This window comes from Pipistrellus kuhlii, unplaced genomic scaffold (assembly GCF_014108245.1).
Source record: "Pipistrellus kuhlii isolate mPipKuh1 unplaced genomic scaffold, mPipKuh1.p scaffold_m20_p_5, whole genome shotgun sequence".
In the NCBI taxonomy this organism is placed as follows: domain Eukaryota; kingdom Metazoa; phylum Chordata; class Mammalia; order Chiroptera; family Vespertilionidae; genus Pipistrellus; species Pipistrellus kuhlii.
Window position 1 is genome coordinate 7,971,300 of NW_023425551.1, and position 144,179 is coordinate 8,115,478.

The 144,179-nt window shown below is 38.4% G+C and overlaps 2 protein-coding genes across 5 annotated transcripts; one reads left to right on the forward strand and one right to left on the reverse strand.

Moving 5' to 3' along the window:
* Positions 1–2,787: 2,787 nt before the first annotated feature.
* On the reverse strand, positions 2,788–82,757 carry CEP85L (centrosomal protein 85 like). Of its 4 annotated transcripts, none has more exons than XM_036413549.2 (13): positions 82,344–82,757; positions 70,300–70,461; positions 54,077–54,864; positions 27,406–27,527; positions 25,957–26,074; positions 21,096–21,275; positions 16,151–16,303; positions 13,854–14,002; positions 10,728–10,845; positions 10,181–10,231; positions 9,236–9,343; positions 7,198–7,417; positions 2,788–4,438 (listed from the first exon to the last, which is right to left on the reverse strand). In XM_036413549.2, the coding sequence occupies exons 1-13, from the start codon at positions 82,414–82,416 to the stop codon at positions 4,275–4,277; spliced, it is 2,406 nt and encodes an 801-aa protein (XP_036269442.1). In that variant the 5' UTR covers positions 82,417–82,757; the 3' UTR covers positions 2,788–4,274. The 4 variants fall into 4 exon arrangements, with proteins under 4 accessions (XP_036269442.1, XP_036269441.1, XP_045429307.1 ...); XM_036413548.2 differs by having other exon boundaries at positions 13,854–14,008; XM_045573351.1 differs by lacking the exon at positions 16,151–16,303 and having other exon boundaries at positions 13,854–14,008.
* On the forward strand, positions 39,911–49,245 carry PLN (phospholamban). Its single transcript, XM_036413551.2, has 2 exons — positions 39,911–40,043; positions 48,020–49,245. Exon 2 carries the CDS (start codon positions 48,107–48,109, stop codon positions 48,263–48,265), a length of 159 nt encoding a protein of 52 aa, XP_036269444.1. The 5' UTR covers positions 39,911–40,043; positions 48,020–48,106; the 3' UTR covers positions 48,266–49,245.
* Positions 82,758–144,179: the final 61,422 nt, after the last annotated feature.

Consider the following 144,179-nt stretch of genomic DNA (forward strand, 5'->3'; position numbering starts at 1 on the left):
TTTCAATTAAGTCATGACCACTGTATTTACACATGAGGTATTCTGGGTGGTTCAAAACTGAACCTAGTTTACAAAAACCACCAGCCACAGTGACTGATTATACACTCTGCTGTGCTTTTCATGTGACCACCTAGCACCCTACCACTCTTGCCATCACACCAGCGTGATGCTGAATTTTATTTATATATTTAAATAATATTTATACATATATGTACACACACATTCACACATGACATTCCAAATGGGTTTCCTGCTCACAATCTGGGGAAAAGGCTGGGTTCCAAAGACATGTATCTGACACCTCCTGTCATGTTTACTAAATTATCTACCTAGTAATGAAAAACTGCTCCTTGCTTTAAGAAAATCGTTAATGAGTGTGACAGTCATCAACATTCTTATAGCTCTTGTAACATAGAAATGAACGCTTACTGCAGGCAAACAGGCACGAAAGGTTCTCTCTGTATGCAGCTGCCGAGAGTGTTAATGACTTATTGATTCGAAAATATCCTTCTAATAAACTCAATATTTCCTCTAAATAAGAAAACAAACAAACAAAATATTTCCCCTTCATGATTAAATATTATTAAATGCAATATACCACCATGGCCTTTTGGGTGAATTTGGAAATTATACTCTATATACCAAATAAATAGTTTTTCTTGCTTTGTGAGTTCTGAAAAGAATTGTTAAGAATGGAAATGAAATGAATTAGCTTTGGCTCAGAGAGCTATCGCAACTGGCAGTTTCAAGTGATACAGTCTAAGTGAGCATGGTTATGAGAACTGCTTATTACTGTAATTACTTATCTACAATGATAGAAATCTATATAAGGGGATGCCAATAACCTACACTACAGGTATGGCTGAGCTGACCTGCGTTGTGTAAAACCACAGTCCAAGTTCTCAGCTGCTACTCAATGAACTATGACTGATATTGAAAAAAATGTTTTTCCAATAAAGTAGTTCCTTTAAAAATACCCTCTAAGAGATTCATATTTATAAGTCTTGAACTATCACATTAATTTATAAGCTTATTCATGTCATAAATGTACAATATCCATTTTAGCAACACTTCCTAGCCCTTGAGATTGTCCCTAACAAACTACTAAAAGAAATCTAATTCAGTTTAATCACTGTCATAACCAAAATAAATTTCACTCAAATATAATATTGTTAACATTAAATATTAAATCCTATTTCAAATATAAAACAGGGCCACACTTCTTAAAAGAAAAGTTTAGGCATGAAATTATCTAGTCAATACAATGAGGCTTTTTAAAATGAAAGACCACTGCAAATTTACTAACAATTAAATAGAGTTATCCTTTTTTCCTGACATCAATGAAAAGACAACCTTTGATCTGCACAGGTAATCTGGGTATTTTATGGAGACCACTATTACTTCATCTCTGCTTTAATGTGCCTGAGGCCGAATAAGTTCAACTTCAAAACCCAGAAGACTAATAGTAAATTTTGATACTGCACAAGATACATCCTTAGAAAACAAGCATTTAATCACAAAAGCATAATTTAAAAATTTTCATATCTAAGGAAATTTTCAAATAGGTTTACTTTAAAATTAGGTTACGTTTCACCTCAGACCTTTATCATTGTAATAACTTCCAAGAGTACCCTCGTTCAAACTAACACAAGAAATACCTTGGGAAGGGAAATTTTTTGAAAAATGAAAACCAAAATAAAATACTGATGAATTAATATACTAGTTTAATTTTCTCCCAAAATATGCTCCAAGGCCATCCACTTATCTATGTCCTTTCACAAACTCTAGACTCCAAGAGATTGCATTTTGTAATTCAAGGTTATACTTAAACTATCATATATTAATTTTTTTAATGGCTTGTATATATTTTGGAAAATGAAATACATAAGCAGCAGTTTGTTAATTTCCTACTAAGTAAATTTTTTTTTTTACCTCAAGATATATGAATTAGGTGTAATTCTATAAAAGTTTAGAAAACTTATTTTAAAAAATAAAATATTTTACCCCAACTAAGCCACAAACAAAAATGTATCTATAATAGATTAAAACAAATGACCAAAAGTTTAAAATAGTAATAACCATAAAATCCCCAAACATATACTAAAAAACTAGGAGATATTTAAGTAAGAACCTAGTGACCCAAATAAATCAGTGATTATTTGCCTATTAGTACTATATTTTAGGGTGCCTTAATTTCCAAAATTATGAAGGTTGGGGTGGGGGTGGGGGTTCTATTAAAAGAGAGTATCAAAATACATGCTGCATGTCAATGCTCCTTCCTACTTGACTATAAAGGGTCATTTTTAGATATATTAATTTTTACAAGGCAGAATTCGTTGCCTCAGATTGTGGGCACAAATTTACTATACTCTGAATGACCTCAGCCCACCAACATTAGGAAGCAAATGAACACATGAGAAAGCCAAGTTCTTACCAATGAATCAGTCCCTCCTTACTAGGGCTAGGGACACAGAATCACTACTAGGCATTGATTTCTTAGTGCCCAGGCCCTAAGAGGTAAGAAGAGCAGGGAGGACTCAGGCACTGAACAGAGCGAAGTCTGATGACCTCACAACGTATTGTAATTGACTGCTGCAATAGAACTAAAAGTAACTTTTTGAGAGCTGTATGTAAACCAAATGCTAAACTGGGCAGTCTTCTTCAAAGCCTTACACCACGTGCTTTCACTGCTGAAATATTTCAGAAGAATCTCTTCTGGGAGCAGCCTTTATACCAGGATATAAGCCTCAAAAAAAAAACAAAAACAAAAAAAAACAAAACAAACCAGACCTGGGATCTGCCCTTATCTTGCTTAACTCACACCCCTTATTCCATCTACCTCTTACATTTTGACTTAATGAGACTCAGCTGCATCAAGAAAACAAAGCAACTTATAAAGGTCAATGACTGTCATAGGGAAGTATATTCAAAACAATGTAATGAATGCTCTGAAGGAAATAGAATATATAGTCCTTCCACAATACCAACTAAAACAAGGAGATAGTCATTTGAAAGTTAAACTGACTGTATGTCTACTTAAATAACAGTTCCATTTCTTAGTGACATATGTACTCCAATGGAACTAACCTGACCAAGTCTGTATTCTATGAAAACTCATTTATAATGTACCTTACCTAATTAAAGGAATTGAAATATCACATAATTTAAATTTTGTTTTATGCTAGTGATAATTCAAATATAAAGAGGACAGGCTGGCTTTTTCTTAAAGTAGTTTCAACTTTAAAACAGATATAAAACTGCTAAAATGTAAACATTTGAGGTTTGGATAAGTAGGCTATTGTTTTAGAGTCACTTGGTTAATCTTTTACAAGAATGAAGGGGGGCCTTAAAAGGTCTGCATTAATTACATATGGCTTTGCATATATATATATATATATATATATATATATATATATATATATAACATAGAAGTAGAAACCATAAATAGTAAGGGGCATGTCAAAATTAGTTCAAATTATGCTAAATTGCCTTGTGATATATACTATGTAATTTTACTACACTAGTGAATAAGATCTCATCAAAATTTCACACCTTTAAGGCAATCCACAATCCTTCTGGAATAAATAGTTGACGTAGCTACAGTTCTACAACCAACTCAGCCCCTCACCGCATCATCTCAGCACAGCAGTTGTTCAAAAACACAATGGGTCTGCCTCCTGTGCTGCTATTAGAACACTCGCCTGCTGTGGGAACTCCTGCTCAGCCGGCCTTTGAAACCCCCCGAGTCTAACACAAGCTTCTACACGAAAGAAAAAAAAACACAAGTGCGTGCCTTTCTCAGAAGCTTTGCTCTGACTCCAGAAATCCTTACTGTTTTATGAATAAACACACACACACACACACACACATATACACACAAAAACAGGATAAAAAGAAATCCCCCCCCCCCTTTATCCAAAGGGCACTCTTCACAGCTTGGTCCTTCCCTCAGTAGTTTGAGAATACAGAAATTTTTTTCCCCTTATATGCTTAAACACATTTTCAAATGGTAATCTGATTGTTTGTCCTGATTAGATAAGCCCTTTGAGACCGCCTTACATCCCCTTTGCCCCCAACAAAAGAAATCCACAGAACGAAGATCCTATGTGCAAGTCATGTGTTACTTGCAACTTTCCAACATGGCACCTTCAGAGGTCAGACGAGACTGGGTGCGTTCAGGGTGGGGTAGACCAACATGGCTCCCAAAAAGAAATGTGAAGACGTACAAGCAGCATTTAAGAACGGGTCATTATTGCTGTGGGACCAACACTTGATCACTGAGTAATGCAGTTGTCTCCCATGTCCTGAGCATAGCGGTCTGATATGGTAGTCCTTAGTTCATCAATGTCCCTCCGTAACTGGCATACATCGGACAGCTTTTTGGTGAGTGTTTCTGGGCTGTGGTCATGCTCAGTGTCTTCAGCTGAACAGTTCAGCGCTGTGGAAATAAAAGATGGGGAGAATGTCTCACAGTTTTTTGAACAAATTTATTTTAGGATTTTCAACTTATCATTGCCAATACAGTGTTGTTCACGGAGCACCATTGGGGTCAGATTTAAATTATGCATCATTCATTATTAAATAGATCTTATCTACTTGGTCCTTTCAAAATTCTGTTAATTAAAATGTATTAAATTCATACAGTAATGCACACAAATTCATGTTTAATGGATGACAATATTCCAAAAGTAAAAAAAAAACACACACCATCTTCTAGGGAGGAGAAGGAAGGGGAAGGAAGGGGAGGGGAGAAAACATGGATGTGAGAGAAACATCTTTTGGTTGCCTCCTATTTGTGCCCTGACTGGAGAGGGAATTGGTTCGATGGATGGGCCAAGGAAGTAGAATAAGAAAAGGTATAGAAGCAGAAAACCAAATAATCAGACAGAATTTGAAAAAGTTCAAGAAAATTAGTGACCAACTCTAATATGGTAGAGCACAAATTATGAGAGAGGAGAGTGCCAAGAAATAAGGCTGAAGAGACAGGTGTGAGCTACCTATCGATGCTTTAGGGGAGTGTAAGTGTTAGGAATTCCACAGATCACTCTACAGCACTGTGAAAAATGGACTGTGGGAGGGACAAGATGGTTAATGGAGAGGCGGGACAAGAGGAAAGCTTGAATTAAGGCAACAATGCAATGAAGTTATCATGGCAGAAACACATGACAGGAGTAGGAAGAGAATGATAAAAATGACACAGCCCAACTATCCTCAACATGCATAGGGGCCAGGAATTGTGTATGGGACACACGACAGAGGAAAGAGAATAAAGTCCAGTTGGGGTGATGGGTGGATGGTGGTGCTACTTTCTGAGAGGAAGAGTAGGGTTGCTTTGGACCTAATGAGTCTGTGATGCCTATCAAACAGCTGGTTGTAACGTATAAGTCAATATAATCAGGAGCCCAGAAGGGACATTCTAGGCAGAATAAGAGATAAGTGTCTGTATGGGTCAGAGGTACAGTGATAACAGAAGGATATAAATAAGATTGTAGGATATAAATAATATTACTCAGAGAAAACATCTAAAAAGAGAAGCAAAAACCCAACAACGCAAGATATCTGGGGGAGCCCAGCATTTCAGGGGCAGAGAATTCCATAGAAGCCTGAGGCTGAGCAGTCATAAAGGCAGCAGCAGACCCTGGAGAGTGATGTCATGAACACCACGGTGGCAGAGCGTTTAAGAAGTATGGGTGAACAGTGCCAACAGATAATCCACGGAGAGAGAGACGGGGATTCAAAAGAATTAGCTGTATAATGCTGAACTATAATACAAGGTAAGAATTCTGGGGTTAAACTGGAAAGACTGGAAAGAGTGTTCACAGAGAAGTGACTGTGGCAAGGTTCTTAAGGCTCCCTTTTGTTCATATTAAGATAGCTCTCTTGCCCCATTACTGAAGAAGTTAACAAATATTATCTAGGAGTGTGCAGATGTAGGTTACAGCATAAGTGAAAGAGTGACCATCTCTGAAATGGTGGAGATGATGAGTTCTGAGACTGAACTTTTGCTTCTTGTTCCGAGAGATCATTGCTAACTGAGCCACCCATATTCACCTAGCAAACTCCTCCTTAAAGATGCAAGCCAACGCCAGCCACTCCATGGAGTCTTCAGAGCCCTCACCAGGGAGATTTAGTCGCTTGTCCTTGTGCTCCCACTGTCCCTGTGCACATCTCAATTATACTTATCACAATGCCCTGGGCATTTGGCTAATGTGTGAGCAAGGGCTGTGTTCTAATTATCTGCATTATCATGCCTGGTCTGTAGAAGGCATTTGCTGAATATGAGGGAAATCCTGCTAACATCTCTGAGCACAGATGCATGTCTCATTTAACAAGTGATTCACTTTGATCAAGAGTATTATGTATTTGGTTTGACAAAATAACTATTATGATCCAAGACGGTGAAATCTTTATAAAACTGGGGGGGGGGGGGGGAACCTAGTCCCTTCTGTAGGCACATGTTTACTATATTATTAGGTACAATAATTACTCAATACAGCATGTTACTGCATAAATGACCTGACCCCATTCGACCTCCTAACTGAAGTCCATTTCTTTCGTGTTAAAAGGAGACTAACACATCAATATTAAAATTGAGAAGCACATGCAGAAATGAGTGTTCCTGCAACAGCAGCACAGAAGGGATGTGACACTGGGACATCCTGAGGCAGATGTCACAATTCTGTGTGGAGGAAGACAGAGACAGAATGCGGGGAGTCACACTGAAAGGGACTAAGCCAGCAGGTATGCATGACAAGAGCAAGAGACCTGTAGGCCATTAAAACCCCCAGAACAAAGGCTACAGAGAAGAGCAAGTGAGTATCTTTTCTCCAAGATTTTCCAGGGGACAGATGGCTGGGCCTATTGAAAGCCTACAGAATTACTATGTTTAGAAGAGTGGTCAGAAAACCACACCTATCATCATTCCCTCAGGGATCCGCACAGCTCAGTACACAGGCATTTGACAGGTGCCATTCCATATCAACTGTGGCCATGCTCACTTCTGTAAGCATGAGGTAAGCCCTAGTAATGAAGTAAAAACATGCATTCACGACCCACAGATTGATTCAGAGATTTAGAAGTCAACGTAGGAAAGGAGATCAAAGACAAATACAGACAATGCAGCCAGAAGTTCCTAATTCGTGAAGACAGGTTTCTAACAGTTAGCAATAACGTAAGGACAAGTCATGGGCCACTTACATCTGATTCCCAGTAACAATGAAAGGTTTGGCTCCTTGCCCTGAGCACGCTGGTTAAGAATGCTGCACAATGCCTTCAAGTCGAACAAACAGTAGGACATTTCCTTGAACAGCTGGTCAATCACACTCAAATCAAAGAGGGGTCGTTTAGGAAGCCTGGGCTGGTCTGCTTCCAGGCCCTGATCCAACACAGAGCATGTCTCTTCTGTGTGTCTTTGGTTCTGCAACGGATGGAGAAAACATGGTTAAAACAGAGGAAAGGTACTCAAAAGCCATACAGGTTAACATTCTCCCCTAAGTCTATCAACGAAACAGTGAAATATTATATGCATATTAACCAAATTTAGTGTGGGGGAAAAAAAGAGAAAAATAATTTAAATAATGGAAATGATTCCTCTGCCCCAGAGAGGAAATTACAACTCCAAACAGTCAGTTTCTAGGAGTCTCTCACATAATGAGCATCTTGGTTATATATGTATTTTTCTAAAAAAAAAAAAAAAAAAAAAAAAAAAGACTTATCCTAAGAACACCTCATCCTATGGTTTTATTAGTAGCAATAGTGATTTAGTTACTAAGTATGTATGTTGTTATAGTAAACAGAACCAAAATTTTCAGTGTAAGAGAAAAATACAACTAAGAAATCAAAGAAGAAAAAAAGACCCTGAACAACTGTAAATTGTTAAATTTGAATTGGAAGTGTCAATATGACTCATGATTCACTACACTTCGAGAAAGTTACAATCGCCTCATCCCCCAAATTGCCATCATCTACTCCTCATCCTGAAAAGTGCTCATGAAGGTAAGTTTAATTAGCATGCCAACTGGGACTTATTTCAGAATAACCAAATAGCCATGTTGAAGAGGAAAAGATTTTTTAAAAATAGATGAGTGCCAGCTAGTAAGTGTAAAAGGAATGACATAATTAGAAAAAAAAATACCATTCTTTTAATCATCTAATGACTCAGATAATGATCACTGGTGGATACTAAAACCAACAAAGTAAAAGCTGCTGGCAAAATACATATTCACCCAGTTGCCTAAGCATCACCCACAAAATGCCTGCTGTTTGCAAGGCTCTAACATGACAATGGAAAAAAGCGGTCTGTCACCTCTTGACCCAATGAGGTGAGTACTGGTGTCACTTACAGTGAAATAACCACACATATATCATTTGATGATGTGAACACCACCTACAAAAGATGTTTGACCTAAATCTAATGATTGTCTTTAGCTCTAACTTCTAGCTCACAAGAAAATAGATGGGGTAGAGAACAAGACAAATGACATCATGAGGAAGTAATCAGACAACCCAGAAGTCTCACAAATAAAAGTCTACAAGACAAACAGGCACAGTTTTATCAACAAGTCACTAACGTGGGAGAAGGGGGCCTTAGGATTATAAGAAAATATGAAATGCAACTGTCTTTACTGAATGCTGGTTTCAAGTCACTATAAAAAGCATTTGTAAAGAAGTGGAATGCACACTGAGTATTATAAAATATTAAGACATATTATTCTTACTGGGTATAACAATTGTGATATGGTTATATAAGAAAATGTCCCTAATTTTTGGAAATGCATTCTGAAGTATTTAAGTGGCAAATGTCAGTATGATAGTTAAAAACTAAAATTAAGTATTATCTGTATAATATGTCCTTAAATGCAAGCCAAATAGTTCATCTCATAATTAAGAAAGTGTAATCTGTTCCAATGACAGTGTCAACACTGCATCTGCCTTAAAGATTTCCTAGGGTAATTTTGTACATTCAATATGCTTTATTCGATGGTTTTGGGACCTAATCTCTATCTAACATTTGACTTAGAGTAATGTCTGTGAAGTTGTATTCTAAGACAAAAAAATAAGTCTGTCTTTTTATTATAATTTTAGTAAGAAACATAATGGATTTAATTAATTGGCACATCAAAATCAAGTCTTCAATTTAAAAATGGTTTTTGAATATGTACAAAATAAGCATTTGCTTTTACTTAAATAGGTAGTGAATCATCCTTTGAAAGTAATTTGAATTTCTTCTACTCACATCAAGCAATGTTTTCGTTAATCTCTGCAGGTTTCTTTCTTTCTTTTCCAGCTCTTCCATCAGCTTCTTAGTGGTCAGCTTTTCGTCAGAAAGTTTCCCTTGCATAGACTAAAGAGAAATGTAAAAAAGCATGTTAAAACTGAAAGCAAAACACAATTTGGTAAATAACAAGGAATACTGATTCTGAATAGTTTAGACTGAGCTATCATCTCCCCAGCACCTGGAAGAGGAAGCGCTCACATGTAAATGAAACCCCGTTACCTCTAGAGCAGATGTCTACGATGGGGGGAAAACACCATCTTTCCCAAGAACGTTTTTAATCTGGGTAACTATGTTAAGTCTACATAACACATAAGCAGATACTTAAAGTCAATGTTTTGATAATACAGGAAGAATACATAAAGAATTATTACAAAGGAGAAGGCTCTTGCCATCACAGTGAACTAAAAATAGACTATTATCAGACCTCCCACTGGCAGGTGAACAAACAGAAATGAGGATACCACCTCATAACTAATTCATGAAGATTATTTGGGAAAGAAAATGAAAAATCCTCAGAGGTTTTTGAAATGTATTCCTATCTAATAAATATTATTATAGTAATAAAAATAATAAAAATAAAAAGGCCCATTTTCTTTAGTTAGATCATGATGACCTTAACTAAATGTGTGTTTAGTAGTAGAGACAGACTGCATCCAATTAAAACAAAGACAAGTAAGGAATAGACAATTTTCACAATTTTTTGAAGAACTGATTTACTGAGTAGCATTTCTGTTAAAAAAAAAAAAACCTGAAAGATTAATATTAAAGAATTTGCAACTTCATCTTAAGTGCTATTAATCTTTTCATACAAATATTTATATGCTTTAATATTTTTATGTTGTGTAACCGTTAAGAGTAAACTGGCAAATAGCTAAATTAAAATGAGCACAAAACATTTCTTACCTGAATTTCTAATGTCATTCTGTCAATCTCATCTTGTTGGTGGTCTATTATCTAAAACAAGAAAACATGTCAGTCTGAATCAATTTTTCCCCATTGCTTTTTAAAAGTATTGGTATTTCAAGAAAACAAAAAAATCATAGGAAATAATATGCTTTTTAAACAATTAGGGAGTAATTTTTTAATAAAAGTATTCATACCAAGTATCCTTTAAATAACCACATATGTATTGTAAAATTGCAAAAGTCTTCCTATTCCTGATAAAGATTTTCTGTAATGCAATTTACAAAAATAACTTTGAAACAGACTTTGAATAATGTAAGAAGGAAAAACATATTCTTTTGTTTTCCTAAGAATCAATTTCCTGAATTTGGCTTTTATTTAAATTTCCTTAAATGGGTATTTTCTTTCCAAATAAAAACATGCAAACTAAAAATTCCATCAGTTATAAAATATTATAAAAATATAAATCAAATAACTCTAAGTTACATTTCTAGACACATGACCACATAGTATGGATTTCATGTTATTGTGAAAGATATGCACTGACCTTACTAGCATTCTCATTTTGTTCTCTCAGGTTATCGTTTTCATCCTGAAGCTGTTTTGCATCTAATATAGGAAGGCGAATTCCATCTTCAAGGCATCTTTCCACCTTTTGCTGCAAACTGTTTTAGAAAAACAATTATATAAAGAAAATGGGTTCTATATGCTAACTTTGGTAGAAAATGTCAACATAAATGCAGTTCCTTCTGAGGATCTATAATATTTTTTAATTGAGACTTATAGACAGTATACAAATAAGCTTGAGGACCTATTATTTCATAAAAGTAAGAAACACACTGGAGGCTGATCATCTTTTCAGGAATATGACCAGAGTCAAGCTGCTTAGTATGTGACATCTTAGGTCCTCATTTTACCCTAACCCAAGCTCTGAAATCTGAGTCCTCTTCTTTTTCTCTCCCTACCAAAATCAGAATTACTTGGTTAAGATGACTGTGGAAAGGAGCCTAAGAATATGAATACACATCTTTTGCCCTTTATTCTGAGCTCAGGAAAAGTTTGTAAAGATAGATATTGCCTAAACCAGCAGAACTGCATTTCTATTTTATTAATAAGAGCAGCAATCTAATATATGTGTTACTTCACCTAACACTTTCTCATGCTAGCCATGAAACAGTTGCATTTTAGAAGAACGAAAGACAAAAGACCCTCTGGCACACTAAGAATAAGAGGGTAAATGGGGGGATGGTATTGGCTCTAAGAAAGGTAAAATAGTCGTGTTTGGGTTAAAAGGAATTATAGCATTTACAATAATGACCAAAACCAAAATATAACAGAAAAACACTTAGGAATAGCTCCACTTTAGCTTGTTTGTGGTCATACTCAAGAGTTACAAAATACTAAAAGAAATAAGCTTCATCTTATTTGGGTTATGCTAGTTTCATTATTTTTCTCCTTTCAAGTATTAAGGCTATCCTGTGTTTTCTGTCTTTCAAAAAACAAACAAAAAAACAAAAAACAAAAAACAAACAAAGAAAACACAAAGGAGCATTTGTGATCTTGCTTCCTCAGTTTGGCTCAATACATGCTTACAGAATTTCAAAAGAAAAATACCATATTCAGATTGTGGACAAAGAATTGACAGTCCTAAAATACAATATGGGCTTCAGATGTGTTGGTAAGTAATGGCACTAGAGAAGTTATATGTATTACAAATGTAGTGTACTGCTTCGTAATATATTACCTGCCATAAAAAAATTTGCTTTCTCAGTCTAAAAGTGAAAAACACATTATTTCAATTTCAGAATAAGTTTTTTTTCCCCAATGCAGTCAAGACACAACTATGTATTTATAACATTCCAAAAGACATAAAACTTTTGAAAAATGAGCCAACAATAAGGGGAAAATGTACTGTCATGAAAAAATAGCAAGTCTTCTTTCATGTATCCATTCTCATTTTCTTTATGTTATAAAGCATGCTCACTTAGAAAAGTAATAAATCTCTTGACCAGCAAAGCTATCAACTATTGCATTATCAGGGATCACACCCACATATTTATTTACTTTTGTAATATGAAAACTTTCATCATTTCTTTTGAAATCTCAAAAGTTCTTACATATTCATAAAGCAGGGAACTTAAGAAATATTATATAAAACCAAAAACTGTAATGATATAATTCAAAGTCACATATACATCTGCAGTTCTGGCACTTCAGGAATACTGTGTCATTCAGCTGAGGAAATGGAAATAACACTCCTGCCCCCAAAGTCCAGTGACGCCATAGCCATACAAGTACTGAAGAATTATAGAAGACCTTCTCTGGTTCTTTGCACTCATTTGGAATCGAGCGCAATTTTCTAATAATATCATCTCAGAGAGTATCAAGATTAAATTAGGAAATGGAAAATGTATTATGAAATGCACTATACTCAGTCTTTCCAAATAAAAAAATACCAATCTCAATGTTCTCCAAAAACCTAATAAAAGCGAAAAATCAAAATAAAAGAGAAGGTATAAAATCATATTAAATATGTAAAAGCACACACTGGAACAAAACAAACATTCAAATTATTTTCAAGTGTCCTTAATTCTCTATTCATAGAACAACACAGCTTGAGTTTATAATCATAATGCCCTATTAAAAGAGAACAGATACATTACCTCTTTTCATTTTATCAGTAAGATTACAGAAAAAGATATATGGTAGAATTAGTGGAAGTCATAAAGCTATTTTGAGACAAGAGATAGGATATAAGATGTGGAGCTATAAAAAGTTCCCTTAAAGAGCAAGAAACCATAAAAGAGGAGAAAAATAAAGATAGAATCAAAGTGTATGAATTTTTCTGGAGCTTAGCTCACGAACACTGAATAATACTGAATTGTCCCAGAAATTAGAAATTTCTGCACTGAAATCCAAGAATAAAAGAAGACCAGGCATACTTAAGACTCTGAAAGTAGTAAAGCAATATTAACATGGAATCATCAGATTTTCATTAAACAGCTGAGAATACACTGAGTTATATATAATTGATATAAGCATGAGAATATATTTCTTAAATTTAGTTTTTTGTTCTTTGTTGTCTCATTCTTCAGGATATTTTTTACTATTTATGATCGATAATCTATTAAATTTAAGTTTTACAAGATAAGAGAGTATGTGTACATGCATATGTAACACAGTTGTCCAGATTTTTTCAGGAATCCAGTATTAATTTCCCAGCATGAATATAGTAGCTAGATATACTAACAAAAATATTCCCTATAATTCTATCTGCAGTGATTTAAAAGCAGAGATCCCATGAGGTAATACATGTCAGCCAAACTGAAAGGTACGTAGCAAACAGCCCCGCCTGTCCCTCTGCAGCACAGAAGAGGAGCCAATGGCATCACTGGACATCCGCACGGAGTTCAGTATGAGAGCCAGGCTGCTGCTCCTCCTGGTACTTAGCGCTTCCACTGCTCTCCCTGGCAAGAGGCCAGGATGCTGCATTAAAATGTTAAACAACAACTGAGACAACCTGTTTTAAGGACACAGTACTTCCGGTTCTTAATAATACATCGTTAAGATAAAAAGAATAAAGAGTAATAATTATAAATTAATGTATTTTAGGTGAAATGCTTTATGAAAAATATAATTTAAAAATAAGAAGAATTACTGAAGGTTTTCTTACTTTTGAACCGTAGTTACCAACTCCTTTTCTTTCTTTTTCTGGCATATTATCTGCACCTCTTTGTCTTGGCACTGTTTTTTCATCTCTTCAAGCTTTTTTTCCATATCTACCAAAGTCTCTTGCAAATTCTTGTTTTTTTCTTCTAGAACCTGCAGCTAAGAAGAAATGTTTTAAAGTTCATAAAACATGAAATATTAAATGTCTTTCTACTAGAAATTGTTACTGTGTTCTCAAAGATTAATGCACTGGTTAAAATCACACTACGTCTTTTCATTTCATCTACTTACTAACACTTTATCTCTTTTGTGTCAAGAGAGTTGGGAGAATGAAATTATGGAGAAGAAGAGAATGGAATCAGAGTTCTAGAAGACAGCGACAGAAGGTGAATGATCTCAATTTGGGGAATTTTTAAAAATTATATTTTTAATTGTGGCAAAATATACATAACAAAAACATTACCATCTTAACCACTTTTAACTCTACCATTTCAGTATTGTTAAGTACATACACATAATTGTACAACTAATAATCAGAACTCTTTTTATCTTGCAAAACAAACTTTATACCCATTATCAACTCCCTATCCACTTCTCCCCTCAGTCCCTGGCAAGCACACTTTGACTTTCTGTCTCTATGAAACTGACTACTTCAGGGACCTCATACAACATTTATCTTTGTGACTGGCTTATTTTACATAAGAAATTACCCTCAGGTTCATCCATCTTGTAGCATGTGTCAGAATTCCCTTCCTTTTGAAGGCTGAATGGTGTGTATATGACTCATCTTGCTTATGCATTCACCCATTGGTGAGCACTAGCTGCCTCCAACTTTTGGCTATTGCAATAATATTATGAACAAACATCATGTACAAACACCTGTTTGAGTCCCTGCTTTCAATTCTTTTGAATATATATATATATATATATGGAATTGGTGGATTGATTGTATAATTATATTTTTAATTTTTATGACAAAATTATCATTTTCCACAGTGGCCACATCATTTTACATTCTGACCAATAGTGCATAAAGAGTCCAACTCTCCGCATCATTGTTGCTAACACTTGCTTTCTCTTTTTTATATATATATATTAGCCATCTTAATGGGGTATAAACCCAGGTAGTATAAACCTATGTCTTAAGATCTATATTCCTTGCTGTTCCTCGTCATGCAAACTCCTGTCCTCCTCCTCCTGTCACCCTGTCTTAGTTATAGAAATTATAAATTAACTTAAACAGAGAATGTGTTGTAGGTCTAGAGTCAGCCATTCTGTGGCTTAGACGGATGATTTCAACTGGAGCAATTGTCCCTCCCAGGGGCCATTTGAAAATGTCTGCAGATAGTTTTGGTCTGGGGTTGGGGGAGGAAAAAACATGCTATTGACATGTAGTAGGTAAAGGCCAGAAATGCTGCGAAGCATCCTCAAACGCATAGGTCAGGATCCTACAACAAAATATTATCCGCCCCAAATGTCAATAGTGCAGAGGCTGAAAATGCCATGATTAGAAAGACTTTGGAAAAAAGACTGGAAAATAGGTGGCTTATAAATAGGGTTTCAGGAGGACAGGCCCCAGAATTGGTCAAAAGACTCTGAAGGGGGTATCCGTAAGAAGGGAAAATGGCCAGAAAAGAAGGAGGAGGAGTAAATGGAGACCATAAAGCAGGCGTCTTCAAACTACGGCCCTCGGGCCACATGCGGCCCACAGAGGAGTCTGATCCGGCCCGCCAGGTTTTTTGGGCAGTGAGCACAGCTGAGGTGTTACAGTAGGAATTAGTAGTTCATATAGTCCTGCCCTCCAGCTCTCTGAGGGGCCGTGATCTGGCCCCCACTTTAAAAAGTTTGAGGACGCCTGCAAGTATAAAAAACAATTTGTGGAAAAATTAAGAAGAATGAGGGAAACAAATCAAATAGGAAAATAGTAAAAAAAAAAAAAAAAAAAAAAGTCTTGTTGAAGAGATCCCACAGAATGCTGGGAAAAGTCAGACTGTGTAAATGTGTGTATGGTATGTGTGTCAGACTGGTTTGGAAATGACCTTTGAGGACAGAACATTAAGTGAGAGAGTTAAGATACAGTTTCATTAGGAAGGTAACATTAACAAGAAAAATCTACTCATGCTTAGATGAACAGTTTCTAATTAAAGTTAATCCTTAAAAACAGCAATTAAACAGATTTAACTTATAATTAGACAGCTGTAAAACTAAAATTTGAAATTACAAAAGTTATGAAATTTCGAAAGCATTAACTTAAAGTATATGCTTCAAGCCACTTAAAGACGAGCACTGGTTTCCTGTTACCTGTAGACTCTGGCTCTGGACATCATCTAGAGTTGGGAGATCAGCCAGATACTTTTCCAAGGTCTCAATTCTTCTCTGCTTTTCTTTGTTTTGTTCAGATTCCTTCTGGCATTTCTTTTTCAGGCTATTGATGTATCTATCTCTAGTTTTAAGCTATAAAAAGATTATAAATCTTCAATGGTTTTGTGCCATGAAAAAATAATAACAAAACAAACATTCTAATCTTAGGCATCACTGAATTCTCCAACAGTTCTAGGTTATAGCTGATACCACCACTAACTCAAGTAAGATTTACTTTATTTCATCAATTCTAATATTCACATTTTTTCAAATTTCGTAGCACTGAAATCAAGTTTTTGAAATTTTTTTTGTTTTCATTTACAGCTGATGACATTTTATGAACTGCAGTCAGAAAGATAGCAGTAATAAAGTTTTTATTGTATTATTTACTATAGTTTTTAATGCCTGCATATGTGAAAATTTGGTCAAGACTATTCTTATTTTTGACATTTCAAAAATATAGTTATGTACATGTTGAAACTATGTGTTGAAGGTTTTATGTTACAATTTGGCACTGACAAAAGTTATTGGGTTTTCAGCATGAGACAGAAAGAGTCATGAGATATAATTTCAAAATCAGTGAAGCAAGTAATTCACTGAGGAATGAGTCCAATTCTTATTTCTTGCAAAGCTATATTCAAATGTTTTATGTGAATTAAGCAAGGAAGATGCCTGCAAATAATTAAAGCTAACAAACTTGCAAAGGAAATGCTTATCATGGACTAAAGCAATGCAATCAAAGCTAGAAGGACTTTCAAAAATAAAGATTTTTAAAAAAATAACTGAAAAAAATCTAGGAGGACTTACTAAAATATCTAATAAAAGAGAAACATGCAAATTGACTGTACCTCCACTACATTCACAGCCACGCCCACCAGCCAATCAGGAGAGAATATGCAAATTAACCCAACAAATATGGTGAAAGCAATGGAGCTGGAGCAAGCAGAAGGCTTGGGGTGCCCCCAATGATGGAGTAAGCCAAGCTTCCTGCCCACCCTGGATGGCCCCGGCCTCTGTTCAAGGTTACAAAGTTCCAAATAAATCCTAACAAAGATGGTGGGGGCCACTGAGCTAGAGAGAGCTGGAGAGAGCAGGAGGCTTGGGTTGCCCCTGGCAATGGAGGAAGCCAAGCTTCCAACCCACCCTGGCTGGCCCTGGCCTCCACTCAAGGCTACAAAGTTTCAACTATAGAAGATAAATAAATCCCAGATAGCAGAGCCTCTGCTTGGGTCATCAAGGTCCTGGCAGGCCCCTCACCCAGGCCGCCCCATACCCTAAGGGAACCACACCCTGATCCGGGACATCTTTCAGAGCAAACCAGCCAGCTTCCACCCATGCATTAGGCCTCTATCCTATCTAATAAAAGAGTGATATGCAAATTGACCATCACTCCAACACATAAGATGGCTGCCCCCATGTGACCAAAGATGGCTGCCCCCATGTGAACACAAGATAGCTGCTACAAGATAGCCAGCAGGGGAAGATAGTTGGAAGGGACCAGGCCTACAGGGGAGGGCAGATAGGGATGACTAGGGCTGCAAAGGAGGGCAGTTAGGGACAGGAAGCAGTTAGGCATCAATCAGGTTGGCGGAGGAGTGGTTAGGGGGTGATCAGCTTGGCAGGCAGAAGTGATTAGGAGTAATCAGGAAGGCAGGCAGGCAAGCAGTTGGGAGCCAGCAGTCCTGGAATGTGAAAGCGATGTCCGACTGCCCGTTTAGGGCCGATCCTACTGGGATTGGGCCTAAATGGGCAGACAGACATCCCTCAAAAGGTCCCAGATTAGAGAGGGTGCAGGTTGGTCTGAAGGACACACCCACCACAACCCCCTGCCCCCACCACCATGCACGAATTTTGTGCACCAGGCCTCTAGTTATTAAATACTTAGAAACTGACAAGGGGACTAGCCATACCAATCCATACCTCAAGGAAGACCATTGTTAAGGCATTGTAGCATAATTAAACTTGCAGCCTGTGTTCTAAAAATTACATAACATAAAGGTGTACCTTCCCATTAATGTCATTTTAGAATTGATGAAATATATTAGGTGAGCACCTGCTATAGAACACACGGAGTGCATGACATTAGAAAACCCCACTCTGTGAAGGCCAGACCTCAGATTTCTATGTAATTTTTTTCACATTTGCATGTAAAATAAACTCTTTAAATTCCATCTTATTGCAAAGCTCTTTCATACTTAAGATCAATTAAAAACAATATGCATATATAGTTACCTAAAAAGTGAACTCTAGATTCATATATACCTTAAATCACCAGCCTCCCAAACATTTAACATCCTTTTTGAAGTTTATAGTTTTAAAATATTTTTACAGTCTTTTCCCATTTTTACCCAGGGAAATAAATATTAGTAATTAGTGGTATAATGGAGTAGTCCTTCTTATTTTACTAAAGCTAGCACTTGTCCAAAATTTAGTTTCTTTCATGCATTATCTAATTTCTTCAGGTCTAATTTATAACAAATTTTATTAAAACAACTTCAATTGGAAAAATGAATCACATCTCATTCATTCCATCAGTAACATCAGAATCTATTTATTACCTTGAGTAAAAAGCAAAACTGGGAAAACAGACAAATCTGTTATTTAGTGGAGCTTTCTCGGGACTAAAGGCAAGTATGCTGGTATGACAACTTACCTTGTGATATATTACAACTCACAGACTGCTGGCACTGATAGTGATCCACAAGACCATAGTACAATATGCTTTCAGAATATGAGGCCTGGAGATCTTTTGTGACTTAACCACAAGTCTCAGAGACAGAGTTGGGATTTAAGAATAGATTGTCTGACTGAACACTAAAGCCAATGTCCCTTCAGTGTTTTACTATGAACCAGATTCCCATAAATTCTCTCACAGCCAGCTGTGTTGAATTGCACATCAACAAAGCCTGTTCTTCCTTAGAAAGTAACTCTGTGATACTCTGTTTCTCCGAAAATAAGACAGTGTCTTATATTAATTTTTTCTCCCAAAGTTGTGCTAGGTCTTATTTTCAGGGGATGTCTTATCTTCCCATGCGCTACGTCTTATTTTCAGAGGATGTCTTATTTTCGGGGAAACATGGTAGAAGTAAATATAACTACTAGTCTATTTTACTAAGTGTTTCAGAATTTACACTTAATTGTTTAAGTGTCTTAAACTTGGCACAGTGATGTCCTCAAAAAGCAGCACTGGAACAAATCAGTCATGTGGTCTACTATGCAAAGAAGTCCTCATTTTCTCCTTTTTCTTTGGTTGGTCAACTGCCTTTGCTATGGTGCCAAGCTTGCTGCCCTTGATCACAAATCTCTGTCAACGTTCTCCTGCTGGGTAACCTCTATTATTTGTTGACTACAAGTTGATAACCCATAACCACTGGTTCTTGTGTTTTTCCAGCCATGCTCACTAACGAGAAGCTCTTAGTTTTTGTTTTATTTTATTCTTTTAACTTCAAAGTTTTGTGTTGTTTCAGGTTAACAGAGATTACTGAAGTCTGAATTCCAGTAATTATCCCAGGTAAATGAGGCATCACTAATATATCTTTCCTATTCTATTTATAAAAGTTAAGTGTTTTTCCTTCCAGAAAGTATTATGCAACACTAAGATCATTCTTAGAAGGCAACAGGAGGACCAGCCCTGTTTTAGAAGAGGTTAACAAACAAATTTATTTTTATTTTAAATACAATAATTAGAACAAAACAGATTAGTGAGGAAATGTTTTTCTGTAAATGTTTTACAAATCATTGTTACAACCAAAGCATCAGCTGTGGAGTTAAATCGTCTTGAATTTTACTCCTAACTTTTTGACAATTTTTATTCACATGCAACTAGACAAATTATTCAAATTACTTTTCTCAAAGCTTGAGTTACCTCATTTTTTAAAATGGGGGAGCATAGTATATAGCTCATAGGGTTTTCTGAAGGTTAGAACTAAATAAGAAAATGCCCTGAATGCACATTAACATGCTGTCCGGCACACATAAGAGCTCACTAAAAAGTAACTTCTTTTATTATTATTACTAGAAGCCTGATGCACAAAGATTTGTGCCAGAATGGGCCTTCCTTTCCCTGGCTGCCGGCACTGCCTTCGCTCTGGCTGGAGCCACCTTTGAGCCACCTTTCTGCCCTCCTACACTGCTCAAGCCCATAGCAGCCGCATATGTAAATTAACCCACCATATTTGTTGGGTTAATGTGCATACTCACTCCTGATTGGCTAGTGAGCATTGCAAAGGTACGTCAATTAGCATGTTATTCTTTTATTAGGTAGATGCTTATTATTAACACAGTAAATGTTTTTCGGTAAAAAAAAAAAAAAAAAAAAAAAAAAAATCAGTCTTGATCAGCATTAGAGAAAATACATGAAGAAAACAATGCAATCCAATTTCATGTGGGCCCAAGTGCTGTGTAGATGATGCATTAGTTGGAAATGCATCAATGAGTGTATTTTCCAGCTCCTACACTCCCTTTGGAAACTCATCTCCATGCTCTCTGATACAAACTTTAGCCTCTACATTCACCCCTTCCTCAAGTTTCCCTGGCATAGACATTTCCATTTTTCAATGCTTCATTCCACAGAAGGCAATTCCTCTTCCTTCCCAAGAGTGCATCTTCCACCTTGTTGTCTGTTACCAACCTTTCCCTATTTCTCGTAGGAACTCGTTTCATCATGCAGCCACTCTGACATCTTCAATATCTCTAATTTTTGTTCTCCAGGCTAGACTGACAGGCAAGCACCTCCCCTATGTCGCCCTGACGCATGTGCCCATCTCCCTCTTCTCCCCACAATAATGAACTTTTTAAAGATTTTTTTGGTCACTTCTGATAGGGTCCGCTCATGCATAATAGAGAAATGTTGTTGGCCTAACTTAACTTCTTTAAATATACTTACTTTTTCCTCTAATTTCTTCTTCTCTTCACTAAATTGGCTTAGTCTTTGTTTGAGAAACTGATTAAGTTGTAAAACCTCTTTCTCAGTAGATGCAAGCTTTTGCTCAAGTTCCTCTTGCTGAGTATTGGACACTGATGGATCTGAAAATGGATTCTGGGGTGAAGTGCTCTCATATTGTGGCTATTAGGGAAAAAACACAGGGAAGACTTTAAAAGCTTATTTGTCTTAAATGAAAAGAAATTGGAAATGAGGGCGAGTACATATAAACTCTAGCAATAAACAGATCTTGGCATAAATTCCAGTTTGTCCCTCTTTTAATAAAGTGTCACACACTAAAACACAATGAAACTGTCAAACTGCTAAAATAGCTGTATGTGTAGTAGCTACGGAAAGGCTTTCTAGACAGGCATATAAATAAAAACTCAAATGAGGTGCTGAAGAACTCAAACTGTCCCAAAGGTTTTAACATTAGAGATCGAGATATATAGAGGATCTACCTAAAACATAGTCACAAACCCAAACAGACAACCAGAATGAGGAAACAAAGAAACAAACCCCAAATGAAAGAACTAGCGAATTCTCTAGAAGAGATAAATGAAGCAAAGATAAGAAATTTATCTGAAACAGAGTTCAGAGTAATGATGTTAAAAATGCTCAACAGTATGAAAAGATATAGTAACTATGAAAAAGAACAGTCTGCGATCAAGATGACATAACACAAATAAAGAACACATTGGAAGGAATACACAGATTAGGGGAAGCTGAGTATGGAATCAGTGAATTAGAAGACAGAGTTGAAAATATCACTCAATTAGTGAACTAAAAAGAAAAAAAAACAATTAAAAAACAGGAGGACAGCTTAAGGTAGATGTGGAACAATGTAAAATGTAACAATATTAGAATAGTAAGTGTGCCAAAAGAGGCAGAAAGAAAAAAAGGAATAGAGAAGGTGTTTTAAGAAATAATGGTAGAAAACTTCCCTAACCTGGTAAAGGAAAAAGTCATATAAGTTCAGGAGGCACAGAGAACCCCAAACAAAAACAACCCAAACAGACCCACACAGAGACACATCATAATTAAATTGCCTCAATTAAAGACAAAAAGAGGATTTTAAGGCAACAAGAGAAAAGAAAACTGTTACCTACAAAGGAGTTCCCATAAGGCTGCCACCTGATTTCTCATCAGAAACTCTACAGGCCAGAAGGGAATGGCATAAAGTACTCAAGGCAATGGAAAGCAAGGATCTGAGACCAAAATTACAATATCCAGCAAGGCTATCATTCAAAACAGACAGGCAAATAAAGAGCTTCCCAGACAAAAAAAGGCTAAAGTAGCTCATCACGACCAAACCAGCATTTCAAGAAGTGCTAAAGGGACTGCTGTAAGGGACTGCTGAGAAGAAGAAACAGAGAGAGAAACCTAGCCATACAGAATTAAAATGGCTATAAATAACTACCTCTCAATAATAACCTAAATGTTATTAAATAATAACTCAAATGGATTAAAAGCTCCAATCAAAAGGTGTAAAGTAGTGAATGGATACAAAAACATGACCCAACTATATGCTGTCTACAAGAGACCACCTCAAAACAAAAGACACACACAGGATGAAAGTTAAGGGATGGAAAAAACCTTCCATGCAAATGGAAAAGAAAAAGAAAATCTGGAGTAGCAATACTCATATCCGACTAAACAGACTTTAAAAGCATCATGCTAAGCAAAATAAGCAAGTCGGAGAAAGAAAAATATCATATGATCTCACTCAATTGTGGAATATAATGAACAACATAAACAGATGAACAAAAATAGAGCCAGAGGGAAAAAATACTTTAGAATATAATAGAAATAATCCTGTTATTTGAAATTTTTTCATATTTCCTACAACTTTTGTGATATCATCTATGTTAGTACAGTTTGATAATATTATTATACTTAAAATCCTTTTATTCTTGAAATATTAATGTTTATTGCCTGTAATATTATTATATGTAAGATAATTTTTCTTGAAATATTAAGGTTTATTACATGTATTATTATATTTAAAATAGTTTTTAAATTAAAATAAAACTAATGGTAGCTACATAAAAATCATATTTTACATCTGAAAATAAATTATAACACCTCTAAAAAAAAAAAAAAAAAAAAAAAAAAAAAAAAGAAGCAAGCCAGCTGTGTGAGACCCTGAGTAAGATCCTGGAATTGAAATCAGACACTCAAGACACACACACTCACACCAAAAATAGTGAAATCTTATAAAGTCTATAATCGAATTAATAAAAAAGAAAAAGGAAAAACATGCCTCAAAGGTGAAGATGCAATAAAATAGCATGTAAATAGATTTATCATGTTCAGGATAAGTCAAACATGACAACGTCGGGCACTGCCTTTTATTAACTGAAAAGAGAAGCCAGTGAATGGGGGCGGGGAAGGGAGGAGGGTTCCTCAGCCCAGCCTGTACCCTTTTGCAATCTGGGACCCCTCAGGGGATGTCTGACTACCAACTTAGGCCCTATCTCACAAGGATCGGCAGTCGGACATCCCTCTCATAATCTGGGATCACTGGCTTCTAACCACTCGCCTGCTTGACTGCCTGATCACCCCTAACCACTCGCCTACTTGCCTGATAACCCCTAATCACTCTGCCGGTCTGCCTGCCTGATCCCCCTAACTGCTCACTTGCCTGCCTGATCATCCCTAATTGCCTCTGTCCCTGCTGCCACAGCTTCATCAGGAAGGATGTCTAGAATGACATGGAAGGTCATTTGGCTGTCCAGTCTAATTAGCATATTATGCTTTTATTATTATAGATTACAATAAAAGGAATAAAAGAAACCTTATATAATTATATAATGGACACAATATAATACGGTAGACAAAGAAAAGCCATGTTAAGTGCAAAGTCTCAGGAGGTGTAAGGATAAAGTTAGACACTGGGAGAATGAGAAAGAAGGGTTTACTGGGACAGTGGCTTTCGAGATAGATTTTAAAAATAGAAAAGATTCTAGCAGGAATAGAAAAAAGAACATTTCAAAAAGGCAAGGAATAGAATATATGCAGAGAATACTCATGTCTGTTTAATGTATAGTTTATAAGAACAGGGAGTACAAAGAAACATTTAAAAATCTAAGTGGATCATATTGTAGAATAGCAAGGTTCAGAGTTTAACCTAATTCACAGAAAATGGAAAGCCAGTGATGTTTTTAGAATAAGAAAGTAACATGATTTCAGAAGAGTGTGAACTATGTTTTGTAAATCCTGGCTTTTTTGGTAACTTCCTGGGAGTTTATGAATTCCCTGGTATTTGGCCTGTCTTCTTTCTTTCTTTAACAAAAGAGTCCACATTTTGTTTTGTTTTTCCATGAAGCCCTGTTAACTACAGGTTGAAATTTTAGTATAAAGCATTACAGTACAAATCACTTTGATTATACCAATTCTGCCATTCAAACAATCTAGGAAGTTTGAATTTCAGGATAAAGACCTAGTTTTCATTTCCTGCTGCTGAGACTTGGTGATGCCTAGGTCTCAGGTCATCAGGACTGTAAAGTTATTAAAAGTTTTCAATGTGCAAATAGAAATTACTTCTCAAGATCATGTTTTTCACCTCTAAATTCATAAAAGAATGTTATTTTATTTCAAAAACTTATTTTATTTAACCTAGAATATACAGAATATTAAAGGTATTATTTTGTTTACTGTGTTATGGAATTAGGATGAACAAGCTATGAACCCCAAAATGTACATATACAAAATGCTGTGCATTAAAATTAAAGTTGTTCATAGATTCGAGGTAAAAACCCCTTTGCTAAATAAATGTTTTATCATATTTGTTGTTTCTTCTAACCCCTTCCATTTAATCAGCTCTCTATATCTATCCAGTTAATATTTCAGGTATCTCCCTTTTATTAACTTTCCTAATCATTTAAAATCAAATTTCTCAACAACATTTTGATTATCCACATAATTTAAAATCCTTGTAATAATTTTAGTAGCTTAGCCCCTTTCCATATTTCTATCTGTCCTGGCTGACTGGCTTGGAGAGCCCTCTACTGGCCTGATGCTGTGTCAGAAAGGATTTCATTCAGCCTTCCGGTACACATTATGTTTTACATATCATTGGTAATATAATAATTCTATTATTGAAGTAAAGCCTTTATTCAAAATAATAAAATTATAAAAATAAACTTTACAGTTTTATTAAAATATTGTTATCAGAAACAATCCCTCACATATACGGTGAAATGAGTTTTGACAAGATGCCAAGACCCATCAATGGGGAAGAGACAGTCTTTTCAACAAATGGTTCTGGGAATACTGGATTGTCCACATGCAAAAAAATGAAATCGGATCCTTATCTAACATCAGACATAAAAATTAACTCAAAATATATCAAAGATCTAAATGTCAGACCTAAAGTTGCAGAAAAGCTTCATGTCATTGGATTTGGCAGTGATTTATTGAATATGACACGAAAGACAGAAGTAAATTAAACTTCATAAAAAGTAAAATATTTTGTACATGAAAAGACACTATCAACAGAGTAAAAAGGCAACTCAGAATGGAAACAATGTTTGCAAATTGTATATCTGATAAAGGTTTAATGTCCAGAATACATAGAGAACATCTAAAACTGGACATCAAAAAACAAACAACAAAATTCAAAATTGGACAGAAGTCTTGAACAGACATTTCTCCAAAGAAAAAACAGGCATACCTCATTTTATCATTCTTGTCATTATTACACTTGGCAATTACTGCATTTTTTACAAATGAAAGTTTGTGGCTACTCTGCATCGAACAAGTCTAAGTATAAAATTAAAATGCCTTATTAATAAAACAACTATAGAATCCTCTGTAATCTTACCTGCAAACTAGACAAATAAGAATCCCCACAATTTACATAGTGCCCTAACATGGCATGTTGTGCCCGTAATTCATTATCCCTTATCCGCTCGTGTAGCTGAGTAATTTGTTGCTTCTGCCTGCAAAACATAAATTGAAGTCACAGTATAAAACATGTTTTTAAAAAGTGCAGCAAAGAAAATAGAGTCAATTATATTGCAATATGTATGGTGCCAGATGGGTATTAGACTTATTGGGGTAATCACTTTTTAAAGTATATAAATGTCCAATCACTATTTTATACTCCTGAAACTAATATGATATTATTGTCTGTCAACTGTAATTGTAAGATAAACTTTAAAAAATTAAAGTATGATGCCAAGACCCATCAATTTTAGGATTATACAATGCACTAAGCTTAAACTATAAGTATTCAAAATATATACCAGCTGTGGGTCTGTGACTACTCATAGGTACAAAATTCACTTGTATTAGAAATATCAAGTATTTTTAAAGCTTTCTCATAAAATCAATTAAAACTACCTTTTAGAATCTTCATTATCAAGCATTAAGCATATACTATATGTCAAGCTCTGTTCAAGAGAAAATAGAAAATAAAAAGTCCAGATGTCTATGCTCTAGTTCATCCTCCAATAGGTCTTTATTTTCTAAGCAAAATCTTTTAAAATTTCAACTCTTAAATATAGTTAAAAGTTTGAATTAGTGTTTAATTTTAAAGCTAAAATGTTTACTACTTTATCCCATATAAGCACATGAAAATAAGTGTAACTAGCATTGATTAAACACCTCCTCAAACTATTTCCCAACCACCATGATACTGAGCATGTTTAATTATCTCAAACATATGCATAAATGACAAAGAACCAATACATATCACAGATAATATAATTAAATAATATTAGTTTATTGCTCAAAATAATCAGAAAACTTAAGTATATCAGAATTTTTTTTTCAGAGCTTTGGTATTCACACATACAATTTTTTTGGAATATACCCCCATATCCAAAATTCTTATCTGTAAGTCATTTACTTTAAATATCCATGATTTTCATAGTTTCTGTAACTTCATATCTAACATACATTAAAGGAAATGATATTAAAGTAGCTTTCCAATTTGATATTTCCTAAGGGTAAAATACAAACATTTACTTGCAGCTTTGATAGCTCATTAACATTGCAGCTAACTTGCAACATGTACAAAGATGAGTTTCCAAATAATGCATTACTCTAATGTAACTGGGAGTGTGGTGGAAGACAGACAGATCGACCCACCAACCAACCTATAGTTCTGTGTGTGGTTATTAAAAGGACTGTGAGTGGGGGAAAACAGACAATATATTTGGTAAAATTCTATTTTTTTAAAACTCTACATAGTGGATACAAAGGTATTTTTTTAAATCTACATTTCTGTGTGCTGAAATATTTAGTAATATAAATAAAATAGACTCACCGATCAATTACAATTTCTTTCTGCCTCAGTAATCCTTCCTTTATTTTCAACACTGATTCCCACTTTGTGAAATCCTGATAGCCAGAAGGTGAATAACTTTGACGAGATGATCCAGCCAAAACCTGCACAAACATGTTTATTCTGTTAGCATTCTAGAAGTGTCTAAAGGAAATATTTATATAGCATCTAGTATTTTCCCAATGATTTTCATTAAAAAAGGGAGAACTTCACCTTTGAAAAACATTTTAAGACTATCTGAAATCACACTTGTGAACACAACATAACTTGAAAACCATCAAGGAAGTTCCAAAGTAAATGTAAAAGTCTAAGGAAGAACTGGTGACAATAGAACATTTAATCTGGCTTGTTGTATTACTATATATAAAATCTTGTCCTCATTATCTTGTGGAAGCTCTGGAAAAGAGATTCATCATTTTCTAAGGAAGGAGTGTAGTAAAAGAATATACAATGTCTAGACTAGACAAACATTATCAGAAGGGTTTCCAAAAGAAAATAAAAACAGTGCCTGTAGCATTCAGATTTCAAATTGTCATTCATCATCATTTAATTACATTAAAATTTCAAAAGCTAGCCAAAACCGGTTTGGCTCAGTGGTAGAGCATCGGCCTGGGGACTGGAAGGTCCCAGGTTTGATTCCGGTCAAGGGCATGTACATTGGTTGCGGGCACATCCCCAATAGGGAGTGTGAAAGAGGCAGCTGGTCGATGTTTCTCTCTCATCGACGTTTCTAGCTCTCTATCTCTCTCCCTTCCTCTCTGTAAAAAATCAATTAAAAAATATTTTAAAAGAAATTTCAAAAGCTAAAATGTTTGCACAAAGTAGTAAATATATCCATAGAAAATATATCCATAGACAATATATTTAGCAGATAATCTAGGTGACTACTGGCCTCTAGTATAAATATCTTTAGGAAAAAAATATTCTTAGAATTTTAAGAAAAATGTGAGGTATCTAAAACATATCAATGACAATAAAAAAAACAATATGACAGATATCCTCAAACTTCTATTGCTGAAACAAAAACTTAATTCTGGTGTATTAATTTGAACTGTGTCCTGTCAAAGGGATATGCTGAAGAGCTAACCCCCAAACATCTCAGAAACAGGGTTTTTGCAGATATGGTCAAGTTAACATGAAGTCATCAGGGTGGGCCCTAAGTAGTATGACTGATGCTCCGTGAGAAAGGGGAATCTGAACACAGCAGAGGGAGAGACATTTTCACCATGCGAAGATGGATGCAGAGATTGAAGTGATGCATCTACAAGCCAAGGAAAACAAGGACTGCCAGGAAAGCGCTAGAAACTTGGCCTGGAACGGATTCCTCCTTCACAGCCCTCAGAAGGAAGAACTGTGCTGACACCATGGTTTTGGACTTCAAACCTCTCGAACTATGAGACAGTCAATTTCTATTGTTTCAGTTACCTGGTTTGTGTTCTTTGTTATGGCAACTCCAGGAAACTAATACATTGGTAAATCAACTAGGAACATAAATTCCTTGACAAGCTAAGTGATGCTATATAAACACCACAAGGCAACTTTAAAAGAGTTTAAATGTGCAATGATATTTTTATCCTTTGTTTTTCCAAAGATGCTACTGGCAAGACCTGGTTCTGAATAAACCATTAATTGTGTGACATCAACTAGTCATAGAGTAACCCTTTAAGTGAAGGTGACTGCCAAGTATACTAGGAAGGGATGTTTCGGGCAGAAAGACAGGACAAGATGAACAGACTAAGAAGAGCAGAAACAAGGTGACAACAGAGTACACAACTGTCAGATGGGCGGGTATTTGGAATGTGACACATAATGTCACAGGGGCAGGTTAATCAGACACCCTATCTCTGCATTTCATTGTTTCCCTTGCCTAACACACCTCAGGCTTATATTCAGCTAGTATACACCAAAACACATATGTTAGCGTTACAATTCTAAATTACTTTCACTGTGGTTGGTAACTAGCTACTGCCCAAACCCCCTGAATGTCCTCTCCACTACCCACACCACTGCCTAGGATATTCCATCATACAAAAAATGGTTACTTCTTGGCACATAAAAAAGAGTCCTCTCAAGATTGTTTATTCATAAATGGCATCCCTTCTGTTTGACTGCTTCCTGCACTAGTCAGTCCCCCAATCTCCCAGCTCAACACTACTACCAACATATATTTAATTGGAAGAACTAGGATTCATACCCAGGCAGCACAACAAAAGGGCACCAAATTGTTACTCTGCTTCTACTATGGTCTAATTAAAAAAGTATTGCAAATTTTATCACAAGGGCTAGAAAAAAACTTTAACTGCTCTTAGAAACTAAGAGAAGTTTCAGCACCATACACAAATATTGTTGACATTAAGAGAAAGTCTCTACTTATTTCAACTCCATGCTACTTAATGACTATCAATTTATTAGGCAAATCATTTCATAAAATTTATTTTGTCAAATGTAGCTCAAATAAAAATTAAAACAATAAAAGCTAAGCAAAACAAAAGACCATATCAATACGTCCAAAACTCAACATAAAATCTGGAAATTACCAGAATGATGGGTGAAACATCTGTGCTATAGTTTGTCATACTAAACATATCATTTATTTGGTGACTAAAAGTAACTATATTTTATTTAACTACTGAGTTAGATATTAATTAATATACTTTTACCAGTTGAAAAATATATTAAATATTGGTTTTATACATTGTTATCATGCTTAACAGAAAATATATACGATAACTTAAAGATCTATAATCTCTTCTTCCAAAGATCTAAAAATGGCTCCTCCATTTCTGGTCATCACACCTCAGGAAAGACCTATACCATAATATTTGAAGCTATGTTGCATTATAATCTTGTGCCTATTTGAATAAGACAAGTGCCTAGGCAATAGATGATGAACTTCTCAAGAGACATTATTCTATTCTTTGTAAGTAATCTTCTCAAAACATTTCCCATGCTAACAACTTCCTAAGGAAAAGCCTTTTCTTGATTTAGCATTAATAAAGAGAGGGAGTAAACAGAAGGAAAAAGGTTTGCAAGAGAAAAGCAAATGATAATACTACTTGGTTTAATAATACTTGGTTTGAACCACTGGCAGGATGGACCACTACATAAAGGTCTTGCCAAATACAATACTAAATAGAAAGGAGCTCTTATTACACTTAAAGCAAATACAGTTAAGCATTTCGCCTGTAGACAGTAGACCTCAACAAAAACAAAATATAAAATTACCACACAGAATACCTATACTTTATTTTCTCTCTAAAGTAGAACTGAGGGGGAAATGAAGACCTTGTCTGCTAGGGGGGAATACTTAAGTACTCAAAGGTACACTATATATGACACAATGTTTGTTTCATCTTTTCATCACTTTAGTTCCTTCTACACATGCAAATAACTGCGATAAACGACCAGATGAAGTAAATACTGTGTGTGCCACATTTTGGGTCTTCAGGACACGCCACTCCAAAATGTGCTGCTTTGACATTATTTTGAGCTGCAAGCACTGGAAAGAACATGCAGGGAGAGACGTTCCTGAACTCCATTCATCAGCCCGAAGATCCAACAAAAGGAACCCAATTGTCTTTCTGAGTCCCTCCTTTTCCCCTGGGTATCTTCCATGAGAGATATATACATATTAATAAATTGATTTTTATCTTGTTAACCATCTTTATTACAGGCATCTCAGCTAAGAACTAACTCAGAAGCGTAGAAATCAAATTATTTTTTTTCTTCCCTATAACAACCTACAGCTGGATTTAAAGATTGTCATACTCTTAAGACAGGGGTGGGGAATGTCTGGCCCACAAGACAAAATTATTTGGTGTGGTCCTGACCAGGCATTAGTGGTAAATTAAATGTTTGCCCAAATATAGCAGGCTAGTTTTTAAGTTGATAATTCTGGATGGCCCACCAATGATGTTATAGATATCCAATGGCCCTCGGCAGAAAGAAGGCTCCCCACCCCTGCTCTAGGAGCATGAAGAGGCTTTCTGTTAAGATAGAGGGCAGCCCCGCCAGTGCGGCTCAGTGGCTGAGCATGACCTAGGAACCAGGAGTCACGGTGTGATTCGAAGTCAGGGCACATGCCGGGTCTGGGCTCTCCCTCTCTAAAATCAACAAAATATACTTTAAAAAAATGATAGGGACAATCCTGCTTCAAAATATGAAAAAACAGAAAGTAGTTTATGTTCAAATACCCTTTCCTCCTATGACCCATTAGTAATACATTTTTATCCCTAGTTGTATGAAAACAACTAAGAATTCCTACTCAATAAAATTGTAACTTTCAGGAGAGGCATACCATTTTGTGGCAGCTATATATGAGTAGTAAAATATTCCAGAAAGCATAGATATTGCTTTGATGGAAGCTGAATAAGACACTGAAGAGATATTTGAATATTTCTAGAAAAAAATGTTTCAAAATCCACATGTCAATAAAGTAGAAAATTACTATTATGCTGTTCTTAGAATTTCAAGCAGTTAGTCATATTTCTACTTATCTGTTGCCAATATAAGTAATCAAGGAGAACATAATTGTTTAAACTTATGAATATTCAATTTATATTTATAGCTTCTGAAAAACAATTCCTACTGACATGAATATGAGATCTAAAAGATAATTACAAAGGAATATAACTCTCTAATCATTGATATTTCTATCTCTTCCTCTCTCTACCTCTCTGAAGTAAAAATATTTTTTAAAAAATAGAGGACAATCCTTCATAATATGAAAACTGTCTGAGCTAATTTAAAGTATGGAATGGAAAGGATGTCATCAAAGTGACTAACATATCAAAATCTATACTGGTGGAACTATGTCACTTTTTACAAATAAACGTTTTTCATACATATTTGGTAGTTACCAAACTCAGGGACAGAAGAAAAGTACTCATTTAGATGTTTTACCTAAAAATGCATAACATACAGTGTTGCAATGATAATTTAGAGAAGAAAACAGTAGTTTATCAGCCAAAGAAGAATCATAACTCACTGCATCTAGACCCAATCATGCAGACTCATAGGCCTATAACACATATGCAATCTACCTGTTATTGTAAACAGCAATGTCGACGCTCTTACCTGAATAGGGATAGTGGGCATCTACAACAACCCAAATACATGCCACTCAGATGAGATCCAATGATATGAAAAGTTGCCAAAATATGTCACTTAATGGTCAAACATGCCTCTAAAATAAGCTTACTATTTGCAGCTGAAAATAGCTCCAAATTCCTTGGCCTGGTCCTGGACACACTGTTAAATTTAGATAATCTAGCACTACCACACTTAACTGGAATACAACCTCTGCGATTCTTCAAGTTTGTTATCTCACCTTCATTTGCTTTTGTTCCTTAGCTCATTCGCCACTCAAAACATGTCAAGTAGCACAGCAAATCTTCCTGTTTCCTGGAATAGTCTATCTGAAGAGATACCCTATCAGAGCTTTTTGGTAAAATAATCATAATGCTTCACTCCCAAAGTAAATTCATGAAGCTCAAAAATAAAAATGAACTACAAATTACATAGAATTTAAAGAACTTTGATTCAGCAAGAGAAGGGAAAACATGGACTATATAATTACTAAAAGAACTGTGCATTAAAATAAATCTGTATCTTACTATATTACTAAGAGAGCAATATATTTAATAAAAAATCTATATATTAACTAAGTCCATGTAATTATATTACTACACATTTTCTCTAACAAAACATAAGAAAATATAAAAAATATTCAATCTATAATTTCTCCCTTAGAGTGACCTATTAAAGACCCAATTTCTATATCTTGACACTTGAAATTTAAATTATAGAAGGAACTGAGCTGTTAATGGTATTATTTGTTTTGTCTTTATTACTAATTCTATGCTATCTTCAATGGTAAAAGACCCTAGAAAAAATTATTTAAAAAAAAAAAAACTAATGAGAGGAGCATATATCTCTTTTTCTATGTCATAAAAATACATGTACATAAAAATAGAGAATCTAGAGGTATTACTGACTTCCACTGTGCTGAACAACTAATGATTATTAAATCCTTTATTTCCAGGAAGGAGCATGTCCCCTCTCAAAAATCCATCTGTTTTATGTCCAATATGTGTTTGTATCACCATGGTGTGTGTTTCTTTAATGCCAACAAAGGAAGACCCATGCACATGATCTTATTATAGTCACAATGCAAAGTGAAGGGGAAAATGGTATATCCAAGACTGAAGAGCAAGGCAAATACAAGATTATAAAATCCGAACAAGTTGATTGCTGTTCAATTTAACATCCCTTCTTATATTTTTCTAAAATGTTTAAGAACCAGATATGTTAGTGATTTGAGCCTAGTGTATTACTTGGCCCATAACACACAACAAAAACAAGACGATTAACTAATCCCTCAAATATATTTTCCAGCCTTCAAAAAAAAATTCTAAAAATATTTCCAACAGCACAGGAAGGTACTGTAATTAGAGTATTATGATGGTAATCAGGACAGTGTTTCCTTTTCCAGTTTAGTCTGTATCATGGGAAGCCAGGCTGTAATCTTTTATAACCCCTGGGACTCAGCACAGAACCTGACAATCTTACCTAAATACTGAGCAATCTAAAAATTATCTACAAAAGGCTGCCATCTTCCGAATTATCATTGCTTAAAATCTCTATTATCATTTTCAGAGCAATGATGTATGTAACATAAATATATACACTTTAAAGATACAGTTTAAAGAACAGTCCACAAACTTGATATCTGAATAAAAATCATGTTTTCCAGCCTTGATCTAGCTTCATTTCTCTCCGACCTAGCAACTCTCTGAGTAATCTACATAACTAATTTAAAATTAGCTTTCATTTTAGAGATAAATGTGAATATAGTCATTGGTGGCCACAGTGGGTCCTACTTTGGAGGTGTGAAGTCTCCAGCACTTTCTGATTCTCTCACATACATTACACAGATTTTTAATTATCCAAATTTTGAATTTTTAAATATTTTCTCAAGTTAGATTTTAAAATGTCAATATATTAATGCTGGAATAATTATTAAAAAAAAAAACTCTTCAGATATCATGGCCCCAACTAAACAATAAGCCTATAAAAATGAATACGTTACAGAGAAGCCTAATAAACAACTCGGCCAAAAGCACCTCTGACACTGCCTCAGGGCTGGTTCTGGAACCCACTGACCACCCACCTCTGACCGACTCAAGGGCAAGTGAAAACAGCAGACAGTATGTTCAGATCCTCTTGCTGTGTTTATAAACTTTTAATTCAGAGATGGTTAAAGATAAAGCACAGATGTCCTGAGATATATTAAAACAATGTACAACTCTGATATTCTAAAGTTCTGATAAAAGAATTACAATGTCTCCACATCAAGAAAGTAAGCTTAGAAATCTTTTTCACTAAGACACTTTACATCTCCTGCTTGATAAGGTAAACATGAGTTCCACATAACAAAATCCATTTTACATAACCTTCTAAACAATGCATCTATACTGAAAAACCAAGGTTAGGTTGCATTTGTGTCTTAGAAACCTAAAGAGGACTGACTAACTGTGTGACTGAAGGACAAAGGCTATTACGTTTTAGAGGGTCCCACCTGAGACAGTAAGTGTTAAAATCAAAGTCTTTGTATAAAAGCTCAGACCTAAATTAAAGTAAGGGCATCTATCTCCCCACCCTCCGCGTAGGAGCACAGTTAAAAAGACCACCTGACTTAAAGCCACAGTGTGACTGACGCCTTTAGCTGGAAGGTGATTCAGTCACATCATTCTGCATGTTGACCAGTTTCAGTCTAATCCTCACCAAAAAAATTCCATTCATAGATAATTTCATCAAAGAAGTTTATTGATATAAAAGGAAATGCTGTCACCTAACTACCAAAACTTGTAAAAATTACTAAACTGGAATTCAATCAAATTCATTTAAAAGCTTGATTATCCTTGAATAAACTGACATTTAGTTATAACGAGCTTACAGAGCCAAGACTAAAAAAGATAAAGGGAGGTCAAATTTATTTACACAGATGTTCATCAAGGGTTATTTCTGTATGGTTTACAATAGTGAAAGTTATAAATCACCAAATACCCAATAAGAGACTAATTCAATATATTATGGCACATTTCTATGCTGTAAAACAACACTCATTTAATATATAATCACAAAAATGCCCCAAATATAAATATGTTTAGAGAATGTGTGCTTATGGTTTGGCCTTCCTTTGCTCTTCACTCCTTTTTTGGGGGGAGAGGGGGACCTTCCTTCACTCTTACCCTCCAAAGATATTTAGACCTTCTTAAATGACAAGAAGTTATTCTACTCTAATCCCTAATCTCCCATCCTCTTCCTCCTCCACTACAATGAGCTTAAAATGGAGAAGGATTTTATAACTGACCCTAACTCTTTCTTCTGCAGGACCACTCATTCACTACCAACCTTGCAAGCTTTCCTGATTATCTCTTTAGTCACTCATCCAAACATCCATTTAATCAGGATCTAAGAATTACTATGAGCCAGGCTCTGTACTAGGGGATAGTACTTCACAGAATAAATAGCGGTATAAATATGAGTTACTGGATCAGCTCTCAAGGAGCCTGCAGTCTAGGCACATATACTTATAAACGCAATAAGGAGAGACATGAGAACAGATACACATGCACAATTGTTTGCCAGAAGGCAGGGAGGGCTGCACAGCACATATAACCTGAAACAGCACTTGATGGGCAGAAAGGTTGGTAAGAAGGACATTCCTACAAAAAAAGTAGGGAGGCTTAAAATAGAACAATAGCCTGTTCGGAGAGTGGCTGGCAGCTGCAAAGGCCAGAGCACACAATACAAAGGCATGTGATAAGGGAAGAAGCTAGAAGACAGGGCCTAAAAAAGCAAACTAAGAGGTCCGCATTGGAGCCTGCGTGAGAACTCAGCCTCCTGTCAAATAAGGGCTGCCTGCCCCACGCAGCTACAGAAATATCCTCTCACACAGGAATTCTCCACTTTCCATGCCATGAACTTTTCTGGAAGACTGCTGAAGCCTACTGATTTGTTCTTAAGATGTTTTATATACATAAAATACACAGGATTCCAAATAACGTTTATATACATTCCACTGTAAAGGCATATGACCCTCTGTGGAGTACAGTAAGGAGGGGCAGGGAGAAACGGGTCGGACACTGCAGCTCAGCCAGGTGATCAGGTTTAACAGTAACAGTGGTAAACCATGTTGATAGCATGTACAGTGGATATGTGATGAAAATGGCATTTAACCTCTACGGGCTTCCTCTCAAAAATGCATTAACCAGTCTAATCATGAGAAAAACATCAGAGAAATTCCAACTGGGGAACTTCTATAAAATATCTGATCAGCACTACCACATGTTTGGGGTCATCAAAAAAGGAAAGTCTGAGAAACTGTCACAACAAATAGGACCAAAGGAGACATGGCCACTAACTATAACCGAGTATCCAGGGTAGGATGCTGGAAAAGAAAAGGACACTACAGAAAACTGAGGAAATCTGAATAAAGTGTGGGTATTCGCTAAAATAATCTGTTTTGGTGCAACTCTTATGACAAATGTACCACACTAAAACATGACTATTAACAATAGGGGAAATGGTGAGTGGGGTATACAGAAACCCTCTGTACTATATTTGCATTAATTCTGTAAATTTAGAATTATCCTAAAAAATTAAATGCCTCCTGAAGGAGGAGGTTAGGGAATCCTATCTTGTCATGCACCATCAATACAGTTCACTCTACCAGCTGGGGAAAAAAAAAAAAAAAAAAAAAAAAAAAAAAAAAGCATAGCCCTAGAAAGAAAATGAATTATCCTAAAGTAATTTTTTTTAAAAAAAATCTGGATTTAATACTTGTGCTTCTTTAATACATTAAACTACAGTATTTACAGGCAGGTCTAATTGTGGTAATTTCAAAGTAGTGAGAAATATCAACAGTATTTCAAGCTCTGAAATTTTCTGAGATTGCTATAGTGACATCAAGCATATTAACATTTCTGCAGTTTGTGGTCTATAGGTAAAGCTTAAGAAGTGCTACATCTCATGGAGAGTTTAGTAAAAATAAAAGATATAATCTTTCCTATCCAAGTTCAAGACCACTGGACTCTGTCCATGAACTGCAGGTGAAGGATCAGCTTCTGAAGAGAAAGCACTAACACTGAATGGACACCGTGCTGCAGGATCTCTAATAGTCACCACACTGCTTCCTCTCATCACACCCTCACAACCACCTGTCCCACAGACAAGGCAGCTAGGGAAGCTGCCTGTGGTCACGTGACCAGGGGGGTTTCGAATTATGGAGTGTGATTCCAAATTAATACTCTGACAGAGCACCTCCAAAAACAGTCTCCAGCCCCTAGCTGGCGAGTTTTTGAAGAATACTCTACTGATTGTACTGTAGCTCACCAATGCTCCTATTTATTAAACAACTTTCTGCTTAGGCTGCCTCTGGCTAAAGCTAAAATGTAACCCTTCCTAGAGCTCCCTTTGGACTAATAATTGGGAGCAGCAGCTAACTAAAAGGAAATGGGTAAACAGAAACCTCCCATTTTTGTATAAATCTGAAAAGCAAATTACTACGTCTACTCACTAATTCTCACACACACAGTTAATATCCTTCTAAGGTGGGTGTGTATGCATGTGAGTCACAACTATGTGTGCTTCTAAAGCAAATACAGCAACTTGTGAGATTCATGGCACATTTTATTCAGTCCATGGCAGTTCTTTCGTTTATCCAAGTAGATATTACTAGTACTACTAATTCTCTTTCTCAGAACTAAAGGCGCTTATACTACAGTGAGCTGTCCCCTAAGCATCATTTTCAAATGCATGTATATCTGGCAGGCAAACTTGAAGCAGACTAAACATGCCAATCTGTCAGTGAATTATAACTCAACATATGGATTGGAATCCTCAGTCTCTTTGAAGATATGTCATATTTGACAAATAACTGTAAACCACTTTATGCTTGTATTTTGAACCTAGGTTTTGTATTTCAGTTATCACTGGCAATTGATAATAAGAGATTCTTATTATAAAGAAAAAAATGCTTATATAGCACTGAGCAAATGTCAAACATTATTCACGCAATATTTTTAATATTGGGTTTTACTTTTAAGTTGTAAATTTTCCCTTAGCAATGTTCACAGGAGATATTTGCAGAAATATTATTTTTCTATTAGTCTTAGTTGATTCTTTAAATAATGAAAGATTTTGCTTTGGAGAATGATTTTATCTTTCTTTGGAGGAAGCCAAAATCATCTCCATTTAAGGACACACAGCAGCCGCTGCAACACATTTTAGTTCCCCGTGAGAAAGCAGGCTGCATTCACTCTGCTGAAGTATTAGAAAATTAAATATTAACAAACAGTTTGCCCAAAATTACAGGAGAGACTTAAAAATCAGACTCTGCAGGTCTGGTGATTTAAGTAAATCTAATATATAAACAAAAATCAGAATAAAACAGGAAAATGCCTGGCTTTTCAAAAGAATTCTTTTCCTACTTCTACCTTAAGATAAACCATTCCAGGAAGTTCAAAATGCCATCCCATTTACTATAATAGAATCTCATTTACACAGTAATTTTCAGGAAAACTGCTGCATTAAATGAGGCACTTCCTTTTAGAAATACCACACAAAAATTTCCAATGCATGCATACCTATTGTCAACAGTGTCATTAACTAGGATGCCAGTGATTAGGAATTTGTGATTATTTCTCGTTTGCTAGAATGTTATACTTGATTCTGTGTCAATTTATTAAAATTTTAGTAATATTTTATGGTAATTTAATGCAGCTATTATAAAATCCTAAATACTTCCATTTTAAAATACAACTTTTCTTGTGGTGATACACATCAGTTAAATATGAGTCACTGTTTATATATTGTTAAAACCATAATTGAAGGAAACACATATGTATTAAGTACATTTATTACTTCTTACTTTAGCCAGCAAGGAAAAGCTAAATTTTTAAAACCAAAAATTAGTAGTTAGCCTAGCTTTCTGAGATACATACCAGGTAAGAATGAGGAAACAATGTAAAAATAAAACAGGAAAAGGCAGAAAATCTGTTTTCTGTGAAAATGTTTAATTATTGTCTTGTTAGAAGTTAACATTATGAAGCTGCAGAATTAAAACAATAGCAATTCAACAAAAGATGTTTGGCTTAAGTCAGTATTGTTATTTTCACTCTATTTAAATTCTTATTAATGTAACTATTTTCATTCTTCAATATTATCACTCTCAGTATATAATCATTTCTAAGTCCAAAGCTGCATGAGTCTTTAAAAAGAGCTTTCTACATCCCAAAATTATTTTTTTCATCTATCTCATACTTTTTAAAATCAAAAATAAGAAAATGAGGCACAAAATGTTAATGACCTCTCCACACCTAAAGTAAGACAAATGGCATTCTAAAAAGTTTGGCTGTGATAAGACTATGGCTGGCCAATCATAACTGCAGAATTCCTGTGTGACATCATAAGACCTCCCAAAAACCCTTTTCCTCCTCCACCTACTTCAATTGTTCCCATAAATCTGGTAACAGAGAAAACTCCCCAGCTAAAGGCGGATAAGACTTCATACTGCTCACAATACTCTATATATTGGGATCGTCAGAACAGTCAAGGTAAGAAACAGATTTCATTGATTTTGGTAATACTTTCTGTAATTCAAACTTACTGAACCTTTAAAAAAAGAATGGCATATTGTAAATTTCAGTTCCAAGTTAGACAATGAAATGTCTGCTATGACGAAAAGCTTAATTTCTAAATAAATGCTTATCCATTCAGTGACTGAAAGAATAAGACAACTTTGAAATGATAAGGGTTATTCATCTTTGATCCTGATTATTGGTTTATCATTTTGATTTAACTTTCACTTTAATTTTGCTTTTTAGAAGTACTTTTCTGCCAATTAAAATATCTTTCAATGATGTTACTATATTTGCTCGTGGTGGTGAGTTGATTTCTCCATGCAAAGACAATGGCTTCATTTTGTTGTTTGTCACTCTGATAGGAAACAGGACCGGAGTGGGCTCTTTCCATTTGGAATGCTATGAATAGTCGTGTGGTTGTACAACGTGACTATTCCAATATTGTCATTACGATTCCCTATGGGGAATTTTAATATACTGGTGTTAAAATGTATAATGTAAATTATTTTAAAATCTTGAAGACTTTTTCTTTGCTATAAAGTCCAGTCAACTTTAACAAACACTGCTTTAAAAAAAAAATCCAAGCTTTTAATAAACTGAATTACTTACATTAAATTAAGTGTTACAGGATCAATAACGAGTTGGGGAATTTTAAAACACTTGTCAAAACCACATGCAAAATTCTTTCTAAAATTACAGAATAGTACTACAGCACTTTAAAAACAGCCATTATTTTGGAAGCAAAACATTCCTAAATATCTCATTTGAGTGAATCTGATGAGTGTTTATTCTGCCTCTTAATGAATATGCCTTTATCAAGTTATTACTCCGAGTGTCCTTCAGTTTCTCCCCCTGCATTTAGGAGGGGGAAGGGTAATGAAAAATGGAAAAAAGTGAAAGAAATGCTCAGGAATAAGGATGCCACAATTAATTGTATAACTTCTGTGTGAATTCTATCTACTCCAGATGTTATAATCCTCAATATAGTATATAAAATGTGTCATTCTTAAATCTTAAATCTTAAATCTCAGTTATGACATAACGATACTTCAATTTTATTTCATTATTTTTTATGTATGTCAAAATAAAATTTACCTCTAGAATTCAAAGTTCCTATGACAAATGTTAACTCTTACCGCTTTATACAGACCAGAACACTGTATATCCATAAGAAGCATGCAAAGTCATTTTTAATTTTTGTCTATTGAGGCACCCCACCTACCTCTGAATATCACTTTATCCATAGCATGTTTTCCCTTTGATATTACACAGAAGTCACTGAGTGCAGGTGTTTTATATATGTATTTATTTTCACTCACATACCAAATTACATCCTCACAATTCAAATGAGACGTTTGTGAGTCTTTATAGTATCAGAATGTCACATCATATATTGCTCCAAAAAATTGACAATTTCTAGAAAGAGCATAAATTCTGCTATGAAAGTTTTCTGCAGATAGTGTGTCCAGAGTAACAATGACTACTGTTCAAATTTAAAATATTATGCATCAGTGCCAGACATTTATTCCAACTAGTTCATCTCCATCATAAGGTAAAATTTAAGTATGGTTTTGTTTATAAAACTATGTGGTTTAAAATTAAGTACTAAAAAAAAAAGCGTCAGATGGAATAAAATGGAAGAAATGCGAAACATGTTTAAATTACAAAAAAACACTTGAAAGAGCTAGAGTACTTTGCTTTATTAAGAGACATTAGTAATATCACTGTCATTTCCTAAAACTCAACTTTCAAAAATTATTTTAGTAGTATTTCAGTGAACATTAAGGGAAAAAATATTCCAGAAAAAAATACATTTGGTTCACATTCGTATATATTGTTTCTTAATCTCACTAATTAGAGATAGAATATTTGTATAGATAAAATAGTTAGAAATAAAGAATAATATTTTAACTTATTAAATGTATTATATAATATTTTAATTATATAATAAGATATATTAAACTTTTAAGTAAACATTAAATGTAAAGATTAGATTACCTTTCTGAGACTGTATATTTATTACCAACCCTAGAAATAAAGATTCAATTAAAACTTCCTTCTTTATTCTTGAACAATTTTCTAAATGCACTGGTGTATACAAACATTTCATGTGATCCTCTTGGTTCCCTGTATGTTTCACACTGCAGCTCTAGTTTACACTTTAGGAAACAGATGTGAAAAGGTGAATTCTCAAGGTCACAGAGCTAGGAAATGGTGGAGTCTTGGCCAAGAGCCAAGATTTTCTAACTCTAAACCACATGCACATCTTATCCACAGATTAATGTGGCTCAAAAATAAATCAAGACATTGGAAAAACAAACTAAAAGTCCTCCAATACCTTTAATGGTACTCTAAAAAGCAAAGTTAGAGGATACAAACTTGTAATTTAAATCACTTCATTTTATTTAAAGTTTATTTGTGCATAAGGCATTATACCCTTAATAGCCTATATAATATTATCCTGATCATTTTCAAAGCCAGGGATGTAAGAAAATTATAGATGACCTTAGCTAAGTAATACACCCTGGAAGGCAAAACTCAAAATAGTTACACAGACTTTAAAAGACAGTAACATAATCAAACAAGTTTCCTTTAACTTGTTTCATTGTTGAAATAGTCATGCCTTTAATCTATTTAGTTTTGATAACCTAAAACCCAAGTTAACTTTTCAAACTTTGTCCTAGTTATATATTAAATCTTTAATTTTTCTTAATTTCATTTCTGACCTTCTCACATTCTACCATTTAAAATATTCAACCCCATATATTTTGGGGTGCTTGAATAGAGGAATCTTATTATTTACGCTATGGGAATCACTAGCCTTCATCAATGCTGTGAATTAACACAGTCCTGACCATCCCAGCAAAGGAGTAAAGCTTGAAGTTAGAAATCCAGGAAATAATCCCTCTAAATAACAGAGACTTAAGCCAGATGATATGTAGTTTCCTTAAACATTCTAGAAATAGTGCTCAGTGATCTTACCCTACCTAATTCTTACGCATTTATTACCAAATAAACATGAAAATGAGACCTGAGTGTACATCGCCACCCCAGTATTCTTATAGTCAACTGAGGCCCTCTAGTGCTTTTTCTAATGTACTCCACCTTCAGATCTTAAAAAAAAAAAAAAGTCACATTAGTGGGCATCTATTTAACTTGGCATCCATTTTTCCTTAAAAGTTCACCTACACTGCCTCCCCACATAATTTTTCTCAAAAGAAGAATCTATGTCTCAACTACTACAGGGTTAAAAATAATGTTTTAATTGCAAATAAATTAATTTGAACAAAATAAACATAATGAAGACAAGCCTACAGACAAAACAGTAACGTGCCAATTTCAAAGAGAAAATCTCTCTGCACTGTTGGTCAATCAAGTTTCCTCAAGGCACAGCTTTAAAGCAATGGAACATTTCATTATGGAGTCTTTTTTTTTTTTTTTTTTTAATCCTTATCCAAGGATATTTTTTCCACTGATTCTTACAGTGTGACGGGTGAGGGAGAGCCTTTTGGTTGCCTCCCGAATGTCCCCAAACCACGGCCAGAAACCCACAACCAAGGTACATGCCCTTGACCAGAATCAAACCTGGGACCCTTCAGTCTGCAGGCTTTATCTGCTGAGCCAAACCAGCTAGGGCTTGGAGTCATTTTAAGGTCTGAGAATAAACGGGTTTTTATGCTTATACAATTCTTTTCATAGCCAGGCAGAAGCAGCTAGAAGATTCTCCCAAACAGCCAGTGTGACTAACAAAGCTCTGAAATGTTGCTGTCACATTTAACTTCAATTAGAACTTCCAAGTTTAGCGTTAGGCAACCTCAAAAGGAAAATCTATCAAAATAACTTTTGGGCCGAAACCGGTTTGGCTCAGTGGATAGAGCATTGGCCTGCAGACTGAAGGGTCCCGGGTTCAATTCCGGTCAAGGGCATGTACATTGGCTGTGGGCACATCCCCAGTAGGGGGTATGCAGGAGGCAGCTGGTCGATGTTTCTCTCATCGATATTTCTAGCTCTTTATCCCTTCCTTTCCTCTCTGTAAAAAAATCAATAAAAGTATATTTTTTAAAAAGAATAGTAAAGCGTTATTTTTCCCATTCCTCCAAAAATTACAATAATTATAGATGCCACAGACTCACAAGATAACTCTGTGGGTACTTTTCTGCCTCTTACATGTTACTCAACAGACAGGGATCTGGCATTTCTACAACTGAACTCCTATCAAAGCATCTTTCATATTTTCAATATTCTAATTCTAGGGCTTCGGTAGTTAATTAATTTTTAAAATGTCCTCACTCCTCTTGTTCCAAATACCTAACTTACTCATAACGTCATCCTATAAATGGGGGAGAGGGAAAGGGCTAATCTGTCTCCGTGGCTGTTTAAGCCAGAAGCAATTTCAGGACATCCCAATACAATCTATTTCTGGTTATCCTAAAAGAATGCTCCAAAAAAATCAGATAAAATGAAAATAAAGTGAAACTATTTTTCTAGGTTCAGGGCTCTAAGAAGGGGGAGTTCAAACTCAGAATGGTTATGACTGCAGAGAAAGAATATAAACCCCTGACAATCATGTTGTTATGATGTAGTAAAGGGCGCAGACACCTCCAAAAACAAGACTGTGCTGTTGCCACATGCAGCTTTTCAATTCTCAACAAGCAATAGGAAGCCTCATCTGGTATGAATGAATTCTGACTAATTATCATCATACAAATTTTGGAAGTTCAGCAGAACAGGTCTTAGCACATTTCAGACTGTACCACTGTAAATGAATTGGGTCCAATAAATTGAATGCATACAACAAACACTTCAGCATGTGAAGCAGAGTTGTTTTTTAGTTTTAGCATAAGATTATAATTTTGTAAGATTATAAATTGATTACAAATCACTTCAGAAATATAACATTTCTAAGTTTGACAAGAAACAACCACTATCTTGCCGAAACCAGTTTGGCTCAGGGGATAGAGCGTCGGCCTATGGACTGAAAGGTCAAGGGCATGTACCTTGGTTGTGGGCACATCCCCAGTGGGGGGTATGCAGGAGGCAGCTGATCAATGTTTCTAACTCTCTATCCCTCTCCCTTCCTCTCTGTGAAAAATCAATAAAATATATTTTAAAAAAAGGAAAGAAACAACCACTATCTTTATACTCAATTTGCTTCCAAGAACAAACTATTCTTTTTCAATAATAGCTGGCTGTTGAAAGATGAGATCATCTTTAAAGCATATTCCTTACACTTATATCAGTAGAGAGCGCATCTCTTTAGGGAACACTACTCGGTATTTCACAAACACCAAATACCCATTTGTACAAAGCCTAGTTCAGGTTGATGTTGTTAATCACTGACAACAACTTTTCTAAATTGTAATCTGATGTAAATGCTCTAAGCCTCACTTTCCTCATCTGTAATAGGAAGAGACTTGAGAAGTGTTTGGGGATTATATGTTCAATTATCAAATTCTGTTACTCTAATTGGTTAATCTGTTAATCACAGCACTACTTTAATCATTATCAACTTTACAAAAATACTAACGGAAATCATAAAAATCCCTTATTCAACTTCACTGAGTTATTCGAATAGTACCAATTATGCCCCAAGTGACAGAATACAAATAAACAGGTGGCTCCTTTTATTCATGAACTAGAAGTCTAGTTGAGGAAACAAACATATAAATCAAAATTGAAACACAGCCTGATAGATATCCTGATACTGGTAATGCTAATGCCCTCCTGAAAACTAGCAGAGCTGATAATCATTCTAACTTAATGGAAGGTTTTATTAGGAAGTGATATTTAAACTGGGCCTTAAGTGTCAACTGAAATGTGCCTGGCAAAGAATCCAAGGTGGAGGAGAGGGGGGAACATTCCAGGCAGAGCCAGAACAACATGTGCAAACAACAGAATCATAAAAGGGAATGAAGTATTTATGGAAAGGTGACATGTTTCATGTGACAGACACACCACTCACCAGTGTCATAATAGGGAATGACTCTCGTATATAATGCTTCATGATTAACAACTGGCTAGCTTCCTCCTTTTCCATGTTTTGTCTCAAAACAATTTTTCAATTCAGATCTTTTAAGCAATTTAAGTCCGAAAACTGCACAAAAATACAAGCTCAAATAGAAGTTGCCAATCTAATTCTTACTCCTTTCTTAAATGTACTGTTAATATATCCTTATATATCCAAATATATAAAGCAATTAAGAAAATCCTCCCCACAACTACTCAATAGTATAAAATCACTATATCTACTATAAGTGAATATAAGCAGAAACAACTTAAAAATGCATTTTTTTAAATAAGAGAAAACCCCTTTATTTCTATAATATTTTATCTAAGGAACTGGAACCAAAATAATTAAATATATAATGAGTTTAAGCTGCCATTTTCTAAGTAGAGAGTGTTATAAATTAAGTAACAGCCACTGGTATTGGACAATTAGAATTATTAGAGAATGTATGCTAGATTAACACAGGTTGTTGCCAACTCTTTAAGAGAATAAAGTTTGTGATATGTTGGCTAATGGGATCTCCTCACTACAGACCAACACTATGAAGGAGGACAGAGTCTCCAGCAACGAAAGCGGGTCTGGTATATAATTCCAATCATAATACAGCCAAGGTGAAGTACTGAAACTACAGAACCTAACTACTATCTACTACAGGGTTTCCTTGTAAAAATGAATGCTAAGGTCTCACCGATCCATTTCTTCCTCTTTCCCACTCACTCATTCTCCCTTCTGCTCTCTTCATCACTAGTCTCTAAAAAAACGGAGCTAACAGGTTTAGATGGGTTTTCATCGGATAGGGAGAGATGGGAGAAAGTTAAGTCTGATAGCTGGAGTAAGGCAGTAACATCTAGACTAACAATGCTATTTCAACAAATGTCAACAGATATAATCTCTAAGCGCTAATGATGGTATTTTATTCCATAATTTTTCTTATTTCAAAGTTTATTTAGAAGTACCCTGATTGACAACAAAATATCCTCAAATCTTAATAGCTATTATTTTTCTACAGTGATATATTGCTTTAGGTTTTATTTTGTTTTATTAATTATACAATAAAATAAGGCAGCAACTAATTAATTAATCATGCAGAACAGCTTGTGGAAGCTCTGAAAGAAAAGCAAATGGCACCCACTGCCTATAAGTACAGGTCATTCATAAATAGTTACCATCTGTGATAGATATTGAGATAATGATGATTTTATCGCTATGACTTCTGAGGCTGATAGTCTACAGTACTTAGTATCAAAACTTGTTAAAATGTTACTTGAAATAGTATATTCTACAAAACTATCTATAATAATAAAAGCATAAGATGCTAATTAGACAGGACATCCTTGGGGGGAAGGGGGACAGGGCCCAAGGCAAGGCCGAGCCCCTTGCATGAATTTCGTGCATCCGGCCTCTAGTGAAATCATAAAAAGGAATGACAAATATCTGAATCTGTAGTACTGGTGAAACAATTCTCATCTAACTATTTTATTTTGGACTAGATTAACATCCGAAGAACACTTTATTGCATGCATTTCTTATGAGATTTGCTCTAGAGCTATTAAGATACTAATTCTTATAACAATCACGCTCATGGAGAAATACAGTATTAATGAAACGCTATGTAAGAGCTTTTTGCCCAAGACAACAGCCCAAAACAAGGCGCACCTAAAACAACTACAGTTCTAGTCAGTTTGGGAGGAGGAGGCAAGGACTAAAGTCATCACATTCCAAACACAAATAGGACATCATGGTGACCTTCACCAAAAAAAAACCAGGAAGACAGGACAGACAAGGAAACACCTGTGTGTGTGCGCACACATGTACAGACTACAGAGATATAAGGTGATAAATACCAACAACATTGAGGAAGATGAATACAAAATTGTGTTTTACCTGTTCAGAAACCAGGTGCACATATAGTCCTAATCCATTTACTCTTTCTACATTCCAGGCTACCTCACAGTGCTCTCACCTGGCTGCCCACTTTCCCCCTTTCTCTTGATCCTTTAAAGCTTCAGACTTCCTTGCCTTCCGAGTCATGGAGAAAGTCCAATACCTCACTCGCTCTGCTATAAGAAGAGCTTCCACCATTGAGATGCCTCAACAAGCACGTCAAAATCTCCAGAACCTATTCATCAACTTCTGTCTCATCTTGATATGCCTCTTGCTGATCTGCATCATCGTGATGCTTATCTGAAGTGCTGCCGCCATGTCCAGTGCTGCAACCTGTCCCCACCAGCTAACGTCTGTCGCCCATGGAGAGGGGGAAAGAGACCACTTCCCAGGAAGAGGAAATTCTTCATGAAAAGATCAAGGTTCAGAAGAAATGATTAGCAAATGTATTCATCTGCTGGATCTTGTAAACATGAAAAAAGGCTCTATTTTCAAAATTAACTTTAAAATGACTATAAGTATGCATAAGGTAACTGTTGGTTTCTACAACAGAGCTTATAAGTTTCAATCCCAAATCTTTTCTGAGGATGAACTAGGAGTTTAGTTTTGAAACTGTACTGTTAACAAGTCACTTTATATATATAAAACATTCACTTCACTGTTTGGAGTAAATATAATTTATATTGTACTGTAAAAGCCTCTTTTATGTTTATTAAGTATTTTTCAGATCTTCACCAAGTACCAAAATAATCACTCCAATGACATGTCATTTTTTCAAATAGCCCACTGATTCCTCACTTTTTCTTTATTATTATACAGATGTCTCTTCAGTAACTATCATAACCTCCATTCTAAAATAGAAATTGCATTAATTTCCTATACTTACCTTAACATTGTTTGAAGTTCATGAGAATCAAGTAGGAAAAAGACCATACTATTACATAAATAAAATTTCTCTTAACTATGTTTTAAAGAATTATAGAATGCTAGTACATGTAGATAACCATAAGTTTATTTTCTCTAGGATATTATGATAAATAAAGGAGAAGTGCTGGTTAATTTAACTGCTGATAATGTGATTAGCCATAATTACTACACTAATAGAGTCTAACCTTAATTTATGGCATTGTAGTTGATTATCTGTGTTACAGTATATAAACTGCTATACTCTATCTTTGGAATCATGAAATCTTAAGACTTTATATTTTATAAGTTGTCTTCTATCCTAATACTCAATGTAGGCAAACAAAAGAAAAGAAAAATATAACATTTCAAGTATTGAAAGTAAAACTAATTCTTTTATTACATTTTGAAATGAACTTTTTCTTATTATTGTTTATGACAGAATATAGCTACTTTCCTTAATCTACCAACCAGATAGTAAACACTTATATGGAGGCCACTCTACTACACTAAAACATATGCCCCACAATGCTAGTCTATAATTATTTTCTTGCTGAATATATTTTCTATTTTCCCTCTTCCAACTACTTATAAAACAGAAGTAAAAATTAGTGATGAAAATATATTCAATCAAAATGTGGTAATTTAAGTGGACTCAGTTGAAAATGAAGTCTAAAATGGTTTACACATACTGTATCATCCAATAATTTTAAGTTCAGTTCAAGACATATTACTAATATAGCAATTATTAAAGAGTAGAGAACATTTAATTTACTGTATGATTTGCTAAAATATGGTTACTAAGTTACTAAAAGTATTTGAAAAGTCAACATTGATCTTGATTTGTAACACCAGTGCTGGCAGCGGAATAGTGATAGACATTTTTTAAATTTTCCTGAATTCCTGAGCAGCACTGGAGATGGGAGGGGGTTCGCTGACAGCTGAGGAACAGAGGGGAAAAAAATCTTATATTTGCAAGGGCATTTCTTGAGCAAAGCTTTACCTGTGTGTTAGAAACCCCTAATATGAACTAGAAACTTATAAAGACGACACACATTCACCTCACTGGTGCAATTACCCATGCAAAAAGTAACCAAGTTCTATAATTAGTTGCATGATCTTATAATTAAGTGGAAAATTTGAAATAACAAGCTCTATTACTTTCAATATATTTTTCATCACAATATCAACTTCAAAATAAAAACTGTGCAGGTATCGGGCTTTCCTTAATAAATTACAAGTAAAGATTTTTGTTTTTCATTCTGCCTTTAATAGAAATTAAAACCTAATACTTGATGTTTACAGAACACTGTAACTCAGGTATAATGCAGAACAAAAACCCATTCTTTAAATGTTATTTATTTTGTTTATCATGCATGATGTATAATAAAGCAATGTGTTTCTTAACATGTAAATGCCAAATACTTTCTACTGTAGAATAAATGCCAAACTTCACAGTTCTAAAAACAAATTACTTGTAAAGTGTTGCCTTTATATTTTAGTTTACAATGTTTATTTAATGCAAATCACTTATATTAAATTACCTTCTTGAACTCAATGAAATCATTATTTAATACACTCATGATTGATATGATGTATTATAAAAAATTTAATATAAGCAGTTTTGATGTGTGTTGTTTTTTTATGACTATCCCCATTATGATCAAGATTTTCTAGTATAGACACAAGAGGGCAGACCTACATAAAATAATGAATTTCCTTCTACCTAGAAATGAGTTATACTTTAGTTTGCAGTCTTATGGCAAAATGGAAAAATGATAAATATTTTTAAAAATTGTGCTCTTCTAAGTAACAGCATACTTTAAAATGTCTAAAAATTATATTCTAATACTATATAGGAAAGTTGACATAAAAAAATCAAATATTACTAATTTTATTTATTGAAGCATATATATAAATTTCGTTTATATGTTTTTCACTAACTAATGAATGTGTCCAATGGGTACTGTTGTGTAGAAGTACACACTCTCCATATCCCGCCCCTCCCCCAAGAAGAAATGCAACAGGAACGCGGAAAGAAATACATTTTTCCAAAGAGAAAACAAAGTCTTCTGGGTCAGACAGCTTCTGGGGAGGGTGGGAGGAGAGGGGTGATGTACAAGAGAGGGAAGAATCAGACATTGGTGGGCATTTCACATGGAGGCCTAGATCCCCACCAATGAGGGCACAGGAGGCTTCTCTTCATTCACAAAGGAAAATGCCCAGAGCGCTCCACCACCTGCACTGCTGCTGGTTTGGTAGAAAACGTGGGAATCAAGGGACACTCATGCACAGAAGACTGTGAAGCTGACTCACTATCCTGACTGAGTCCTCAGAAAACCACACCTTCCATGTTACAATATTAACCATCTGAGGAAAATAAGAGGGGAGGAGGCTGTGAGGATCAAATGAGACAAAATACTCCAAGAGCTACAAGTTCTACATAAACCTACAGTGGTGTTCGATCATGACTTGCCAGATTCTTTTTTTTTCCTCACTGTGAGAGTTTTGTAGTTGTGCTTAAAAATCATGCACATGCTCACATGAAAGAATAGGCTGATCCTTATTATAGCTCTGCCCTCCATGTAAAAATTAGACTCCACAGAAGTCAATGTTTTAAAGAATCTTTTTGAAAACAACTAAGACAAGAGCTTTTAAAAATATAAAGATAGCACTGGACACTCCAAGGGGAAGTTATTTAAGATTTTTTTTCTGAATCTAGCCTGTGTGGCTCAATGGATAGAGCATCAGACTGCAGAGTGAAGGGTCCCAGGTTCAATTCCAGTCAAGGGCTCATGCCCACTTTACGGACTTGATCTGAAATAGGAGGTGTGCAGGAGGCAGCCAATCAATGATTCTCACGCATCATTAATGATTCTATCTCTATCCCTCTCTTTCTCTCTGAAATCAATAGAAATACATTTTTTAAAATATTTTTTTCTGTAATAGTCCAAGTTCTTGTAATTAGATGAGAAGTGATCATTTAAACATTGCAATTTAAGTGTCTGAGTTTTCTTTACCTAGTTTCATCTTTCTACTCCAAAACTTTAAAGCACTATAGAGATTATTCCAAATAGGGTTGATAAAAAAGTAGAACTTCACAGGGTGCGTGCAAATTTTGTCCCTCAGCAGCTTTCTTCCTCTACCTTGTGCTGGGAAGACTTAAAAATAAGTTTTGCTCCACAATACACCTTCAAGATGCCTACCCTCGCTGCACTATTAAGTTGGGGAAAACTTTGTTTATGGTAGAGATTCATTCATCTAAGCAGAATGAAAGGAGTGAACTTTATCTTTAAATTCAACCAATGTTCTCAGTTACCTTTCTATCGCCTCCACTTCAGGTTGGAGGGGAATACTCAGCCTCTGGACAACTACAACTCTGTGCAAAGACCAACTAGAGAAATGACTGCCTGATCCCAGTTCTTCTATCATAAGCTTTTGAGAACTAAAATACATTATTTTTAAAATTAGGTGATTCTATCTTTCAGTCACTTGAATTGATAAATCACAAATAAACCTGGTTAAATTGCCCCTTTCTGACTTGTCATTCATCAGATATCATAACGATGCTGCTGTCTAATTTTGTGCTTTAAGTATACGTACATAATAACATTTTAAGAACTAGAGTTCAACACAAGAGCACAGGCAGCATTTGGGATGTGTTAAGGTTCTCACGTTAAGTAGTATGTATGTTTGGGGTTGTATTCAGATTTGTGAGGTTCCTAGGTAAGTGATCTCTTTTCTCTTTCATAGAATATATTATTTTAGTCTTTAACACTTTTATTAGTACCAGGAATAAATAATAATTTTTTAAAAAATTGCTCTAGGGAAATTTTGCAGTTTTTGTTAGACTTAATTTGTTTATATGAAAAGGTGCTCAATATCACTAATCATCATGGAAATGCAAATCAAAACCACAACGAGGTCTCACCTCCACCTTTATGATGCCTATTACCAAAAAGACAAGAGACTAAGTGTTAACAAGAATGCAGAGACAGAAAAGCCCTGTGCACTGCTGGTGGGAATGTAAATTGGTGCACTCACAATGGAAAACAGTTCGGAGGTTCCTCAAAAAATTAAAATAGAACTACCATATGATCCAGCAATTTCCCTTGTGGGACTTATCCAAAGCGGGGACACACACACACACACACACACACACACACACACACGACACCACTAATCTGAAAAGATATGTGCATGCCCCTTTTTAATGAAGCATTATTTACAATAGCTAAGAGATGGAAGCAGCCTGAATGTCCATCAATGGATGAATAGCTAAAAATGTGGCACATGCAGGGTGGGACAAAAGTAGGTTACAGCTGTGAGTTTGCGAAACATAGTTTATTCTTGTATTATTTATTAGTTTTTGTTATTTTTCATACAAACAACTATAAACATACTTTTGCCCCACCCTATACACAAGATAATATTTTCCAAGCATAACAAAGGAGAAAACCTTGCCATTTGTGACAGCATGGTTGAATCTTAGAGGGCACTATACTCAATGAAATAAGTCAAAGACAAATACCATATGATCTCACTTATATGTAGAATCTTAAAAAACAAAAAACTCATGGATACAGAGAATGGACTGGAGATGGTTCCCAAAGGTGAGGGGCTAGAGGCCCATATTATAAGTTTGAAAGCTGCTAAGTGTAAAACTTAAAAGTTCTCATCACAGAAAAACATCAGATGTTAACTAAACCACACTTACTGTGGTGATCATTTTGCAATATATAAATATATAAAATCCTTATGTTATATACCTGAAACTGATATGTCAATTATATCTTAATTAAAAGAACGAAAAGACAAAAAACTGAGGCCCAAGGATATTGAATCATCTAGGTTCTGAATTTGATAGAACACAAACAAATCCAAGACCTCGTATTCTTGGATTTATGTTCTATGATAACAAGCCAGATCCTATGTTTCTGTTTAAATTTTTTCTAGAATCGATATTTATTTTTATGTCCATTGCACAAATCAAGTTTTTCATATTAGTCAGCCTCAAATGCTTTTGAAGTTTAGTCTATCAATGCAATAGTTTGGGCATTTACAGCATCTAGGCTTACTCTGCTTTCAGGCAAAAGAAAAAGCACAACAGTCTGAGCCTATGGACACACGGCCATCTGCTCGCTGCACGTGTGCTATTCCTGTTCTCTCAGCCTCCACTGGAGGGAAGCACATGCTAGGTTTTGAGCCTTACCTGCATCGGTATTTCACTTTCTTGTGGAAACTCTTCAAGCTGCTGCTGTTGCCACGGAGCTAAACTGTAAGAGTCTTCCGTGCTTCTGCCTTCCAAGGGGTTTGTCCGCAGCTGCTCTGTCAGCCACATCTGTGTCCTCACAGAGGGCTGAATGGGAACTCCACCTACTGCCTGTTGGCCAAGCATTAAGTATTTCGGAGGTTCAAAAGCCTCTGAACTTGTCACATTGGGCTTGCTTTCAGGTAAGGCACTGTAGGTCATGTCCAAGGTCTGTCTCCTAAGAGTGGAAGAAGCAGCTCTAAAATCCTCTTTGCTACAGCTCTCAAATTTGTATTTACAGTCCAGAGTTGATGATCGTTTTTTGTTTATTTCCTTGTCCTCTAGCTTAAGCATCTCCATGCTATCGTGTAAGCAGCTGGGCCCAACGGTCCTTAGTTGTGATGGTAAAGCCTTGCCCCTCCCTGGCTTTTCCAGGCCACTCCTCGACTCTTCGGTGTGTGCAGCAGCTGCCTGACTGCAGCTATCCGGGGCAGTGAGCTTGGATAAAGATGACCATTTCCGGAGGGGCCGGAAGTCCTTCATGTCTAGTGAAGAGTCCTGCTCCCCCTTACTGTGGCTTCCCAGTGTTTGCAGGAGACTTGCAGTCCATTTGGAGCCATCCGATGTCAGTGACTCCCTGTGTTTGGAAACGGAAGCGCTGGAGTGAGACGGCATGACATGGGCAGTAGGAAGAGTAACCAATGATCGACTAGACTTAAAAGTTAATGTGCCACTTGAGGTTGAGTGATCTGGAAAGAAAGAAGAATTTCAAATTAGTGTAATTAACAGGAAAAAAGAGGCAAAATGCTGAAGGCCCAAACAAAACTCTGCACAAGTTTCCCAGCACTTTTTGAGAGGCACGTTATCAAAATAGGGGAGTAATTAGTATTACTTTTATTATTCCTTTAAGTTTATCTGAAACAGATCAAGCTTTCAAACATTATTTCCTAAAAATGAATTCATAACAAAATGTATGCCCATTTACCATCTACTGAGATACGTTATAGTCGTCCCATTTAATCTAAGTGTTATGCCTTTAAAAGAAAAATACAGCTCCCTACTGACAGGTCTTACTCATAAGCCAGCACTGACAACTCAGACACAACTTCATCAGAAAATTGTATTTTTCATCATTTTTCCTAAACTGTGGAAATCTGGGCCAAATCTAAGCATTTTAGTGCTTTTCCCAAACTCTAATTCAAATCCGAAATATGGATAAAGGAATTCCTACAATATCTATATATATAAAAGCCTAAGTGAGTTTGACAGTCCGACCAGTAACTATGATGCATACTGACCACCAGGGGGAAGACACTCAACACAGGAGCTGCCGAGCTGCAGTGACTTGGCAGCTGTGATTCTTGGGTGATGCACCCAGAACCAGAAAGGAGGGAGCCTGATTCCAGGGCATCATCCAAGAACTGCCCTCTTGCAATCTGGGACCCCTCGAAGGATGTCAGAGAGCCAGTTTTGGCCTGATCCCTATAGGCCAGGCCGAGGAACCCACTGGTGCACAAATCCGTGTACTGGGCCTCTAGTTAGAAAATAATCAGAAAGTGTTCCAGCAACGTATCTGCAGACACAGAATAATTCTTATAGTCCCAGTCTTCCCTAATGGCATCATCAATGATTTATTGCAGGCGTCTTCAAACTACGGCCCGCGGGCCACATGCGGCCCGCAGAGGAGTCTGATCTGGCCCGCCAGGTTTTTTGGGCAGTGAGCGCAGCCGAGGTGTTACAGTAGGAATTAGTAGTTCATATAGTCCGGCCCTCCAGCTCTATGAGGGACCGTGATCTGGCCCCCACTTTAAAAAGTTTGAGGACGCCTGATTTATTGCCCAAACTCGAACTCTTGTTTGGAGTATACTTTGGTTCCTATCTTTCTCTGCACATTCACTTCCAAATGATTACATAGCTACTGCCTTAGATGGGCCTTCACATAGTATTATCCTACACACAGGAACAGTTTTAGTAGACTCTATGTAAGCCCAAAGAATGAGTAAGTGCCTCTATACTCAATGAACTTACCATCAAGTGCCAAGAAATCATACTTGCCAAAATAAAAGCAAAGATTATAACTTTTACCAGAGGATATCTATAAAAGGGGATAGCAATCCAAAGTGTTGGAGTAGAGGAGGTGATTGGTAAAAAGCAACTTTCATAGTTTAGTCTATATTTTTCCATAACTGTTTGACTCATACCAGAATATATTTAAATATTACTTCTGAGCTCTTACATTGTTTTAAATAAATAAAGTAATGGGGAAAGAAATGTTGAAAAATTTGTAAGAAAATTCAGATAAAAGAACCAAGCAGACTAACTCAAAAATGGAATTCCAGTAGGTCTTTGTATGGAATTTATTAAACTGGAGATGAAGAGGGAAAATATTATGATGGAGAAATATAAGCAGAAATATTATAGTGGACATTTATCATTTTCAAACTTCTCTTCTCAGCTTCTACAGAATCATTTGCACTCAGGAAAATTCATACTTTGTAAGTCTAACCTCCCAAAATAAATTTTAGACCTCAAATAACCAATATACACCCTGCAACTATGATGCGTATCTTCAGAAGCACGTGCACAAGATTTCAGTGTGGAAGGGCGTCACAGGAGAAAAAGGCTGACTCTCTGTGGAGCTACTGTTGTGGGCTGGCACAGGCAAGGACAGAGGCCCAGCCTTCCACAGTGGCGGCAGCAGAGGTTGCAAGCCAAGTTCCAGCCCAGAGGTGGCAGCAGGTGGCAGCAGTGGCGGTTTCCTCCAGCTCTTGGTGGCACAGGAGAGGGACAGTTCTCAGAGGTGATTTGGGACATGTTACCTGCAAGCTTAACCTTAACCCTGGTTTCTCCAGCTCTCCCCAAAATTCTGTGAGGTAACAAATACCATTACATAAACTCCTCATCTGTTGTTCAATCAGACAGTCTGCTTCTTCTGCTGATTAGAATACTAATTGATCCAAGTAGGAAGCCAGAGAACGTGGTTCAAAAAGAAGGAAAACAAATGATCCCATTTATCAGCAGCATGGAGTGTCAAGAAGAGTTGCTCTAGACCACATGTGTCAAACACAAGGCCCGCGGGCCAAATCCGTCCCGCCAGGCCTTGCAATGTGGCCCGCACCGCACTGTCATCACTGCACTCCGCTGCGTTTCCATCACAATGACAGTTTATGACTGTTCAGTAAACCATTCGGCCAGTGATTTAGGCTGGATTTTAGATTTTGGCCCCTTCTCTGATTGAGTTCGACACCCCTACTCTAGACAGTTCGTGAAAGGTACAGGTGAGCAGAGTTGTGCAGGTCTTCAAAGGCTCTCAGAGGAAAGAGCCTGGCCTTCACTCAGCAAGAAATGTGATAGCACTGCGAGTTTCCAAACAAAGTTATGAGGGACTGGTAGCAGGGGCTGAGGATGGACTAAAGCTAAATGACTGGCAAGAGGGAGATTAACAGGCTATATGAAATCAATAGAAGAAAATGAAGGGGAATATGCTACTGAAGGGCAGTTCTAAATAAAAATAGGGCAAAAATATCCCCAAAAGTATTAATAATATATTATAGTACTAAAGGCCTGGTGCATGAATTCGTGCACGGGTAGGGTCTGGCTGGCCGGCCCCAATCTGCGCTCATCAGGGGGGAGGGCACGCAGGAGGTTGCAAACATATAAGTGAATATATATAAACACAATTTTATTTATTTATGAGCAGAGAAATGGTCTGAAAGAATATATCTAAAACTTAACAAAAGGTAACCCCTGCATAGAATAACAGATCAATGCTTTCCAATTTTACTTTATACAAAGTCTTGTTATAATTTATTTTCAAGAGCATTACCATTTAGTCAAACTTCAGCAATAAGGTCCTGTTTTGTGACCTCAGAGTGTGAAATATCTCAAAGAACACTGCTCTAAAGTATGAATAATATATCAGGTGACTGACTGGCTCACTTTCCATGTCACAGCTGAAACCTCTGAGAGCAGAGATCAGCAGTCTTTGCAGCCACTTATATCTGATAGTGTGCTACTTTCTTGTCTCTCTTTGTTGGCTCATTATTTCCCACCTGCAGAGAAAATCAACAATTGGTGATATAAAACAACAACAAAAAAAACAAACCAAAAAACAAACTACAATTCCACATCAGGCTAATATTTACTTCTACAAATCTGAAAACAAATCAAACGTTTTAAAATTTTTCATTTATTAAATTTATTGAGGTGATGACACTGGTTACCAAAAACATATAGGTTTCAGGTCTGGGTTTCCATGTTACAAGATTTGTGTATTTCACCGTGTGTACCCACCATCCAGAGTCAAGTCTTCTGTCACCATTTATTAGAACCCTCTTCAGCCCCCACCCCCAACAATTCAAACTTGAGCATACAAAATTAGGTACCCGGCATGTAGAGCCTCCTCCCAGACTGTGATTCAGGTAAAGTGGAGAGGGGGTCCAGGGAATAACACATTGTAATAAGAAGGGATTCTGCTATTCTATTCCCACCAACATTACTGCGCCTGCGTCTAATTCCAGTTCTGAAGCCTTCAAGTGGAATATCGTAAGTTCAACCATCACCAACACCTAAGTTCTAATGAAAAATCTTATTTCCTGTGACATTCAGAATTCATTACTGTCAAAACTAAGGATTAAAGCTTAGACCATTCACATACATATGCACATGAATACACATGTATACATACAATATGAATTAAGGAATTAAAAATTTGACAAGATGTATATCTGGAAAAGGACTATTATATCTTAGAAATGAGTCCAGAAAATATTAATTTTAACACTTTAAAAATGTTATCTTGGCCCAATAAAACACAGTCAGTTGGGGGTAGGTAGATGCAATGCAATTCCTGATGTGTTTTTATTATACAATCTAATTGTAGCCACAATCCCAAATGCAGATTATTACAATGGCTTCTAGCCCACATGTAAGTTACAACAATGAAATCTGAAACCAGCAGAGGGCATTTCTTTTAAAAGCCAAAGGCAAGGTTTATAACATTCACAGAGAGCACAGAGGAGCTAATGGTTTCAGACAGATGTCAGTTTATGAGGGAAACTCTAGGAGGGCACTGCTGAAATCTAATAATGCAAGTGAATTATATTTAAGACTAGTGGCCTGGTACATGAAATTCATGCACGGGGTGTGTGTCCTTCAGCTCAGCCTGCAACCTCTCCAACCTGGGACCCCTCAAGGGATGTCCAACTTCCCATTTAGGAATAGGCAGTCGGACATCCTTCTCACAATCCAACTGTTGACCTGCCTGCCTGCCTGACCGCCACCTAACTGCCCTCCCCTGCAGGCCTGGTTGCCCCCTAACTTCCTTCCCTTGCCAGCCTGGTCACCCCTCACTGCTCTCCCTTGCTGGCCCGATTGCCCTCAACTGCCCTCTCCTGCTGGCCTGGTCACCTACAAATGCCCTCCCCTGCTGGCCATCTTATGGCAGCCATTTTTGACCACATGGGGGCGGCCATCTTTGACCGCATGGTGTAGCCAACATGTGCGAGGGTCAATTTGCATATTACACCTTTATTATATATGATAACATATTCTGAACTCTGAAGAAAATCCCAGCCTCTGTATTACTCGCATGTTAGTCATACATGGCAATGGATAAATACTTTGATCGTGTCTTCTCTCTCTTTAGGGAGAGGCTAACTCTCTGCTCTCTCCTTCTCAAAGTAAAAAGGAATAAGACCACACCCTCCAGACCTATAGTTTAACAATAAGTCATGAGTCTTTACAGTTAAAAGAAAAAGTAATCAGGAAACTATACCACCCTGCATTAAAATATTCTGATTTTAAATGTAGCGGCTTAATGTGTTTACCAGTCAATAGTAAATATTATATTTCATATTTTTAAACAAAAATGTTAACTCTAACACAAATTCAGTAATTCAATTTTATACAACACCATGATACTTTTTTTTGTCCCCTACTACTGCCACAAGCATATGAAGTGAAAACAAATTTTTTAATGCTACATGTAACCTCATTCTTCTTTAAAAACAAACAAACAAAAAACAGACCAAATGAACATTTCTAAGCACTCTCTATATTTTTAGGTATATATTTTAACATATTTTAAACTACACTCTAGTAGGAAAAGGGCTAGCTACAGAATCTCAACAATAATCAACCAAAGACTCTCTGAGGACTGTCTTATGTGCAAGGCACTGTGCTAGGTAGAAAAGATGATGCAAACATATTTACAATAACAGTATGAATACAGTTCTACCCCGAAGGGTTTACAATTTCGCGGTTACACACGCAGCTGCAGAGCAGGGCTAGTTTATCATAAGGAAACTACAAAACACCAGACAAGGAGAAGTGAGCCAGAGAAGAGGCAGGCTATTCATAAAAGAACTCTCAGAGTGACAGCCAAGTGCTCAACTGCAATAATGGAATCCAGAACACAGTGAAATAATACCTTCAAAGGGTTAGAGTGAATAACTGGCACCCAAGCATTGTTTGGAAATGTGTGCTATCTTTCAAGATTGAGGGCAAAATATATTTCCAGCTAAGCAAAAATGGAGCTTATCACCAAGAGACTCACTAAAAGAAGAAGTACTAAAATCTCCCTAATTTCTTTCAAGAAGCAGCCCTAAATTGTAAAAAGGAATGAATTTTTTTAAAGTAAAATTACAATTAAATTTTAAAAACTATGGACAATGATTGCATAAGTCTATAAAAACAATACCAAATTTGTAGGTTTAAAAAAAAAAGATAAAAACAAAATATCTGACAACTACAATATACAACTCAAAACAAGGGTGGATCAGCATTCCAGTGCTTAAAAGTCTTTGTATTTGTGAGAGAAGGAGAGATTCTAACCACCATTATAGAGAGACAAATTAGGGATGCATATTATAACTTCTACAGTAACAACTAAAAAAATAGGTAGAGCTAGTATAGTTGTACTACCACCAGAAAAAATAATAAAGTTGGACCTCTACCTTTTACCATCATCCACATGCATTAACTCAAAATGAATCATGGCCTAAATATAAACCTCTCAGAAGGAACCGTAGATGCAAATCTTCATGTCAGGCAGTGGTTTCTTTGCTACAGCACCAAAATCCAAGAAAAAATTAGACATCATCAAAATTTTTGCTGCAAATGAGACCAGCAAGGAAGTAAAAAGACAACTCATAGGATGGAAGAAAAAGATGGTAAATCATGTATCTAATAAGGACTTTTATCTAAATTATATAAATAACTTTTGCAACTCATATAATAAAAATACAAATGACCCAATATAAAAATAGGTGCAGAATCTGAATAGGAATTTCTCCAAAGATACACAAATGCCCTTATTAAAGCATATGAAAAGATGCTCAGTATCATTTGGTCATTAGGGAAATGCAAATTAAAACCACAATGCAACACCACAACATACCCACTAAGATGGCTATCATCAAAAGGAAAGATAATGTTTTGGTATAGATATGGAGAAACTGAACATTCATGCGATGCTGGAGGAAATGTAAAACAGGAAACATGTTGGCAATTCCTCAAAAAGGTTAAACATGGAGTTATACCGTATGACCCAGCAATTCCACTCCTGGGAATAAACCTAAGAAAAATAAAACCATATTCAGAGGGGCTTTATTCCTAATAGCCAAAAGTCAAAACAATCCAAATGTCCATCAACTGATGAATAGATAAACAACAGAATATAGTATATGGGAAAAAAAAAAAAAAGATGTGAAGCACTAATATGGCAATATTAATGAATCTTGAAAACATGGTAAGTGAAAATCAGTCCTTCACTAAGGAAATTAGATAATCCCATTTATATGAAACTAGAGGCCAGATGCATGAAATTCGTGCAAGAGCAGGCCTTCCTCCCCCTGGCTGCCAGCACCGACGTCCCTCTGGCACCTGGGACCCAGGCTTCCCTTGCACCCTGGCTTCATCCAGAAGGTCATCTGTTCTAATTAGCATATTACGCTTTTATTATTATTATATACTAGAGACCCGGTGCACAAAATTCGTGGATAGGTCCTTAGGCCTGACTGGCAATCAGGGCCGATCTATGGGGTGACCATCAGGTGGTCGGGGGACCCCAGCTGGCACCCTCCTTGCTGGCCTGGGGCCTGCAGCTGGGGGCAGCTCCTGAATTGGAGTGTCTTGCCCCTGGTGGTCATGCATGTCATAGCGACTGATCATTTCATTAGTCAATTTGCTGTTCAGTCAATTTGCATATTAGACTTTTATTATATAGGATGTCCACAACAAAGAAATATATAGAGATAGAAAAAGTGTAGGTTACTTAGGGCGAGAAGGAAAGATGGGGAGTGACAACTAATGAATTTCTTTTAGGGAGGCTAAAATGTTCTAAAACAGGATTGTGGTTAATGGTTTCACAATTCTGAGAACATATTAAGAAGCATTAAACTGTATACTATAAAGGGTGAACTGTGTGGTATGTGAATTATATATATCAATAAAGCTATATTTTTAAAAGATAGAGTTTATAATTTCTAATAGACTAGAAGAAATGACATGAAGAAAAAAAAAGTGTCAATCAAAAGAAGGCAAGAAAGATTAAATAAATTAGAAAAGCAGAGAAATGTTTTTTAAAAACATAATCATTACAGTAAGTGAAAATTCACTCAAAAAACAAAATTGTCCAAATAATTTTTTTAATCCAGCTAAATATTTACAAAAGATACATCTAAAATATTAGGTCCCATTTTGGCATTATTGTATCTGCAGAGTCTGAGAATGATTGGGAAAAAATAAATCATACAAAAATAATGGTTAAGAGTATTAGGAAAACTATATGCCAGGTATCAATATTATAAAAAGCATGCTTTCTTGAACTGCTTGCTTTTCTTCTTTATATTTAAAGATAGAAACTTCTGTTTCCCAAGAGCCAAATGTATGGCCTATTAGCCACTGTACATTATTAGTAACAGTATGCAATTTTGTGCAAATCTTAGTTCTCACTCTGTTACTGCCTAATCATTATTATGTTTTCTTGTCTATATTTTATATTCTTTCAATTGCATTTTTTAAGCCACTTCAAATTCTATTAAGACCAAAAAATGAGCGAAAAGTTAAAAGTACTTGTTAAAAATAATTACAGCCCCATCAGGTTTGGCTCAGTGGATAGAGAACTGGCCTGGGAACTGCAAGGTACATCTTGGATGCGGGTACATCTCCAGTAGGAGGTGTGCAGGAGGCAGCTGATTGATGTCTCTCTCTCATTGATATTTCTAACTTTCTATATCCATTTCCCTCTCCCTTCCTCCCTGTAAAAAAAAAAAACAACAATAAAATATATATTTAAAAGAAATTACAGAAGTCTACCATTCACAAATTAGATGCGGTATTTCTAATCTGCACCTAGATTATTGGCAATTTATTTAAAGGAAAATCTGAGGGATGTAGCTTAAAGAGTTAAACAATTCAAAGCTAAACTCATTTGAAAAGCTGGCCAGTAAAAACAGATCACTTTTTATTTACACAAAACAATTTTTTTTTCTTCAATAACTTAAAATTTTATAAAGTTATATTCATTTTCTAGATATCTCCTACTAATTTCAATTTAAGATTAAGTATCATCAAGCATTTTACTTGAAGAGAGCCATAAGTATTTTCTCTCTTCTATAACAATTTTTACAAATCAAATATAACTCTTATCTCTTCAATTATGTTATGGGATATGATTTTTGAAAATGAAAATTTTCTCTGAAACAAAATTATTACTTAATGACTGAACAAACAAGACATGATTTGGTCCTCTATTTGCAAGTCTGAAGGGAAGCAGAGTCACTATTTCTTCCCTAAACGCATGGCTCATCACAGGTCTCTAAAATGGACTGAATTCGCTCAGCTGGTCAGGTACAGGCTTTCATATTCTATCAGCCAAGAAGCAAAATGACAGATTAAAAAAAATAAGTGAATAAATAAATGGATATATGGATAACACTGTAGATAAAAATGAAGTCCATAAACAGACAAAATATCCCTCCAACAAACAATTTTAATTTCTGCAAACTTAAGAGAGCTGTAATGATCATTTCATTTTAAAAAATAATGTAGACTACCAAAAACTTAAGCAGAAATAGAGGGCAAGTGAAAATGGTTATTTGGTTTAAAATAAAATGTAAATCATAATTATTTTGAATACTGCCTTGAAATTATTTGATTTCACAAGCAAAAACAGTATTCTGTGCATAACCTTTGACCTATTCCATATGCAAATGAAGAACTAAGTCCATAAAGGTTAAATTACTTGACAAAGTACAAATCTCAAAATAGAATCCTGGTCTCCTGTTTCTCAATCTAATATTACCCAAATGCTCCTACACTGCACCTCAAGGAACTGCTCCCCTCCTGCACCTCCCTTCTGAGTATAGAGATCTAACATAGAAGGGAAAGGGCAGAGCTTTGGATTGACTTGAAAATCTTAGCTCTACTACTTGAACAGCAATGTATTCCCAGACAGGCTATCGTCATGCTGAATCTTAATTTTTCATCAGTAAATACAATAAAATGAAAACAATTATATTTTACCTCAGAAGGATTTCTGTAAAGAAAAATAGTTTAAATCATGTATAAAATAAAACAACATAATATTGTACAAATGTATGGTGGTTTGCTTTTTTGTTAAGTGAAAGCCAAATAACCAACTAATCCACTGTAATATCTCAAAGTCTTGTTATTGAAGTATCCATTATCAGAGTCCTAGAAGTTTCACAACTATAAACTTTCAAAAACGTAATTTTACTCACCAATAAACTGACCACTAATTAAATAAGGATAACAGATTAATGAATGGTCTAGGTATCATACACTTTACCTATACTACGGTATATAAACTGTACCTAACATCTAACTGTAACAATCATGTAAACTTCTTATCATAATGCCTTTTACCTGGTAAGTGCTCAATAAATGTTACTATTACTATAATTAAAAGGTTCAGAGGACCTGAGGGTAAGCAGAGAATAACTGAAATAAGATTTGTGCTATTATTTGTAACTGTATAAATTTGGTGTTGTGTACATTTGGGTTCACTATTTTATCTCATTTCTACTATTTTACATTGGAAATTTTCTGTTAAAAAGGGGGGGGAAAAGAAAGAAAAACAGAGAATAAGAATAAGAGGATATTTTACATTAAGATGAGGTATTTTAAAGAAAGTGTCTGGCAAAAGAAACTACAGTAATAAAACCTAATCACTGTAAAATCCAAGCAGAGAGTGAGTCCTGGGGAACTGTATGAAGTCTCCCAGAATCAGGGGCTGCCTGGAACGCAGGGAAAGTTGGTGTTGGCGGATGATGGCTAAGAGAAGCAGGGTTTCCGTTCTGGGGTCAGGAAAATGTCTGAAAACTCACACCAGTGACAACTATGCGAATATACTAAAAGCCAATATACTAAAAGCTGTACACTTTAAATACGAATTCCATCTGAATAAAGCAGTAAAAAGAATGCAGGGTTTTTGTATCAATATCTCCTGAATCTCATTTTCTCCTTTCCCACTGCTTCCTGTTTATGAAAAGTCATCATGGGCTCCTATTGCAACAGGTGGTCTCCTGGCATCACCAGTTTTACTCTCCTCTGACCCAAGCTCAGAATGTCCTTTCCCCTGTCAGCCTTGGGCCACGCTGTTCTCTCAGCCTAGACTACTCCCCGCCCCACCCCCGTTTGCCCTCCCAGTCCGAACTCACTTTTTGGGGCCTCGGCTTAAATATCACTTCTGCCAAGGGTCCTTCCCCTCTTCTACTGGGTTTAGGTATGTCACCTACCTTGGCACTTCACCTGTCACACTGCTCATCCTATTTGATGATTTCCTGTCTGTCTTCTCCACTTTATATATCCAATGAACAGGGAAAATGTCTGTTTAATTCTAACCCCTAGCACAGTATCTGACACCTAACACACTCAATAACTACAGGCTACGTGAATAAATGAATGGCTGAATAAGTCCTTATCTTAAGAGACCTTAGTTTCTCCATAAGATAAAAACATTGCACTAAATGGTAACTTTTCTTCCTTTATGATCTATATTCACAGGATGACCTCAAAATTTATATTATTCAATGGCCCTATTATTTCTTAGTAGGAACAACTAATGAAGATATGATTAAATTGAAGTCCATTTTTATCAGTCCCTCCTATTTGAAATAAATGAGGTTAATTAGATAAGAAAATTATCTCCAATACAAAGTAGCAGCTGGAAATTAGCAAAAAAAAAAAAAAATTAACTCTATCTGTACCTTTTTTTAATAAACATATATAAATATGCTTGAAAATTAGCCCAAACAGTTAGGACTCAGATGTTATGAGATAAAAGAACTGCCCGAGAGCCTGCCTCTGGCGCCATGTGATACAGGAGAGAAAGACTGTCTGGAAGAAGGCTTCCGAGCCAAGCCTAAGGCAAAATTAAGTTCTGTGTGTGTGTGTGTGTGTGTGTGTGTGTCTCAGGGTCCTATACTCCACTCCTGGTTTCCTCTGCTTCTCCCTTCATCACTCAACTCTGGCTCTACATCTATAGGTTATGCCCTACACAACATACGCTGCACATTTCAAAAACAACTCCCTCTCAAACACATTTCTGTGGCAACAACAGCTATTAACATGGCCTTCAGGTCTTGGCAAAGAAAAGCCTAAGAAGAAACCAGTGATCTGCTGAGGTGGCTTATGTTACAATTTGGTAGGCTTGCAGATGCATCCAGCCTCATGTCACAGATCTATTTCCTACCGACCTGGAACCTGACACCTCATGAACAAATTACCACAGCTAAAAGAGTGATGCTGCTAATGTTAAATTAGTGTTTCAACTTCTTGTTAAATGTAAAAATCTCACACCCTTATTTAGAAGTATTTTAAATCTCCAAATACCACAGCTAAAAGCAAATCACCCAATGGCAACTTCAGAATACAGTTCTTTCCTAAGTCCCATCCCTGCTGAGATTCTGATGTAATCCTTTCCTCCATTTTGCTCTTTCCAATTCTGCAGTTCTTGAAACACAGTAATAACTGAATAAGTATTTATTAAGTGAAAAAACAAATGTCCCTCTAAAAGCTGTAGGTTAGAGAAGAAAGGAAAGACATCTCTATTTATATAATGGCCACTTATAAAACTGCATCTTTGTAATTCATAGTGCATTTGTATTCTGTGTTCAGTTACTTTACACTCATGTATGAATTTTTAAGTTTTTAAAGAATTAAAATAAAATACAACATTAAAATAAAGAAGAATGCAAGTTACTTTTCAGATGATTCACAGGATGCTTAGAGGATTTAGCAGTGTCCAAAGAGCATCACTTGGAAAAATCAGCCAACAATACTAAAGAACAACAAGGGGTTTGGGGAGGGGGCAGAGAGGGGTCTAACTAAACAGTAACATTCTATTTGTTTGAGGATGACTTACTGCACAGATGTACTCTCTACTTAAAGCAATTCACCACAGAATTTAAATAAAAATTATTCCATATACTTTGACCTATACCTCCAAAATTAAATTTACATTTTTATTTTTTAGTATATATTTTATTAATGTATTTTTTCAGAGAGGAAGGGAGAGGGAGAGAGCGAGAGAAACATCAATGATGAGAGATTCATTGACTGGCTATCTCCTGCATGCCCCATACTGGAGATCAAGCCCATAACCCCAGGCATGTGCCCTGACCAAAAATCAAACCATGACCTCTTGGTTCATAGGTCAATAGTCAACCACTGAGCCATGCCAGCTGGGTTGAGTTGTATGTTTTAGATCATGAGTGGGGAACATCCGGCCTGCAGGCCATTGTATAAGGCCTATGAAATCATTTGGTCTGGCCCTGCCAAAGCAACCACAGGCAGAACTTTGAAATTCAATAAATTCAGGAACTTTTTTCGTAGCAACATAAATTTATATTCGCTTAATTACATTAAGCGAACAATGTTATAAATATCCAAATGACCTTTGGCAGAAAAAAGGTTCCCCGGCCCTGTTTTACTTAACTGATATTAGATACAAGACCATAATAAAGTTAACATTCTATGTTGTCACTAGCAAAGCTATGACAGTAGTGGTTAAACAAGATTTTGTTAATACTCATAACAATTTATTGTTAGAAGATGGAAAAGATACCCTTCCCTAAATTTCCCACTAAGAACAACTAAAAGCCCTGGACATTATAATACAAAACAAATATAGACTTTAAAAGTTGGAAAGAAGACAGCAAATTGGCTAGGAACCTCAGGATCCAAGGAATAAGACACTGGCAAATTCTCTGGGTTTTCTTTTTGCCTCATGTCTTCCAGAACCGAAGGTGAAAAAATCAGCCCCAAAAAGGAACCAAAGGCACAGCCCAGAAAAGTCCCAACAGAAACCTGCCCTCCCCAGTCAATGGACCACAGAGGAAGCCTAAGAAGACTGAGAACTTTCAGACAGTAGCTACTCTTCTCCAGACAACAGCCAAAGAAAAACTGTAGTCCTTCCTCCACCCAGGCCAACAAAGCCAAATAGGGAGCCTGGACTTCCAACCGTACCAACCTGTCACAGAGGCTGAGCAGGGAAGCAAGGCTTTCATCTCTCTTTGGAAGTATAAAGCCCCACCCTCACCACGCACACACACTCAGGTTATGTCATCTGGATATCCACCATCATCCAGCAATAACGAGGTGACCTTGCCGAGGTGGCCATACTCCATACGGGCGTAACTCATCATTGCTGGAAGGGTAAACACTGCCCATGCGACTTCACTGGGAGAGACCAAACTGAATGTGCAGGCCTGTTGTCTCCTGGACCCTGCCCCTCTATTTTATTGCTGACAGAATTCGGTATCCTTTTGCTGTAACAAACCATGACCATTAGTATGACAGCTTTTCTGAGTTCTGTGATTCCTTCTAGCAAATCTCTAAGACTAAACGTGGCCTTGGGAATACCTGAACTCTCATACCTCATTCAATTAAAACTGTTGCAAAAGACTTTGTTAGAGAATGAAAGACACGCTACAGAGAGGGAGAAAATATTTGCAAACCAACCAAGGATTAGTATCTAAAATATAGGTTGTCCCAAGAAAACATACATTTTGGGGACACCCTGTATATAATTATAAAGATGGTGTTTGTCCATATACATTTCATTTTCAAAATTGAGCTATCAGCTGTTAAAACATGTACACATTTTGGGGACACCCTGTATAGAAGAAACTCTCAAAACTCAACACTAAAAAAAAGGAAATAATCCACTTAGTACATGAGCAAGACATGAAGAGACATTTCACCAAAGAAAATACACAGAAAGCAAATAACCATGTGAAAAATGTTCCACACTGTTAATCTTTAGAGAGCTGAAAATTAAAACCAATAAGATATCACTTAATTCCTATCAGATGGGCTAAAATTTGAAAACTACCAAATGCTAGCAAGGATAAAGAGTATATTGGGTTACTCATTCTGATCCATTTCCATTATCGATATAAATGGAAGTCATTCTGGAAAATAGCGTGACAGTTTCTTTATAAAGTAAACATGCAACTGCCATATGACCAGCCAATGCATAGACATTGACCGCAGAGTAATAAAGACGTAAGTTCACACGAAAACCTATACATGAATGCTGGTAGCAGCTTTATCCCTACTAGCAAAAAAATTAGAAACAATCCAGATGTCACTCAGCAGGTGAAAGGTTAAGAAAAATGTGGTCTATTCAATACCACCATTGCTATATACATACGACTCAACTATAAAAGGAAGAAATTATTAATATATACAATTACCTGGATGAATCTCCATGGGGGGGGGGGGAATTCCAAGGGGCTACATATCAAATGATTGTGTTTATACAGCATTCTTAAAATGATAAAATTATAGAAATGGAGGTTCCTGGTCTCCAGGAGTTGAGGAGGGGAAAGTGGGTGTGAGCAATATTAGGTAATCTCTGGTGATAGAAACATTTGTATTTTGACTGTAACAAATCAATTTCCTGGTTGTGATGTTATACTGTAGTTTTATAAGATATAACCATGGGGGAGAGAGGTGCACAGAATCTCCATATTATTTCTTAAAGTTGCATGTGAATCTATAATTTATTCAAAATAGCAACACTAAACATCATTAAATATTCAAACACTACTTCTAAATTTCTTGGTCTAAAACAATAAAACATATCCCTTGAATGCTTTCAACTCAACCATCCTCCAAATAGTTATATCAAAACACGAAGAATTTTAACTCACCTTCCACGCTGTCAGAACAGGAGGTTCCGATGCCAGTGTCACCACTGTCAGAAGCTATACTATGTCTCCTGATGTGATTATTTCGATGGTTGGATGGAACAGTTGTGGCCTGCCACAACGATTCACTACCAGGTAGCCATGCTGATGAAGAATAATCTGGGCCTACAAAGAAAAATGTGCAAAAATTAACACACTTATAATCTCTGTGAGTAGAGAGAAGATATCTTTTTCAACCTTGTAAAAAAAAATGCACATCAGGTTATATTCTGCCCAAAATAGTTAAAATAGGACAATGGTAACATAAATTCAATGCTGACTTAGCAGCTTCCTCTGGCTGAAGGACTCTGATATCTGCATATAGATATCTGAACTTTCAAACACATACTGTTCTCTTACTTAAAATGTCAAACACATCATCTATCTATCTGGAAATACTCTGCTCTAGAATATCTGATAGGTAGGCATCTATGATTCCACACAATTAGCTGAGAACTGGGGCTCAGATAAAGTCTAAGTGAATCATATGGCATGGCAATATAAGTAGATTATACTCATGAAAGATTAAAAAAAAAAAAACCTATTTTTTCTACAATAGCCTAATCACTTAAAATTGAAAATTATTTTGCATTATTTAATTGATTTGTTTATGAGAGTATTACAATGAAAGCAAAGCAATTCACTCAGGTTTCCCAAAATGACAAAAACATAATAAAATAATAGAACTATCTCTATGTTGATCTCCGACCTGAACTCAGATTTGTCTTAACATTTAAATATGCTTCTTTTTAAAAAAGATTCAATAGCCGAAGCCGGTTTGACTCAGTGGTAGAGCGTCGGTCTGCGGACTGAAAGGTCCCAGGTTCGATTCCGGTCAAGGGCATGTACATTGGTTGCAGGCACATCCCCGGTAGGGGTTGTGCAAGAGGCAGCTGGTCAATGTTTCTCTCTCATCGACGTTTCTAGCTCTCTATCTATCTCCCTTCCTCTCTGTAAAAAATTAATAAAAATATATTTTAAAAAAAAGATTCAATATATTTTATGTAACTTGAACACTGATTATAATTAACAAATACCATGAGTAACATTCTAATCTTTATTTTAGATTGACTGCATCAGAGAATAATATGTCTTATCTCTATTCAAGCCAATCCAGAATCACAAAGCAGTAAGAACTAGCTGTGAAATATACTCATCAGGTGATACCGTTTCCCCGAAAATAAGACAGTGTCTTATATTAATTTTTCTCCCAAAGTTGCGCTAGGTCTTATTTTCAGGGGATGTCTTATCTTTCCATGCGCTAGGTCTTATATTCGGAGGATGTCTTATTTTTGGGGAAACACGGTAGAATAAGGACACTTTTTTCACATAATAGTTATAATTATGCTACTAAAAGAGGAACTACTTAATTGCTAGATATGTGCTATGCACTTAACAAAAACTTAAGGTTCAGTGTCCTTTCATATTAAAGCAACTGAGTAATTGTGTAAAATCAGTTCTCTCTCTAGAACAAAGACGGAGCATTTCTGTACGAATAGCAAAGATCCCAGGACAGCATACATTTGAACTTCTCTTTGGAATGCAGTATGTTACATTTTTAAATATAAATTTCAATTATTTTACACTGAGTGCCCAGTAGTAATAAAATTCACACTGAAAATATAGGAAGATTACATTTTTTTAAAAAAAGAAGTAGCCTATTATATTTTGTTTCTGAAGATTTTATTTAAGTGGAAGCAAAAATGCACACAATACCAAGTCTTCTACAATATGTTAATATTCCTGTAACTATATTTAGAAAAACAATTAATCTTATTTTTTAATCACAACTCTGAGCCAAAAGAAAATTTTAAAAAGACACTGACAAAGCAGATTTACACTTTTGCATAAAAAGCTGAATATGTATTACAAATCATAGATACAAATTGCAGTGTTTCTTTCAAAGTAAAGGTTATCATCCAACCTTTTTATTTTTTTATTTTAAAAAAAATATGTTTTATTGATTTTGTACAGAGAGGAAGGGAGAGAGAGAGTTAGAAACATCGATGAGAGTCATCGATCAGCTGCCTCTTGCACACCCCCTACTGGGGATGTGCCCACAACCAAGGTACATGCCCTTGACTGGAATCGAACCTGGGACCCTTCAGTCCCCAAGCCGACGCTCTATCCATTGAGCCAAACCGGTCTTGGCCACCCAACCTTTTTAAATAAAAGAGAACAGAAAAGCACATTAATCCTTATACGGCATCATAAGATGCACATATCTAACACATTATAAGATGCACATTATCTCTGAAATGTCAACAAGTACACAATACTTTACACAAAGTTCAGAGCACTGGCCTTCATTGCCCTATTCTACCATCAATAGAAATTAATGTACAACTAACTTAAAAAGAATAAAAACCCCCTTTCCTTAGCCCATACGTCTAATCTATTTCAGTCTATTTCAGAAAGGCCAATTGAATGAGCCCTCCTCTCCATCCCCACTGTCACAGGTCATACCTTTTGGCTTGATTACTGCAAAGATGTCCTGCTAGAGTAACTCTATCAGAGCCTTCTCCACGCTACTGTCAGAATTATCTTCTTAAAGCCAACATATTTATGTCATTCTCCTGCTTGCATAGATCTGTTGGTTCTTTACTGCATATTGAATAAAACTCAAACTCATTAAGTTTGGCAAACTTCTTCATCAACTAGAAGCTTCATTTTCTAAAACTTCCCAAACCCTTCCTCCCCAATCTCAGCTCCCTAACAAAGACTCTCCAGCCACACATACCTAACCACTGCCTCCAAACAGATCAGGTTCTCTGGAGACTCCAAGCTATCTCCGTACTGTACCTTCGTTAAAAGTCCCAGTGCAGAATTAGCTTGCTCTCAGTGTTCTCTGGTTCCTCAGGCGATATTAAGTAACTACTACTTTGTGCTCTCCCAATATATCATTCAAAATTCTATAACAGCATTTACTAATCTAAATTAACCCATATGTATATGACTTTCTTCACCATAACCACACTGGGAACACTGAAAAACAACTTTTCCCCCCTCTTTTTATAGTCTCTAGCACAGAGCTTCACAGTTAGGCAGAGTCTCAATAAATGCTGTAATTATTACCACTGAGTACTCAATAAATGTCAGTGGTATAAAATTAAAACTCTCAAAGACTTAGATCTAAAAAATATTCCATTTAGAAGAAGGGGGTTTTCTTTCTTTTTTTCTTTTTTGGTTGTTGTTGTTGTTTATTTTTAAATACAGGAGATTTTAAACTATCCCTGGAGCTAGTGTACATTTAAGTATCTATTTAAAGATCAGTAAATATTTTCCAAAGCAGCTAAAAATACATTAATAATTATAAATGGTTTGAGGAGTTTATAGCCAAAATTCCAAATAAACATGGGGAAACAATCTCCAATAGGATCAAAGCACCAAAAAAGCAATAAAATTTTTAAATGTAACATTAAAACACGTTTTAAGATATTCATATTAATAATAACCACACAAAAAAAAGGAAAAAAACAAACAGAAAATCCTGCTTACACAGGAGAATTACTAGCTAAGATGAAAGAAACTTTATTTTCTTTATTCCATTTCAAGTAACTAAAAATAAAACTACCTTATGATCCAGGAATCCTCACTTCAGGGTATATATAACAAGATCTCAAAGAGATATCACAACTCCCCATGTTCTACTGCATTATTTACAACAGACAGGGAAGCTACGTGTCATCAACAGATGAATGGATAAAGAAAATGTGATGTTTATATACAAGGCATACTATTATTCAGCCATTAAAAGAAGAAGAAAATCCTGCATCCATTTTTGACAATATGGATGGATTGTGAGGGTATTATGCTACCTTAACTATGCCAGACAGAGACAAATACCATATGAGCACACTTAAATGTGAAATCTAAAAAAAGCCAACTCATGAAAACAGAGAACAGACTGGTGTTGCCGATGACAGGGGATGCGGGAGTGGGCAAAAGTAGCCAAAAAACACAAACTTACAGTGAAAAGATAAGTAAATTCCAGGGATTCATTTATAGCATGGTAACTATAGTTAACAATGCTATGGTGCATCCTGAAAGCTGGTAAGAGAGTAAACCCTAAAAGTTCTCATCCTAAAGGAAAGAAGTGTAACTAAGTGTGACATGGTGCATGTCAACTAAACCTATTGTTGTAATCACTCTGCAACATGTACATTTATCAAATCATCATATTGTATGCCTTGAACTAATACAATATTATACATCAATTATATCTCAATCAAACTAGAATTGCCTTTCTTGCAGTTAATGATTTAAACTGAATTCTGAGTAATTGACAGCTAGTATTCTTTGCTTTCTAAATTAAAAAGAAATTTGGAAGTTCATTCATTAATTACTGAACTTTAAAAACATTACCACAAAAGGTATAAAACTATATTCTTCAGAACTGATTCTGAATTTCCTATTTTCAATTCTAGTGTAACAAGGAAGAGCTTCAAACTAGGTTGGTTGAGGTTCAGGTTTAAATTACCTCAATTAGAACAAGAGTCAGATGGATAATTGGTTCACCTTTCACAGTAAAAATATTAATTCAAACCAATAAATATTCACCCCAAGTACTCATTATGTAAAGAGGAATTTAAGAGAGGTGGGGTAGCAACCAACACAGATAAGACTATCTCCTTCTATGAAAAAATTACATGCCTGTTGATTTCAGTGTATGACGGCCAAAGAGCCCTATCTTCTGGTTACATGAAATGCTGCATTCAAAAGTTTCTTGGTAGATATGAGGAATGAGGGCAACGTATTTAATTTAGTCTCTCATAGCCTTTGTTTCTATTTATAAACTGGAAAAAGAAGGTATGGTAAAAACTAGTAAGTTTTTAACCACTACAAGCATGAGGGAGTATACCAAGTGGTATTCCTGAGGGGTTTACGCTTTTGTTTTGAAATATAATTTAGTAATATCAACTAATAGAAAAAATATTCTACATGGTAGCAAATTAAGGAAATATTATCAGTACCCAGGGGGAAATAAAATAAAAGAAACTTTCCTAAATAAAAAAGTTGTTAGACCTAATTCTGTACATGCTTTTATTTATGTAGCATTCGCTTCCAAAGGAAGCAGAGTACATTAATTATTTCTCAACTAGTTAGCCATTTATTTTCTGACACTTAGAAACCTAAGTGCTGTACACAATACATTTAAAGGCAAAAACTAAAACAAAAATTCTGGTTATTAAATTTATTTGGGTGACATTGGTTAGTAAAATTTTGTTTTAAGTGTATAACTGTATAATACATCATCTGTACGTTTCACTGTGTGCCCACCACCCGAAGTCAAATCTTCTTCCATCACCATGTATTTATCCCCTTTACCTTTTACTACCCCTCAACCTTTCCCTCTGGTAACCTCCATACTGTCAGTTGTTTGTCTTATTTATTCATTTGTTGCTTTCAGTTTTATATCCCACATGAGTAAAACGATATAGTTTTTGACTTTCTGACTTATTTCACTGAACGTGATATTGTCAAAATCCATCCACATTGTCGTCAATGGCAGTATTTCATCTTTCCTTATGGCTGTGTTGTGTTCCACTTGTATATATGTACCACATCCTCTTTATCCAATCGCCTTTCAAAGGGCACTTCGGTAGTTTTCATGTCTTGGTCACCGTTAATAATACTGCAACGAACATTGGGGTACAAATAAGCCTTTGCAAATTTCTCAGATACCCAGAAGAGAGGTTTGCTGGATCATATGGTAACTATTCTTAATTTCTGGAGGAAGCTCCACACTCTTTTCCATAGTTGGCTGTACCCGTTTACATTTTCACCTGCAGTAAATGAAAGGGCTCCTTTTTCTCCACAACCTCTCCAACACTTATTGTCTTGTTGATAACAGCTATTCTAACAAATGAGAGGTGGTATCTCCTTGTAGTTTTGATTTGCATTTCCCTAATAGTAAAGTTGAGCATCTTTTCATATATCTGTTGGCCATTTGTATGTCTTCTTGGGAGAAGTACCTGTTCAGGTCCTCTGTCCATATTCTAATTGGATTATTTTCTCTTTTTGGTATTGAGTTGTATGAATTCTTTATATTTTTGTATACCTTGTCAGAGCTGTTGTTTGCAAATATCTTCTATCATTCCATTGGCTGCCTTTTGGTTTTGTTGGTATTTTCTTTTGCAGAAGCTTTTTAGTTCGATACAAACCAATACATTTAATTCTGCTTTTATTTCCTTTGCCTTAGGGTCAAATTCAGAAAATCCTCCTTAAGACCAAGGACTATAAGTTTTGTACCTATGTTTTCTTCTATGTAATTTATTGTGTCAGGTCTTATATTTAGGTTTATTTATATACTTTGAGTTAATTCTTGTACATGGAGACAAATAGTAGTCTAGTTAAATTTCATCTTATTTTTGAGTGTATTAAAACTAACACCCCAAAATAAGTTGAGGAAATTTATAAATATCTCCCCAATAATAAGGAACTTACTTTCTAGTCAAACTTTTCAGTAAATTATTCCTAAAATGAGATGGAAGGCTCAGTATTAATTAAAAGGCTTCAGAAAAGCTTCAGTAATATCATGGCAAGGCAATATGTATTTCTAATGGTCAGTCAACACACAATCTTTGCCTCTACAAGCATAATGTAACCACCTTATAAATCAATTTCTCCATAACAAAGTGAGCATGGTAGGTTAGAGAATCTCTAATCTCTGCCAGTTTTAAGCAGATCCATTCTCTTCCCACATCTTACATGGCCTCCTGGAAGCACAGACTTCAGTGATTACTCCTTTCTTCATCAGTCTCCTCTCTTCTGGACACCACACTCTTATATCACTAGCTGCTCCTTCTCAGTCTCTTTGGGTGGTCCCTCTTCCTCTACCTGACCAGAACATCAAGTGTCCCAGAGCTTGATCCTCTGCCCTCTTATCTATAGTCTCTGCTATCTGCTCTATACTCTCTCCATGTGATCACCTTTAAACACCACATATACTCAGGTGACACTCAAAATTCCTACCTCCACCTCTCCCATGTCCTTACTGAGCTTCAGACATGTATGCTCAACTTCCAACTCAACTATCACAGGAACCTCTAAAAAAGCATCTCAAACTTCACATGGCCAAAATAGGACTCTTTAGTCCACTTGTTCTCCTCACTCTTCCCCCAGCTCAGGAAATGACACCACCATCTGTTATAATTACTGAAGCCAAAATTAAGATACCATCTTTGACTCTCCTTTCCCTCATTTACCACCTCTAACCCATCAAAAAATCCAGTCAGCTTTGTTTCTCCAGTATGTATTCCAAACACATTATCTTCTCTCCTAATCCAATCTAGCCACTCCAATCTGAGCCACCATCGCCCACATAATTACTACGATGATCTATTAACCTACTTCTCTACTGCTATTCTTTCCCTCACTCCTCCACAATTTCTCCCTCACACCTAAAGGGGGCGGGGGGGGGGGGGGGATCTGTGAATACCAAGGATAAGGAATGCCTGCTTCGTTCCCTGGTCCATAAACAATGTCTGTAGCATAGCAGGCACTCAATGTGCACTGAGTGAAAGAACGAATGGTCATCTCCCCTACCTTTTCATGGGTAGCTTCCCCTCATGGGGAACAGAATCTAAACTGCATACAATGCCTTCCATCACCAGGCCTCCCGCACCTCACAGCCCACTCACTCTGCTCCAGACTCTCTGGTTTTGATATTCCTCAAACTCCCCAAATTCACTCCCATCATGGAACCACAAGTACGGAACGCTCCTCTCCATCAGGCCTGGCTCCTTCTCATCCTTCAGGTCTCAATACAGTGTTACCTCCTCAGTGAGGCCTTCCCTGACCAGCCTACCCAAAGCACTTTCTCTACCCACCCCTGCCATCTCACCCTGTTCCCTTTCCCTTTTCTTTGTAGACTTAATTCTAACAGAATTGTCTTATTGTTATAGTTTACTTACAGAATGTATATCTCCACTACAATGTAAGCCCCCTTAGGGACCTGGGACCTTATGGTGGTTCTTCATGATGTATCCTTAAGAGTCCAGCACAATGCCTACCGCTCACAAACATTTACTACATGCTCATGGCCAAGCACTATGCTAAGTAACAACAATGGAGTTTTTTAATCATAGAAAAATAGAAACTAGAAATAAAATATTAGTATAAAGAGCAATTTCATGCTTTTTATGTTAATAAATCCTTTTCTTAAAACGAATAGCCTTATACAATAAATTCCACTTTTTAGAATATAATTCTGCCCATGTAAAATATGAATATCCTCAGAGTAGTCAAAATAATTAGTATCTCACTGTAGCTTTAGGAATTGCCTAGACAACCACATTCTCTATTTTTCAATGTACAATTTGAGGGAACTAATTAAACTATCACTCAATAAAACACTACCAAGGAGCCTCTATTATCACATCTTCATCTTTTTCTCAGAGTACACATACAACATATTTCATCGAGTCAGAAGAATCACGACTCTGTAAAGCCTTTCTGTTCTCAACATTCAGAAATATTCCCGGTGTAACAGAAGACGTCAACTCACCATTTATTGCCTGGCCTCAAAGTAACTCCATGCAAGCCAAGAAGTGTCAGAGCTTCAACTACTAATCAAGTTCATTTCACAAAGTCATCACTACAGTTGAGATGAACCCCTCACCCCCCACTGCCTAATATAAAAGAACATGTCCAACTGCGTTTAGGCAAAAGAGTTACGTTTCATTGTTACCATAGTACTTATAGGTCCATCTAACTCAGAACCACAGCAGAAACCTTCAGTATTTGCTGCGATCATACTAATGACTACCACGCTCATTATGACATCACCAAACACCTATGGCAATGCGTCAGCGAGGAAGAGGTAGATTTAAAAGCTGGAGGCACTGAACAAGTGACACTTGTTCAGATCATGTGTTTCCATAATAATGTAAGCTCCCTTAGGGACCTGGGACCTTATGGTGGTTCTTCAATGATGTATCCTTAGAGTCCAGCACAATGCTTACCGCTCACAAACATTTCCTACGTGCTCATGGCCAAGCACTATGCTAAGTAACAACAATGGAGTTCTTTATTTAGTTTTAAAAAGCTGGCATATCCTGCCTCCACATGAATATATTAATATTTTTAGAGTATGACTTATAAAAAAGAACAAATTCAATATAATTAAGTTTAAGTACTCAAAATAGCTCTATATCATACTAGATTTTTAACACTTAAGGAAATACATCCATCCTTCATCCAACTTTGGCATTGACATTTTGAATAGGTTGTTCTTGGAAAATCAACCAAATGCATAAAGACAAACCACGTGTTCTACTTTAAATTAGCTCTTTTTAAAACCACACTTGTCAAGCCAATAGCAAAAAGGGGGAAGGTGTTTCATTGTACAGAAATATAGAAAATGTTTAGCTTAATTTATAACAGTTACTCTATAAAGCTGGAATATTGTTGGTAAAGCCAAAACAAAGTTAAATCCTAAAGCAAAGGTCAAAAGTTCAGTATTTTCCAAACCACACATTATTTCTATTTGTTTTTACTGCCATTGCTTTGAAAAGGAAGTTTCCTCCAGTTTTTTAGAACACTGGTTCTATAATGCCTTTAGGTTCCCCTTTAGTTACATATTTGTATAAACAAACTAGTTTTAGAAGTGACCCACATATTGAGATAAATTTATTTAAATAGCATTAATTATTTATCTAAGCCTTCACAATGGCACTCAGGACCAAATGATTGCTGATACATTGAATCAGAAGACTGGTTCTCTTTGTTTTCAGAAAAACTCTGAAATCACTCAAGTTAGTCAAAAGATGTACTGGAGAATATTTCAAAAACTATGAATTTTCTTCTAATTCTCAGAAACAGAAAAAAATCCCTACATGAAACAATTAAGAGGTCATTATCTTGACCTTAACCATCTGCTCATTTGCTAAGGAAACCACACAGTTTTTCATCTAACATATGGCTTTTTTAAACTAAATAAAAAATAATTTTAATATTTGTTTGCTTGAGAACAAAATAAAGTATAAACACTCATCAATATTACTATATATAATCAATTATTAGCATACAGCTGAAAAAGTTTTTATTGGAAAGGCAAGTCCTTACCAACAATACCAAAGCTGAGATAAAATATATGCTTTGTAAAGCAATACTGTCCAAATTCCTTAAACTTGGGTAGATTTATAAGGTATCTTCTTCTATATATATTCTTTACAAAGGTTTAGAGACTGCAGTATAATCTGCAGTATAATCTCAAAGCTTCAGTCACTTAACTTCTAAGCACTAAGATAATTTTCTATCATAGATAATAACAACGGAAACATTGATACAATGCTTGGATGACATTACACCATTAAACATGTTATTATTAGAAATAAACTTGAAGAGGTTAAGTCACAAAAACATTGCAGATGGCTTTTCACATGTACTAATAATTGAAAGACTCCCTCCAGCCCATTAGGGATAAAGAAATGTCTTCTCACTTAAGTTACTTTGATTTCAGGATTGTAAATATCCGGTAAGCTTCAGAAACTTCTCAACAGCTATTTCCTCTATAATGTATACAAATATGATACATTTTAAAGAAAATTATTCCCTATTTATATTTTTTACTATTATTTCTAAAAGTGTTGCATGATGAAATTTAAGAAGAAATTTCACATCTAACCCTGGGTTATAAAATTTATGTATATTTAGGTATAATACATAGTATGTTGACTAGAGTTAACAATACTGTATAGTATGATGGAAATTTGCTAAGAGGATGGCTCTGAAGTGTCCTCAGCATACACCAAAATACAAAACAAAGCAAAGCAAAACACTGCGGTGATGAATAGTTAACCAGTTAAGATTGTGGAAGTCATTTCACAGCGTACACATACGAAAACATCAGGTAGGACACCTTGAATACGTGCCCCACTTCCATCTGTCACAGAATTGCATTATTTGAAATTGTAATTAGCGATCTTCTGAGTTTGTATTCAATACTTTTTAAACAGCAGAAACTACCACCAGAAGAAGGAAAAAAAAAAAACCCACTTCCAAATACTGCTTCTGCTTTTTTGTTTTGCAAATAGCTCTGAAAAAGGTATACACAAAAATGTCAGTTACACAAGTTGAGGGCAAACATTTTACGGAACTAGGTTACTAAGTAGAACTCCCAGAACCACCTAACATAGTAGGTGGGAGATGTGTATATGAAGCTTCTTTCGGAATAAAGGGCCCACATAACTTTCAGCTTCTCCTAGGGGTTCAAGATGCAATCAAGATGAAAGGACTTGGAGGAACTGTCAACTTCAGACAACTTGTCCCAGACTATCCTAGCCTTCTTTTTTTTTTTTTATCCCAAATTGGGGTAAGATTTATCCTGATGTGGTGGCTCCTGCGCGACTGCTGGGCGAGGCTGGCGTGAAATGGCTCCCTTCGTGCACCCAAGCCTGCAAACCCCAAAACTGAAAGGGCGATGCAAAGGGACGGCAAACGATGGACGCCCTCGGTGCGCCAAGTCCGCCGGCTCCTGCAGAACGTGCGCGCGGCGAGGGATGCGGGGCGGCCCCGGGGCTCAGCGCGGGTCTGACCCCTCGGGGTGCCCTGCCGCGGGGGCGTCGCCCGCAGCCCCCTCTCGCCCCTAAACGCGCCCTAAGGCGGCGGCCGCGGCGTGGGCTTCGCGGACCCCGGCCCCGCGGGCGCGCCCCGAGCCGCCGCCGCCGCCGCCGCCGCGACCTTCCCGCGCGGGTCCCCGGGAGCCCCGTTATCCACGTCTGCACCCCACACCCCTCACCCCACGCCCCACACCCCACGAGGGAAGGGGCGGAGGACGGACAACAAAGCCCAGCCCGGGGGGGTCCCGGAGAGCTTCACGCCGGGGCCGCCGCCCGCCCGATGCCGGCCCGGGGTCGGGGTCCCGGGGGTGGGGGCCCCGGGCGGCGGGGAGGCGGCGGCGGCGGGAGGCCGGGCCTGGGCGCGGAGGGCGGCGGGTCCCAGAGCGCGGCGCTCGGCCGCGACCCTCCCACCCCCGCCGCCGCCGGGGCCGTCCCGTTACTCACCCGCCGGGAAGCTGCGGGCTCCGCCCGGGCTGTCGCGGCCGCCGGCCTCCGGGGCCAGGAAGCGCCCCCACATCGCGGGCGGGAGGGCCGGCGGGCTGGGGGCGCCGATTCCCCGCGTCCGCTCTCCCCGCCTGCGCCTCCCGCGCCTCCCGCGCCTCCCGCGGCGGAAACTTGCGCGGAGCCTGGGCCGCGGCGGCGGCGGGCAGATAACGGCTGCTCAGCGGCGAGCGGAGGGCGCCGGGGCCGGAGGAGCCGCGGCGGCGGCGGCGGCGGCGGGGGCCATGCCGAGCCGGCGGGGCTGGGGCCCGGGCCGGGGACGCGGCGGCTCCGCGGCGGCGGCGGCTCGGCGTCCGGCTGAGCCCACGCTCCGCGGCTCCACGCGAAGTTGCGGCGGCTGCTTCTCTCCGCCCCCTCCGCCCGCGGGGCCCGGCCGGAGCTGGCCGGGGGCGGGGCCTGGCCGGGGGCGGGGCCTGGCCGGGGGCGGGGCCTCGGCGCTTACATAAGGCGTGCGCGGCGCGGGGGGCGGGACTGAGGGCGGGTTGCAAGGGGTGTTCCCTGAGTCTGGGTGGAATAGGTCCGTTCAACCCGCTATCTGCATCCCTCCTTCCCCATCTCCATGCCCTGCGATAGAAGAAAAAGGCGATAACGGGGCCCGGGACCCCCTCTTCGGTAACCCCGAATCCCTGAGGCCCTGCAGGGCGCCTCTTGAAAGAGACCTGCAAGACCTGCATTCGCAACCCAACTGCTGAGATCAAGGCTAATCTAGAAGGGAAAGGGATTCCTAGGTTCATTAGGGGTTGAGATTGAAATCATCCTCCTTCATTACACAAACATCGTTTATAGATCACTGTGTGTCGGGGGGGGGGGGGGATGTCTCAACTATTATACATATTTCTTGGTTCTTCGGGAATGTAATAAATACTTGTTATTCCCAAACTCCACCAGCTGCCACTCAATCCTAAACAGTATTTTTTTAATCATTTATTTCCGTTTTCCACGTTTTTATCAATGTGAAGGGCATGTTACTACACACACACAAACACATACAAACACACACACACACACACCACAGACAATGTACATACGAAGTTGAGACTGTGTAAAATATTTCAATGCCCATTACAAGAATAAAGGCAAATAGTAAAAATAAGTTGCTATGTTGGCAGTTGGCACCAAAGAGAAATATTTTTTGTTTTCCTACTAATTAAGCTGGGAGTGATAGAGATCTAATGCAATGAAAGTAATTGAAATACTAAGTGAAAATATTATGTATATGAACTAGAGTGTAACCACCCATTTTTTAAAGCATGGATTCTGAGAATATACTGAGCTTATATTTCCCCCCACAATCATGATATACCCTGTATCCATGGTTCTCAAAATTATTAAAATTCATCAAAACACAAGATCCAGAGCTAGGGACTACCTAACCAGTACTAAACCAAATGTTGTAGACTGGCATGTTTTTTTTTTTCTTGAGATAGATTGTAAAGAATACAAGGAAAATCTCAAGCTAAAACATTTATTATTGAACTTCAGTATTTTGGTAATTGGTCTTATTAACAAAAATAATGCAAATAATGAGAATAGTGACTTGTAGGTGTGTGTACATGTATATAAATTTATTTGTTTATGTGAAAGTCAGATACCTAATGTTTTATGAGGCAACTTTTAAAAAATATAAAGTAGATCACAAAGGAAAATAGGTACTAAAAGCACTATATTTAATATAAAACCATATTAAACTCTTTAACTGTTACATTCAAAAGAGATTATTTTAAAATGAAAAATAACCACTCCACTCATAAATATTTAATTCTTTGGATATGAATCTCTGAACTGATTAAGTTGAACTTACATGTATTTTTCTTATATAAATTTGTCATGGTTAGCAAACAACAGCCAGAGAACTAAAGAGTGACATAACAATTGATTAAAGTAATATTTTAAAATTAGAAGAAAATCTTGTGCATAATATGGGGAAATCTCAAGAGAAGTCAATGTTTACAAAAATAAAAAAAAAAATACCAAAACAAAAAGAACATAGAAAAAAATCAAACAAACCAACAGTGGTTAAAATAGTTCCAAAGAACAATTAATATTTGGTAAAAACATTATGGAATTGGATTTAGATGTACTCAGTAGAAAGGATTTTGTGGTTGTTGTTTTATTGTTGTTAATCCTCTCCCGAGGATATTTCTTCCATTGATTTTTTTAGAGAGAATGGATAGGATGGGGAGAGACAGAGAGAGAGAAACATGCACCCCAACTGGGACCAGGGATCTAGCCTGCAACCAAGGTCAGATTCAAACCTGAGACCTTTCATTCCGCAGGCTGATGCTCTAACCATTGAACAACCAGCTAGGGGGAGAGGGGTTTTTGTACAGTTGGTAGCCGTTACTGGGAAAAACCTTAGCGTACATATCAGTATGTTCGATGATTTAACACATCTCCCTAAACTATATTTTCTGTAATCCTCAAAACAATCTGTCATCGACAGTTAATATCAACTCCGTTCTAAAGACTTAGAAAGAAGACCCAGAGAAGTCAGGTGGGGTCTTCCAGGCAGGAAAGAGCTAGAATTCAAATCTAATCCATATGACCCCAAAGTCCATGCTCTTCCCATCAGGCTCTCGGACATGTTGCAAAACGAAAATTATAAGATGTTTCCTCAGACGCCATGTGAGAAGGAAGTGCCTAATTATAGGATTGCTGTACAATGTTTAGGGTTCAGCTAAGATTGAAAATCATGTGACATTAAGCTGCAGAGTTGTACGATTTTCTTTAGCTGCAGCCAGCAATTTGCATATAGGAAGAAAGAAGGCAGACAGATACACAGACTCTTGCATTGTGGGCACTTGGGACAGAGTGGTAAAGAATTTAAGGAAATTGGTTGTAGAACTGATGAAATGATAGAGAACTGAGGCTAGCCAATCTGGAGGAAACAGTGAGATCAAGAGAGAGTTGAAATGTTGAAAGAACGTTAAGGGAACAAGAGAGGAGGAGTTTCATATGAAATCAAAGAACAGATATGAGAGTGAAGGATGAACGATGAAGAGAGAGGGCTTTCGGGTGAGTGCTAGCATGTCGGAGTTTAAGACTTCAGCGGTGGCACGGTGGAGGAATGAATCTCTAAGGCAGCTGGAGTTGCCTCTCTCTGATCTCCCTTCCAGAAAGACCTTGATGTTCAGTCTCGAGGAGTGCAGTTGGCAGACAGCCTCCTGTGGGCTCTGCCTGGGCTTTTGGGTCAGGCGACTCTTTTCCAGGCTAGCCCCAGCCAATGATTAAGGATGGCAGAGACCTGCGGCCTGCCATTCTCTCCCATGCAGAACTTCCCAAGCATCAGGCTCTTCTCTAGCTCGCCACTGAGTTGGCTGAGACCTTTCTGATTCCTTGCCCTTTTTATGTTCCACAAGTGTTACCTCCAACAAACCTGCTCTCCTAACTCCATTTTAGCTTCTGCTTCCCAGAGAAGCCAACAGAAGCAATCTGTGAAAGATCTCAAGGAGTTGGGTTTTCCTCTATTTGTTTGTTGTAAATAGTGAAATGAAGGTTCCATAGAGCATGGTGAAAAGATTTCTGAGGACCTCAAACCAGAATGGGTTACCAGGAAGGCAGCACATAGCAACATGGACTGAAACGATGCAATTGTACAGATAAAGGACGCCTTACATTTTGAGCAGCAGAGGAAGGAAGGATTGAGAGGAGCTGCAGGTGCAAGTGGATGCAGAATACCACCTGGGTACACATGAAACTCCTAGGCCAGTGGTCGGCAAACTCATTAGTCAACAGGGCCACATATCATCAACAGTACAACGACTGAAATTTCTTTTGAGAGCCACATGTTTTTTAATTTAAACTTTTTCTAACGCCACTTCAAAATAGACTCACCCAGGCCGTGGTATTTTGTGGAAGAGCCACACTCAAGGGGCCAAAGAGCCTCATGTGGCTCGAGAGCCGCAGTTTGCTGACCACTGTCCTAGGAGAAAGTCCTCCATAGTCCGGACTGGGCTGGCCCTAGCAGCTGCTGCCCTCCTTAGAAAAGTTTGCCAGTTTCCAAATACTTACACCCTGTGAAATGTACTGGCTTCATTGAGGTCAGCAGGATTTTAATGAGGAGTTAAATAAATTGGTTACAACTTCACTACCCAAATAAATCTGAAAACATTAAGACAGTTTCACAGCGGCTTCCTTGCTTGTAGGTAGTTGAAGAGAATTCTTTTCAATAACCGTTCACTTTGGTAGGTTTTCATTCCAAAGACTTTTCCCCTTGTTGCTTTCGCAATGCAAGAACATGGGGATCTTTGGAACTACAGATAGAGTTACCAGCAATAAAACAAACCCTAACGTGATCTGGGCTAATTTAAGGATTGGATCTTTGTGCCAAAATTTCAATGGAGATCAGAAACTTTAACAAGTATTCAGAAAAACAGCTACAATTTTCAGGTGTTTGGGGGAATAAATTTCTTTTTGTGTCTTTTTTTTTTTTTCCTGCTTGTAAAAAATAACACCTATTTACAAACAGAAAGAAGACAGTATAAAAATATTCATTATTTAGTTAGTAAATATTTGTTGAGAACTTTAGTCTGGCTTACTTCACTAAAATGCTTTATAATTTTTTAAATTTTCTATTGTGTGAACATATATATATATTTCCTAGAGGCCCGATGCCCGAAATTCATGCCAGGGGCTCGGCCCTCACAGCCCTGGCTTCGTCCAGAAGATCCATCTGAAAGGTGGTTCGGCTGTCTGGTCTAATTAGCATATTATGCTTTAAATATTATAGATAAGGTGAAAGTTGTTTTAACTTTTTTTTTTTTTAACCCAAATTACCTCCCAGAAAAGATGAAGTCACTTTGTACTCATTTCTTATGGCCTCTCCTATTAAGGGGTCACTCTTTTAATTACTTTATTTTGAACAAAACATAGTCATGGGAGAAGTCACTTAGTCTAACATAAATTCAATTTGTAAAATCTGAGCTTTTAAAAGATAACTTTATGTAGTGCGATAATTATCATATTGCAGTGATTGTAAATATATATTAAATGTGACTGTGGAAATAAGCAACATTTACAAATATGAACCTAAATTTGTATATTTAATACACGCAAGTAAACTAATATTGTGTGGACATTTCACTATTTTACTTATACCTCAACATTTTAACATATTAAGAGGCCCCAAACATATTTTTAAATACACCTGAAAACAAATGGGATCATCTTATATTTGGACATACCTAGACTAAATTATTTAAAACTGTGTGTGTGTGTGTGTGTGTGTGTGTGTGTTTTCTCTACTTTGAGCCACAGAAAAGGCATTTTAAAAATATTTCTCATATTTTGTAATGTTATGTTAGGGGAGTCTATTTTTAACATGCCACCTAAAACTGAATTCAGAAAGAATAACATCTCATAAACTTTTCTTATAATCCCGGTAAGGCTTAAAAGTTTTTTAAAACCCAGTAGAATAAGTTTGATTATAGTAATTGAGGCCTTTTGCTTTTTAATGTTTTATGTACCCTGAATCACCAATTATTGAACTGCAAATGAAAGCACCGGAAAGCCACCTGAATAGCAGATGCATTCATCATCGTAAGTTCTCACAGAGAATATGAAATGAATTAACAATGAATAAAGCATCTACAATGAAATTTTTACTTTTCCCACATGGACTGTGAATGATGACAAGATAAATTACAAATATATATATATATATATATATATATATATATATATATATATATATGTGTGTGTGTGTGTGTGTGTATGTGTGTGTGTGTGTGTGTGTGTGTGTGTTATATATTTATGACATTTTCCTAATTGGGACATAATGCAAATATTTATATTAATTATTCTTGATACTAAATAATTTTGTTTTCCATTACAGATAATTTCCTGATGAAGTTATGGAGCAAACTTTAGCCCTAGGAAAACTGAGCAAGTTGCTTAAGCTGTCAAAGATTGCTGAACGGTAACTGTTTTTCAAAAGAGTTCCAAAGATAGAGATAACAGTTAGCATTTATCTACATAATCTTAAAAAGGTACGTGATATCCGCAGTAGGGGCCGATAGTGACACTAAGCAGGGAAAGAAGTTTGGGGCATTTGCCCGTGTTTGGAGGAGAAGAGAGAACATTCTCTAGAGAATTCTGCGCAGTAGATGCCTGAAGGCTGGTGCCTTCTTCGCTCGCCCTGGGACATCAATCTGGCTCTGGCCCAGGCTCAAAGGCTCAAGTTCAGATCATGGCAGGCTTAGGAGAACAGGGCAGACTGGAACACCTAATCCCACCCGGCTTGCCCTTGCATGGCCCCTGAACTCGTCCAACTCTTGGGCCCGCCCGCCGCCTAATCAAAGCACAGAAGAGCAATGCCATTTTTTGTTTTGTTTTGTTTTGTTTTTAATATTTTTTTGTTTGTTTTCTTACAGAGAGGAAGAGAGAGGGAAAGAGAGTTAGAAACATCGATGAGAGAGAATCATTGATCTTGCACACCTCTCACTGGGGATGTGCCCGCAACCAAGGTACATGCCCTTGACCGGAATCGAACCTGGGACCTTTCAGTCCACAGGCCGACGCTCTATCCACGGAGCCAAACCGGTTTCAGCTCGCCCCAGTTTTGAGTTTGGGTTTCACTATCTGATTTTTTCAAAGAATTTTCCTCTTCCCACATGCTATCTTCTGTAACAGATGGCTTAACATTTCTTAGAGGAGATGACTCAGAGTTAGCCGATGAGAGGGTGCCCATCTCTCAGGGCCAAGGGAGTTACCACACTCTAAATACCCACCTGCCACCCAGGAAGCGGGTCCCGGGCTCTGTCGTGTTTCCCTGGCCTTTTCCATCCAGGCGGTTAGATGACTGCCGGCCTCTGGAGAAGGTGCACGCTTAAGGAGCCCTCCAGTGAGAGCTGCATGCGGCTCAGATGCCTTGATCCCTTTCTGATGCTAGCCGAAGGCCAGACCAAGGGGCCCTGCTGCAGGGAGTAGCTGGGTGGGCAGGCTGTCATTTATAAAGTAACGGTTTTTATAGACTGGCAGTAACCAGACTGCCACTCACCAGAACTCTGCAGTTTCTGGAAGAAAAAAGGACCCGATTATTCTCCTATTGAAATAAAACCAAGACAAACACTGGATTTAGGCTAGCTGGATCCATCTTGGTCTTTTCTAAATACTTCAGCATTTATTTCACTAAAAGCAGCACTGTGTGTCCGCTAACTCACATCTCTCCTGAATCTGGAGACGCGCTCTCCAGTTGCTAAGGGTCCCTCCTTGCACCCGGCCCCAGGCTTTGCAATGTTGTCTGTAAAGGCCTCATTAACGCCAGCCCTCCTGGGCGCTCTGAGTCTGGTTTTCTTACGAATGATAAGGAGGATGCCACTTAACGGGAGAGATGTCACACTATGCAAAAAAAAACAGTGTGTGTTGATAAACTGAGAAAAATATGATTACCATAAAATTACAACTTTAAAACTTTCTTGTAGTTTGTGTAAACAAAACCGATATTTATAAATGCAGGAGTATACGGTAACCTATGTCCAGTATACTTTTTTCTTGTGCCTTGAAAAATATAAAAAATGGGGTAAGAGAAATATGGTTTAGAAATATACTTAATAAGGCTTATTATTTTCTTTTTTAAATTAATTTTCATAAATAATAAAAATTGTAATCCTATTCCAGCTAGCAATAAATAATCAGCATCATTATTGGGTTATTTAAATTGAAATGTTTATTACTAATACATTAATGGCCAGATGGTGTGGCTCAGCTGTTGAGCATCGACCCATAATCTAAATTGCTGGTTCGATTAAACACGATCATGTTTGATAAAGTATTTCTCAGTTTTAGGTCACCATATCTTTTTAAGAAGATGGGGGTAATAAAAGAGAGAATCTAGAGTAATAACAAAAGGTATTGAGTGTCAAGAATATTACTTTCACTGTCTCATTTAATCTTCATGACAACACAATAAAGAATAGTAGGAATGACTATTATGTCCATTTTATATATGAGGAGACTGAGGCACAGAAAGGTCTACAAGAAGAGAAGGTTAGCAAGTGGTAGAGCAGGAATTCAAAGCCAGTTTAACCTGCTCTAGAACCTGAGTACTTTAATATTAGCTATGCTATGGAGAAAGGCTTAACATCGTTAGTAATCAAAGATTTAACAATTAAATGATACGGAAATGGAAATGGAAAGGAATGATAAACATCTAGTTGTCTCAGGAGCGGGAGGGAAGAAGTGGAGTTGGGACAGAGCACACCAAGACTTCAACCATATATGTAATATTTTATTTATGTAAAACTAGTGAAATACGGAAATGTGTTAAGATTTGATAAGTCAGGGCCATGGGTTAATAGTCTCCTCTGAAAAAAAGGTAAAATATGAAATTGCATATCCACTAGAATTAAATCAGTGGAAAAACAAGCATAGAAAGAAGTTTAGAAGAAAAAAAAACAAAAAACCCTAAAATGATGCACACAGAATTAGTATTCATCTAATTTGTCGAGCCCGAAACCCAGATGAGATTTGAATATTTTTTTCTTCCCTCTCTCTTTCAAATTTTTCATAATATTGATTTCTGACTAAATGTTTTTGTAATGTAAAATTATTACATAGTACAAACCTCACTATAGAAATGATGAGAGAGCTGGTGTGGCTCAGTGGTTGAGTGTCAACCCATGAACCAAGAAATAATGAGATACATATGAAAACAAACTAGAATTCAAGGGAGGGGATGAAAAGTTCCAAGAAAGGTTGTAGTCAATGCACAATCACTGTACGAGTTCAGAGGAAGAGGAGACCCATCGGTCTGGGGTCTTTAGAAATACTGTCCGTGGGCCTCAATAATTGGTAGAGCAGGTAGGAGCTGAGGACTAAGAGAGGGCCTAAGGGAAGGGACATGCAAGCTGTAAAAGTAGAAAGATGTGAAGTGATTGCAGGAGGAAGTACCTCATGTCATGGAAACTGTTATTTTTGGGGTTTTATCTGCTGATATTTTTTTTTTCCAAAAAATGTGATGACTTTCAAGTTGTCACGGTTGAGTTAATTCCTCAAAACAACTGGTTGTCAAATCATAGCAACATAATTGTGAGCTGTGCTTCTGGCTCCAAATCTTGTATCTAAAAATAACCGCGATGACTACATCTTGTGAAAACAAAGCCATCACCTATTCTTGTGCCCCGGCTATCTTGGTAGTCTCTTCCTGGAAAATGGATCATGGGGAAAATAGCTGCATGTTTTTAGAATGCTGCTTGTCGTTCCTACCTTAACTGCGTTGATTAATGAAATCATTTGAAACTTTGGGGTCTACAGGCATTGAAGCATGAACATGGCTTAGGAACCATCTTGTATAATCACACAAGTGTGCTCCCCAAGAGCCACAGCCCTGGCACCCCCGAAAGCCGATGTTGTTCCCTCAGGAAGTGCATTTTCTTGTGCAGAAAGGAGACAGAGGCCAGAGGTGGAGCTGTGGGGAGGAGGGGGAAGGGTGGTAGGTAAGTGTCCCCCGCAGGGAGGAAGAATGAACATGTATGCTCCACTGCCCGCCGCATACACCCACCAGCTGCTCTTTGCCCAGCTTCCTTGGCTTAGATATATAGTCACTGAATAATATATGAATTAGCAGGATGAATGACGATAGTTATCATTTATAGGATGATTATCTTGTACTAGAAGTTTATATCCATTAACTGTAATTTTAAGAATCCTGCTGAGTGTATAACTCAAATGCCTAAAGGGTACTTAGGTTCTTCAACTGGCCCTAGTTTTGTTTTGTTTTTGTGTTTTGTTTGTTTGTTTGAAATATATTTTTATTTATTTCAGAGAGGAAGGGAAAGGGAGAGAGAGATAGAAACATCAACGATGAGAGAGAATCATCTATCGGTTGCCTCCTGCATGCTCTACACAGTGGATCGAGCCCGAAACCCAGGCTTGTGTCCTGACCAGGAATCAAACCATGATCTGGTTCATTGGTCAACACTCAACCACTGAGCTATGCTGACTAGTCTGTTTATTTGTGTGTTGTTTTTTTTTTATCCTTTAAGATCAGTGTAAAGTAACATGCCTGATTGCCATTCACACACTAGTGAGAAATCTGCTATTCCTCCTTACATCTTTGGGTTTCTCTTCCTCATTACACATTCTGTCCACCTTTCCTCTACACCTCCCAATGTTTGCTTTCTCTTCTGCTGTGTCATCTTCCAACACCATAAACAACCCCCGTCCCGCCCATTTCTTCACTCCCTAAAATATCACCTATGTATGACTGTTGGTGTAATAAACATCTATTTATGTTCTGGTCACAAAGAAAGGGATGGTCCATGCGGTGCCAATTAACAAACAAATGAACATTGTATATGTAGACTATTGCACCAAATAGAGGCCCAGGCTTCTGGCTATTTTGCCCAACATCTCTCCTTCCTGGGGTTGGTGCTTTCATGTCAAGCTTAGGGATGTACAAAATTCTCACTTTATCATGCAAGCAATTCCATTCTCTGCCTAGGTCTTCTTCCTTCTTAGTCAGAGCAGGCCCATCAAATTGTTTTTCTAAACTTACGAGTCTAGGAATCAGAGGTGTGTAGTCTGCTGTAGTGTTAAGTGGCATTCTCCCCAGACTGCTATGTTATTATCCACATTTTACACAAGACGAAACAAGTTTAGTGAAAGTCAATGATTACCCAAGAAAAAGGGACAGAGTGTGAATTTGTGAATTAAAAGCTTGGCTTGCCGAATTCGAAGCTTATGCTCCTTCCACTAAACCAGGGTGAATTCATGAGAGTTGATACTTATTGAATATTTACATCATGCCTGGGACTGGCCTAAGAGCTTTAGGGGCTTTAATTAATTAAATCCTCACATTAGCCAATATCCATTAGATAGATACAGAGTTAGGAAATGACTTACCCAAAGTCTCATAGCTCACAAAAGGAAAGATCAAGATGAGAGCCTGGGTCATCGGTCTATGGTTCCCATCATTAGCTGCCATGTTCTACCAGCCTCATGCTGCCAGTGACCAACAATGAAGGCAGGTACTGGCTGACAGCTCATTCTGCACTCTCAGAATGATCCGTGTGATTTGGAAACTCAAGTTTTCTGAAGCCATCAGAATGCAGGGGTGTTGTTGGGGACTGAAGGTCTCACCTAGATTTGCTCAGTGACAAACTAAATTATAAACTTAATAATTGCTTGTTTCAAAAATAATAATGTAATCCAGTCTTTTCTTGCCTAATGAGTTTTTACCAATTCAGTATAATCATTCCAGTGTCATCTGTAAGGCAGGGACCATCAGGCCCCTAGCAAACAGAGATGAATCCTTCAGTCCTGGAGTAGCTCAGATTCTTGGTGCAGTCTAGAGCAAGCTGTGATATGACGTATTCATCAGGCAGCTACACAGTTGACAATACTTGAAGTCATGGAGAATCATATCTTAGGTAAATGTATGAAGAAAATGTCTAAGAATTACTCTTTGGGGAAACAGAAATGGCTGTAGCACCAGTGGTAGCAAACCCTCCAGCATAGAAGATGGGCAAGCGGTGACCACATGGCCAGGATTCTATGAAGAGCATTTAAACATGATGACCTGAAAAATTCTCACCCTGGAGGTCACGATCCATATTCTAAACGTTAGGAAGAGAGTCATGTGGATAGGCATATGGAGATTTACATGGGGGCATAAAAAGACATAGGGTATGATTATGGTGAGTGTTTCTTTCGATCGATGCTGATCTATGGGGCATGGTGCTGAGAGTCTCAATTTCCCTGTCCAGTTCAATAGAGAAAAATGTTATTAGCATAATGAAGGGCATTAAATTGGCTCACATTGTTTGATGGAACTAGTTCTCAAGAATATACCCTGTTTCCCTGAAAATAAGACAGTGTCTTATATTAATTTTTTCTCCCAAAGTTGCGCTAGGTCTTATTTTTAGGGGATGTCTTATCTTTCCATGTGCTAGGTCTTATTTTCAGAGGATGTCTATTTTCGGGGAAACAGGTAGAACTTGTTTTGATTTATTTTATGCTCAAAGTTCTGATCTAAGGTTTTATTTCCTGAGTAGACATGGTCCCCAGGGCGAGATGTTCCATGAAGATGACCACTAGCAATACTTTGGGCAGAAACACCTCTTCCCTTAAATTAATAAATGGACATCTTCCTTCAGAACTGGATTTTAAATATGATCTAAAACAGTGGTTTTCATCCTGACAGGTTTGGCTCAGTGGATAGAGTGCCAGCCTGTGGACTGAAAGGTCCCAGGTTCGATTCCAGTCAAGGGCATTTACCTTGGTGTGGGCACATCCCCAGTAGGTGGTGTGCAGGAGGCAGCTGATCAATGTTTCTCTCTCATCGATATTTCTAACTCTCTATCCCTCTCCCTTCCTTTCTATAAAAAAATCAATAAAATTAACAATAAATAAATAAATAAATAAATAAATAAATAAATAAAACAGTGGTTTCCAAGCTGTATTTTTAGGGTCTCACCTGCAAACAATGCAAGTTTTAAACTGCATGTGAATATTGTTCATTGTTTTGTATCAGGAATTTCCTAATATTTTCTTTAGGATGAAAAAAAGAGCCTCGTTGCAAAAAGTGAACCCCTCTGAGATTTTGGTCCATTTCTCTATCAATGAAGAACTGAAACCAGAGAGGTTAAATGAGTCACTGAAATGGCAGAGGTAAATCTTAAAACTAGGCCCATCTACTGCAGATCTCCAATCCACATCCCCCAAGCCACTGAGCCTGGAGAGCATGACATTCACCCAGGCCAGTAGTACTATAACAGCAAATATTTGAGCTCTTAATGGGAACATTGTACTACAATACTGACTGGCCAGCTACCAATTATTGTTCCTATAATTAGGTGCTACATAATCTAATTTGATCCTCACAATAATCTGTAGAGTTGAACAGAGCAAGTATCTCTCCAGCCCTCATCCTTAATTTTGAAAAAGGTAAAACAGTCTCAAAAGATATTGATTTCCTAAGAGGAATGTACCAGTAATTTTTTTTTTAAAAGACCCCGAATTCCAGCCTTTGAACTTTTAAAAAGTTCATGATATTGTCCTGTTTGATCCAACTAGCAAGACTATGCAGTACATGTGTAGATGATAGACCAATGATATCGCTGAATTGGATGGCTCTCAAAATTGACAGGCATAAGAAATAAAGGACAAAAGTGTAGGTCTTTATACTGTTTTATTAATTGATTGATTGATTTTATTGATTTCAGAGATGTGAAATGAGAGGGAGAGAGAAATGCAGGAGGCATCTCATCAATGATGAGAGGGAATCATTGATGAGATGCCTCCTGCATGCTCCCTACTGGAGATGGAGCCAGTAACCCAGGCCAGGAATCAAACTCTGACATCCTGGTTCATAGGTCAACTCTCAACCACTGAGTCACACCAGTCAGGCAAAAGGTCAGATCTTTAGATCCCAACTTATGAACCATTCACATATACTGGCTTTAAAATTATTCTAAGAGGACTCCATAAAGTACACTTATCTGGATGATATGTACGCCTGTTCTCAAAGAAAGGTAAATGCTCTTTTGTTAATAAAGTACAACTTCCATTATAAGCATTACTAAATTTATAACAATGTTTTGTCCTATATTTTCTTAAATTCTAAAATATCACCATTACTATTATGTGAGGTTCTATGACGTTCTTTTGTTGTTGTTGTTGTTAAAAATGGGATCATTCTTAAAAATTTTGGCATCAGCCGAGACCGGTTTGGCTCAATGGATAGAGCGTGGGCTTGGGGACTGAAGGGACCCGGGTTCGATTCCGGTCAAGGGCATGTACCTTGGTTGCGGGCATATCCCCAGTAGGGGGTGCGCAAAAGGCAGCTGATCGATGACTCTCTCTCATCGATGTTTCTAGCTTTCTATCTCTCTTTTTCCTCTCTGTACAAAATCAATAAAAAATAAATAAAAATAAAAATAAGTAAAAATTAAAAAAAAAATTTGGGGATCAGCAGACACCGGTTTGGCTCAGTGGATAGAGCGTCGGCCTGCAGACTGAAGGGTCCCGGGTTCGATTCCAGTCAGGGGCATGTACCTTGGTTGCGGGCACATCCCCAGTGGGGGGTGTGCAAGAGGCAGCTGATCGATGATTCTCTCTCATCGATATTTCTAACTCTCTATCCCTCTTTCTTCCTCTCTGTAAAAACTCAATAAAAATATTTTTTTTAAAAAAACATTTTTGGGATCATCTGTTCCAGGCTAAAATAAAGGGAAGGGAACAGAGCAATATTAATATATAGGACATAATTATTTTAATACATATTTTATATCTTTTCCTGTGTTTCTATTTGAAAGTTGTATAGCTAAATTATTACTCTTGTTTTTCATGTTGAATGACTGCTTCTTGTCTGGCTTTATTATGTGTGGTCAGATCACTGATTCTCAGAAAAACTACCCTCTTGCCTAGCCCTACATTCCTCCAAGATAATATCATCGAAAGGGGTCAAGTTTCTTGCCAGGAGAGCTGATTCGTAGAAGTAAACTAACTGGATGTAAAACCATGAATTGTTAAAAGATACTATCACACGTGGGCAAGGACATTAATATCAAATACTATCTTAGCTATTAAGTGTCTCTAAAAAATAATAAATAATGATATTCGGTCAAACTGACCTCCAGAAGTGGAACAGTAAACAGAATCCAAAAAAGGCTGTAAGCAATGCCATCTAGGAACACCGAGGCAATGGAGAGGCTCTGTGTCTACTGGGGACTCCGAGCAGAACAGCTGTTCCTGTCTCTCAACGCAAACCCTGCTTCAGTGCATTGCTACTCGCATACCGGCTCAGATCTGCTTTTGAGGAGTAAGCCAAACACATAGCCACGAGTGATTTACCTTAGGGAGGACATCAGGGAAACTTAAAAAACAGAAGTCAACTTGGAAAGGCCTGTTTAATAACTTTCCTCCATCTCTGGCAAGCTTCCATCCTCCGTCCACCTACCCACCCGCCTTGCCCCTTCTTACATCTGATTCTTTGTCAGATGAAATAGGAAGACAATAGTAAGCAACTGGGCAACAAGCTAAACATTTCCTTCTGAAAACATTACCTATTTTTAAATAACAACTCAGGCTCTATTAATAGTTCCTTTAAAAAAAAAACAAAAAAAAAAAAACAACATCTCCAAGTCAGACGCTAGATTTTAAGGTCTCCCTTCAGTGTACTCCCCAAACTCTTTACATCCGCAGCCAATCGAGGCTTTTCCCTCTGGAGATTGAAGGTTAGAACATTCATCATGTATTTATCTCATGAACTAAACTCATAGGGTTCCATGTAGCCTTGGTTTCGCAGTACCTTCCACCCAAGTAGGCAGAGTCTATTCTCCCACCTACTGCATTCGGGGCTTGGGCATGTAAATTGCTTTGGTCAACTGCGGTTAGCAGCTATGATGCAAGAGGAGGCTTTAAACCTGTTTGTCTTTGGCTTCACTTCCTTTGCCTCTGTAATCTACTGACACACACTGATTCAAGAACAGAAAGATATGGAGCTGACCATAATCTTCAGCTAGAAAAGCAAGCATTTCTTGTTTTAGGTCTTTAAACGCTGTGGTTGGTTGTTCCGCAGCACTCTTGTAGCAGACTGACTGATACCATAGATCTCTTGCACTTTTAGTTTTTTGGCGAATTTTATCCAACAATATGTCCTCTGATGTGAAAATTTCTTTTTAAGTCTCCTGAGCTGCATTAGAGGTGTCGAGGCCTTTCCACTTGACCATGGACATGTTCATGAGGGCCACCAGCAGGATTGTCAGCTGAAAACACTGCCAAACATAAGATCAGTTTACTGAACTTTCCGTGTAAAGACCTGTGTGTCCTTAGCTTCTATTGGAAAACGACTTCTATAAAACTGTGGTGTTGGCTGTAGGATGGTGTCAGACTACTCTTAGCCTTTGGATAAATTTCTCTCTGGTTTCTCTAAGTTGGGAGAAATTGTGTTCCTCCCCAGCAATTTGAAAATTGGCTATATAACTGGTTGTGAGCCTTCTTGAAATTTCTTGGAAAAGTTGGAGATGCATTGGAAACAGACCTAAGATATCTAATATATATTTTAAAGAGGATAGCATAATTCATCAAACAAATAAATTTAAAAATTTTTCTGAGCAGAAGTTAATCATTTTAATACACATTTTGAGACTCAGGTGGAAGTTATTTTTTAAATTGTATTGCTATTATTGTTTATTTATTTTTCTACTCTCATTAGTCGGCTTGAATCTTCTTGCTTGGGAAATTGTGTAGTCGCTATCCCATGTTGTACTGCAGTAGAACATTAAGCCATCCATGATCCTGGAGGTCTGGGTCCCAGCTCTCAGTAACCAGGAACATGGATTTAAGAAAATTATTCACCCTCTTTGGGTCTTGGGTTATCAACTGATAAAAACAAAGAAAAGCTTGAACTACATTACTTTGAACACAGTTGACTTTAATATATGATATGCTCCAGGGAGTGGTAGGTGGTAAAGGAAGAAAGCTAGACAGGGGGAGATGTTGAAGTCCTGATCTAACAGAACTAAAAAAAATGGGGGAGGGGGAGGGGGGGAAAGAAGGCAAGCCATCCTGCCCCTGTCCATAGTGCTGAACAATCATTGTTTTGTCTGAATGCTATTGGAAGGAGTTAGGAATTGCTTTGTCAAGCAATATAGAGATCTGACCACTTTAGAAAAGAACAGTGATAGTCTGAGATCATTGACATCTGGTTTAAATTCCACATATATACTAATGGTACCCAAACCTCTATGTTTTAAGTCACATGGTCACCAAACAACACAGGTTTTGGGCTTGATGTGGTCTGCAAGATGCTGGTTTACCTCCTCTTCTATGTATTTAAAAATCAAGTATTTTCTTAACTATAATGAAACTGAGTGAGAAGAGATGTGGGCAACCTATTTACCATTTAAAAAAAAAAAGAGGATGTTTCTATTTCTAGTAAGAAATAAATACTTTCTAAAGTGGTTTCACAATCTCCTAGAATGTTAGATCAGACATTTCACTGGTGGAAAAAAAAAAAAAAAAAAGATAAGGGAGGGAGGGGGAGAGAAAGATTATTTTCCTTCTATACAAAATATCTTGATATCTACCCTTGGCACTGCATTTGTTTTTCTCTAAACAAACAAAAATAATGGTCTTCTGTTACAAAATTAACATAAGCTCTTTAGAAAATAAAGGGAAAAAATTAGAAAATAATTTCTCAAAATTTCGCTACCAGTGAGCAGCCTCTATTGGGCATTTTAGTTTATGCATGAGGTGCTTTGTAGAATTGTGGCATTGATATGCATACTCAAAGCTAGGTAGCTGGTAAGCAGGAAAAAAATTTGTTCTAAGCAGCTGGGTATCTATAAGCACTTATGATCCAAGTGAACTAGTAAAGACATCCTGAGGTGACTGTGAAGGGCCTGAAACCAGATGTCTGTGGGACAGGCCTGGAGAGGAGAAGTTTAGTATTGCTGAAATGGAACTTGGTTCTGAATCCACAACAGGACCATTGTGCGTATGACATTTGCCTTGAGAAGTGAATTCTGGATGGACAGTAAACAAGAGCTTTTGAGTCCAGTCCGTAAACAATCTTCACTTGGTTGCCAAGTTATTCAACATAGAAAACTTACCAGTAACTCAACATAAAAAAGTAGTTTTTTATCTTAAAGCCTTGAGTGCAGTGCTGAAAATTTTTAAATGAGAGAAGACAATTACAAAACACGAAACCACTTTTTTTTTTTTTTACAAGAAATTGCTGTTTTTGTTTAGAATGTATTATGTTCAGGTTTTCTTGGATTCATCTATAGACTCATAAGAGGGAGAATGGTTGGGAGGAAAGAATTGGACTAGTCTGAATACTCATTATCAAGGATTTGGAGTGGAGAAAAAAATAATATGTACATTATTAATCACAAGCAGACCTAATGTTAATAGTATTTTCAAGAAAATTTAGAAGATTTTAAAAATATCTGTAGGGTTTTTTTCCCACTGAATTTTTAAATTTTTGCAATTTTCTATTTCATAGTATTGGTACCCCTGTGAAATTTTTCTGTAATGCCACTAGGATATTAAGGGATAGAGTTTTAAGACTATCTTAAATGAGGGATTAGAAAATTTTAGTCTATTAGAGGTACCTTTAAAATCCAAATCTATTTTATTACTTTACTATAATTAAACCTGTGGTATAAATACCATCATGCGGTTCTAATAATATTTTCACCTACCTTAAAACTCATTTCAAAATAATCTCAGAAAAACAAAAACAATCAGGGAAAAATAAAGTGTGGTAGCTTTCAAAACCTGAGCACCTGTTCATTCAAGCTTACTTTCATAAACTGATTTTATTAGGTAGGGCCTCACACTTCATAGTTAGAGCAGTTTGTAAATACATGGTTACTATTTCATTGATTTCTTTTATTCATCAGTTTGGTACTTTATGTAATGGGATTATACTAGATGCTGGGATTCAGAAGCATGGGCTCTCTGGGTTTGAAATTCTGGCCTCACCTCCAAGAGCCCACAGTGTAATGCCATAAAGAAGCATTATGGAAGTGCCTTTGCCATGTATGTGTAGTAAAGAAACAAGTGATTTGGTCTGGCACAAGGAACCTAATGTCCTCTTCACTCCTTATTTGTTTACATTTCTTTGGTTTGTGTGCTTCAGGTAGAGGTACGTATTTTCTGGCTTATAAGACAACCCCCTAATTTTACAGTTAAAACATAGGTTTAGGCCTATATTCGCTGTATAAGACTACCCCCCACTTCAAAGAAAAAACTTACTTTGCCGTCAAGATCTGCAGGTAATTTTTGTGCAATTTTGGTCTTTTGCCCCCGATTTTCGGTTGACTTTTTTTTCGTTTCAAAAGTCGTCTTATACACCGGAAAATACGGTAGGTGAAACTTTGAATTCAGGGATGGGAAAATGAAGGTACAGTTGTGAGTACACAAAACACAGAATTTATTCTTTTATTAATTCTTCTAAAAAATTTTTATTGATTTCAGAGAGGAAGGGAGAGGGAGAGAGAGATAGAAACATCAACAATGGGAGAGAATCATTGGTCAGCTGCCTCCTGCACGCCCCATACTGGGAATAGAGCCTGCAACCAGGCATGTACCCTGACCAGGAATTGACCTATGACCTCCTGGTTCATAGGTCCACGCTCAACCAATGAGCCACGCCAGCAGGGCCAGAGTTTATTCTTGAGTTATTATTTATTTATTGTATTATTTATTTGTATTACAACTGTAAACCTGGTTTTGCCCACTCCTGAATTATAGCCTAAAAGTAAATCCTCCCACTTTGGAAATATCCAGGCATATATCTAGATTTATGCTTGGATAAATCTACATATTTCAGGTTGTTCCAAATTTTCGCTCTTGAATATCAAGTACATAGTAATGAAACTTTATTTTTATAATTCACAGATCCAATATAGAAATGTTTCCAGAGTTTAGATCCGTCAGTTTGAGTTTTTCTTGAATTTCCAGGGTGATGATAATATCCCCAGGGAAGACAAGGAAACCAGAGCAATGCCAAACGGGAGAGATGGCCTGACTGTGAAAAAGCACGTGTGTACAGACATGAAGATGAAGCAGTCGGAATCCAGTGGTTGCTACTAAGAAGAAAAGTTGTGAAGTTTGTGGAGTCCTCCACAGGGGGATCCATCCTAAATCGCAAAGGTTGTATTTTTCTAAAAATTCCCTGCAAGATGATTTTGAGGGTTCTTAGACTATAATTAGAAAGATCTGATAGCTACATTTAAATATATTGCATTGTGTTTTCACTACTTAAGATTTTAGCAATTCAATCAGAGAGCTTTCTTTTGGGAAGACTTCCAAACCAATGTTTGGAGGAGAATCTACACCTTTCCATCTCAAGCTGGTGGGAGTGTTCCCCCCTTCAAATGTTTATATGGAAAGACAAACCATAAAATTTTTATATGAAAACTTAACTTTTTAAATCTCTTACAGGCTGCACTTCCAGAAGTCATTGGCCCAACGGACAAGGAGAGTAATATTCCTCAGAGTAGACACTGGCCAGTCTCAAGTCTCCTTCCCAGCTCTAGGAGAAAAGCGGGGACATGAACGCAGGCTTGGGTCCATTTGCAGTGTGGTTTGACAAAGATCGTACAGAGACAGACCAATGTCCGTTTGTAAATGCCAATGTTTTTCCTACTGAAATACGTGATCAGCACCTGGGTGTAACTCTGTCTGCTACAGCTACCGCATGCTGTGAAGCTTACAGTTAATTAAAGGGCAGAATTCAAAAGCATGGCCAACTTCTGTCAAAGCCCCAGACTTAATCGTCTGCCTCCTGCAGACGTCACCTGTGGGGTGAAGAAGCGTTGGCTGGCTCTTGGCCTGCTCCTGTCTGGAGAGGATCTTCCAAAAGGCTGGGTCCTCTTTGCGGGGCGCCTAGGTAGAGGCCCCAGGGCCAATGTTTTGCCAAAGTCCTTTTTGGCTTGCCAAATTGACTTTCCTGTCAAAGCACTAAGTGGAACATGAATGTTCCATTTTTCATAATAATATTTTTCTCTTTGTTTGTTTTTTCCCCAATGGTCTCCTATCTGTACCTAGCATCCATCCCAAACAACCGATGCAGGAAATGGGAACCAAGGCTAAAACAAACTCACACCCTCCTCTATGGCAGCCTATTTTATAATTACCAGTTAGAAACCAAAACATAAAATTCTGCCGAGACACGCTCCCCCTGGGTTCCATTAAAAAAAAAAAATCTACCCTGCAGTCAAATGGAGCTTTTGCTGTTTATGATCTGAGTTTCATTATTGTGGCTTAACAAGTCTATGGAAAGCTTAAAGATATTCGAAGCTGCAAAAACATTTCATAATTTATGAGCAACCTACAGGAAATGAAAGCTTAGCATTTCTCTCTACACTTCTCCCAACATGGCTGAACAGTTTCTTTATACCCCAATGAAGTCTGCTGCTGCAGCATGTCTGAATATATCCACCTCCCACAATAATAACCCAGATTTCACATAACAGGGCATGGTGACCTGCAGTCCTGACTATTGTTTTTAAAACTGAATTGAAAGAAATTAGAATCTCTCTCTCTCTCTCTTTTTTTTTTTTTTTTTTTTTTTTACATTCTTGTTACCAAGAAATGAACTCTGACAACAGAGACTATTAGCATGCTAATAATTCCTAGAATGATATGTTTTATGTAAAAGGAAGACCAGAAAATTGAGAAACTGTCATATATTCTACTGACAGGGAAATGTCGTTTTCTTATTTATATCTATTATTGTCCTTTTGCTTTTAAGAATATAACAGAAGAAAACTGCAATGAAATAAGATAGGTGTTGGCCAATAGAACAATGGACAACATAGTACTTAAGAAGACCTACAGGTCCTTAAAATCAATGGAGTAACAGCAATCTCCAATTAATAAACCAAAAATAAACTCTAAGTTATTGATTGGATTTAAGACATCTTTTTTTCTAGAGAAATAATCTGATAGTGTTTCTTTTACTGGGTCAGTCCACTAAAGAACAGTGATATCAATTAAATACGTTTTGTAATATTGTTGTTCATAATAAAAAATAATTTTAAAACACAGAGATTTGCTAATATGCAAAACTTTAAAATATGATTTAATAATAACATTTTTATTTTCTGTGAATGTCCTAGGGATAAAGCAAGTTAAATATAGATGATAGACATTTCTTACTGAAGAACCAACCAACCTGAGAGTTCTGAAAACAGGATAAATAGGGAAATATTGGAATAAGTATCCTATAGCGAGAGGAAACAGTTGGGAGAGGAAGAAGCATTAACTGGTTCTCAGAGCAGCCACTGGTGGCTGTGGGAAGCCAGGCAGCTTGGAGAATGAGGAGAATCTCAGGCCAAGGACAGTGTATGGGGACCAAGGGTCTATATGATCTGAAGATATATGTTCTAAATTTAGAAATATCTATACATTTTTAGAAAGAAATATTATTGAGTTATTTACATGCCTGAAAATCACCTAAGTGTGCAATCCAATTATTTTCAGTAGGTTTATTACTGTGTTGTGCATTGTACATTTACCATCATACAGTTTTTGGAATATTTTCATCATTCCAGTAGGATCCTTTCTGTTCCTTCACAGTTAATCTGTTCCAACTTCCAGCCCCAGACAACCACTAATCTGCTTCCTCTATATATAGATCTGCTTTTTCTGGACATTTCATATAAATAGAATCCTACAATATATGGTCTTCTGTGTCTGGATTCTTTCATTTAGCATGATGATTTTGATGTTCATGTTGTAGCATTTCTCAGTATTTTCTTTTATTGCTAAACTAGAGGCTGGGTGCAGGAATTCATGCATGGGTGGGGTACCTCCTGGCCTATCAGGGCCGTCTCACCTGGTCCCAATCAGTGCCAATCGGGGCTGGCCGACCATGGGAGGTTGGCTGGCTGGGGGAAGGGACTGCAGGAGGTTAGCCAGCCCAGGTATCTGCCCTTGACCAGGAATTGAGCCTGTGACCCTTTGGTGCACCGGGCCAATGCTATAACCACTTAGCATACCAGCCAGGGACCACTCAGTTATTAATAGGTGATTTCAGCTGTTCTGTGAAGAAAATGGTCTATTGTGATTCCATTAAGGAATTAGAGGAAATAGGGAGCTCTTTCTATTATAGCATATGTCCTTCCTAAATTTGAATAACATAAAAAAAATAAACTTACCAAAAAACCCTCAATTCTGAAAAATGGTAGTGTTGCAAAAATATTTTTTAGACCAATATCTCACAGATAACTTGATACAGAAGAACCATATTAGCCAAGGAGCTTCATTGCAATCAATAGAAATGGACTCTGCCTGGTTTGGGCAGAAAAGAGGTCACCAAAAGGACAGTGGTTAGCTCACAGACTCCCCAGAAGCCATGCAGCCAGGGATGCAACCACAATCATGCACAGAACGAGTCTGTGAGGACACGGAGGCTGCTGCCACGTAGTGTCAGATAGCACAGCTTGCGCGTGACACTGTTGGCACTATGCATTCGCTGCTGCATGGATGCCCCTGGCAAGGCTTGGAAAGCACAGCAAGCAGACATGCTCTCACCTTGTTTGTGAGACCAGCACCCAATTTCAAGTGAGGTAGGAGAAGAGAATACCTCTATTTTATTTTTAATAAATAAAGAAACTCTCACAGAACTAACCCCACAGCCAACTTCATTCAGGAGCTTATTGCCAAAACTGGTCACATGGCCCTTTGTAAGCCAACCGCTCAGGAGACTAGACTAGCCATGATTGGCTATATTCATCGATTTGCTTGCTGGGATAAAGATGTGACTAGCCTTCCTTGGAATATAAAGTCACACAGAAGAGCATGGATGATTGTACAAAATTGTGGTTTTGTTCACAAGAAGGAGAATAGCTATTGGGTTGACAACTCATGTGGTGAATGAACATTTATATAGAACTCAAATGTCCTTACACTATGGGCCCATTTAGTGGACACACCCACTTGCTTCTTCCCAAATCTCTTATCACTAATCCTCTGGAATTCATATTCTTTTCATGTTCATGACAATCTGACCACACCATTTGTTGCTGTCCATCAACTCATCTCTCTCTCCAGGAAAAAGCAGAGATGTTATACCACTCAAAAAGCAGGAGAATTTTCCACCTTCACTTCAGTGGACAGAGTGGGACTCAGCAATCTATCTGAGGCTGGTGTCAGTTGATAATGCAAAGCCATCTGTGAAGTATGCTTTTTTTTTTATTCAGTTAACTGATAATAGATAATTGGTCATGATGTTGTAAGTATTGATTGGTGAAGAGGTGGCAGTGTGTGAGTAGGCATACTTGGAAGACAACAGCATGTGAAACATGAGCTTTTAGGACCTGCTCAGATGCACTCACTTATATACTATTTCCACTTGGATGTGGTCGCCTTTATAGCTGGGTAGGTCAGATAACACTGAGTTCACGATAGGTGGCTTATATTTCAGAGTCACCTGGTTTTTACCGGAACCCAGTTAAGCCAAGTACTCTTTCATCAAAGAGGAGTGCTGACTCTCTGAAGAAGGTACAGCTTTGTTCTAAAACCTTGATGTTTCTGCTGTGAACCAGTGTATTCAGTCTTTCTGCACCACAAATTTCATTTCATTTTTAAAAAAATATATTTTATTGACTTTCTTTTTTTACAGAGAGGAAGGGAGAGGGATACCGAGCCAGAAACATCAATGAGAGAGAAACATCAACCAGTTGCCTCTTGCACATCCCCCACTGGGGATGTGCCCACAACCAAGATACGTACATGCCCTTGACCAGAATTGAACCGGTCAAGGGCATGTATGAATCGGCAGGCCGATGCTCTATCCACTGAGCCAAACTGGTTTTCAGCTTCATTTCATTTTTGAGCATCATTGATCTCACTGGGTCCTAAAAGGCCATGTGGAAAATGCCATATGGACCCACTCACTGGAGGCTCTTCCTCTGAACCCTACTCAAAGCTGACAGCCTTTCAGGTCACTCAGAAAAGAGTTGCAGGGCACACAACAAATGATATATACTGCTTCCATGATTCAAGGAGCACCATCCATTATAGGACATTTTTTAGAGGTAGGGAAAAGTTGTCCTTGACCTTGGAGAGGGTAAACTCACATGCCACACAACACAAATCCCAAGAAACTTTACTGTGCTAGGATTTATTTCCCACTTGCTGGCACACATATAATTCTATCTAAACCTCACCACTGCCTGCTCTCTGGAGCTCATCAGCATATTATCACCAATTTAGTCCTGGGTTTGGAGAGACAACCTACTTCTTATAGACTAATTTATGGCACTGAGAACAGAGAGTTAAAATAAGCTTGAGTTAAAAATATGTTTCTGCCATTTTAGGTGAACTCAAACTACTTCTGGTACTTTCTGCTTACTGGAACAGAGAAAAAGGATTGTCCAGCTGAAAACGCAGTCCATACACCAAAGTGTATGTGGATTTGCTGCAATAAAGCCACTGCATTCAGAAGTCTCTATGCAGTTGGAATCACCACTTCGCCTACAGTTTTCTTGCCTGATCTAAAGTACATCCAATTATCAGGCATTTGGGGAACACTCTTCCTGATAATTGGATGTACTTTAGATCAGGCAAGAAAACCACAGGCCTGATGCAGTGGTTTAAAACCTATATGCTATTTTAGGGTAACTCTAAGGCTTCATACCTATCATGTTATAGAAAATATTTACGCATCCTTACCTCCTGGCTCATCTTTCTTTTTTAAACTTTATTTTTAGTATTTACTCTATTACAGATGCCCCCATTCCCACACCACCACCACCACCACCCCCCCACACACACACAGACTTTGCCCACCTAGCCTCCCCCACCACCCACACCTCTTTCCTCTGGCCAACACCACACGATTGCCTGTACCTATGGGTTATGCATATATGTTCTTTGGCTAATCTTCTGAGTAGTCCAGTCAGACTCCAGTGGCTTGGAGTTCATTCCAGGCACCTGTTTCAAGTCCATCCTGGTATGACCTCAAATATCAGAAAAAGTCGCTCTTTAAGCTAAGAGTTCACTACATTCATTTATTCTACCAGTTACCTGGAACTTCCACTGCAGATGCTCTTATGCTTCTGGCTCGTTTCATCTTTCTTTTCCTTGCTTTTTTCCTCAAAATGACCTTTATGCATGAAGTACTACCATATTAATTTTCATGCTTTTTCTTTACTGTTTTGTTTTCTTTTTAAAATATATTTTACTGATTTTTTTTTAACAGAGAGGAAGAGAGAGGGATAGAGAGTTAGAAACATCAATAAATCATCCATCAGCTGCCTCTTGCACACTCCCTACTGGGAATGTGCCCACAACCAAGGTACATGCCCCTGACCAGAATCAAACCTGTCCGCAGGCCAACACTCTATCCACTGAGCCAAACCTATTTCGGCTACTGTTTTGTTTTTCATTCTCCTCTCCCTCACCATCATATCTGCTTTTCTTCATTTAATTTTCCCCCATTCATTTATTCCATGCTTTCCTAGCTGTTAGCCTTTGTTCAATTCAGAACATCAGCCGGAAGCTTCTCTGTTGCTAAGTAACAACATCACCCACATATACCCTTTTCCACTCTCTGCTCATTTCTTCTGCTGCTTTTATAAGCTCATAGGTCAAATGGTCTCCAAAGGAAATGAAGGGCGCTTCTGTGTTCTCTTCATTCCACTGGGGTGCACACCCTCCTGCACCCTGCCTCCTCTTATTAGATGTTGGCTTCTTGTTTTAGCTGATAATTTGCCCTAGGCTGTGAGAAAACACTGAAAAAGCACAAAACATCCCTTTGAGCTGAAACCATTTATAGACAGGAGGGAGGGATATGCTTTCTGCTAAAGGAAGAATGATTAAAGTTTAGCCACAAGGCATGGTGTGGGCTCATCAAGGGCTTCTGCCTAGCCCCTGAAGCAAACCCAAGTTTTAAGAGGTTTCCATTAGGGATCAAGAGAGCTAGCAAGTCCCTCACACAAACCTTTATCTTGTTGAGTTGTGATGAAGCTACTAATGGCATGTTGAGCATGGTTCACACAAAACAAAGGATAAATGCAATACAAGAACTCATTGTGCTGTTTTCCCAATCTCAATCCTTTCCAGACATCGATTTGACAGGGCACTTGGACCAAATGCATAACTGGAGTTGTGTCAGCCCTTCTCACAACATGCTCTAAAGAAATTCCAAGTCTTCCAGCACATTTTTATAGTTTAATGGTGTTACTGATTCCATATGTTCACACGCTAGGACAGAGTAACCAAGATACCAGGATCTTGAAGACATCTCCTTTCACCCTTGCAATGCCAGAACTAATTTCTCTCCCTGGTGTACATTCTTTCTCTCTCCTTGTGCATTGATGCAATGCCTAGCAGGCCTTCCCTGATAAACCTGCCCCACGTGGATGTTCTCAGCTCTGTGCCACACTCAGCACTGAGCTAACTGGGGGCATTGGGGCTTGCTTTGTTTATAGTACCATAGTCCTTCACTGGGTGTGTGTCCCTGCTCCTCAGATACTGCTGATGGTGAAGGAAGGACTCAAATCCTACATGTAGTGTCTACTCCATAAATTGCCTTAAATTTAATCACAGGACTCAGATACCCTGACTGGGGAGTTGTTTTTAGTTTCATTTTCTAGAGAAGAGAACATAGGTGTTTTTTTTTGCATTAAAGTCCAAGTTTTTCAACAATCAAATGACTAGAAATGAAGCTATGTCTTTCTGTCACTCTCTTGATTTGCAGACGGAGCATTTGAGTAGAGAAGAACTTCAAGAGCCTTACTTGCCAGGACCTGCTGATATTCTGAAAGTGGAATTCCTATGAGACTAAAACCCACTCCAAGGTATTCTAAGAATGCCTGACCAGAACTGGAAACTAATTGGCAAGCTAGTATGATTTTCCTTCTGGAACCAAGCTCTTTTGAGATGTTAGGTCTTCTGAGAGGTTGACAAAATTTTAATATTACAGTTTTTATCATGATCTCAATTAATGAAATATGTATTTGAAGTTCCTGAAACTTTTGTTTTATGGTACTGCTTACTTTAAACAACAGAGAATTATGCAAAAATTTCACTACCCTTCCGTATTCATTTCTCTTTTAATTCTCTTCCCTCAAACTTGAGGTATCGGTCAACATCACCTATGTCATATTACTTCTTTTCTTTACATCCCTATATGTTTAATTCAATTATCCCTTTTCATCCCTCCTTATCAGTGTGATTTACAGTCTCACAGTTCCTCCTGTCACTGGAAATTGTGGCAGTCTTCCCAGAAATCAACTTACTTTCCACTGGGAACCTCTACATGGTGACATAGTCAGTGCCCTAAGGTTTCTCATCTTTCTTGAAGTTTCAAAACTAATGACCCCTTTATATTCTGCCAGTACAACCTCCTCAATCACAGCCTCAACATCACCTGGGACTGCTTCACCTCCGAAACCTTTAGGTGAAAATTTTTCTTTCCAACCATAATGCCCTCCTCTTCCAGGTATCATTTAGCTACCTTGCACAGACCCCATAAGAATTTTCCCTTCATGGTCTCTGCCCTATTCTTTCTCTTTAGTCTCTTCCTTTCTTCTTTCCTTCCCTAACCAGCCGAGATCCCATGATCCATCACTTTGACTACTCTCTCTCTAGTACTAGTATTTCAAGCCCTTTCTTCTCAGTAGCCTGGCAAATCTCTAACATTGAATGGGTTTACCTTCATGTTTTCCCTGTCTGCACCCGTGCTACTGAGGTCTTCTGGAGAAACAGCACATTCTGACACAAGTGCCATTTCAGCTCCATGTCATCAAACATGGGTCCCTCAAAGCTGCTATATTCCTCTGAATCTACTTGCTGTTGTAGACCATCATCATTTATTCATTCATTCATTCATTCATTCATGTATTTATTTATTCTCTAAATATTTGTTGGATGCTCACTCTAGCAGCATATTGGGATCTAGGAGATAGCAGTTTGCAGGCATATGCATACACATCTAAGTTGTGAAAACTGCTAGTTAAATGTTGTTCCGAGCAGGGGAAAGGTAAACATTAAAAAGAAATGTCTTCTCTTAAATAAGAATTAACTTCATTCTCTATGAAGCAAATCATTTGGACCTAAACTTAAGCTACTTTCTATAAGCTGATATGAAATCTAAATGACAGAAACCATTCATGATCCAGAAAACAAAACAAAGAATTTACTTGCTGACTCATCGGGTTGAGATGATAAACTCAAGTAAAATTAAATTTGTTACAAGCTTTTGTCACAACTTATATCTAAACTAGAGTCCTGGTGCACAAAATTTATGAATTTGGGGGGGGAGGATCCTCAGCCCAGCCTGTGCCCTCTCATAATCTGGGGACCCCTCAGGGGATATCTGACTGCTGGTTTAGGACTGGCAGTCGGACATCTGTCTCCATCCAGGACACTGCATGCACCAGTGACCATACTTTCCATACAGGTGAAAGGCATCTTGCTGCTATATGGGCAGCTACATTTTTTTACCCTGATTATAAAACGCGGTACATAACGTGATCTTTCTGAGGCAGTAGTACCATTTTTCCCATCTTATGGGTGGAAAAGCTGAAGCAGAGAGAAGTTAAGTAATTGGCTTTGTCACACAATGATAAGTGTCAGAATCAGGGCTGACCACAAAATGTGCAAGCCAGAGTCCATACATGTCATTGCTGCATCATCCTGTTTTTTCAGTGTTAGAGCAGCCTGGCCAGGTTTTAATTTCTAAATCTAAGAGACTTTTCCTAATATATGGGGTAGGGTTCCTAGGCCTGGCTGGCAGACAGGCTAATCTGTGGGGTGACTGGTGGAAGGGCAATTGGAAGGCCCCTGCTGGCACCCACCTTGGCTGGCAGCCTGGTGCCACCCGTTGCCTGCCCTGCCCCCCCACCACCACCATGGCTGCTGGTTGCCTCCCTCTGCAGAGGTGACAAGCGGGGTGATCAGCTCTCCAGCTGGCCCCACCCCCTGATTGCCCGGCCACCACCGCTGGTCGCCTCCCTCTCAGGGGTCAGTGCACATCATAGCAACTGGTTGTTCTGCCAGTCATTCCACCGTTAGGTTAAATTGCATATTAGGGTTTTATTATATAGGATAAGGAAACAGACAGGATCTGTAAAGATAGATAAGGACTCTGATGTTTTTACTACAAACACAGCTTATGTAAACTATCCTTAGTTATCATATCAGAGTTTGTGAAACATGTTCAAAATAAGATAGAAAGTCATAACATGTGGCAATATATGATTGATAGGTAATAAATCATGCCTCTTGTTAGACACTTCAGAACTAATTGAACCCCTAGAGGAACTGACTCACTGGGTTTTATATATTTTTATCTTTCTTTCCCACCTTGAAATAGTCAAATATTTCCCACATTATAAATACTCAGTGAATCTTTTGGAATTTGACCTAGCTTTTATCATTGCTATATGCTTGTTGCAGTATGAGTCAAACACTCATTTCTGATAGTTCCTAAGAGAAAGTCAGTTTCTTCTAAATTATGCACATGTAATTTTGAATAGTACTATGCAAATAGATTCTACCTCATTCTTTTTAACTCCTCATTCTTTTCTATAAATAAGGAAGCACCACAATTTATTAAACTACTTTCTTGCCATTAAACTTCATTTTATTGTTACTTATAGACAATGGTCTAATGGGATGCATATTCATGTAGTTTTCCTACATATCATCCAAGTGTTTCCATAGGATACATACCTGAATTGGAATTTTTAGGTAAAAAAGGACTTTATACTTTTTGTATGTGTGTGTATATATATATATATATATATATATATATATATATATATATATATATATATGTGTGTGTGTGTGTGTGTGTGTGTGTGTGTGTGTGTGTGTGTGCGCGCGCAAATATATATATGCAAACTTTTATGTGTCAAAATGAATAAAATGTTAACAAGACAGCAAACCTAAATCACCATCAAACATATAAAGATATTCAGACGAATTAATTGCCAGGAAAATGAAAATTAAACAATGGCATATCACTTTATACCTATACACTGGCACACATTTAAAAGATCAGTAATACCTATTATTGGTGAAAATATCGGAGAAAGTCGCTTTAGCTTATTTTTTGGAAAGCCATCTAGTATCATCTATTAATATTAAAAACATATGTAGACTTTTACCAAACAAACCCACTCCTAGAATCCAATTCCATAAAAATAAAAAGCCAAAAGTTCAGAATATATAAACAAAGATGTTTTGGGCAGCATTCATCTCTTTCTACAAATATTTGTTAAGTGCTAACTATGTTGCCATCCCTTTAGAAATGAACAAGACACAGGCCCCGCCCTCAGGGTATTAACAGCCAATGAGGGAGATGGACACAAGCAGTGGGTGGGCTCTGTAATGGAAGGCTACCAAAACTTCACTGAAAAGTAAATTTACATGACTTTGGGACATACAGCATGTTTCTAAGGTTTTGAATAAGGTTCTGTGGTCCAGGACAGCTTCAGAGAGTAAGATAACTGGTCATAGGGAAAACATAACCCATAAACTCAATATGAAACAAAATCATGTTGATACAAGTCACAGGAAATCCAATTGTTCTACTGGCAGGGGAGACAGAACATGAGATGCACAATGTAAAAAGGATTTACATTTTGGGGAGAGAATCAAAAGGCTGTATTATTAAACAGTCTGCTCCTCAGATCCAGTGCTCCTCAGATCCAGTGACCTGCTCTGTGAATGTTGGGGAAGAGTGTCCAAAAATCCTGTTTTGTTCCTATGCCTGGTACAGAGCACACTCTTGAAAGGTATCTGTTGAACCAATCAAGTAAGACACGGGAAGAGCACGTAAGAAAGTTTAGCCCAGATAACAGGGATTTAGTCGCTAATCTCACTCACTCAATGCTTCCTTGAGTAGACTCTTTCTCCTTTCCTCTTTCCCTCCTTGGTTCTTTCCTCCCTTCCTTCCATTCTTTGCCCACACCACTTTTTAGGAGAAGGAAAGACTCCATCACATTGCAATTCTAAATCCTCACTTTGTTAACCTCACTTTGACCCCGTTATTTCATCATTTAACAACGAGGCAAAAATCATCAGCTCTTAAATCACGAACTTCACATGCCAAAACAGGGCTGAGCAATTTTAAAAGCATGAGTGCTATATAGGAAAGGAATGCCCGATATTAAAAACAAGCAAACACAACAGATCGCTCTTTAGAAACGCATCATCTTTGAGGACCAGGACGATGTGAGCAGCAGATCTCAGGAAGGGACTGCCAGACCACGGAGACACCGCAGCAGCCCGTCCGGAAAGGGGGCACACTTTCTCCCCAACCATTGTCCTCCCAGGAAAAGGCATTGGCGTGGCTTCTCTGTGGAGAGGCCGGGACCTCCATGGAATAACGAAAATGTTCCCAGAGTCTAAGCGCTCCCTGGCTTCGCTCCCACATCAACAGCAAAACAACTGCATAGCAACCTCCACCGGCCACTTCCTCGCCCATTACTCTTTGTCCGGGGAAAACACCCCCCCTGCTCCCTGTCTGCTTTGTCAATTCGGTCAAGCAGGGGTTGAGTCTGCGTGCCAAGTGGAGGAGCAACACATGCTGGCCTTTCCCACCACATGCTGCTCACCACGTGGGCTCCTGGAGGGCTGCCTCTTGGCTTCGGGGGAGCTCTCCCCTCCCCCGTTTCCTCTCGCAGGGACAACACGCAATAACAATTAGCAAGTGTGCGTGCAAACTCCCAACTGGCTCCTCAGATCCAGTGCTCCTCACAGGCAGTGACCTGCTCTGTGAGTGTTGGGGGAGAGTGTCCAGCTTGTGTTTTGCATTCTCAGGGGTGCGTGGAGCTCACAGAGCAGAAGAGCAGTCGATTCTACAACAAAGAAAGCCCAGGGTCAAGAATGCTTTGCCAGGACCATTTGCCATCTGCTTATTCCCTCATGGCAACACTCCCTATCGGGACCCCGGCAATGGCACCAACGCCCACATCCAGATGGGAGCGCTTTTCCGCTTTTCAGAGGGTGTTTCCCTTGGACTTTCCCGCCTCCCTCTGAGTAAGATGTAGAAAGCATTATCTATAAAGTAAGGTTAGCAAATGACTCACAGTGAATAAGAAGGAGTGGGGGTGCAGTTTGTCATCTTTCAGAGAAATAGAGCAGTAAAATTGGAGAAGCAACTCACTTTTTCAAACCTCCTCAAAGGACGTCTCCAAGTGACAGGCAGGAAATGGGGTTGTGGGGGTAACGTTAAGCTCAAGAACACTCCAGTGGCCACAGCAAGATCCAGCCTCGCCATGCATATTTATAAGAGGCAACCTGAGCTCCCGTGTGAAACCACAATGTGGCTGTGTTTCCTGCACGCGGCCGGGGAACGCGCTAGCAATGGGAGCTGGTGCCTGGCTTTACAACGTGGTTATTCAAAAATGATGCTTGTTCATTGCCGACTCGCTCACACGTTGACAGGATTTTCTCCATAGGCCTCTGACAGCTCATGAGTATCCATATGTCAGGACGCATGTTAGAGCCATCATCGTGCAAGTGTGAATTTCAAGGATTTGGCTAATAAGAAGCAAAAAAGGAATATGGTAATTTATTTTCAATAGAGCTTTGGGAGTTTATTGCTAATACTCGAATAGAGAAATAGGTCAATCTACAGCCATACCATCCTGAACGCGCCCTATCTCGTCTGATCTCGGAAGCTAAGCAGGGCCGGGCCTGGTTAGTAGTTGGATAGGAGAAATAGGTCAGTATGGCACGCACAGGAAGATAATTATATTCTATCATTGCTTCTTTTCTCAACAGACTTTCTACAACAAAGTACCTGATGGCAAAACAAACCAAGGGCCTTAGGTGTTCCAACAGGACTTAGAGATGCATGTTTTAGATTTTTCACTTATTCACTCGTTAAACAGATATTGAGAGCCACTCTGTGCTGAGTACTATTCTAGGCACTTGGAAAAGTGCAATGAACAAAACAGATGGAAGTCCCTCCATCACGAAGCCCATGATAACCATGCTCTTCCAGGCAGAAAGAACACCTTGTGTGCTACGCCTGTTACAGAAGATCCTGGGCTTTATATATATTATTGATTTCATGAGAGAAAGGGAGGAGAGAGCGATAGAAGCATCAATGATGACAGAGAATCAATAATGGCTGCCTCCTGCACACTCTTCACTGGGGAGTGAGCCCGCAACCCAGGCATGTGTTCTGACCAGGAATTGAACAATGACCTCCTGGTGGATAGGTCAATGCTCAACCACCATGCCACACAGCCAGACGAAAGTCTAGGACTTTTTTTGTTCAATTTCTTTCAAATGCCCTGATGACCCTGTAAATGAAGAAGTTACTACAATATATGTGCCCATGTGTGGAAAGAGAGAGAGAGAGGAAAAGAAAGCAACATTGAAACACAGAGACTGAACTGAGGGGTGAGATTATCTTTAAATGGAAAAAAAAAAAAGAGATGTATCTGTATAATATAGTAAAAATATTACTACTGGGAGATACAAGAGAACACTGGTGCAGATGAAAAGCACCTACTATGTTCTGTGCTGGAAAGACACACAATATTTTTAAGATGTCAACTCTCCCTAATTTAATCTGTAAATTTGACACCAAAAAGATCCCAGAACGTTCAAGATGATGTTTTGAACTAGATAAACTGAATGTAAAACAAGAAGAAAAATGTAGAAGAATGTAGGAGGAGAAGGACTAGTCCTATCAGATACTGAAATATAAAGCTTCAACAGCTAAGAGTGTGGAACTAACCCATAAAGAAAAAGATTTTAAAAAATGGAACTGAATTAATGCCCAGAAATAGTCTCTAATGCATACAGAAATGTAATATCTGAACAAGCTGGCACATTCCTTTGTCTGTTTGCCTCACCACCATCATCAATTATGCAAATTCGGTCCTTTGCCTCTTTCACATTAAGAAGCTCAGTGCTAACCAGAGGCCCTTAGCATAGAACAGTTCTGATTAGGAGAGTGCAGGGTGTACATGGTAAGAAAGAGTTAAATTGGCAAAGGACCAGCCCTACTTTACTATCACTTGTAGCTTGGTTACTTTGAATATGTGTCTTAACTGTGCTGAGCTACAGTTTCAGTGCCTATAATATAAGAATAACAAAATCTATCTCAAAGAATTATTGTGAGGGTAAAATAATACACATGAATCTACTTATCAAATTCTGGCACTTAAAAAATAAACATATCCTAGCTGAATATCTTAGTAGGCATCTTAACTCCAGGTTGATTGTTTAACAACTTGTCTATCTAGACAGAAACTGCTTTCTGAAAATCTCAAATCCTCCTTTGCCACATAACATCAAATAAATAAGATTTAGTACAAAGGAAGAATTATCTAACTCAGTCTTTAGAATCAATGATTTCCTTGTGGAGAAAATGCTCAGTGGGTGGTTAAATCTGGTAAGAGAGGTTTGGTTACAAAGAACAGGAAAGGACTTTCTGACTTCAAAGTTGTTGTTTTCTCAATGTGGAATTTTTAAAGATGACCCTGGGATGGGATGGGACTAATGGGAACCTGCCTTGTGTGAGGGGACTGCCCAAGGCCTGGGTGTGTCATGAAAAAAATGAGACTGACAAAAAAAGAAAATCGAGATTGACTCCTGCACAAAAGAAGCATGAGCAATTTATGGATAAGGTAGAAATGCAAACACAATTGCATGTAAATTTTTAATTTCTACCTTTAGTTGTATTGACAATTCAGTGCCTAAGGAATAAAAGGGTGTTGAGAGTTGTGGTAATGAAACTTGGAAACCTCAAATACTCTGGAAAACCTCATAACAAAGGACAGTCTCAAACGGTGTTGGAAAGGGATGAAGTGGCATTACTTGGTGGAAGGTGCCAGGCTGGATGGTCTGTGGATGCCTCAGAGGTGGAAAGTGGTCCAAGGAAGAGACAATAAAAGTTTAATGCCACAGCAACAGCATACAAGACATGAGTTTTGTCAGGCCAGTCATGAACAGAATGCTTGTTGCTGGTCGGGGTGGTTTGAATAAGGAAGGAACTCAAGGTGGGAGAAGAAAAAGCTATTCCCATTGTCTACATATGGTGCTGAGGTCCAATCCAGCCTGCACCAATGAGAATAAAGACAGTGTATGGCTATGAGAAGCTCTGCAGAACAAGGAATCATGGGATTGCTGTTTTTTTGACTATGTAATAGAAGGAAAAGGTTTGGCAAAGTTAGGAACATAAAAGGCTGGCAGGAGAATGGAGCCTTCGATAACAACAGGAACCTTCAGATCTGATGAGGGTTTGTCAGGAGGGCAGGGACAGAAGATAAGTCTGTTTTTGGCTACATTTAGCTGTAGGTGGCAAACAACCAACGATACCAGAAACAGAATCAAAATTTTTAATAGAATAAATTCAGAAATCTTAACAAAAGACTAGTTTATTGTTTTATCATTATGAAACTAATTTTCCCCCGTTTAAAACATGCATAAGAATTTATGAAGGTCGTGCTCATCACCACCCTACATCTTGTTTTCTCCTCAGCTGAGAAAATAGCAGAGGAGTACTTTTTGGCAATCTTGCTGAGAAGGGAAAGAGTTCCTGCAAGATCATTACCTCCACCATCTGTCTTGCTCCCAAGTTCACCAGCTGCTAAATGAATGCATTTCCCTTCGATCATCATTTTGGCCCTTTCTTGGACACCAGTCATTGATAGGTGAGCCCATATGAGGTCCCTGTGCAGCCTCCCTCATGGACATTAGGGTCGGGGCCAAAAGGTGTTGGGATAGAAATACAGGATGTACCTAATCATTGTCTATCTCACAATCTTACATAAGAAAATTTGATTCTGTTAATTTTATCACTCACACTTTGTTCTTTGCAACTGGATTGATTATTCTCCCAATTTACCGGATTTTGTTTTGAATAATCATCCGGTATTCTCCCCCCCACCCCCCTCAAGACAAGACCTCAGTAGGTTTTCAAAGGACTTTGAAAAGGTATTCCCAAATGAATGGATTACATTTTCAAACATTTTTTTTTAGCAGCAAAACGTTTCTTTTCCTAACGAGAACCCCAACATACTAAATCTTCAATAGTCACGAAGATCTTCCTCGTCTCAGTTAAGTTTCAGGGGCTGATGAAAAACATGTCATTCTTTGTGAACCTTCTGAAGTGTCTGTTGGAAATGAAGGCAAGTCCAAAAGCGAACCCAGCATATTCTCAGCACCAACGGAAGAGCGTAGCAGCCAAATGAGATTGTATGTAAGAGCCAGCATTGTGATCTGATATGGTTCTGAACACATGAGCCACGCCTGGTGGTACATTAAAGCACAGGCATTAGAGTCAGACAGACCTGGCTCTCAGTCCCGCTGTATGATCAGCAGGCGCCTTAGCCTCTCCAAGGCTCAGCTTACACATCCGTGAACGTGCTCACATGACACTCATGTAAATGTGATGAGGGGGAAATAGGTAACGTGTGTAAAGAGCTAACACCATGCCTAACACACAGCAAGTGCTCAAAAATGCCAGGTAGTAATAGTAATTATGATAGTAGTAATGACAACAATGATAATCGCCTTATTTTTATAATCACCAACGTGGTGAGCAGGTACCGTGGAGCTGATGATAAGTTCACACGTGGCTAGGCTGACCGAAAATGAAATTTCTAACTCGCCGACAGAAATAGCATCCTCAAGCAGGCATGAAGGAATCAAATGCCACGTGGGCATGAGACACCTTGAGCAGAGTCTCTATGATTTTAGTTAGGAAACCTCAACCACCGAACAAAGCAAATCTTTGTGTCAGGATCCTGCTACCTCGTCCCATAGAATAGACATTGTCTTATTTTAAGAATCTCCAGGGAAACTGATTCCATCACCTCCCTTACTAGCCTATTTTAGTGTTTAGTGCCTGTCCCTCTTAGCAAACCTTCAGAGCTGAGCTCAGTCCTCCGTGCTCCACTTTCAGGCCAGCCATCTCACATTCTATTGATACTTGTACCGGTATTGGATCAAATCAGAGCTAGAAACACACACACGTGTGTTAACATGAGCTTTCAGAGTCAGCACAAGCTCTGGATAAGCAACCATGACGAGTTCACACGCGAGAGAGTGGCGCTGTTGTTGTCATCAGAAACACACCAGCCTGTTTGCTGACCGGCACAGCCCATCTTCATCCTTGGCACTTGGCACACTCTGACTTGGGTCACGTGAATCGGAAGTGAGCAGCATGTGTAAAGCCAGCGGAACAAATGGAACTGCCCGCGGAGTGGCTGTGCAGTTTACTGCTCTGGGGCCACGCTGCCACCAGGTGTCGGCTCCGTCTCTTGGGATGGCATCACTTTCTGCCCACCTTCTGGGAGGCTTCGGCCTGTGCGCAGGGTCCAGGATGAATCAGATAGCAACAAAAATAACAAACGCCCGGAAGTCCCCAGCAGGGTGTAGGCGACTTTCCTTTCTTTATCATTATGTGTCAGAGAAGCTCAGGCCCAGGTCCTGGCTTTGTTTGGATGAGGGAAGCAGTGGTAAGGAAGGGACTAATGTGTCCAGGCACCTCCCAGCAGAGCCGGGTTAGCTGCCAAAGACCCTGAAGACTTCGCATTTGAATGAGGTCAGAGTTTCTGAAGAGTGTTTTTTTGAAGTATGGTCCCTTGGATGCTGCCCCACGCCACAAAGAGAAGTGATAAAAATGTTCAGAAAAGACAGGATGCGGAGGTGGGTTGACCAGGAGCTAAGGAGGCATAAGCTCTGTCTGTATGGGTCTCCCCATAGCTCTCTGCCTAATGTATATTCGTGGCTTTGTGTTGCTTGGACCACAATTCCCCGGACCACTCTGAGACTCATATAACAAGATTCAGAGGATCTGGCCCACCCCTAGTGCTCCTTTTCTTAAAAGGGCCGCCAAAAAGAACATCTCCTGCACCCCCAAAGCCAGACCCCACCCTAACTTTGTACTCTGGGACTCAGAGTGCCTGTTTGTTTATTAAAATCACTAAGTCCTGAAGGAAAGACTTCTGTTAATTTTGCTTAATCTAATGTTTTCTTCTAAGTGGGAGCAGATGACACAATCTTACCCAGCGAGCATGTGCCACATGGGAGAGACATTTAAAAGAGTTCACAAACTCCTGATGTCACCAGGCCCCTCCAGAAATTGGCACCCCCCCATCCCCTTGTTCCTACCTCTCTAGACATTCTCTTCTTTTGGACCTTTCTCCAGGCAGGTGAGCAGGACTCCAGAGAGCAGCTGTCTTCTCCAGAGCTCTTAGGCCCATTGCCACTCTCAGTTAGAATCTTCCTGCTATAGCTCAGTGCCGGGCAGGACTGGGTACCTGAGGACAGAAAGAGAAAAAGAAATAGAAAACAAAACTAGGAGGAACATCGGAGACTGGTACACTGACATTGTATTTACATCAGGGGACCATAAAATGGATGTGAATGTAATATTTTACCAGGTGCTTGTAAATTTTTGTATAGGAGCGAGTTGACAATGATATTTTTCTTTTTTAGATATATTTTATTGATTTTTTACAGAAAGAAAATGAGAGGGATAGAGAGTTAGAAACATCGATGAGAGAGAAACACCTATCAGCTGCCTCCTGCACACTTCCTACTGGGAATGTGCCTGCAACCAAGGTACACGCCCTTGACCAGAATTGAACCTGGGACCTTTCAGTCCACAGGCCGATGCCCTATCCACTGAGCCAAACCGGTTACGGCAATATTTTTCTTTTGAAGCTTTCAGTATTTAGGATAAGAAAGGACCTATTGGGGAGAGAGGGCTGCCTTCGCCTGCCTGCCATGCCCATTCTGGTGGGGAAAATAAAGACCTGTTCTTGGGCTCCCCACGCTCCCTTCAGAAGTCACCTGCCCACTCGACCCTCCAAGAGCCGCTTGTCCAAGGAGGGACTTGGTGAGAGGCGAGGGCATAACAGGCTGGTACACTTTCCCTGTGCCGTAGGCGTGGGCCAGCCTCCTGGAAAAGGCTGTTCTGGAGGGCAGAGTCTCTGTGTGGTGGTCAGAGGGTGGAGGAGTGACGGTCCTGCCGCTTACTAAGCCGCACAATTCCTTACACCCCTCCGAGCCCCAGCTTTATCCTTTAGGTAACCGGATTAAAGGTGCCCAGTCCACATTTAATAGCGCTCAGTAGCTGTAGCCCCCCGCATCTGTGATGAATTGATGGTCTGGGTCAAGGACATTGCGTCCTCAGCAAACGTTAAACAGAAACCACCCATGGGGCTGTGTACGGCTGACCACAGCGGGGGCGTCATTCCACCTCCCTGCCCGTCACTCAGACCAGGTCCCCTGTCACTTTCACTTCCTCCCACTCAGATTTCAAACTACAAGGACAACTGGAGGTCACAACACGTAGACACCAGCAGGCTCAGTCGCCCAGCGTCCAACTGAGGTGCAGGTGCCCTGTGCCTGCCCTGGGGGAGCTGCTAGAGGTATGGCACAGAGGCTGCAGGAAGAGGAAGCACTGAGTGCAGCCTGGTTTTGCTTTTTACTTTTGCTTTCTGTTTTCTCTCTTTGTTCTTTAGCCCGGGAAAGCAAAAGGGAAGCACCTGGGCTTATCCTCCTGGCTGATTTCTTGTGAGTCCAGCCTTTTTGTTCTGTCCAACGGGGTTAATATTCTCAATGCCATTCCACTTTCTCATTTCCCCCTTGAGTTCCCATCTCTGCCTCTCCCAATCCCCTTTTTCCACATTCCCATTCTTTGTGCCTCCTTAGCTCCCTCAAGTCCCTGGGAAAGCTTCTGCACAGACAAGCAGATGCACTTGTCTCAGTGAGGATTAGGGGCGACTCCTCTGCAGGGGAAACCACTCCATGCAAATAACCCCGGGCTTAGCCAGGAGCACCTAGAATAGAGTTCTGACTGCTTCCTGTGAAACTGCAGCCAATGTCACAGGCCATAGATACAACTGAAACCATCCTTATCCTTAGGACATGGGAGGCACCCTGGTACTTCCTATTTCCTATTCCAGTCTATTTATTTTTTCTCCCTTCCTTTCTTCCTTCCTTCTTTCCTTTCTTTCTCCTCTTTCCCTCCACCCAGCCCCTACCCCACTGTTCCGCACTCACTAAACTGACCTCAAGACTCATTGTCATTAATGGATTGAGACTTAGGAGCACTGTCCACTAGCTCTGAGGGAGAGGACTTTTCCTTCAGTTTCTGAAACACGCACTACCTGTCTACGATGAGAAATCCCATTTCTCTCCAAACATAATGAATTGTAAATTCTCCTGGAGTCAAGTGAGATGGGGCAGGAGACTAAAGGGCCATCTACAGAAGTTCCTTTTATCCAAGACATCATGTCTGGCTATCAAGGAAAAATTACAAAAAGTACTATTTTCAGGGACTGGGCAAGCAGCAAAACCAGACATGGCAGAGATGCTGGAATGATGAGACCAGGAATTTAAAACAACTTTGATTAGTATGCTAAGAGCTCTAATGGTTAAGGTGGACAGCAGGCAAGAAAGACTCCACCAGCCATTGGTGGCTTAGAAGGGAGGGGCCTCAAGCCAATGAATGCGAGCAGTCTCTAGAAGGTGGGAAAAGCAAGAAAACGGATCTTTCCCCCGATGCTCCAGAAAGGAAAGCAACTCTGCCAGCCCCTTGATTTTAGCCCAATGAGATGTGTGTTGTTTTAGGCCACCGAGTTTGAACTAATATATTACCGCAGCAAGAAGAAACTAGTACAGATATATTCTCAGTCGATTATGAATTAGAGCTTCTCTGAGTTCTGGGTTTATTTACCCATTTCTTCTTCCAAGGCTGACCCTGGCTCCTGGCATTGTCTGGCCTCAAACAGCTATATGCAGCCTGCCAACCTGCTGAGTTCCTGAGACCGGGTGCTGGGCTGAACGCTGGAAGGCAGAGTGGGTAACTGTGATGCTGAGGAAAGTGGGGTTCCCAGAAGGCTGTTTTGTTTGTTTGTTTGCTTGTTTGTTCTTTCATACATATCAGAAAAGCTCGTGTAACTCTGTCATCCTGCAAGTTATAATTTTACCGAATTTTTTAAGAACAAAGACTTCGCTAACTAAACCCCCTCCCCCCGCCACTACTACAGTTCCAGAGCAGAGATTTCCTAGAGCAGATGGCGGAGAGAAGGGCTTCTTGAGACACAACAATGACTGTTATTGCCAGCTCCTGTGGGGCTGGGCCTGGGCTTTCTAATTCTCCTTCATCCTTTCCCGGTTACCCTCTGTCTCAGGACTGCCACTGCCTGGACCAGAGGGCTTGAGAACATCACTTAGACTCCAAATCAGTTTCCTCCTTGATAAAATGCCAGCCAGCACGGCCCACTTTGGAGGCTCTGAGTAGACATCCCCAGCTGGCACTTAACCAAAGCTAGGAAAGGATGAGAGACGGATTTCTGTGTTTAGAGCTGCTTTCTGTCTGCTGTGAAGTACAAGGCTTTGTGCATACTCCCAGCTGGGGGAGAAAGAGAGAGAGAGAGAGAGAGAGAGAGAGAGAGAGAGAGAGAGAGAGAGAGAGAGAGAGAGAGAGAGAGAGAGGGAGAGAGAGAGAGAGAGAGAAAGAGAGAGAGAGAGAGAGAGAGAGAGAGAGAGAAAGAGAGAGAGAGAGAGAGAGAGAGAGAAGAGACTACAAAATTACAATGTATTAAACATACAAAATTCCATTTCTGATTGTGTGTCTGCTCACTAGAATTAACAATTACTCCCTACTCAGGATCTTTCTAAATCAGATAGGATCATAGAGCAGTCATTGATTATACCAGAGAAATATTAGGAATAAATGTTTTGCAAATGTTTTTGCCTTCTAGCCCAGCCACAGAGCTTAGAGTGCATTTAACTCAACATATTCTTTGTGTTCTGACATGCTTTGTGATCTTCAGGATGCTAGATCCTTTACTAATAAAGGATCTTTATTATTATTTTTTTTTAAATCTCCGTGTGTTTAAGAAGCTGCTTAGAATACTAACAACTCCCTAAGCTCTGTATCTCTAAAATGAATAATTCAATTTTATTTATTTCTTTACTCACTTAAGTTATGTTTACTAGTCCTCATTGACTAGTTGGCTAGCGTATGGTCCTCATGGCCCTACGCCATGCCCTGCTCAGCCAATCCTGATTTTCTGCAAAAGAAATGTAAACTTTGCCCCACATCCTAGAAGTTAGGCTTAATCACACTTTCTGGACCACCTCTGTGGTAAGATCTGATAACTAGGATTCTGAGTTCTGCAAATGTTGCCTTTTTATCCTGCTTATTTTCCACTCGTTTGAGGCTCAAGGTTCTGCCATCACTTTGTCAATCTACCTTCTGGGAATAATCTCAACAATGAACGGCTAACCACCTTCCCAATCACTTCTGCCTGGCTACGTGCTTGTTGGGTCTCAGAATGTCACCGCCTGCCAGGATTCCATGTTGGGACACCCCGTCACCTTGCAAGGAGGGGCCATGGCGATGCTCATTCCCTCCCGCTACCTGTCCTGCATGTTTTTCTTGGCACCTGTTCCGGGGGCTTGTTCCTCCAGCCCCTCCCACGCGTCCTGTCCCGCGGCAGTTAACGGGGTTATGCCTGGCCATATCCCAAGATATGTCAACCATTGATAGATCACCCTTTAGGAGCCAGAAAATCTTACCAGACTGCAATTTTAATTAGGAGAGGAACTCAGGGAATGTAGCAGCAGGCAGAGCCATGAAGGTTGGGCGGTGGGGAATGTGTAAGCATCACATTAGGGCGTCACTCAGCAAAACACGGAATGAGATGCCTCAAACTGAAGACAAAATTAACAACTGCTGATTTTACAAAGCCTGAGACATCTAGAGTTCCTTTCTGTGGTTTTCATTTGTTATAGATATTTTAATTATCTCTGATTGCCATGAAAGACACACAACATAAAACTTACCCTCTTCGCAATTACCATGTTAAGTGTACAGTTTAGTGGCATTAAGTGCCTTCACACTGCTGTGTAGCTATCACCACCATCCATCTCCAGAACTGTTTTCCTCTTGCAAACCTGAAGTTCTGTACCCATTAAACAACAAACTCTTCTTCCCCTGCTCCCTCCAGGCCCTGAAAACCACGCTTCTACTTTCTGTCTCTATGGATTTAAGTATTCTATACGTTTCATGTAAGTGGAATCATATAGTATTTGTCTTTTGTGACTGGCTTATTTCACTTAACATAATGTCTTCAAGGTTCATTTATTTTTTAGCATGTGTCAAAATTTTCTTTTTCTTTTTTAAAGGTTGAATAATAGTCCATTGTTTATTCCATCCATTTTTTTTTATGGCCGCTTGGGTTGCTTCTGCCATTTGGCGATTGTGAATAGTGCTGATATGAACATGGGTGTGCAAATAGCTTTTCGGTCCCTGCTCCACTTTTTTGAGTATACCCCAAATGAAATTGTTGGGTCATGTGGGTAATCCTCTTTTAAATGTTTTGAGAAACTGCCATACCATTTTGCATAGCGGCTACACCAATCTACATTCCCAACAACAGTATATAGCATTCCAATTCTTCAACACTTGCCCTTTTCTATTTGTATTTTTTTATTAGTAGTCATGCTAACAGGCTTGAGATGGCATCTTTGTTCCCATAAATCATTTAGAAGCTTTCATCCTCTAAAAATGTTTACAAGTGAAAAATCTTATGTTTATAAGTGAAAATCTTGATATCCTCTCCCACAGAAGAAGCTTGTTTATTCCAGTTGATATTATTTCTTTGTGTTCATTTGTAGCTTGATGGTATTTTTAATATCGAAGTTCTTCATCTACCTAAGTCTAGAATTTAGTGAGGGCCTCAAAAAAGCTACTAGGTAAAAAAATGAACTACAGGTGTCAAAATATATATTTTATCTTGTTTTCATGATTTTAGCAGCTCTAAGTTTGTTTTTACCTACTTTAGCCTTTTTCAGAATTCCAGTACATTTTTTTTTCTAAAATGATAACATATTCTATAGGTATGTAAAAATTCAAAAACTTTTAAGGTTTCTGAGGCTCTTTAAAGGATGACTAAATCCTTAGAAATGTGGGAAGGATCATCATAATAATAATCATTACTCAGATTATCCCACTAACAAAACATTTCTAGAAATGAAATCATGTTAAAAAGCAAATTGCCAATGAAACATAGCTAAGCCATTGTATTTCACATATAATCTATTAATAATAGTGATTTAAAATATTCCATTTAATTAATTTTAATTATTAATTTAAAACATTCATGGTAATTCTGTTATTCAAACAATTTCATTTTTTTAACTATGGGATTATTGTTTCTATAAATGGCCCTTAATTACATAGAAGTTAAATTATATTCATAAAGTAATTTTGCCACTCTTTTATTCCTAGTGCCTTTCTGGTTTCATGTGAAACGAACTCTAATCCCTATGCTTAAAATATTCCTCCTTATATAATTTTCTAAATCTTCTCATCCTTCAAACCCTAGCTCAAGTCTTCCCATACTAGAAGATAATCTTTAGGAAGACAAAGTTTTGCCAGTTTTGTTTAATGCTGTGTGACCATGGCTTAGAAGAGTATCTATTGCTAGAAAATGCTCTATAAGTGTACATTGAATAAAAAATTAATAAATGAGTGTGAGTTAATTAATATCCCAGATCGTATTGCTTGTTCTCCCCTCTAAACTTCTACAGCATGTGGACTCAATCCTTATGATTCTTAATATGTATACAGAGTGGGGTAAAATTGGTTTCCTGTTGTTCCTATAGAAAATAATACAATCATTAATAAATAATAATACAAGAATAAGCTCCGTGTCTTACACACTCACAATTGTACACCTACTTTTGCCCACCCTGTATTTTGTGTTTGATGTTTGTGTTGTCCACCAAATATTTAGTTCTTCTCATAACATGTGGAACAATCACATTTTCCATTCCTTTGAACTTGGGTGTGGAGATGCACTTGCTTTAGACAGGACATCTAAGCAGAAGTGACAAGAGTAACATCTAAGGAGGAATTAATAACCATTGGGTGATCCATCACCTTCCCTCTCTCCTGCTTCCATGGCTGTAAAAGTAAATGTCAGTGGACAGCCCTCATGGGCCTGGGTTCATGAGTCACCATAACCTCAAAACTCCCATACCAATCTGTGGTGATCACGTAGGAGGAGTGAGAAGTAACCTTTGTGGTTATAATCCTCCAAACATGGAGGTTATTTGGCATTATAACCTAGCTGTTCTTTACTTTTCTGTTGTGTCTTCTGTCTCCAACTGAGTCCTAAGCTCTTTGAAAGAAGTCACTATGCAATACAGTCCTTTGGTTTTCCTCTTTCCAGTTCATTACCTTAAACATTGTGGACACTTAGTGTTTTCTGATCGTGAGTGGTGGTAATGATAATGATGGTGGTGGTGGTGGTAGAGAAGATGTCAATGACATAAAGTCAATAGCAGGTGCACTTATATTTTGAAGCAACCACTTTGGCTTCTATATCTTTTATTTTGTTAATGGACAATTAAATACAGAAACAGACTGGAGTTTACTGTGGTTTTGGAACTTATAAAAAAAAAAAAAAAGAACATTTTGATCATATTTCTTATGTACCCTAGAAACCTGGTCAAATTGAAACTTATAGACAATGCTGAGATTTTAGTCATATAAATTTTATGTCAAATTTGATTGTTAGCTATAAATACAATTGGAAATTGTAATTAAGAAGCCACCTCTTGAGTAAACATGTGTTTAATCTGTCATTCACTTGGTTTAAAACATATGTCCCTCCTTGTTCGCTTTATAATGCTTAATATAGTGCTGGGTGTTTTACAATTTCTGGAGTGGCTTCAAGAATATCCTGCTCCAGATATACCACAGTTTTTTAATCCACTCATCTGCTGATGGTTACTTAGACTTTGTCCAAATCTTAGCTATGGTGAATTGTGCTGCTATGAACATAGGGGTGCATATATCCTTTCTGATTTATATTTCTAGTTTCTTGGGATATATTCCTAAAAGTGGGATCACTGGGTCAAATGCGAGTTCCATTTTCAGTTTTTTGAGGAAACTCCATGCTGTTCTCCACAGTGGCTGCACCAGTCTGCATTCCTACCAGCAGTGCACGAGGGTTCCTTTTTCTCCGCATCCTGGCCAACACTTGTCATTTGTTAACTTGTTGATAATAGCCATTCTGACAAGTGTGAGATGGTATCACATTGTGGATTTAAAAACTATGGTACATCTACACAATGGAATACTACACTGCAGTATAAAAGGAGTTCTTACAATTTGCAACAACATGGATGGAGATAGAGTACATTATGCTAAGTGAAATAAGCCAGGCAGGAAAGATAAATATCAGATGATCTCACTCATTTGTGGAATATAATAAATAACATAAACTGATGAAAAAAATAGATCCAGAGACAAAGAAACATCAATCAGAACGTCAAACCTCAGGGAAGGTAGTGGACAGTGGGGGTAATGAGGAGAGATCAACCAAAGGACATATATGCATGCATATGAGCCTAATTAATGGACGCAGACAACAGGGGGGGGCATGATTGGGGGATGGGGATAATGGGGGAATAATGACACATATGTAAAAAAATAATAATAATTAAAAAAAATAAAAAAATTTAAAAACATTAAAATAAATACTACTGAACAAAAAAAGAATATCCTGCTCCAGGTTCAATGACTGTCCAACCTGGAGATATCCTCTTAGCAAATAAAAAATAAAAGCCATCCCTGGAGTTTGGCTTGGGAGACCCTACATGGTTTGAGACTGTCATGAATAATTTTGAATAATTTCCCCCTGGAAATGAAAAAGGGCTTTTTACATCAAGTTATTTGTACAGCCTTGGACAGAGGATTAGGCTAACATTTGCCATGTTTTCCTACGGTATATAAGTCTAAATCTTATATATTATCTGATCTTTAAAAGTATGACAGTTCCCTTGGGGCAACTTTTTCAAGATTACTTCCTTCTAGCAACTTACTAGACACTTACAGATTGCACCACTTCAGACTGCTGCTTGCTCTGCCCCAGCATGAACTGTCACCATCCCGCCCTCTCCCCTGGTTCCCTGCAGTCTCTGATACCACTGATGCCAGCTCTTTGCCTCCCACGGCTCTATTTTCACTCTTTCTCACAGCCCCAGAGTTGAGCTCTCTCCTCCCTCTTGACCTTCATCAGTATTGCAACCTCCCATCATTTCTCCAATTACAGTGCATATCTTCAATATGGATTCTATATCGCTGTTCTCATTTTTCTCTTTCCCTGAGTGCTTTCGAGAGAGAAGATCATCAAGGCATGTCACTCAGAGATCACTATCTACTGCTGACACAGAATATATCCCCAAGTGGATGAATGGGCATAGTAATGCTCAGAATAAGGACAGAAAGACCCACTGGAATATCATGCAGAGGATAGGTAGTGGGCGTATGTATTCTGTAGAGTATGATTGATAGACACTTAAATAAAATTAATTAAAATTTTGTGGAGAGAAGATGGTCATATGAAGCTCATGAGCAAAGAAAATGTAAGTCCCACTTTCTTCCCTACCCTCAGACTTTCACCTGTAATTTTCTAATTCCCATGCCAATCCCCTTTCCTTCTATACTCATCACCCTTACTTCTCTCATTTACAATCCATCAGTATATCCAATCATCTCTATTTTATTTTTTAATATTTATTTATTTATTTTGAGAGAGAGAGAGAGAGAGAGAGAGAGAGAGAGAGAGAGAGAGAGAGAGAGAAAGGGAGCTAGAAACATCAATGAGTGGAAAACATCACTGAGGACTGAGCCCACCACTTGGATATGTGCCTTGACCAAGAATCAAACTGGTGGCCTCTTGGTTCCTAGGTTGACACTCAACTGCTGAGCTACACTGACCAGGCCAACCATCTCTGCTTTAGAGACACTGTAAGCGTGTTCACCATTAGCACTGCAGAACAAATCCCCATGATATCTTGCCTGGACTATTGCGATAACCTCCAAAGAAGTCTCTCTGCATTTCCACCCTTGCCTGCTTATTCTGAGAGAACAGTCTTTTTAAAACTTAAGTCACATGGAAAAAAAAATTAAAAAATAAAATAAAATAAAATAAAACAGAAGTCACACAATGTCATTCCTTTACTCCAACAGGACATCCACAGTTCACAAGAGTCAAATCCCAAACCCTAAATGAAGGTCCCAAGGTGTTCCAGGAACTGTCCTCTGATAGTTTTTTGGGGTTTTTTTTTAATCTCATCTCCTACTATTCTACTCCAACCTGACTGACAGCTCCATTGTTCCTCAAACATTTCTAGTATGTTCCTACATTATAGCCTCTTCAGACACGATTCCCTCTACTTAGAAAGGGCCTCCCCAGGTATCCACACAGCTTGTTCTTTGAATTAGCTGAGTTACAAGCTAAGCTACCTCAGCAAAACACAGTTACTTAATTCAGAACAGAATTTTCTTTCTCATGTGAAGGTGCAGGGATGACAGGGCAGCTCTGCATCGCACAATGTGGCTTCCGAGGATGCTCCATGTCACCATCTCACAGTTTGCATGGAAAGGGTAAATGTCCTTAAGGACATGACCCAGAAGTTGCACACATCCCTTCTGCTTGTGTCCAATTGGCCAAAAATTAGTCGATGGCACACATAGTTTGCAAGGAAAGCTGGGAAATGTAGTCAGTACAAACACCATTGATTTGCTTAACAAAGATGCTGAAGGTTCTGTTATTAAGGTCAATGAGAAGATAAAGGATACTGGAGTGTTATTAGCAGTTTCTGTCATACCCTTTCTCTTGACTCAAGACTCTGCTAGAGTGTATCCTGATCAGAAAATCCTTCCCTTTTAACCCTTCTGAAAATATACTCCCACTGCCATTCTTTATCCCTTACTGTACTTTTTATTCCTCTTAAACACGTATCATCAGTTGCTACATCCTAGTGCTATCTATTTATTCACTGCTTCCCCTCATCAAAATGAAGCACAGCACACCCGGAGAGGAGGGGTTTTGCTTTGTTCATCGCTGCATCCCCAGTGCCTAAAGCAGTGCTGGGCACATAGTAGGTTTTTAAAAATATTTGTTGAATGAATGAATGGATAGCTGTTGGATTAAGGTAGAGACAGAGGTTTTCTAGTAATTAAATTTATTGGGGTGGCATTGTTATATAACATTACATGAGTTTCAAGTGTGCAATTCTATAATACATCATCTGTACCTCACACTGTGTGATCATTACCCAAAGACAGGTTTTAATTTATTCTTGAAAGTTGGAGGTACACTAATTAAAGCTATTAAAGCTGCTAGCAATTATCTGTCTATGTAACGCTTTTCCATCCATGAAAAAGAATTAGTAGAATGGGCCATTTATTTATTACAAATATGGAATGTATGAGTCAGGATTCTCCAGAGAAACAGAACCAATGGGATATACATAGAAATATAATTTAGATGAGATTTATGATTGCAATTGGCTCATAGGACTATAGAAGCCAAGAAGTCCCACCATCTGCTATCTGCAAACTGGAGAACTAGGAAAAGCGCTGTGCAATTTAGTGCAAATCCAGAAACTGATGGTGTCATTCCTGACCTGAGTCCAAAGGCCTGAGAACCAAGAGCCCCAGGGCCCAATGCCTGTCCAAGGGCAGGAGGACATGGCTGCCTCAGCTCGAGCAGAGAGAGGCTGAATTCAATCTTCCTCAGCCACTTTGGGGAGGATAATGCTCTTTCTTCAGTGACTGACTCAAATGCTGTTCTCTCTGGAGACACTCTCTCAGACAAACCCAGAAATAGTGTTTTGCCAGCTATCTGGGTGTCCCTTAGCCTAGTAGAGTTGACACATAAAACTAACCATCAGCCGAAACCAGTTTGGCTCAGTGGATGGAGCATCAGCCTGTGGACTGAAAGGTCCCAGGTTCGATTCTGGTCAAGGGCATGTACCTTGGTTGTGGGCATGTCCCCAGTGGGAGGTGTGCAAGAGGCGGCTGATGAATGTTTCTCTCTCATCGATGTTCCTAGCTCTCTATCCCTCTTTCTTTCTCTCTGTAAAAAATCAATAAAATATAATTTTTTTAAAAAACTAACTAACCATCACACCCTGACCAGTTTGGCTCAGTGGATAGAGTGTCGGCCTGAGGACACAAGGGTCTCAGGTTCAATTCCAGTCAAGGGCATGTACCTTGGTTGTGGGCACATCCCCAGTGGGGGGAGAGGAGATGCAGGAGGCAGCTGATTAATGTTGCTCTCTCATTGATATTTTTAATTCTCTCTCCCCCTCCCTTCCTCTCTGTAAAAACATCAGTAAAATATATTAAAAACAAAAAACAAAAACCTAACCATCACATGGAGAGAGGAAAAAAATCCACCCATGTTTTGAAGAGAACATTAAATTATCATTAAAACGAAGACATTGCAACATGAGGTGTTAAATATTCTGCATAGTAATAAAAACGAAGGGTACATTTCATAAGTTGCTTTACTTTACCAAGTTAAAGAAGAGCGTTAGGAAATTTAGGATAGAGATTGGACTGTCCTTGACGATTCTTATAGTTTCTTGCAGTTATTTGTGTGTCTTCATGTGCAATTGCGTACCCAGAGGAGGCTGTGAATCTGAATCACAGCAGGGGGAGAGGCAGCCTGATGGTGCCTGCACCGTCTGCTGAGAGCTCAGGCAGACCAGGAGTGGGCAGGGCCTGAACCGGGCCTCTGCAGGTGTCTCAACTGGTTTTCTATGCATGTTGACATTTAAGACTGTGAAACATATACCCAGGTTTTATTGAGCAAGTCATTTACTGTCCCTCAATCCTGGGGTGCTTTGTCTGGACTCTGGAGAAAGCCCAGTCTTTTTGAAGGACATGGCTATCCCCACTGTCAACCATCCTGGTGTGGGAATGAGGTCCAGAATGCAGAAAGGAGGGAGCTTCCCTTCCTGAGACTGGACTCCAAGGGAAGAAGCGGCCTGGCATGCTCCCCAGTGGGGCTTGGTGGCGGTTGACCCAGCTTCTCCATGTAGAAGCCCCATGGAAGCTTCCCTTAATAGCCCTGGCTCTGAGCCGGATCTGGGCAGAGGACCTCAGAAGCCCCCTTCCAGGAGCAGCGCCTGTCTCTCTTTATGTTGGATCCCTGTTTATGCCCACCACCACTGCCTGGTTTCTGCTGGGCTGTGAGGACTGAAGGGAGTAACCAGAGTTTCTGCTCAGAGCAGCAGGCACAAGGGACCTGGGGAGAGGAGGGGATGGCGGGGAGAGGGGGCTGGAGAAGCCAGACCCAGTTTGCACTGGAGGTTTCAGGGGCCCCATAGAGGCAGGATTCGACAGATTGCACACCTTCCTCCACGGTGGCCAGAAACCACAGAGAGGTAAACCCAATCAATCAATCAATAAATCAATAAGTAAGTAAATAAATAAATAAGGGCTCCTTGGGGTTTCATTACAATTTGGATATTAAAGGAGGAATGTTCTGTTTTTCAGCTGGTGAGATCTGGGGGTGTATCAATTACATCTAATTGACAGCATTGAGAGAAGGACCTGAATCTGTCGTTTTTGATATCACAGCTGCCAACGTGACAAAAAGAAAGGTTGGGATCTATGGACAGAGAGATTTGTTTGTAATAAAAATAGATTTGAAGTTAATGTAGGTTAAAGAACTATTGGGACAGGCAGCCTGAGCTAAGACATAATTGAATTTGCAATTGTTTCCATCAAATTATGCTCTTACTCCACTATTTTCTGCTCAATCTCCTGAGTAATTAAGAAATAATGTGGGCTATGATTATAAAGCCCAACATTTATACAACAATTTATAGCTTCCAACCTCTTGACATTCCTAATTCATATTGTTTCACCACACCCAGGTGAAATAGGAAGAGTAAGTACTGTTGTCCCCAGGTTTTAGACAAACAGATTGAGAGACAGTAAATGACTTGCTCAATAAAACCTGGCAAATAATCATGAGCATTAATGACTTGGATTTCCATCTCTCAAGTCAAGCCTGTCAGGTATACTAGTATTACATTCAGGATTACAATGGTAATAATGAATGTAATTCTTAATGGGGAAATGTGTAAACTGGCTAATGGACTGTTTGTCCTGCTGGAACCCTGGAAGCTACCACTCTAACCATCTGCCTCCTCCATGTTTGCCTGGGTCTGCCTCTAAATTGGCCCCAAACTTAATCTAAATCTGGGGATATTCCTGACATACAACAGTCCTGGCAGCAAGGCCAACAATCTGGTTTTTATTTCAGTTATGTAGCTTGGTTTAATGAGCAGATCTTGGAACCCAACTTTCAATTAATCAAATGGTGTTACTTATTGATCCAAAAAATATGTGTAAAGCCGTGTGTCAGGTTCAGTGGGGAACCTCAGAAAAGCATCCATCATCCACTCAACACTCATCCATCCCACAATCTATCTACTCATTTAATATTTACTGATCACCCGCTATGGCCGGGCACTGGAGTCAAAGATGAACAAAGCACGGTTGCTACCATTAAGGCATAGTCTAATGAGGGGGAGAAACATATGACCAAATCAGTAAAACATGCTGTGATAAACCCAATATTGGTGTTATATGTAGCGGTCAGAAGAGCATTCTCAAAGTTCATCTGAAATGCATCTTTTAGAGCAGGTGGAGTCAGCAGAGAGAGGGAGGAGTAAGAGAAGAGGCAGAGGGCACATGAACAAAGGCCCAGAGACAGGGCACAGCATGGGGTGCATTAGATGTGCCTTTGCAACATCAGGTTCAAGATACCTGAAATCTTAACCCTTCCCTCCCCCCTTTTTTTTTCATCATACTTCCACATCAGGCTCTCAGGTGAGAGCACAGACCCTGGAGCATGCTCGGGGCAAGAACACTTTATCAGTAGCACTTCATGGTTGAAGCTGATGAGCCGCGAAGGGCCATGCATTAGAGTTTGCAGCCCTGCCCTGGTAGAGGGAAGCGAGGGAGGATCTGGCTTGTCTAACTCCACCAGCCACGGGGTGAGTGGGTGATCTAAGGGCATCAACAACTATCCAAAGGAAGAATCAAAGGCGAAGGGGAGGTTCCACAAGATCTTTCCTGAAGAAAGGAGGATTTTTAATGTCCGACATTTTAGGTCCGCTCCTGGAGCGTTTCACCCTCCACCCCAGCACCTGTTGTTTGTTCTGAACCATCCTCAGCATTCCTTTCCTCTCCTGGTGGGGAAGAGCATGACCCCTAGTGGCTGGAATGTGATACTAACTGGTCTGGGGCGCAAGGGCTTGAGGGCTCAGGGCTAGCATTCACCTGCCTGTATTTCCTAGAGCTTAAAGTGAAAAGCAGTGGGGCTCCTGGGTCTCATATATCAATGCTGCCCAAAAGAGCCAGCCACATACGTACTTTTAAAGTTTGTAACAACCACATTTAAAAACAGAAAGAAACAACAAGTGCTGGCGAGGATATGGAGAAATCCTTGTACAATGCTGGTGGGAATGCAGACTGGTACAGCCACTGTGGAGAACAGTATGGAGTTTCCTCAAAAAACTAAAAATGGAACTCCCATTTGACCCAGTAATCCCACTCTAGGAATATATCCCAAGAAATCAGAAACACCAATCAGAAAGGATATAGGCACCCCTATGTTCATAGCAGCACAATTTACACTAGCTAAGATTTGGAAACAGCCTAAGTGCCCATCAACAGATGAGTGGATTAGAAAACTGTGGCACATCTACATAGTGGAATACTACACTACAGTAAGAAAGAAAGAACTCTTACCATTTGCAACAGCATGGATGGACCTGGAGAGAGTTATGCTAAGCGAAATAAGTCAGTCGGAAAAAGATAAGTATCACATGATCTCACTCATTTGTGGAATATAATGAACAACATAAACTAATGAACAAAAACAGATCCAGAGACAAAGAAGCATCGAATAGACCATCAAACCTCAGAGGCAAGGCAGGGAAGAGGAAGAGGGGGGTGGTAAGAGGTCAACCAAAGGACTTGTATGGATGCATATAAGCATAACCAATAGACACAGACAGTAGGGGGGTGAGGGCATGTGCTAGGGGGTGGAAGCAAGCTGGGAGAGGTCAATGGGTTGGGGGGAAGGAGGCATATGGAATACTTTCAACATTAAAAATTTTATAAAAACAGAAAGGAGAAGAAAAAAAAACAGGAAAAATTCTGACTGGTCACATTTCAAGTGTTCAATAGCCATGTGTAGTTAGCGTCCACCTTATTGGACAGCACAGATCTAGATTTAAGCTCGGATGAACATGGAATCATGGAAGGGATTTAATCATGACAGGGGCAAGATCATATATGTATGCTAGATGCATCCCTACGGTAGATTTGAGGAAGATAACTTAAGGAAGAAAAGATGTGAGGCGTGAAAGATGAGGTGGAGGCAACAATACAGAAGTGTAAGTGAGGGATGACCCCCTGAGTCAGGAGGGTAATAATAAGTGCAAGAGGACCGTATTAGTTAGGATCCAGTCAGAAAAACAGAAACTCCCCTGGGTCTTTCAAAGAGAAGAAAACTAATACAGTGAATTGATTATCTAGCAGCAAAGAGAGGACAATAAAGCAGTCCAGACATTAGCAAAAGCAGGAGGTCACGGTCACCCTGGGCTGAAAGGACAAAGGGAAGTGGTGGTGTTACCAAAGCCAGAAGCTGGAGCCCTCTGGTGGGCCCTGCAGTGGGGCTGGCAGAGAAGAGCCAGCCTGGGGAGATACTGTGAGAGGCAGAGAGAAGGAGAAACACCCAGGTTTCCCCTCCTGCTGCCTCCCACAGCCAAACCTGCAGCGACAAGGGAAATACATTTCCCTGCGATGCAGCCCAGAATAGAGGAAAGGTGGGAATGGGTCTGAAGGTGAAGAGGCAAATGATCAGGACAAGGAAACAAATTCTAAAAACTTTTAAGGGACATGTTGGCATAAGTTGAAGACCGTGTGTAGGACACTATATGGAGAAAAGGTATCAAAGGTGACCATCAAGTTTCCTAGATACTGTACTTCCAGGTCAGCCTGACCCGCCCATCCCTCCCTCTCCTGGGATGAATCCTTTTCCAAGAAGACTTGTACTAACTTGTGAAAACAGTTCTCTGAAGCAGACCCTCCCTTCCAGTTGGCCAGACATGGGAAGACGTGAGTGACTCCAAGCAGGAGCTCACCTGAAAGACCTCGCTTCCCCTCGCTTTGGTGATAAGGCAGATGGGTGCTATCAAATGAGATATTAAGAGGAGATGCAGATCTAATGATGAGACTGAGGATTCTGTGTTAGAAATACTGATTTTTGAGGCACTTAAAGAGGAAGAGGAAAGGTGACTAGCAGGCATTTCAATATTTGACCCTGAAATTCAAGGAGGAGGTCATGGCTGAAGACATAATCTGGGAACCCTCAGCATTCAGGGGTGGCTAAAACGGAAAGCTGATGATGAGGTGACTCAGAGTGAGTGTGTAGAATGAGGAGAGATGAGGACAAGGAAGAAACACTGGGGGACTGCAAAATGTGGGGATGTTGGTAGAAAGGATGTCTGTGGAGGAGGCCAAAACAGTCAGCAAGAGAGGAGAAAGAAGACCTTGCCGAGTCCCAGGAGCCCAGGGTGGACTCGTCAGTGAGTCTTGGGAAAGAACATGTCAGTTCATTCATTCCCCTAACACTTACTGAGCGCTTACACAATGCCAGGCACGTTCCAGATGCTGTGGATACAGCAGTGAACAAAGCAAAAGAAATCTCTGTGCAGCAAAGAGACCCAGCTGAGTCAAGAATGAATAGTCTCCCTGCTGATTTTGCTTAGTGGATAGAGCATCAGTCTGCAGACTGAGGGGTGCCAGGTTCAATTCCGGTAAGGGCACATGCCCTGATTGTGGGCTCGATCCCCAGGAGGAGGCAGCCAATCCATGATTCTCTCTCCTCATTGATGTTTCTATCTCTCCCTCTCCCTCTCCCTTCCTCTCTGAAATCAATAATAATTTTTAAAAAAAGAATGAATAAAGTCTAGCAGGTTACAAATTAGAATGGCTTTGCTTTGATGAGCAGTTCCAACAGAGAGAAGCTCAGAAGATGGATTGCTAAACCCTAAGGGAATGGGAGGTGAAGGAGTAGAGATGGTGAGTGTGAACTATTCTTTCGAGAAGTTGTATAAAAGCAAGGAGCCATGGGGCGCTCAAGAGAGGCAGCACAAGTTCATATGAATGTTTTCCATCCACCAAGAGATTCTTGTTGTGCTGGTATCGATGGGCCAGTGGCGAGGGAAAGGCAGCCTGGAACGGAGGCAGCTGAGGATTTGAAGAGAGGCTACTTGATGGAGCCAGATGCTCATGCAGAGCAGAGGGAGACGCAAAGAGCCTTGTAAATTAGAGATACCTTCGACATGCCTTTAGGAACAAGACTGCAAGACCTTCTTCTACTATTATTCTTCCTAGTGACCCCTAAAATAGCATCCCAATATTTAAAAACGTGAAGGTAGCTTACATGTTGCATTGAGGATGTGCTCTCAGAGGGAAAGAGAGAAGCGTTTTCCCCTTCCTTCTCCACCCTGGTCTGCCCTGGCCCCGAGGACACTTAGTGGCTAACACATAGGTACACACAGGACCCCGATGGCCTCCTGAGCTGTTCACAGACCTGCTGGCCACACTGTGCTCCAGTGAGGGCCTTGTCCAGAGCAGAAGCTACTGGGTCCCGGAGTCACACATTCTCTAGGTCCAGGCCGACTGGGGGCCCGGGCAGTGCGGGCAGGGTGGTACCCAGAACAGATGAACTGCCCTGGCTGCACGGGGAGGGACAGGCCAGCCTTCCCCATAGGAGAGCATTCAGGTTGCAGGGACATGTTCAGGAGGAGCAAAGAGAAGGCCCAGAGAATCCTCCTCCTGCTCCTTCGAGGCGCCACCTCCCATCTTCTAAACAGGTCCTTTCTCCCCAGGCCCCATCAGACCATGTGGAGGGCAACCCCCTTCCTGGCTTCTGGGGACCACAACACCTCAGCTTCACGCGGCTCCAGTGCGTCAGACAGACTGGCTCACTGGGCTCCCCAGGACACACTGCGGCAGCTCTTTCCTTCGGGGCATAGAAGTCAAAACAAACCTTATCTTCCCTGTGGTGACGTCAGCCTCTTCCCACACACCGGACCACAGGCCAATCCTCCAACTATGATGGCCGAAAAGAACACAACGGAAATAATAGCAGAAAGTTTCTAAAGGGCAAATACAAGAAAAATGATATCAGTATTATGCGTATAAATACATGTGCATACTGATGTGTGTAAATATGTATTCCCATAGATATGTGTGTAGATATTCCAATATATGCATACATCTAGAGAGAGATAGATAGAGATATATGCGTATAACAAACACACAACCTAAAGAAATAATGTGCACTGAGAAAGGCAGGAAATAATTTCGTTCAAGGGCTTGCCTACATAAAACAGAATAGAAAATGGGAGTTTGGGCTTTTAAGAAATTACTTCGAACGTAGTTTGTTTATGATTACAAAACAACCAGATGGAAAGCAATCTGGAGGAAAAATGTGTTTCATCAGTGGAGTGAACAAACACAATTAGAATGCTAAAAACATTAAGTCTCGTGAAACTGAACAGAACAAGGGCTGTTTTTGAATGATGATAGGATGAGTCACAGCCACCTAAGCTCCAGTCATCTCTGGAAACTCAATATCCCTTACAGCATCAGCTGCAGGCAGAGGGGAAAGGGCTGGCTAATTTGAAGTCAACCATTAATATTCATCTTTCATCTGCTACAGCTGTGGCGTGTGTGCGTCACCCTTACAGTCCATGTGGCAGTATGTTTCTTTTGAAGAAAGCAGGACTGGCAAGCTCCCTTCATTTAGTTACTCATTGGTTCATTCATTCATTTTCCTCTTAAAAGAAAAAAAAAATCCCTAGAGTTCTCTTTAAGTGACTCTTAAGTAACCTGAGCTGAAACTATTAAAAATCCATTTATTGTTACTGTGCAAATTGTTTTAGCCATGTGAGTATTTTAAGCCAAAGAACACTTTATATTGGTTATACTGAAAGTACTAAGAACTTTAAAAGTAAAATCGTACAATAATTTTTACCATTAATTCAAACAAACAAAAATCTAAAATTACATTAAATAAAGATGTAGTCATCTCTTTGAAGAAGCAGTAGTAGAAGATGAAAAGTCCATTTCCGTGTTGTTTCCACTTTTTATCACAACCTCATGGGGTAAACTACCTAGCCATTCATGTTCACTGAGAATGCCAAGGCCAGCTTACAGCCTGTCAAAGGGAAGTGTTGAGAGCATTTTCAAGCAAAGGGGAACCTGCATTTAGTAACCCTGTTGTCACTTTTTCCTTAGAACTACCAACATCCATCTATAGTATATGAATATTTCTCTTTCATTTTTTAACCAAGTCATATTTTTATTATCAAGTTTACTTTTAACAAATATATTTTTATTTTAAAAAATGGGGAGGGGGAGTCCATTTTCTGCCATATTCATATAGTCATATTAGGCATTTGGATTTTTCACATTAATATAATATTTTCATTTGCATGGATTTCTACCAGCTGTTATTAAACTATATTAATAATTTTTTATTCTGCTTTTCACACTATATTATCTTCCTGTTACTTTTCTTATGCTGTTGTATAGTATTCTTTATTTAAAATTATGGTAAAATAGATATAACATAAAATTTACCATCTTTATAAGGTTTTTCGTAATCCTCACTTGAGGTTATGTTTATTGATGTGAGAGCGAGAGCGAGAGCGAGAGCGAGAGCGAGAGCGAGAGAGAGAGAGAGAGAGAGAGAGAGAGAGAGAGAAATTGATTGGTTGCCTCTCATCCATACTCCAACAAGAAACCAAACCACAACCTAAGTATATGCCCTAACTGGGAATCAAACCCGCAACGCCACCTTTTGGTGTATGGGGCAACGTCCAACCAAATGAGCCACCGAGCTGGGGTTTACCATCTCTTTTAAGTGTACAGTTCAGTAGTGTTAAGTACATTCACGTTATTAGACAACCACCACCACTCTTTTCATCTTGCAAAACAAACTCTGTGCCCATTAAACAACTATTCTCCCCCTCCCGCAGGCCATGAGAACACCCTGCTATCTCTATCTCTACGAACTTGACTAGTCTAAGTGCCTCATCAGTGGAATCAGACAATATTTTTCTTTTTGTGACTGGCGTACTTCACTTAGCATAATGCCTTCCAGGTTCATTAATATTGCATCATGTGTCAGAATTTCCTTCCTTCTTAAAGATGAGAATAGTTCATTATACGAAAATATTGCATTTTATTTATGCAAACAGACACTTGGATTTCTTCCCCCTTTGGTTATTGTAAATAATGTTACTTGGGTGTGCAAATATCTCTTCAAGACCCTGCTTGTAATTCCTTTGGGTTTGTAACCAGAAATGGAGAGCATATAGTAAAGGCACACACAGCTTAACAATGGGAATTTGTTCTGAGAAATACCACATTACACGATTTTGCCATTGTGCAATCATCATATAGTGAACTTACACAAACCTGGCTGATACAGCCTACTTCACTCCTACATAGTGTGGTATTGTCTATTGCTCCTAGCCTGAGGCCTGGATAGCATGCTACTGTACAAAGCAACACAATAGATTAAATCAAGCGCAAGAGAAAAGGATATGAAGAGCCACAATAAACACGAGATGTAAGAGGCTGCTGGCCTACCACGACACAAGATTTTATAGCAAACTTTTTATTAGTAGAAAGAGTATACTCTAAAAACAATGATAAAAAGTATAATATAGAAAATACATAAACTAGTGACACAGTCATTTATTATCATTGTCGAGCATCATGTACCGTCATAATTGTATGTGCTGGACCAGTACTTGTACACACTGGCAATGCTTTGCGCCGACATCACAAGCATGTGAGGAATGCGTCACGCTACAACGTTAGGAGTGCTATGCCATCACTAGGCGGTAGGCATTTCCACCTGCTAGCACAAATTTACATGTAACCCCCACTGGGCACACCCAGCACTGTCACAATCATTCATGGATATGTGCGGGGTGGGGACAAATTTGAGTCACCCGACATGCATGTTCCCAGCTGACGTCAGCTCTCATACTAAAAACAAGTGTCCTTTGTAAAGTCTACTTAGGCCATTGTTTTCATATTTCTGTGCCTTTTGTTGGCCACCTCACTGCCTAAAGTGGCCCCCACGTGAGGACTGAAGTGGTGTCTAGTGTTTCTAAGCTCTAGAAGGCTGTGATGTGCCTTGCAGAGAAAATGCACATGTTAGATAACTTGCTTTAGGCATGATGTATAGTGCTGCTGGCTGTGTGTTCAATATTACAAACCAACAATGTGCATTAAATCAGTTGTCTTTAAACAGAGACACACACAAGACCAAGTTATTGATCAATTGCCGAAAAAATTGTTGCCAGCATCACAGAAATCTAACCCTGTATTTCACCCAGAAGGGATGGTTCTGTCTTCACCAATTCTGTGTTACCGAAAATTTATAAGCCATTATTACCACAAGCAAAGAGAATGACTATCTTTTTGTGCTTTGTTTAAAAACCTTTCAAAACTCCTTATTACAAAGTTCAGATCCCTCAGCTTGTTGTCCATGGTCTACACCTTAATGCTCTAAACCAGTGGTCGGCAAACTGCGGCTCTTGAGCCACATGCGGCTCTTTGGCCCCTTGAGTTTTTAGCAAAGGCCAGCTTAGGAGTACCCTAATTAAGTTAATAACAATGTACTTACCTATATAGTTTAAATTTTAAATATTGGCTCTCAAAAGAAATTTCAATCGTTGTACTGTTGATATTTGGCTCTGTTGACTAATGAGTTTGCCGACCACTGCAAACAAATTGTTTAACCTTATCTTCCACTAGTCCCCAGAGTGAACTTTTATTGCTGAGAACGACGCACCCAGGACTGTAAGAGATAGCGGGTCAAATAAATGACTTCAGCTCTGCCCACAGCAGGCTATGGGGTGGAAAAGACAAATTCTGCTTTAAGATAAAATGCTACAGCAAAAGGCCCTTATTTCTCAGGCACCTAGAAAACAGCCCTTTAACTTCTCTTGGCAGCAGGTCTAAGGGTGTTTGTTTCTAAAACACTGCTTACTGTTACCATTTTACTGCTTCATTCATAGTCCCAGAGCTCACTTGTGCTGGAGTTATTCCCGTTGGTGTGAGTTCCCAGCACACACATTCTCTTACAGCACACTAAATCCTGTGGCCAGGAGCGGTTCCAGAAAGCATAACCAAATAGTGATATCACAGAGCTGAGTTTTTATGAGCGAGTACACGTGTTTTCAATCAGCTTTCAGTGATGTCTGGCATTAAGAATTGCAGATGAAGGGTTTTTGAGCTATATTCAACTCCAAGTAGATGCCTCGTGGTCATGTAAACCTTCTCATCACCCCAAGCCTTCCATAGCTGATATGTCTTTACAGCCTGCATGACGGTGCTGGGGAAAATAAAAAGGGAGTGATGCCCACAGTCACCTTTCAACTGACAACAGTGCAGAA

Coding starts and splice junctions, on each gene's coding strand:
- PLN (XM_036413551.2), top strand. CDS start 48,107: ATGGAGAAAGTCCAATACCTCACTCGCTCTGCTATAAGAAGAGCTTCC.
- CEP85L (XM_036413548.2), bottom strand. CDS start 82,416: ATGTGGGGGCGCTTCCTGGCCCCGGAGGCCGGCGGCCGCGACAGCCCG. Junction 26,075..27,405: donor AAAGAAATTGTAATTGATCG/GTGAGTCTATTT, acceptor TATGTTTTGCAG/GCAGAAGCAACAAATTACTC. Junction 14,009..16,150: donor TCCAGAGCCAGAGTCTACAG/GTAACAGGAAAC, acceptor ATTTCTTCTTAG/CTGCAGGTTCTAGAAGAAAA.